The 132254-nt window shown below is 40.4% G+C and overlaps 5 protein-coding genes across 11 annotated transcripts; 3 read left to right on the forward strand and 2 right to left on the reverse strand.

Annotated features, from left to right (window-relative positions):
• The first annotated feature begins 518 nt into the window (after window positions 1-518).
• slc5a8 (solute carrier family 5 member 8) lies at window positions 519-7311 on the forward strand. Its single transcript, XM_038738651.1, has 17 exons — window positions 519-889; window positions 1250-1369; window positions 2069-2134; window positions 2251-2302; window positions 2415-2482; window positions 2612-2650; window positions 3047-3162; window positions 3545-3685; window positions 3859-3988; window positions 4127-4215; window positions 4535-4644; window positions 4762-4829; window positions 5007-5093; window positions 5396-5613; window positions 5904-6007; window positions 6158-6246; window positions 6329-7311. Exons 1-17 carry the CDS (start codon window positions 656-658, stop codon window positions 6446-6448), a joined length of 1851 nt encoding a protein of 616 aa, XP_038594579.1. The 5' UTR covers window positions 519-655; the 3' UTR covers window positions 6449-7311.
• An 892-nt stretch (window positions 7312-8203) lies between these two features.
• Window positions 8204-18490, forward strand: cfap94 (cilia and flagella associated protein 94). The gene is given in 18 exon segments (XM_038739305.1): window positions 8204-8396; window positions 11780-11861; window positions 12042-12130; window positions 13008-13026; window positions 13029-13111; window positions 13283-13420; window positions 14128-14262; window positions 14462-14565; window positions 14935-15079; window positions 15081-15091; window positions 15242-15368; window positions 15452-15542; window positions 15836-15999; window positions 16103-16253; window positions 16374-16588; window positions 16684-16842; window positions 17420-17533; window positions 17944-18490. Coding segments are annotated over 18 exon segments (2274 nt in total). The 5' UTR covers window positions 8204-8225; the 3' UTR covers window positions 18220-18490.
• lyrm5a (LYR motif containing 5a) lies at window positions 9111-10517 on the reverse strand. The gene is made up of 3 exons (XM_038738655.1): window positions 10365-10517; window positions 10016-10090; window positions 9111-9931 (listed from the first exon to the last, which is right to left on the reverse strand). Exons 2-3 carry the CDS (start codon window positions 10058-10060, stop codon window positions 9719-9721), a joined length of 258 nt encoding a protein of 85 aa, XP_038594583.1. The 5' UTR covers window positions 10061-10090; window positions 10365-10517; the 3' UTR covers window positions 9111-9718.
• On the reverse strand, window positions 18295-55838 carry LOC119918108 (lymphoid-restricted membrane protein). Of its 7 annotated transcripts, XM_038738644.1 has the most exons (39): window positions 55754-55838; window positions 54015-54760; window positions 53160-53270; window positions 52275-52455; window positions 50978-51036; window positions 50809-50884; window positions 49090-49248; window positions 48121-48238; window positions 47325-47375; window positions 47069-47146; window positions 46849-46905; window positions 46582-46641; window positions 45947-46011; window positions 45593-45686; window positions 45001-45147; window positions 44671-44772; window positions 43781-43932; window positions 42212-42323; window positions 40943-41222; window positions 39158-39210; window positions 36864-36963; window positions 35849-36026; window positions 34118-34205; window positions 31730-31776; window positions 31401-31489; window positions 31081-31274; window positions 30370-30454; window positions 30154-30205; window positions 30011-30038; window positions 28253-28393; window positions 25383-25517; window positions 25132-25279; window positions 23520-23560; window positions 23363-23431; window positions 22752-22810; window positions 22404-22502; window positions 21435-21563; window positions 19632-19786; window positions 18295-19353 (listed from the first exon to the last, which is right to left on the reverse strand). In XM_038738644.1, the coding sequence occupies exons 2-39, from the start codon at window positions 54703-54705 to the stop codon at window positions 19211-19213; spliced, it is 4626 nt and encodes a 1541-aa protein (XP_038594572.1). In that variant the 5' UTR covers window positions 54706-54760; window positions 55754-55838; the 3' UTR covers window positions 18295-19210. The 7 variants fall into 7 exon arrangements, 6 of the variants coding, with proteins under 6 accessions (XP_038594572.1, XP_038594573.1, XP_038594575.1 ...); XM_038738645.1 differs by lacking the exon at window positions 55754-55838 and having other exon boundaries at window positions 35849-36023; window positions 54015-54705; XM_038738647.1 differs by lacking the exons at window positions 21435-21563; window positions 55754-55838 and adding an exon at window positions 20393-20419 and having other exon boundaries at window positions 54015-54705.
• A 71-nt stretch (window positions 55839-55909) lies between these two features.
• Window positions 55910-68527, forward strand: bcat1 (branched chain amino-acid transaminase 1, cytosolic). Its single transcript, XM_038738653.1, has 11 exons — window positions 55910-56413; window positions 56976-57032; window positions 59658-59852; window positions 60824-60934; window positions 61159-61278; window positions 61373-61533; window positions 61717-61859; window positions 62172-62257; window positions 62357-62497; window positions 64636-64710; window positions 67896-68527. Exons 2-11 carry the CDS (start codon window positions 57003-57005, stop codon window positions 67932-67934), a joined length of 1101 nt encoding a protein of 366 aa, XP_038594581.1. The 5' UTR covers window positions 55910-56413; window positions 56976-57002; the 3' UTR covers window positions 67935-68527.
• Window positions 68528-132254: the final 63727 nt, after the last annotated feature.

Raw genomic sequence — 132254 nt, forward strand, 5'->3', positions numbered from 1 at the left:
TAGAAATGTATGCAGGGATGTGAGAACCTTCCTTGTTTCTGCTGTTTTTATCAGTTATTTATTTAAACGATTATTTAATTTTATTCATATTTTCTTGAATCAGTCTTTTTCGTGAGTCATGGGAGTGCTTGTAGGCCATGCCTGAACAAGTTGCAACAATTAATTAGATCTACAACATGTTTTATCATATAGGTTACTGTTGCAAAGTTCTTCTTTTGAATAATATGCAAACTTCAGGACAAAACACATGGAATTGTCGCTATTATTCATTGTACAAAGGAATTGTTCCTTTTGTAAAAGTATTTATAAAGTCAGTATTTACGGAGTATAGTATTTTGTGTAGGCCTGTGTGTGTGTGTCTAGAGGTCTAGAGTCAGATGATAGCTTTTATCCTGTGGTCAGGTGAACAGTTGACTCTCCTTACCTGCTGGAATGCTCTCTCTCTCTATTTCACACACACACACACACACACACACACACACACACACACACATATAAAAGGCTTCAGTCTGTGGTCCTGCTCTCTCACTCAGAATGAGAGAATCATTTATCAGGACTTCTATTCATTCAGGTTCTGCTTTTCCAGTCAAAACAAATGTGACAGTTTTGAATAACTTTCTAAAAAGTTCCTAGTTTTGGTCCGACTTGCAGCAAAATGTCAGGGGACTCTCTGGTAGGTGGCTCCTTTGTGGTAGCAGACTATTTGGTGTTTGCTCTCATGCTTGTGCTGTCCGCTGCCGTCGGAGTCTACTATGCCTGGGCGGACAGGGGCCAGCGAAACTCAGGGGACTTCCTAATGGGGGGTCGAAGAATGACAGCCCTGCCTGTCTCCATGTCCCTGACTGCCAGCTTCATGTCCGCCATCACAGTGCTGTCCAACCCAGCCGAGGTAAGGTTATAGCAGATTCCCAAGGGACAAATCCAAAAAACACTTGTCTCCTGAAAAGTCAGTTGTGTCTTTTTCGGTCTGCAGGATGCAAGGAAACTTATTAGTGGGATGAGATGCATCACTTTGTCAGTGGAGTTTTTCAGATTTTTCAATCAAATCAGAGACACAGTGGTAGAGACAATGAGACATGCATGGGACATAAACTTAAAACCTAAACTTATGAGCTGTAAGTCAGGGTTTTTCATTACATCATGCAATTATAAGGGGAACTCATGGCACACATTTCCTTGTAATTAAATAAATTTACAGAAAACATTGCAAATCAAAATAGAAAACATTACTCATTCATATCATCCCTAGGTATACCGCTACGGAGCCATTATTGGATTTTATGGTCTCTCCTATGTTATGACTATGGTGGTCGTATCTGAGGTCTTCCTCCCAGTCTTTTACAGGCTGGCCATCACCAGCACATATGATGTGAGTGTGGTTTGATTTTTATATCAGCGTTTGTGTGGTTATTCAGTGCTGTTCTATTGACAAAGCCGTGAAATATGTCATATGTTTTGTTTACCTGTAAAATCAACAGTTACTGTGCAAAGAAAAAGAATTGTGTAAGAGGGGCCTTGGCCTGATCTCAGATTGGTATGGCTCTGCTTCAAAAGTATGTAGAAATAGAGTCTGGTAACAGTAAGGTGACATCAGTTTGGGAAGGATGTATCAGAGCTGTTGCCCTCCTATATACATTTCTGCAGCAAGTTAAGGTGATTTAGAAGTGGCGCAGGAGTAGATAGAGGGTAAGAAATGTCAGATGTGAAGATTGAATGAATAGGGGTCATTCTCGTGAACATGATACAACTCATGTTATTTCATTGCTCCGCACATTTTTCAGGTATTTTCATATATTTTTAGAGATAATGTGAGGAAATAAATTCATTACCTTCATATATTTTAATAGCTTCTGCAAAACTGTAATGATGAATCACCTTAACATGTAAACAGTTTTTCACTTCAATTTTCATTGAATTTTGTTTTAAAGCATCGCATTGAAAAAATTGTGGGGTTTTTTTGTTGTGAGAAATAGGATGGAAGTCCATTCATCATGGACTGATATGACCTTTCTGACACTGATCTTTTCTTTTATCTGTTTTCTTCTGTCCCTGTCATATCTATACCAAGTACCTGGAGCTGCGTTTCAGCAGAGCAACCCGTCTGCTGGGAACTTTGCTCTTCATTGTTCAGACAGTGAGTAAGAAGCCAGTCAGCACATAATGACAGGGCTTCAACCTCTAAGAGTGAAACAGCAAATCTGACGTCTGAGGGTCATTTATGTCTATGTTATTTCTCTCTGTCTGTCACAGATCCTCTACACTGGAATCGTCATTTACGCCCCAGCTCTTGCTTTAAACCAAGGTAGGTTTCAGTACACAGCGGTCTGATTCATGAAACATTCCTGAATGAGGGCACTTGAAGCTGTTTGGTTTTGCTCAGTTGAGTGTGCCTGAAACCCTCCCTCCCTCTGCAGTAACTGGTATGGATCTGTGGGGTGCAGTTATTTCCACGGGCGTGGTCTGCACCTTTTACTGCACGATGGTACGTTACAACTGTCTGCTCAACTGAGTTCTGCTGATCACAAAATTAAAACCATTGATATCATCCTTTGATTCCTGGATTTGAATGTGGAGTGCACACAACATCTCTTTGTGGTCTACATTGTGACAGGGTGGTCTGAGGGCGGTGGTGTGGACAGATGTGTTTCAGGTAGGCTTCGGCATGGAAAAAACAACAACAATAACAAGTGGTTGGTATGGTACTACTGGTAATAAGCCATTAGATTTATGAGAGTGTCAAGTCGGGGATGCATGTGTCATACCTTTTTGTGTTTGCTAGTGACTATACTGTTCACCAGTGAGTCACACACCGCAGCTTTAGGCCACCACAGCAAGGAACTGATCTCCACTTATACAAAAATGGAAAAGTCATTACATGTCAGCCAAACACCAACAATTTTGCTCATGTTTTGGAATAATGCATTACACATGATATGTTATCCATGTAAAATAGTTTAAGTGCAAAAAACTGGTGAAATTAGAAGCACAACTGGGGCAAAAACAGGGAATATTTGTTAGTAAAATTATCAAACTCCTTCCCCTCCAGCTTGGTGTCATGCTTGCAGGCTTCCTGTCTGTCATCATCAGGTCTGTGGTCTTACAAGGTGGTGTCCTCCCCATCATCTCAGATTCACAACAAGGAGGGAGACTCAACTTTTGGGAGTGAGTATGTGTTGGAGTTCAATGGCTCTATTTAACGGTGGGAAGAGAATAACATTACATTTATCATTAACTGACCCCACAAGTGTTCACTGACCTTCCAGCTCTAGTTATTTCTCTCATGTAACTGTGCTTGTTAGAGAGACAACAGTTAGACTGATAAGGTAGAGACAGTAGCTCAGGCGTTGATCTAGCAGATATCGGTGTTCCCTGGCTCCACAGATTAGAGAACAACTCATGGATAGTAATAGATTCCAACATGATGTAGCATTGGAGAATAAACATCAGATAGATTAGTTGTTCTAGGTTAAGGCCAGAGATGACATAATAGAGAAACCTACAGGCAACTGAAATTCAAACTGACCTCTTTTGTCTGTTTCACTAGCTTTGACACGAACCCTCTGAGGAGACACACTTTTTGGACCATAACCATTGGAGGGACATTTGTCTGGGTCAGTATCTATGGGATCAACCAGGCCCAGGTTCAGAGATACATCTCCTGCAAGAGCATCACTCATGCCAGACTGTGAGTTCTGTTTTACCAAGTGAGACATTTACTCAGACACAAGATATAAATGGTGGCAATATTAGCTCCTTTGATTCTTCGTTTGTATATATTTGCTGGTGTATTTACAATTTTCGAAAAGAAAAAATTGTCCGTTTTTTTGCTACTCTATGTGTGTTTCTCTCTTTTTCCAGATCTCTGTACATCAACCTGTTAGGCCTGTTGTCCATCTTGCTGTGCTCAGTGTTTGCAGGAATGTGCCTCTTCTCAGTCTATAAGAACTGTGACCCATGGACAGCTGGACTGGTTTCTGCTCCTGATCAGGTACGACGGAGAGATGCATTGCATGGCTGAGAGTTATGGTGATCTTGACAAAAACCCCACACATAGGTATACGCATTGAGGATAGAAAGTAACCAAGATTGTGCTGGGGTTTAATCCAGTGTCACCCTTCCTCTGTAGTTGATGCCATATTTGGTGATGGACATCTTGGGAGACTATCCTGGCCTTCCTGGATTGTTTGTTGCAGCTGCGTATAGTGGATCTCTAAGGTTAATACAGTATTTAACATTTATTCCAACAGATCCAACTCACACATTGAGAGTTCAAAAGCTGACTGTATTGTTTACTGCTATTTTGAGCAGATTGTACTCATAGTAAAATATTTTATAATATAAGTTATATTAGGTGTATTTAATCCCTATCATGTTTAATGTTTTTCATTCATGATTTCTTTGATCGGCATATCAGCACATGTTCAGTACTACAAAGTGGGATCAGAAAAAAGCTTTTGCATCCACATATGCAAGGTATTTGTGTGATGGTTCCGTGACTAAATTGTGTGTGATTTCGGTGTCAAATCAACCCCAGCACAGTGTCTTCCAGCATCAATGCACTGGCTGCAGTGACAGTCGAGGACCTGATCAAACCGTACACTAACATGTCTGAGAAACACCTGTCCTGGACCTCAAAAGGACTGAGTGAGTGGTTTGTCCTCATTTACAGTATTTCAGCTGAATGTGCTGTCTGTTGAACACTAGTACCATTAGGTAGTACAGTAATTAATGATTCCATTTCTTCCCAAATGTTGTTTGCAGGCGTCTTGTATGGGGTTTTATGTATTGGAATGGCTGGACTGGCTTCACTCATGGGAGGGATCTTGCAGGTAAAGTGGATCTGTTATTGTTGTGCGTAAGCTCTATGGTCTCTGGTTAAACAAAGACATAAAAATATTTATGGATGTATATGATTGTTATATTATAGGAGGGGACTCTGCCTGGGGTGCGTGACTTATTATAGGAATGAACCCTGCAACTTAAGTGTTGTGTGCTTCTTTATACAGGCGGTCATCAGTATATTTGGGATCGTTGGAGGCCCTTTACTTGGCCTGTTTACGTTGGGTATCATCTGTCCATTTGCCAACTCCAAAGTAAGCCTGTCCTCATTTAACTTCAGTTGTTGGTATTGTGATTCCTGTAACCCATGCTAATATTAAAAAAGGACATTAATCCAGCACTGAAAATTAATTTTACTCCTGGGATAATCAGTTATTTATCCTTTAAAATGTCGAAAAAACGGTTACCAGGTCTGAAATATCTTAATTTTTCTTAGAAATAATAAAAATTATACATCATCACACTTTCTCTCACCCCTTTACAACTGTGTACCATTTATGTCTGCTCCTCTTAAAAAGGTCGTTTTAGCATTTTCAGTGATCAAAATGTCTTTTAGGGAGCTTTAACAGGTCTTGCATCAGGGTTGGTTGTGTCTCTGTGGGTGGGCATCGGAGCCCAGATATACCCTCCCCCTCCTGAGATGAGCCGACCTCTGTCCCTGACCACTGAGGGATGTAACTTCACCGCTACAGAAAGCCTCAATTGGACCTCCACTGCTCTACCAACACAGCTGACCTCCATCACCACAGCCCCAGTGCACAACATTGATGGCAAGTAAGTAAATGGTTGTGATTGATTATTGGTTTGATATTATTTGCCATATTTAGTATCCTCAGTTGTGCTAATCCCTGCCTATAAGGATGAAAAATGGTTGCATAATAACATTGTGATATTGAGTTAGTAAGATTTTGTTTGCTTTATTTACTTAATACAGTATTTTAAATCTTTGCTGGAGTCCAATTATACAGAACATTCATAATGGGAAATTTTTAAATGTTGATGTCACTGTTTCGTCTGTATGTGCCAGATTTCTCTCCTCATGCAGTATTTTCTCCCACCTCCAGGCCTCTGCTGGCAGATACCTGGTACTCTCTGTCCTATCTTTACTTCAGTCCTATTGGAACCATAATAACTATCAGTGTGGGACTATTAGTCAGTCTGTTTACAGGTACTGTAAATAACATATATTCTATTGCATAAATGCCATTTTTATGAATCAAGTATTTTGGTGATGAAAATGACAGCAGGCTGTCCCACTGTTTGTAGTGAGCTTAAAGGTTGTTGATGTGCTCTTCTGTGCTCTTAATGTGCATTTCAGGAGGCCGGAAGCTGAAGGTTGAATCGAGGCTTACATTAATGAAAGAAGACATAACTTTTTATCACCTATGCAGGTTTTTTAAAGAGAGAGTAAGTGCTGCAGCAGTGAAACAACATTCTGTAGACTAATAAACAGCTGCTGACTTTTTGCTTTGTGTTCTTCCCTTTTGAGGTCATGGGACGAACAGGAAAGCTTGACCTAACAAGGGACAGAGAGAAGACACTGGGCAACACTAATCCCACTTTCTATGACGTTGAGCTGAACTCAGCAAAAAGGAGCATCCCCACATGAAATTTAACTGTTTGTTGTATAATTTCTGTATTAAATCATGTTTTTTGTCTATGGTGTAATACAAGAAATGTAAATGAAGGAGAAAAATGGCGTGCATATCTATAATTTGTTGGCGCCCGTGGGCCACATCTGGTCCAGAAACAACCTCCGTGTGGGCCAGTATACACATATCTACACTACACTAAAACATCTGTTTAGTTTATTATCACGCTGCAGCCCCACACTCATGCACACATAAACATGGAGTGAAGTCACGGAGCAAATCTGGAGATTACTCAGATTGACTCATTACTGTTAGCAAGTGGAATAAAGCCTTCACAAGTAAAAAGCCAATACTTTATCAATACACCTGTTTAATAAGCATGAACATATAGACAGCAATAGTTTAATTTGCTCAGTCTCTCATCCATTGCAGCTGTGTTTTGGTTTTACACAAGCACAGCGTGCTAGCTAATGGAGAATTGTTTCAAACAAGCTAAAATGAAAGCTGCCTGTAGTCTAACTGTTTAGCATGGTTTGCTACACGTCTTACAATTTCGCAAGTCCTTGTAAACATAGCTGCTGACTGAGACAAACGGACTCTTTCTAAACTTCACACAGTATTTTAAAGTCAGGAATGTGATTTATTTTGATGTTTTAGATTTGTTTCCAGAGAGATATTATCCTGGGTTTATATAGTGACGTTGCTGTTGTAAATACTGTTTTCTGCTCTAGAAATCACATTTAGTTATTATTAAATATTCAATTATAATCCTGTTCTGAAATTTTTTAAATGATGACTGATAAGGAATATCAATAAAATCCTACACTGTAAGACATTTCAGGTTAGTGTAACTTGAAAATGTAAGTTTGCTCAACTTGAAGATCGCCTTTGTTCATTCAAGTTGATGAAACTACAGTGTTCTAGTTGTCTCAGCGTTGTTTTTTTCATTGATAAAACTTTTTATAGCTTGTTTCAACTTCATAATTTTCAGTATTCATTATTTTACTTTATCAATGCAAGAAAACTTGTCTTTACTAGTCCAACCGACATACATTTCTGAATTATTTTTACTCACAGTTGCAAGTTAAAACAACTTAACTACACATTCATACTACTGTCCATTTCAAGTTAAAGGGTTTAAATTCCAAATTAGTTTCAATTTACATGTACAAGGCCGTTGTCAGGTGCCTCCTCCACCTCCTCCACCTGTGGCATTAGCCCTTTCTTGTTTACCACAAAAGTGTCTATATTTTAGTTGGAATTTGAATACTAACTCAAATGTAAAGCAGCAACAATTTCTTTTCCTCTTGCTTGATTTTTTTGTCAACTGATAACTTCCATACCCAAGTTCAGTTAACAAACACATATCTGACAAAAGTAGTCAACACAATGAATTAAAGCAAGTTTAACTTTTTAGTTGAGTTCAAAATTGTCAGCGCTCTTTGAGTTACAAAGAAGTGGACATAACTAAATGAGGTCACAATGATTCACCGCCTGTTTGTTGCATATTCACTTTATGTTCCTGTCTGTAATGCTAAGACAAGAACACAAAGACATACAGACTAAAACATTTAGGAGAGGAATAGTGTCTTGGCTTTTTACTGTTCTTCATTTTTCTCTCAGAAGAAATGTTTGTTTATTTTCCTGCAGTTCAAATTTAAGCTGCACACTGAAGAGTTTGAAAAACTTTCTGAATAGTTTTACTTCTGATATCAGTCTGAGTTGCAACAAAATGTATGTGGACTCTCTGGTAGCTGGCTCCCTTGTGATAGTAGACTATGTGGTGTGGCTCTCATGCTGGTGGTGTCCACTGGGATCTGGGTCTACTCTGCTTGGGCCACCTGGGGCCAAGAAAACTCCAGGGACTTCCTAACAGGGGGCAGAAGACTGACGGCACTGCCTGTCTCCATGTCCCTGACGGCTAGCTTCATGTTAGCTGTCACAGTGCTGTCCAACCCAGCTGAGGTAAGGTTGACATGAAGCTTTATATTAAAGTTCAGATACAAAAGAACCAATCTTTTTCTGTTCTGTTCGTTTTCTTCTTGATTGAAGTGTCTCTTCGCACATTTATGTTTTAAAAACGAAAAGACAAAACCTCTTTTGAAACATGATACATTTCTTTTAGGGTTGCGTTCTCTTTAATGTGGAGTGAGCCACCAAAATTGAGGAGGAAACTCAAATGTATTTCAACTTTTAAAAAATTCAAATAGCATCACATATTTTTTTCTAGAGCTGTTGTTGTTGACAAATACCGTCACACTGTTCATCAGCATGTTTGAGCTAATCAAAATCTGTCTACATAAAGAAATCCCACAAGTCATGTTTACCAAAAATGCAATTGAAAAACTCTGATCTAAACAAATCTTTATGTAATGGGAAATGTAGGAAATTAATTACGCTATTACCTATGCAAGTTCTTCAAAGACAGATCGTGTTCTGCAGCAGCGAAACAATATGCAAAGCTATAGATTGTTCATAACTGCTGATGTCTGCTTTGGGCTATTCCCTCCTTCAGGTTATGAGACAATGAAATCTGCAAACACTACTCCTGTCTTCTGAAACTCTCAGCTGGTTACAAAAAAAAGGAAGCGTCCACACAAAAGTTTGTTGTGTATTTGTTATATTTCATTTATTTTCTTTGTCAAATATATACCTATACAAGCAATGACAGTAAAGGAGTTAAATTGTTGAAGAACAATGCTGTGATTTTATTATATGCATTGACAGACAACATCACTGTACAGATGATGTACTGTAAAGATGTTTTTCTAACAGTGCATTGACACGCAGTCATGTACATTCAATCTTAAAGAAATCCGACCATGAATTTACATATATACAATGAAATACACAATATATTGTACAATGTGACTGTCAGTCAGATACCAGCAGTTTGTCATGTTCCAAAACATCCATTTCAAAATGGACATTAAATTAATTAACACTGATTGATAACTGATTGATTCTGACAACACTCAACATGCCAGTGGGCCTAACTGGAGGAAAACCTATGACATTACACGTATATGGTATTTGTGATTTAAAATACTGGCCTACAAAAGGTACACCTTGTGTATAAAAATATAAAGCACATTGTGTAACAGCAACTTTCTGGCACATCTTAGAGATCGATGTTTCATTTCCCTTGTGAGGCGAGCTTTATTTTTTATATAAGGACACCTGCATCTCATTAGTATGATAAATTAAATATTGCCACATTGACTGTTCCTTCCTCACAGCCCGTATTACATTTCAGAAAGGTAACTGGGTGCTGTCTGTGAGTGTCATTATTTGTCTGGTTCATAATACCTCTTCTTTATGGCTCGATATTTCCTGAGGAAATACAGAGCCTCCAGCTCCTTGATGACAAAGTCGCCACGTGCCACTAGCTTTTTGATCTTTTCAGGGTCTGTCACGTCTTTATTCTTCATGAAAGCTGACTTCAGGCGCTCTCTGAAATAAGCTGAGCCCTGGGGGTAGTCGCGGCCAAGATACAGCAGCTTTTGGAGGATGAGAAACACATTAAAACCATATCCAGCACAGGACCTACCTGAACCTTGTGTATCATTAACTAATCCACTTACAGTTTTGTAAAGCTTGAAAACCTCACCCCTGAAAGGGTTGGCCATGTCAGGAACGAGATGGCCTTTTTCACACTTCTGAAACAAGAACAATATTAACAACTATTAACTTTTCGGTAACTAAAATGACAGCAGAGACAGAAACAGTCGGAGAGCGGGAGTGAATGAAGACAGAAGACAGTCAAACAATATAATTAACCAGACCCCTAAAGAAAGAAAAGGTGCAACAGCTAAGTTAATCAACCCACTAACTTAGCTACAGCTAGGTTAGCTTGTTAGTTAGCATTGAACACATACTAAGTTTATCAGAAACTCTACGAACGGCCATACTAAACAGTACAATAATTCTTACACTTGTTTTTTATTTGAGTAGATTTACTCAAGCAGTACGATAATGAACACACGTCTCCTTTTCTTTGTCCTTCCTGTGGCTGCAGTGAGTGGACAGTTCTGCCGTATGACGTTTTCTTCTGTCGCAAATAACAACAGATAACCACGCATGCGTACGCGTTTCTATGGTTACTTGGACGCGTTAGAGCCTTTCCGCAGTCTGTGGCATCAACATGGTGAGTTTTACTTTTTTCTCTCTCGAATAAACAGCCCCTGTCTGGCCTCAAACCTTGTCATACCGCGGTGAAGTTAACTTTAAGTTGGATATTCGACAGCCATTCACCCAGGATCCGGTGACGGCTTCTTACTCCGTTCACCCAGTGTGGGCAGTATAAATGCGGTTAGCTCACCTCCGATAGTTCGCTTTTAACCACCGGGGGTCAGTTTAGGGACCATCAATAAATTACAATTAAAACCGTGTTATGGGAAAATCATCATTTATTTCAATAGCTTCCATGTCATGTGATCCAAAGACATCAAACTAATGCCGAATTGTAGTACTACACTAGGCAAATCAGACACACCTCGTTATATTACATTTGAGTACTTGTTTTTATTTTATATTAATATTTATTAATAATTTATGGAAAATAATGCTTTTTTTCCCCAGTAGCTTCCATGTCATGTGACCTACCGACTCCAAATGAATGCCGAATTGTAGTACTACACTAGGCAAATCAGACACACCTCTTTATATTAGATTTGAGTACTTGTTTTATTTTATATTAATATTTATTAATAATTAAAGTAAAAAATTCATTTTTTTCAATAGCTTCCATGTCATGTGATTCATGGACTCCAAACCAATGCCGAATTGTAGTACTACACTAGGTAAATCAGACACACCTCTTTATTTTAGATTTGAGTATTTGTTTTATTTTATATTAATATTTATTAATAATTTATGGAACATAATGCTTTTTTTTTTCAATAGTTTCCATGTCATGTGATCCTGCAATGATCTGAACTGAGAGCTTTTCAAATTAGCAGGAAGCACCATGAATTTTGATGCTTTCTTTTCTTCACATTCTTACCAATTTCCTACCCTGTACCTTGAATTCGTGTTTCAAAGCTTCTTTAACCGTCTCTCTGTTTTCTCCTGTGAATGATAGCCACCCAAGAAAGTAAAGGTATGAGCAAAAGTCAGTCAGCACATTTATAATTCTACATTAACCTGATTAACGTTATCATAGCTATGTAGTTCAAGATACATGCAGCCAGGCATAGAGTGTACGTCTTACTCCTACAGTAATTATCACTGTATACGCTCACTTTATGTGCCCCTTCTCCTCAGCAAAGTACCTTTTTCTAACTGCATTACTGTAGTAGTGAGGCTACCCGTGTTAAACACTAATATGTAAAGTTTTGCTGGTCAAGTCATGCAAAATGGGACGGAAGCTGACGAAGGCTCTGAAGGCAAAGCAGCAGCAAGAGGAGGAGAGGAGGTTGCGAGAGGAAGGTAATCCAGATATCTGTCTCTATTATTACTATTGGGGACAAATTAGGTACTTGTTGGCATTCATGCAGTGTTTGTGCTTAGTATAAGGCAATATACTCTGCAGGAAACTGATGAAAAGTAATCTGTTTGGGGATAAAAGATATGCCTGCAGGACATTTCATATGTGCTTTTGCTTTATAGAAGAAGCACAGCTGCAAGCCGAGAAGGAGGAGCGGGACAGATTGGAAAGAGAGCGAAAGGAAAGGGAGTTAGAAAGGCTTGAGTTAAAGGTAAGATGTCCCTAACGACTAAAGACTCTGTTGTTCTCCTTCTGTGTTGTCTAAAGTTTCAGAGCAACAGAGACGCAGAGCGTCCCTGAAACCATAGTAACTCACTCTCACTCCTCACACACAGTGTGAGAGGAGAGCCAAAGAGGTGAATGAGATTACATGTTACATGTTACTACAATATAATGGACTTTTGCATATATCTCACTTTCCCCCTGATGGTTTGAATGACTCACAAAATGTGTTGCTAGTAGTTTTTTTTTTTTAAATGAAGTCTGAGGGTCTGAAAAGGGTAGGCAGTGGAACAAAATCACTGTATGGTAGTTTTTCAAAACTTAGAAACGCATTGGACTTCTAGTAGAGAATGAGAACTTTTAACTGTTTGTGTACCAAATACATTGACTAGAATAGTGGTTATCAAACTTCTTCTGTCATGCCCCCCTTTAGACGCCAAAAAAAGGCCCCCCACAAATTAGTCTTGCTTGCCTCAGAGCTGAATGAACACATTCATGTAATATTAGATCTGCTTAGAACCACCCCACAGTTTGAGAACCACTGGACCAGACACTGACGGATATCAGTAGTTACATTTTCATTTTTGGATCAAAAGTTGTTAGGGACAATTCAGTAGTTGCTTGATATTGTTGGGGACATGTCCCTACTGTCCTTATTAAAGTCTATGCCCTTGTGTGCAATGACTGTGATACACATTAAGCTATGGAGTGTGCATTTCCTGACTCTTGATACATTCAGTGTCAAACAACACCAGATGGAAGAGCAGAACAGGAAATACTAAAATTGACTACTCTTTATGGAAATAGACGGTAGATGAGTTTGGGCATGTTGCTTCGCAGCGTTCATCGGTGTCTTTTACTGACAGGATCAAGAGCGTAGAGAAGATGACTGAATGAACTTCGCCATCTACTGGAGGAGAATCATACTGCAGCGACTAAATGGAAAACCAGTGCCGTGGAGAAAGCCAAGGTGTGTGTTTCTGCCTGTGTGAGTCATTTAGCAAGAGGGAGACTTTGCATAATACAAAATAGTATACGCAAAACAAAAACGTCACACTTGCCTGATCAGGCCTTTGTTCAAAGTTCCACTAGCAGATTTCCCATGGCTGATATTAACACACATTATGTTGTTGTTGACCAGTGGGAGAGATACATGAATTGCGATGGTACCCCTGACCCCGCAGTACAGCAGGATATTAACACATATATCAGCCTATGGAGAGATGACCCAGAGGTCAACATCACAACGGTGCTCAAGCAATGTAACCTCGCTCTACAGGTCTGTATTTTATGTGTAGATGTGTATATGCCTTGCATGTGCATTCAATTAATAAATAAAGAATAAATTGGCTTTATGATCAGTAAACAAATTATTTATTAGATATAAGCACAAAATATTTGCTGTTTATATTACCTAAGGGAATATAAAACATTTTATGGGTTGTTAGGTTGTTTATCAGACAAAGAAAGTAACTTAAGGCTATTAGTTTGGGCTAATTACTTGATAATTAAGATAATTGTTAGCTAAAGCACTAATATTAATCAATGAGAGAATTAAAGGCAGGAAAAACACATTTGCCAGTGTTTCCATCATCGGACAACAATCTAATGAGCACAATACAAAATAGAGAAGATGCAAAGTCTGTTTGTGGTCAGTGGCACATTAGTGTTTGTCTCTTTAAATGTGATGTCATAGATATGTCTACTATTTTAATATAATTAAGATTTAATATTTTCTCTTATCCTACAAATAAACTTTCCTTTATAATAATTCAACTCCCAACCTTTATCCAAAGTTCTGTACAGTCCTGACAGTATGCATTTTTTTTTACATTTTCCATTCAAGAAAATTCCAATTTAGTCATTGTGTTTTCTTAGAATTATCTTTATAATATAATTATCTCTTTTAAAATTGGGTGAGAAAATTATTTGCTGCATTTTAGTGTTACAAAATTTGTGTTCAAATAAATGCTATGTCCTTTTTAGCTGATTGAGGGGCTGGAAGGTCTGCTCAAAGATGTTTCAGATCCACAAGAGCACCAGAAGTACCAGGAGGCTCTCATACATTTGCAGGAGCTAATCCACTCCAAACACCACCTCACCACAGAGGAGATCCTCAAGGTACAAGACTCATAGCTGCTTGTGCTTACACATCGTCAAGCACTACATGAAAGCTGTGAATAATAAAAATGATTTATTCTTGTCTGCACGGGTTGCTTTTTAGCATTCTGCAAGGCTCAAGGCAAGATGTGCAAACACTGTCTGTGGATGGCTTTTTGGAATCATTTTTTTTGTGTGTTGTGAATCTTTTTGGTCATAGAGGGCCAGTGCGAACATCGACACTGAGACAGGCAACATGCAGACTGTGGTCAAAGATGAGAACATTACACTGTGTCTCTGGGCTAACCTCAAGAAGAATCCAAGGTTTGTGGAAGAAAGGGCTGCAAATACATTATATGAGTTAAATGTTACAATAAAACAAAGAGTGAGGTTTGCAGCTGTGACTCATGATGGGTAAGGGATCCAATATTTTCTATATCATGTATACCTTACATTTGAAGTAAAACCAGTAAAACAAGTGTAAAAACTTCTATAAAAAATGATAAATATAGAAAACAGGTAGCAACACTTTGCACTGATTAAGTGTTTCAAAAGAACCCTAGAACAAGAGCATCTGTAATTTTTGCGTGCCAGGTGGAACTTACAGGTCACAACACTGTAAAAAGAACAATTATATTTAGTAGTAAAAGTATTTATGTAGTATTTGTCTTTGCTTCTAACTGGTCCATTCAGGTTTAAAGGTTTTAACTTTGAAGAGGCCGGCCTGGCCTTTGAGCTTCCCAAACAGTTGGCTGTGAGCGATATCGCCGTACGGATCCTCCACACACGTTATGACCACCTGTCTTTGCTGGCGAGGATGGCTCACCTGAGAATACACACCCAGCCACAGGTACATATCTGATAGTACTCTTATCACTGCTAATACAGCTAATGCTTCTATTACCATGAATACTTTGACCTTAATAATAATGTTAACGATAATAGTTAACATGTTCTCCCCGCTGTGTGTTCTTGTCTTTCCTCATGTGTTTGGTCCCAGGTCTCTTGCAGGTGATGAGGAGGTTCCAGCAAGCATAGATGTACCTCAGCAGGGGGAGTTAAAAGGAGAGGGGAAAGTGAAGGAAGGCAATGAGGTGCAGTCCATCCAAAGGACTGAAGGGAGGAAGGTAAGATGAACGAAAGACTTCCTGGTCTGGGTTATTGAAATTCAATGTGGTGTTTTCATTCTTCTTGTGTATGCGTCTCTCAGAGCGCAGCCAGTCTACAGTCAAGGAGTAACAGTGCGCAGCCTGCAGAAGGCCGAGGGAGCCAGATACAGACACAGATGGCAGCACTTGATGGTAAGATGTCCAGCCTGACACTTCCTGACAAAAATGTAAACAAAAATGTAAACAAAAAGACAGCCCCACCATGGATTTAAACTGTTCTCAAAATTATTGACAAGTCTTTTGATACATGAACTAACAGTGTCAAATAACTAAATCTAAGTTGCTAATGTTTTAGAATGTAAATTAAGATCTGTCTACATCAGTAAGTCATTTAAGTTGCAAAAGACAAACAATCTTATTTTTCCTCAAAGTTAATAACCAGCACCTCTTCCTCTAGCTTGAATGATGTTTTTTTCTCTCTTCAGTTGAGGGGGATTTGACTTCCCCACCAGTGCAGCTGACAGTGAAGGACAACGGTGCCCAGGTGGTGGACTTATTGCAGTACACACCTCTGGGTGGGGTCCTATACTATGACGTGTTTTCTCTCCCACCACAAGCCCACCAGGTCAATGGCTGGGAAATTAGACAGGTAAACAGAAAAGGGCTTCAGTGTTTGGTACTTCCACCGGGTCCAGCAGCTAAAGATGACCTCACACAACACTCTCCATGTCCATGCTTTTCTAGATTTCTAACAAAGGACTACAGTGTTCCTTTACCCAATGGGGAAGTCTAACATCGATGACAATGAAGCTGCTACCTGCCCTCCTGTTGGTGTGTCTGTGACACTGCCCGACTCTGTTGTCTTCTTGGAAACTCCACAAGTGGCTCGCTGGGATGCTGCAGGTAGGGAAGCAGCAACACATGTTATGTAATAATACTCTCAAGCAGCAAAGTAGATTAATTTGGAATTGACTGGTCAGGTTTAGAAAAACATTTGAAATGTGAAATTGGTTTTTCATCCAGGGAAGCAGTGGAGGATGGACGGTATCACTGACGTCTCTTATGAGGAGGCAGAGGCCAAGATCTCCTTCAAGATGGATTCCTTCCAGGCCTTTGTGCTGATGCAAGAAACCTATGCAAACCTTCCCTTCCAGAGCTGGGAGCTCAGGCCATTGGGCCAAGACTCAGCTCTTTTCAACATCAACGGGTCACTCATCGACCTCAGTATCACGATCCAGGTAAGAGCCTGGAAAGTGCTGTACTCACATAACAGAAAAGTAACCCGGAGATGTAGCTTGACGGTTCAATTAATTTGTGCCTATTTGACCAACAGGGTAATCAGGTGATGTTGCAGTCAGAGCGAGAGAGAGGTCTCTCTCACCTCACAGGGAAGTGGATGAGTGTCCCCGCCCTGCAGAGAGCCATAGTCAACGCAGGGATCAACATCTTTGTAAATGAATACACGGACAAATATGTCAGCACCTGTGGCAAGGTCTGCATCTTCTAATTTTTGGCTTTTAGAATAAGAGAAATACACTAGGTTTGAGCCAGATTAGCCTTTATTTGGAAGGACATGCGGTGTTGAATGCACAAACCAGCGTTGCAGCATACTGTCTGGCATCTCGGGTGACAGGAAGTGGGAGATGACATGTTATCCACTTCCTTCCAAGCTTTATTTTAAAGAGTAAATATTTTTTCAGCTCGAGTCTACAGTCACGCTTGCAGCTCTGTGAGGCTGTACTCAGGCATTGCTGCTTTAGCAAATCAAATTTGTGAAAAGGGTTTCTTTAGCAGAGATGGGTGATAACATGCATTGATCATTGTACACATCTCTCTAGCCAATCAAAACTAGTAGATGGACATAATTCTACCTGGCCCAGCCACAACATTACTTGCTTGTAAACAACCTACTCACCATAAATTATGTAAAGCTTTAAGGGACCACTCCACAGAATGAGTAACATGTTTAGATTTACCTTTACTGCTATTACTTGTTTGCAGTTCTCTGAATTACAGTCCCAACATTTTCCACAGTGTTATAATGTGCTGTGTGCTTTCCTGCTCTTCAGGACTCACTTACAGAATACGCTGCCTACGAACAGATGGCCCTCTTTGCCTCTGCCTGCGCGTTCTCGTGGAGCAAGTGGAATGCCAAATGTGGACCTGAGCATCTGATCATGCAGGTATTCTCGCTCACACATAGATACAGCTTATTTAATTTAGCATTCTCCCCCTTTTTTCTCCCAAGGGCTGCATCACAGCCAGAAGTTTACCATGCCCTGTACACAAGCAGATTTGACATTTACACACCCACCCAGACAATGAAGGGCAGATATATAATCTTTTAAGATTGAGAAAGAGGAAGTTGTACAGTGCCACAAAGAATGTAAAATAAAGGCTGCATCCCTCAAGCAGGGATCACCTGGTTCCCTCTAGAAGATAGTGAGGTTCTTGGCCATGGTTACAGGCCAGAGATGAAAACTGCAGCAGTATAAGACAAAAAAACCCAATCCAAAACTGCCAGTAAATCCAAATTTACTTTGAATTTTGCTGATGTTTCCTGTTTGTACTTTATCCTCCTCTCCTCTGCCAGGTGTGTGAGCACCACGGCCCTGCCCCTGTGCCTAAGGGCTCGTGGAGTCTCTACCTGCTGGGTGCTCAGAGGAGTCAGAAGTTGGAAATCACAGAGGGGAGTGAGGCTTTCTCTCCAGACCATTATCCTGGCAGTGAGTTTCACTCCACCTTTATCCACACACTCCAGGATAACATGAGCAGTAACGGCATAGCTCGGACTAGAGAATCCAATTATCTGTTTGTCGATACAGTACAGAGCCTGCTCTGTGCCACCAGACCCCTGATGTATTCATAACCTGTGTGAAATTAACTATAATTTGAAACAGAGTTTGAAATGTACATTTGGATGCACATAGGAATACACATCTTCTATTGTAGAATTGGCTACTTTATTTGTGCAAGTTTCACACATCTTCTTTGGAACATACAAAAGTGTATGAAGTTAAAATGGTGACAACCACAGCAAGAACTTAAAGAGAAAAATAAAAAAAACCCTTTGGTGTTAAGACTGTAACAATGTAGAATTATAACTTAAAAAAAATAAACTGATTCATCTCCCCACTCAACACTAAGCAACTCATAAATATAAATTTCAAAATTTTTAAAACACTTATTAAAACTTTATTACCAGTGTTTATAGAATTAAGTTATAAAATGTCTGCAACCCACAAGGAAATGAATGGAAAATTCCATTAAAAGGGCTGGCAGTCCGGTTTCCGGTTTGTGCATGAAATGTTTTTATAAGCCATGTGGAACAATCAGAGTCATTGTCCATGATGTTTGTCAATGGAAAACTGCACAGCGGCCCACTGCATGACTTGGTGGATCAGTGCCATCATTCTGATGAAGTTGTGACACGATTGGTCAACCTTGTGCCAGCTCTGACGACAGACTGATCAAACCTGATTTGACAGATTGCGTTGAGTCTGGGTAGTCCGTTGCCAGCAGGGGGGAAAAAGGATGTCAAGCAGCTCACCATAAAAGAACACTGGTTGCCACCACCTGTAACTGCTTCTTCTCTGAAAACACAGACACGCACACACAGACTAACTAATTTAGCAAACGTGATGTGATGCATAAAATCCTCCATAAAGGTTTACTATCCCCTGAGGCCTGGTCTGTGCTGTCAATGCAAGTCTTGTTTTAGGAATCTTCAGGCACCAGTAAACATCCCAACAGCCTCCACTCAGGAGTGGTACACTGTACTTTCTTCATCAACACCCCAGTGCACAGATCATTGCAGAGGGCTGATAGGCAGTAAAACCATCCACCCCGGGTCTCGGGGGCTAGACAGGGGGCTGTCCGTTGTGCCGGAGGCCTGCATAGGGCCACAGCAGCTGCTGGATGGTCATCCAGGAGTCCCCAGTCCCGACAGGGGCTGCATCTACCACTGGCTGCATCACCAAGCTGGCCAGCAGTGCCAAGAGACCTGCAGGGAAAACATGAATATTTACCAGAACTGGGAAAATGTCTATAGACCTCTACTCTTTCACTAAAGAGCAGCTGTGTCACTGTAGTTTTAACATCTGAACTGTATTGGAAGCAAAGCACATAGAAACCGTTTAAATGTGAAATGCCAATTTATAGAGGCTTTAATCAGTATAGAGTGGGTCGTATTTCTACGGTTGTCAAATCCAAGTTTAAAATAATCTTTATCCTCTATAGGATTGAAAAGAATTCTCTTAAAATCATAACCGTCAAATGTACCTGCTAACACCACCACCATCGCCAACCAAAGCCAGAGTCCCCTGCCACCTCTGGCTACTGCTGCAGCCGTGGCCGCCCGGGAAGATGTCAGGCCATGGGACAGAGACTGGGCCATTCCTGTATCTGTAGATGTAGGGCTGGAGGAAGGGCTTGGACTGGAGGTGGTCAACCAAAGAGAATAAAATGTTACCACAGATTGAAAATGAGACGAGTGAATAGAAAATGGTCCAAGATAAGCAAGAAATTGAATAAGTTACCAAAAATGACACATAGGGATGGGAATAAGTTATCACAGAAGACTTTTTAGTAAAAACTATGCGTCATTTGTAGTAACTAATGCAATGGATGGCAGGCAGTAAATTAGCTGCAGCTTGGTACAATCTAAAGTTGGCTTCAATGAAGCCTATTTTCCCGCCTGTCTCGAACAGTGTCAAAGATGCAAAGCCATTCACATCATCGATCATCATAATGAAAAAGCTGTCAGCAGCACAGTTAATAGCATTTGGCATGGAGGTGGATATGAGCATTGACCGGTTAGGCAAAGGCAGCAGACAATTTTGGCCTGAAATCTGTCAACAGTAGGAGTGCTGCTTCAAATCACTTTACAATCATTATGAGAGTCAATGCAAGGTTGTAAGTGGCCTGTGATTGGTGCTCCCACCTGATAAATACAGGCCTTTTGCATGCATTTATTGTTTTTTGGGACAGAGATAGAATCCACAAGCACTTCCCACTTTGAACTCTCCTCCCTACACACTTACAGCATTACAAACAGCTCATCCTGACTCCTGAGCAATTTGGAGGGAGGAAAAGAGAGGAAAGGATAGTTCAGAACACCACATGATCTGCTTGCACAAATACTCATTTGCCCCACAAAAATACAGAAAAAGGTCCAAGTGTTGTTAAGGTGGCTGAACATGTTAGTAAATGACAGAAGACTGAGCCCGGTAAAGAAGGTTTTCAGTTAGATGCTGTGTTAGCGGCACACTGCAAATAAGAACTTGATATCCATGCATGAAACACAAATCATGGAGTGTCTAAAATCACTTGTCATACTGGACATGCACTGATTTCAAGACAGTTAACAGCTGATGCTTCGTTTCAGTAAAACCGTGACGTTGACATGATTATAAGCCACTGAGCCCCTAGAGCAAAGAAGAAGCTAGTCCAGCACAGACCCATATAATGAAAGAGTTTCATCATTTAGGAGGTTCATATACTCAACTTTTTGAACAACGGAACATGACAAAAAGCACATAAGTGATAGTCTCATATTAAATACTTCATAGTGTATGATTTGCTTGAAAGTTAATTACAGAAAATTAATTCAGCCTATATGTAACTCATCGAGAGATTGTCATTTGTTGGTTTCTCAAAAAAAGTATGGAGCACTTGAGGCCTCCAGAAGACAACAGTCATCCTATTCAAATAAATATTCCTGGGCTAGCTATCATGAACAGTGATGACCACAATTGCTCAAATGCTAAGGGGCTCCACCTACAGAGACTTTGACATAAAGTTCTAATCTGTCACAGATGTCAAGATGTCATAATAATACTGGACACACTGGTGGCCATGTGGCCTCTGAACAGTCAATTCTGTGGTGTTTTTGCAGTGAACTTCAAAGATAGATAAAAATCCCTAATAAGTCACAGATAGCCGCTGATACCAGAAACACTCATTTTGCAGCTACTTGAAACTCAGTACAGCTAAATGATGAACTCTTCCACTATGCAGCTAGCCTTTTAGCTAGCAGAAAGTGGTGCTGCAGTAGGCTAGTGGTGGGTATTTGGTTGGACTAACGTCTTGAGGGGCCGAATGAGGGAGGTGAGTTTGTTGCCCAGCTCACTGAGACTGGACCTCCTCCTCTCTGCCACTGGCTCCTCCTTCTGCTCGTCCTCCGACTGGCAGTCGGTGTTGTCGCAGGCCGTCCTGTTGGCACGCGTGGGTCAGGCATCCACAAACACACTGTTCAGTCGCACATTCAAATACAAGCATGGCTGCATAACCACAGAGATTCTGTATGTGCACATGCACACATGCACATTTCATGCATAAGCAGCCAACAAATATCCACAGATTACCACTCACCTGCTTTACACAAAGATTTCTTTTTAGAGAACCCTGATAAAATGTTTGAAATATTTTCTGCAATATAACAACGCATGCCAAGCAATGCCAATGACCTGCTCCAATATTATATCATGAACCCACAAAAAAATTTCACAAATATTCAGATATTTGGCGAGCATTGAAAGTGCTTCATTCGTCTCATTTATAGCTTCAATTTAGGCTTAAGCTGGTCAAATGGAGCAAATTCTACTCTCAACCAAACATATGAAAGCTATATGATGCCAAAAGTCCACACCATCTCTTACTTTACATCTTACAAAAACACAAAATAAAAATGTGCTAGCTTTGGAAAAAGGATGTTTCCTTCAGATAAACACTTCATGCGAGGAGGGGCCAGATGCATGAAAGATGGCTGCTGTGTGGTTTGACGTCGTCACTGATTTTTGGTCTGGACTCAAAGGACAACATGCTGTTTTGAGTTTGTTCAAGCAGTCTAAGCTTCACCCTTTCCTTTACATTATTACTGCTAATGTCTGTTACTGATCTTAGCAATCTTACATTTTCTTAATTTGAGGTTAAGAGGTGACAGACAGTGATGATGTCACACCAGAAAGCTGACATCTTTATGCATCTGGGTCCACAGTGAAAGGACATGTGTGACACAGCCAGCGTGGTACCCTTCTTCTTGGCATGTCTTACCCCTTCATCATGAGAGAGGGCTCTTCAGTTTCAACCCAGGCCACAGAGCTAACAAAGCGTTTTAGTGGGGGGCGCGCCGTGCTCTTCCCTGCCACATTCCTGGAAACCACCATTATTACATAAGGGGCATAACAACAACAACCCTCATGTCATGGAACAGCAAGCTTCTGTGGTTTGAAAGGCAGCTTCCCAAACATAGGAAACAATACTGGTGTGTTTTAAAGGTAGTCATTTAAACAGTCCTCTTACTTTTAATTCCAGGGAACTCTCCCCTTCACATACAGACTAAATCTTGTTTAACCTCACTCAACATTTTACAAATTTAAACACACATTAACAAATGCCTACCATGGGGATCGCCTTGTCAGTCTCTCTGTTTCAGCCTCTGAGCCGTCTTGTGTCTTGGACTGGGAAAAAAAAAAAAAAAAAAAAAATTGAGTGACAATCATGTAAACAAAACCTGAACCATGACATTTTAAACCTGGATCCATTTCGTGTAATACTCAACTCTGTCCAAACAGCATTGAAACCTGTCAATAATTTTACACACATTTACACTCACTACTTTAAAATTAGTAGTTTAAGCATTATGCATCCTTTTTGGCTGCATAAACAATGACCGTTTGCATTTTTTGACCTTTGTTGTATGTAGCTGGCATTGCAAGCAATCCTTAGAAAATGCAATCAAAACCATCACACTTTTTTATTCAATTTACTGTAAAAGATGATATCTAATTATGTAGGGAGCAATTGATGCAAAAAATTTGGCATTATTTTTTAAACCATAATTCGTGCACTCTTGCAAGCAGGAAGCTAGCTTTCAAGTGAAGCATGCTTTGGATAAACTACACTGTATTAAGAGTGCAAAACACCCACTCGCTGACTTTAGCAAAACCAAAGTGAATGCTAAATGATCTGATTAGATCTCTGTTATTGGACAAAAGCAGCATTGTCCTCACCATGTCAAAGAGCATGTTGCTTGGACCAGAGCGGGGGATTGCCGGTACGCTCACCCGCCGGCCGGACGGCTATTGGGGAAAAGGAAAAAATTGTTTATATACTTAATAAACTCATTCCTGGGTAAAGGATATGATATGTAACCAAGCTGCAGCTGACCTTGTAGTACTGTGATGTTGGCTTCTTGCCACGGAAGTCATCTGGAAAGAGGAACAGTTGTGGTTTGTGTGTGCGATCATTAAGTATACATATTTACACATACACCGATCAGCCATAACATCATGACCACCCGCCTAATACTGTGTAGGTTCCCCTTTTGCCGCCAGAACAGCCCTGACCTGTCGAGGCATGGGCTCCACTAGACCTCTGAAGCTGTGCTGTTGTGTCTGGCACCAAGACGTTAGCAGCAGATCCTCCTGTAAGTTGCGAGGTAGAGCCTTAATGGATCTGACTTTTTGTCCAGCACATCCCACAGATGCTTGATTGGATTGAGATGTGGGGGATTTGGAGGCCAAGTCAACACCTTGAACTTGTTGTGTTCCTCAAACCAATCCTGGACTATTTTTGCTTTGTGGCAGGGCGGACTATCCTGCTGGAAGAGGTCACTGCCATCAGGGAATACCATTTCCATTAAAGGGTGTACATGGTCTGCAACATTGATGTGGTACATGCCAAAGTAATATTGGCAAATGAATGGGCAGGACCTAAAGTTTCCCAGCAGAACATTGCCCAAAGCATAACTCTGCCTCCGCTGGCTTGCCTTCTTCCCACAGCGCATCCCGGTGCCATGCGTTCCCCAGGTAAGCGGCGCACACACACCCAGCCATCCATGTGATGTAAAAGAAAACGAGATTCATCAGACCAGGCAGCCTTCTTCCACTGCTTCATGGTCCAGTTCTGATGTTCACACGTGCCCACTGTTGGCGCTTTCTGCAGTGGACAGGGGTCAGACTGGTCTGACTACTGGTCAGCTACACAGGCTCATATGCAAGAAACTGCGATGCACAGTGTGTTCATATCAGAACTTGGCTTTTTCAGCAATTTGACCACACGGGCCAGCCTTCGCTCCCCACGTGTATCAGTGAGCCTTGGCTGCCCATGTCCCTGTTGTCGGGTTCACCGCTTTTCCTTCCTTGGACCACTTTTCATTGGTACTGACTACTGCAGACCATTTTGGAGATGCTCTGACTCCGTGGTCTAGCCATCACAATTTGGCTCTTGTCAAATTTATTCAAAAACTTACACTTGTCCATTCTTCCTGCTTCTAACACATCGACTATGAGGACATAACTTGCCTAATATATCCTAACCACTGACAGGTACCATGATAACAGTATAATCAGTGTTATTCACTTCACTTCTTCTGTCCACTGCTTGTGTGGCTCTACAGAAGGTGACAGACAGCTTGTTAATAATTCAATGGCTGATTGGTGAATACTCCAATTATATACACACACATACACACCACAGTTAGATTATATAGGTATGTCACTATATTAAGCCAGCACTATATACTGAGGTTCAACACTAATCACAACTACATAAAAGGCTAATCCTGCATTTAAGCATGTATCATTTTAATATCTAATGTAGCTCAATAGTTTTCCTTCCACTGCCACCACCATAGCATTTCATTTGTCATGCTCCGGAAGAAGGTTGTGGGAGAAAATTAGCACAGCCACTGTAAAATTTAAGATATTTACTGTTAGAACAATCTTGTACTGGTGCACTTTGAAAGTACGTAACACCTGTGCTGCTCAACATTCCCCACCTCTTTCGGTTTGTGAACCAAACGACCTCTCATTCTGCATGAGCGTCTCTCTCAGCTCCAGCAGCTCTGCGTGCTCCTTGGTGTACATCCTCCTCAGGTTCTCCACATGCTGGATCATCACCTCCACAGCCTTACCAATACGACTCTCCTGACATTCACGGACACAAAGCTCCGTTACAGTTCAGGTAATACCTTCATCACACTACTAAACAGTAGAAACAAACGTTGACAAAACAAACATGTCATCCCACCTGGTGGATAGCCCCTAGCATCTCAGAGCGACTGGACACCCTAATCATGGACTGGATGAGGATTTCCAGGTTCTTCTGGAGCCTGTGAATGATCTCCATGGACTGGTTGTCGTCCTCACACAGAGGAGTCAGAGCCTGGGAAGAGAGATCAGAAGAGAGAAAAAGTACAAGGAGAGAAATGATGAGAGACACAAAGAAAGAGAAAGAAAAAGAATTCATGACTGCACCTGAGAAGGGAAATCCTTCTTACGGTTGTAAAGCAATTGTCCACATACAACAGGTAAGCTGCAGAACAAGACACAAGATCCCTGCAAGATTCATGCAGCTCTCAGCCCACCCAAAAAATACTGCAGAACATACACTCACCGGCCACTTTATTAGGTACACCTGTTCCATTGCTTGTTAACACAAATAGCTAATCAGCCAATCACATGGCAACTCAATGCATTTAGGCATGTAGACGTGGTCAAGACAACCTGCTGAAGATCAAACAGAGCATCAGAATGGTTAAGAAAGGGGATTTACGTGGCATGGTTGTTGGTGTCAGGCAGGCTGGTCTGAGTATTTCAGAAACTGCTGATCTACTGGGATTTTCACACACAATCTCCTCTAGGTTTTACAGAGAATGGTTTAAAAAAGAAAATATCCAGTGAGGACAAAAATGCCTTGTTGATGTCAGCGATGAATGGGCAGACTTGTTCAAGATGACAGAAAGGTAACAGTAAACTCAAATAACGACTCATTACAACCAAGGTATGCAGAATACCATCTCTGAATGCACAACACCTCGAACCTTGAAGCAGATGGGCTACAGCTGCAGAAGACCACACACTCCTGAAGACTGGAAAAATGTTACCTGGTTTGATGATTTCAGGTAGTAGGGTCAGAATTTGGCACAAAAAACATGAAAGGATCCATCCTGCCCTTTATCAACAGTTCAGGCTGGTGGTGGTGGTGGTGGTAATGGTGTGGGGGGTATTTTCTTGGCACACTTTGGGCCCCTTAGTGGCAACTGAGCATTTTAACGCGACAGCCAAACTGAGTATAGTTGCTGGCCGTGTCCCTCCCTTTATGACCGCAGTGTACCCATCTTCTGATGGACAATTCCAGCAGGATAATGAACCATGTCACAAAGCTCAAATCATCTCAAACTGGTTTCTTGAACATGACAATGAGTTCACTGTACACCAGTGGCCTCCCCAGTCACCAGATCTCAATCCACTAGAGTACCTTTGCAATGTGGCGGAACGCGAGATTCACATCATGGATGTGCAGCGACAAATCTGCAGCAACTGCCTGATGCTATCATGTCAATATGGACCAAAGTCTGGGGAATGTTTCCAACACCTTGTTGAAAGTATTAGAATTAGAAGATGAATTAAGGCAGCTCTGAAGGCAAAGGGGGTGCAACCCTGTACTAGCAAGGCGTACCTAAAAGTGCTGGTGAGTGTAATCACCAAAAACAGTTACTATCAAATCATTTTTATTGATATTGATACCCTTATTGAGACTGCTTAACATTCAGATTCTTTATCGATACCACTACTTTAACTACTATTTTTTAGTGATGGTTATTTGGTAAGACCACACCCAACGGGCATGAGGTAGGCCTGCATGGGAAATATTCAATGTGCGGGAACGTTGTATATATTGAGATGACATATCACAATAAATAAATATATATTGAAGGGTACATATTAACTGCCTGGTTGTTTTTAATTTAACATTTTAAATACAGCTAAATGTTGTTTCTAGAGCAACAACATTAATGTTTAAAACAGCAAAGTAACTCAATAACTTTATCTGACAACACAAGTAGTGAGTGACGTTTAGAAAGAACATCAGTCTGTATTAGTCCCTCCTCCTCTCTCGCTGGCTGCAGGTAAGTTACCAGGTAGGAGGAGGAGCGTCTGGTGTGTCTCAGCCAGCGGCTGAGTTTTTAAGACTACAGACCAGTCTGTGCTCCAGACAGACAGCTTCCTATTATTACATTTTGCTAATGCCAAGCTAGCGTTAGCTGTGCTTGTATAAAACATAACGTTACAGGATGAGAAACTGAGGACAGAGATGATTCAATTAACCATTTCTACATGTTTAATGTTACATAACAGACAGGTGTATTGATAAAGTATTGTCTTTTTACTTGCGAAGGTTTTATTGCACGTACATAAACGAGCGTAGTTGTCATCAACTAACGTTACAGTAATTTGGAGCTAACTTAACGTTAACCCTCACCGTAATGCCACAGCATCTCGCTCTGCTGCCACTGTGTGTAGGAGCCGACAGAGAGCAGGCAGCCTGATGATTTTCTTATCCATTGCGTTTCAAATTAAATCAGATTTGACGCTCGAGACATAACGTTACATCATAGGACCCGCACGTCTCGATAGCAGTATCGATAAGCTCAAACCTTATTGATTTTCAGGTTTTGAGACATTTTGGAACCGGGTCCTTTTGGAACCGGGTTTCGATCCCCATCCCTAATCTTCAGGCACTTTGTATCCGTCTGTCTAAGCCAGCAGTCTTTACGCTTACAGGGTATCATAACCACCCATCTTTTGAACCTCTGTTGACTTTCAAGAGCAGTCTAGTGTGATAGAAGCTTGAAACATGTTCAAACATTTCAGTCTCACCACATGAAGCCACACCATTTACCACAGAAAAAAAATGACAAAAACATGCTGTGTTTTCTACATTTTACTAGCATTTAGATAAAAAAAAAGTAATAATCAAGAATTGGAAAGGTATGCAAGATAATTTATAGTATTAAAAAAAAAAGGAGCTGCACTCCAAATATTCAGTGGGTTAAAAGAGTCCACACTCTGAGCCAGAGAATGTAAATAAAATGACACATATATATGTAGACTGACCTGCAGTAAGCCCTGGCAGCTGGACACCTCTCTGCGGACGTTGTCCTCAGCCAGGTCACGTGACCTCTCCTCCAGCCGGAGTCTCTTCTCCAGAGTGAACATGTCGCACTTAAAGCCCAATGCCAGACGCTGGAACTCTGTCTGAAAACATGAAAGACTCTTGACTCACTCAGTTCTGGCACTCACTGCTGGAGAGCTACTGTATGTCCTTATTATCAGGCTGCTCGAAAAAGTCGATTAAGACTCCTCAACTGAACCAGAACGCTGCAGCACGTGTTCTGACAGGAACCAGGAAGAGAGATCGTATTTCTCCTGTTTTAGCTTCTCTGCATTGGCTTCCTGTAAAATCCAGAATAGAATTTAAAATCATTCTTCTTACCTACAAAGCTCTTAATGGTCAGGCACCATCTTATCTTAAAGAGCTCATAGTACCTTACTACCCCACCAGAGCCCTGTGCTCCCAGAATGCAGGGTTACTTGTGGTTCCTAGAGTCTCCAAAAGTAGAATGGGAGCCAGAGGGTTCAGCTATCAAGCTCCTCTCCTGTGGAACCAGGTTCCAGTTTGGGTTTGGGAGGCAGACACCATCTCCACATTTAAGAGTAGGATTAGGACTCTCCTCTTTGATAAAGCTTATAGTTAGGGCTGGCTCAGGTGAGTCCTGAACCAGCCCTTAAGTTATGCTGCTATAAACCTATACGGCCGGGGGACTTCCCATGATGCACCGAGCTCCTCTCTCCTCCTCTCTCCAAGCTCATCCCATTAATGCATGTTAGTAACTTGACTTCTTCCCTTTCCCGTGTCTCTCTCTCCTCCTATCACTTTCTGTAGGTGTTTCTGGCTCTGGAGCTGGGGATTTTGGATCTGGGGTTGCGGGTCACCTGTTGCCCCTGTATTCCTACTCGACACCCTCTGCTACAATTATGACCATTTCCTATTGTTATCATTATTGCTATTATCATCATTAATATTACTATTATCATAAACACTACTATAAATATCTGTACTATTTTTCGTTCAGTCTATAGCAACATTACCTTTACTGTCTGTACCTGTGTATATTGTGTAGGCTGCTCCCCCATCCCTCTCTCCCTCTTTATGACTCTCTCTTTCTCTCTTGCTCTGTCTATCTTTCTTTCTCCCTCCCTCACCACCAGCCGGTCTAGGAAGATGCCCGTCCACCCTGAACCATGATTCTGCTCAAGGTTTCTGCCTCTTAAAAAGGAAGTTTTTCCTTGCCTGTGCTGCCTATTGCTTGCTCTTGGTGGGAATTGCTGGTTTTCTGTAAATAATATCACAGAGTACGGTCTAGACCTGCTTTTTTAGGAGAAGCACTATGAGATAACTGTTGTTGTGACTTGGTGCTATATCCCAAGAATTCCATTTCACACATTTCCTTGTTTATCACAGTAAGAGTTTTTGTCCATCAAAAACAGAATTATTGCGATCAGATTTAATTTTGTATTAACAAAATGACTGTTTGTATGCTTATGGGTATTCTATGGATTTCAAAAAGTAGCGCAAACTTACTGACACGTTAATGAACTGTGTGTGTTTCATAGATATTTCTGATAATTACAAACTCAAAATAAGAACTCATATTGAGACCACCAAGAACCAGACACAGACTTATGTGGCTTTTAAAATTTCCTGTCAAACACATTTATACCCAGAACGGATTAAAACAACTTTGCTTAACACACAAATTGCTTGCATTACCAGTTATAGAATGCAGCCCCAAGATCTAATGTTACACATACCTCAATCTCCTTGTCACTAGGTGACAGGCTGCAGATAAAAGAGACAACAATTAGGACTCTGTGACAAGTCTAATTACATGTACACGTGGATGATTATGGATTTAAGTGTTAAGGTGTGTTACTATGATCATTTGATGTCTTACCCCTTGTCCTCTTTGAAGTTGTCACTGGTGTCCAAGTTCATTGATGTCTCAGCTAGAAAGGGAAATGATAAGCTGGTGTATCATGGCACAGTTTAGATATTCAAAGAGTAAATGTACAAGCACTCATTTAAAATATAATTAAATTTGGTATCAAAGAACAGGTGGTAAATATCACATACAATATCAAACAGTGTACAACCAATGAGATACACATACATTCCTTCTCAGTGGCCATGCTGGTCTCTCTTTGGTCCTCTTGAACTATGTGCTCCTCGATGACCTCCATGGTGCGTGACAGCTCCTGCAGGCAATTGAAAAAGTCCCACTGCCAATTCTTCTCTTCCTGTGATCCTCTTAATTTTGATCCTTCCATGCTCACATTGCCTTAAACATATATTAACCTATATTGCTCCCTTAACCCACTCCCTTCCTACTCTCCCTTCTCCTTCAATAGTCTTTACATAAAAGGTGAAATGTAAAGAAAGCTGCTGGCAGTGCAGTTGGCTTTAGATTCTAAATGATATGATCTTAAGTAAAGCTCAAATGAAACTCCCTTCCTCTCTCTCTCCACACGCACACACTCACAAAGCTGGAAAGACAGCATTTCATGCTGAACGAAAATACCAACGGCACAGTCTCATCACTGATAAAAAATGTTATCTAATGAAACCAGCTCCATTTAACATCATCATGGTATTTCATCAAATCTACTCAGGTTATGTTAAGCTAAGCGTAAACTAACAATATAATAAAAAGTCAAGTGGGTTTTCTACCTGTCCCTGCACTGTATATTACATGTCATCTTAAAAAAGGACTCTAAAAATAAAACTAACACCTAAATGACTTTTAATCCTTGTCACCATTAATATGTGGAATAAGTGATCTAACAGTCAGCTGAGAAGACCGTGGGAGTAGAGCAGGTCTTACCAATTCCTTCTTATTTTTGCCACAGAGGGAGAGAGAGTTCTTTTTGGCTGCACTATCCTCCGATTGGCTGGGTTCAGAGGTCACGCTGCCCATGCCACTCCCTGATTGGCTGGCATTAGTGAAGGCTGATTTTGACAGAGGAGAGCTGCTGTCCGAGAAGGTGGTTGCTCCGCTGCTGGTGAGCTGGTCTGTCCCTGGAAGGAAGAGATGGTGTGTGGGTGGTCAAAGTAACACAGAGATGTAAGAAGACGCAAACAAACAGCTTAGAAATACCTTTTCTCTTTTCATACACACAGATTTGAGAGTTTTTCCCTTCCTACCTTCCATGCTGGCAGCTATTGTTGGAGCCTCGGATGTACTGTCCTGCACACTCTCCTCCTCTTCCACTAACACAGGTAGCAGACACGCACTAGAACACACACAGTACACTTTTAGAATATAACATAGCATTTGCAAAAAATAAATCTAATCCTTAATGTCTCTGCCAAATAATAAATACAGTTGGCTTTAGGGTTGATGCAGTAAAAACAGTTCTTTGTTGAAATCAGTAGTCTTCAGGAGTTATTACTGCTGCTGATAGTGAAGCACTGTGAAAACCTTGTGAGTTCCAAAGGTCCCCCTAGCTAACATTTGACAGTGATTCACTCACCTGTCCTCCACTGCTGAACTGTCTACTGACTGGTCCTGGCTCAGGCTCTGAGATGGACAAAAGTAAAAGGAAGAGAAAGAGGGAGTGGGTGAGAAAAAGACAGGTGGCCTTTCATCACAGTTTTCTGCCCCACATTACGAGAAAAGGTCAATGATTAAAAGAAACACATATAGTCACATACATGTAGCGTACCTGTCCCATGGCAGTGAAATGCTATCTAAGCTGCACAGAGAGTCAAAGAGAGAGATTGGGCTGATTCCTTATATAATGTGGAGTTTCATGGAGAGCCCTGCAGCTCTGGGAGAGAGAGAGAGAGAGAATGTGTGCGCTGCTAAGAGGGGTGCTCAGAGAACACGTTAACACTGGCACAGTGCTAAGTAGTGGAGGCGGACTGTGTGCTGTTGTGTGGACACACACACACACACACACACACACGAGCAAGGTGAGCGCTCAGAGCAATGCAATAGGATATTGTGTAATGAGTCTGCAAAATATCCGTTTTGTCACCGCTATCATTTCACTCAATACAAAAAGTTAAAGAGACTTCAATGTCATTTTACATCCAAAGAACCACTGCAGCAACTTAAATCTGGCTGCTGCTCGTTTACCTCTCAGAAGCTTATTAATTTGATTGAGCATTGTTCCTGGGGAGCTATATTCCAAAAGTTTAAACCACCCAATCCTCCAAAATTTTGAATGTGAATGTCAAGCTTTTTTCTTAGCTAAACAATACAGTGATAATCCAGCAACTCTATGCCTGCACAATCATGTCCAAGGACAACATTTTAGTTTTTTATATTATTTATTATATATATATATATATATATATATATATATATATATATATATATATATATATATATATATATATATATATATATATATATATATATATATATATATATATATATATATATATATATATATATAGTCACTGCAGACCAAATGTTTCACTGAAACTAAATGAACAATTACTGACTGTAAGGTGATACCAGTCATGTTTAACATCTAGAGTTTTGTTAAGTAGTTTTGTCACTGAATAAAATCACAACATAACAAAAGTATTGAATTTTACGCCACCATTTCTTTCCCTGAGACAAAAAGCGATAAATAATTATTCATTTGTCTACATCGCCTACCCCCCCAACATAAATACAGGAACACTTCCTGTGAAAATATCTTTTACATGTAAAAGTACTACTTAAATAAATTGAAATTATTTTGTTTACATGAAACTCAGCTGCTTCTTTTGCTGGCAGATTAAAACCAAGACTTGATTATTAAATCATCATAAACGCCTCGATGTGGCTGAAATTTGTGTAAAATAGCGTTTTATTGATGTACTGAACACACCCACAGCGCTAAAGCCTGCCTCTCCCCAGACTATCTCTCAGCAGGGAGGCAGTCCAGCATGCCACCAGCAGATAGGAATCTAAATAAACCAAGCTGATCGATCTCTCAGCGGGATGCAAAGCAGGCTGTGAAAGCCTCACAGCACCTCTTACATGACTCTCTCTCCAACTCTGGCTCTAACATGAAAATATTGCAAGCCTTTCTTATTGTATAGACCATACATCAAAGCAACTCATTGTAAACACAAATTGGTCCAGACAAGACAGAAGATACAGTGAAGAAACACTGTCAAGGCCTTTGCAAGTGGGCTTTGGAACATTACTGTCATCTTCCTGCTAAACTCTTCTGCTTTTATACAAGTGGTTGCAATCGCATTTGGTTAGTCGATGGACAGAAAACTAACGGACAACAATTTTGATTATAAATGAATCGTGTAAGACATTTATTGAGCAAAAGTGCCAAACATTCGCTGTTTCAGCTTCTCAAATGTCAGCATTTCTCTGTTTAATGTCATTCTAACTTGACCTTTATTGTCTTCTGTGAGGCACAACATCCATCTGTTAGGAACTCAGACTTTTCAGCCTTAAGCAAACTTAGCAATAATGAAAGCACTTTAACCCTAACACTTTGAAATGCCATATTACGCATTTTATACTTGCCTCCTTTTGTAAGAGACTTCAGGGAAGCTGATAAACCATTCTGTTAGTCACTGGCTTGAGCAGTCAGTCGAATGATGGCCACCAGATTCTTTGATCTTTTCCTTAATTTTACGTCTATGCCCTCTCCTCCTTGCCCAAGTGAGGAGAACTCCCTCTCAGCCTTTCTGAAGAAAAGCCAGCCCCCGCCCTGCCCACTGAACCCTGCTCACTTCAAAACACACCTACTATCACTCAGCTAAGAGTGACACATGATTTGGCAGAGAGAAAGACAGAGGGTCAAAAAGGGGAAGGGGAAGCAGTGAGGGAGCTGGTGTCAAAGAGAATAGAGAAGTTGTATTCCCTTATGCATTAAAACCTTTTACCCTCTGCTACTAACCTTAGTGCGCCTCATGGCTCCCACGCTCAAGGCTGCCTCTCCTCCTTTCTCTTCTTGTCCGGTGTGGTCCTCACTGGTTAGCTGGGTGCTAAACACAGGTTAAAAGGTCAACAGTCAAATGATCTGCATTTTTGATTCATTAGATAGAAAGTGTTTCTATTATATAAAACACCGGTTATGAACCGGTAAGGCAGTTGAGGAAGAGCATTTGTTTCTTTGAGGTGGACTGTGCCTATGCAAAGCATTGCTGCAGACATACTAATTAGGCATGCTCCTCCCCCAGCCAGCAAAACACCCATTTGACTAGCAAATGTGGACCAAGTAATAGGGAAATGACAAAACTCAGTAAGATAGTGACTTCAAAAGTGATCACTGTGGCTTTTGACAACATCACTTCAAATCTAGCAGGGTAAATTTATACTGCAATAAAAATGTGTTGAGATGCTGGGCGAGGCTGTACGGTAGTTTCAGTTTCCTGCCCAAGTTTTGTGCCAGTCCAAACACAAACTGAACAGGTGGGTCTGTGGATAAAGTTCTGGTTTAGGTGTGATGGAAAGAATACATTTATCAAGAACCCAAAAATAAAAGGTTTTTACAAGAAACCATCTCAGTAGGCAATTGTTGCAATTAAACGGCCAAGTCACCTGTTGATGCATCATCTGTGGGGATTAAATTCCCTGGTATTTTCTTTGCCTTTTCTTTGTTTTGGAAAATCCTGTTTTGCCATACATTATGTCAGATGTGTCACTGGAAATAAGAATGATTTCGGCCCAGTCTACACAAACACTGTTATTTCTACGCGTTTTGGCCGTTCGTACACACGGAAATGCAGTCACTGAAACTGAACATTTTTTAAAAGACTTGCCAGGGTGAAGATTTTAAGAAACCCCGGTTGCAGTGTTGTCGTGTACAGTAAAACGGAGTTTTTGCCTTGTGACGTCAGAGTGCGTGCCATTATCTGCTGTGTTTGATGTCAGATTGTGTGCCACTGCCTGCTTTGTTTACGATTTTATTAGGCTCTGATTGGCCTAACATGACTTTATGGTTAGGGTCATATCGCCACCTGGTGGTTTGCCATGCTCTTGCCAGCGCTTGATAGCGTGTTTTTGTGTTTTCATGTAGAGAGAGAGTATGTATGGACTAGGCCTTACAGGGCTTATTGAGAATGACCTGGTGTGTCAAACTTGAAAAAGCCACTGCTTCAGTAAATACCCCAAACTTTGATGCTTTTCATGTCTTAAAAAAGGCGGTTGCTAACGAGTGGCTAAATGAGACTACAGAGGTTGTCAGGGGCATGAAATGTCATCATGGCAAACAGCGCAAAATCAATTACAAACTTGGTGGTGACGCCAAGGTCAAGCCTAACATTAGCTTTTTTTACTTCTGGTGATTGTATTTACGCTTCAAAAATCATAAAAGTGGTGAAGGTGATCTTGCTGAACAAAATGTATAAGTATCATAAACTTTTGTTTGCCACACTGGATTTTTGCAGAAAATAAGCTAAGAAAAAAATCCCAGTGGCTTTTTGTGTTTTGGGAACCAGGGTGATGCTAACTTCCAGGCTGGCCTACAAAAATACTTCATCCCTGCAGCACTCTATATCTACACAAACATGTAAATGTACTCAGGAATACTTTATATAACTTTGAATTTCAAAAAGGAGACATGCAGTCTAATACTCTGATAACATGTGCCCAGTCTATTAAATACAATATTTATTTCTTCATTCACCTTTCAGTGGACATAATGGTCTCATCTGGTCCAGGTAATGTACTGACAGGAGGAACCATCTCGGCTGTGGAAGGGGTGTTACTAAGTGTGACCGTTTGGTCCTGTTCAGGTGAGTTGTTCAGACTTTGGACTGGACCACAGAATTGAGACTCTGCAGTGTCAGGAGCCTCTTCATCTGCTGAGAGAGGAGAACAGTGGGTTGAATGTATAAATAAAAGTTTGGTGTGAAGTATCATCAATGTGTGATGGTCAGTGCACTCCAGGATTACAGGTTAACGGGTTATCAACTGCTAATTTAAACTAATGCTTTCTTACATTTCCCAGGGTGCATTCTGACAACAGCAGAAAACATTACCTCAATCTGACCTGTATGTTAATGGAATACATTAACTTTAATATTTTATTGAATGTATTGGAACAATGACATAACATTTCTTTCTCTGTGAAGTTCATATGACAAGTAAAATAGGCAGTAAACAGAAATTATATTAATTTACTTAACCACTTAATAAAATCTGTGTCTGTCTTCATATTCGGATTTCTTTATTGTCACTGCACAACAGAGTACAACAGTGCAATCCTGAGAGTCAGTGCATTATATCCACAATACTAAAACGACATTACAACAAACAAAATTAAAAATATAAAAAGTTCTGAGCAAATAAAAAGAATGAGGTTCTTAATGAGGATTTAATAGTAACTGCATTATTGCTTGTAGTATAATATGCTAAGTACATGTTTTACAAAGCAGTCAGAGTTCTGGAATACCGAAAAAACAATAAAAACAATGTTCCTGCTGTGGTATTTAGTAGAGTTTGACCTTTATATTTCAAGATTTTGTAAAATCTTCTCTAAACAAAACAAGTGAGTCAGGAAATGACTCATTCTTTGGTTAAGTTGTAAATGCACACAGTAGAGCGACTAGCTGACAGTAGGGGGAGAAGTAAATGAAACAGAAAGTCTTTGATCCACATAGAGAATGAATTACAGAGAGAGAGGGAGGCGGAGATCTTACTGTTGTTCTCCGAGTGGGACAGATCACGGAGAGCATCCGCCTCTGGGTGTCTAATGCTGACAGCTTGTGAGTGGGTGTTCAATGGCACTGCTGCCTCTTCCTGAACACACACACACACACACACATATTCAAAAAAGGAAAAGAGGTGAAAAGATCAAATAAGCAACTCACATTAACCACGTACCAAACAGCAGGCCCACAGTCAATCAATAGAAATAAAAATCTTTGTCAGATGAGAAGATATTGCATAAGAAGTGAACAAAATCTAACAGCTGACAGACAGCTCAAAGCCTATGTTCAAGCTGTGACAGATTGTTGGAAAGACCCCCAATTACTGTCATCTTCAAAGCAATTCAAAAGCAAACATCACTTTTATCCTGACTGCAGCAATGAAATGTTTAAATTAGGCATGAAATGAATTAAGCATTGAGGACTGTGAATAGAATGCATAACACCAAGATCAGAAAGTTTGACAAGACATTGAGATTATAGCTATGTACTGTGTAGTTTAGTGTATAGCATGTATCATTATTTGGTGTGGGTACATTTGGAATATAATTTTCTATAAATCCTTATGTATAATCCCTTCTTTTGCCAAAATCAGCAATTCGTGCTCCCTTCTACCTTAGTGTGAGAAGTTTAATCAATGTCATCCTATATAAGGAAGTGGACAGCTTCAACACAAGCATGCTGCCTGTGAGCTGTGAATTATATGTCGGCAACTATTTGGTAGGCAAATGGCAGCAAGAGAAACAGACGCAAGAGCTTAGAGAGGTGAATGAGAGAGAGAAAACATGTAATACATTATACATATTTTAAAATCAAAGACTTACTAACCGAAGACTGAAATTTAATGTCAGAGCACACTTAACACAATAACAGGAAGAGTCTGCAAAAGAGTCCTTGCTTGTAACTGCATTACCATTCAAGTGTGATAAATGTGACGCAAGGCAGACTAGATGCGCACTCAGATGAATGACCCATCTCCTGCAAGTTTCAAGCTAGTTTTCATACAGCAGTGGAAAATTAAAAAAAAAAAAAAAATCAGCTAGAGCCTGAAAGGAGTTCTATTAATTATAAAGACTTTGTAGTTAATGCGTTAAAATATAACAGCCATACATGGTCATCTAAAGTGTAATTTTAAAGAAATAGATGGCTCTAATCCCTCTTGAAGTTGTTATTCATAACTTTATAAACTTTCTACTTCCTTTCCACCACTGAAAAGGAAGTATATATTTATACTACCAAAAACCTGTATGCCAAAATGTTAAAGAATATATTAAACCAAATGTTACTGTCCTGCTTCCTGACAGTTACACCTGGCAGCTTCCCAGTACGACTACAATCATGTATTGTTAGTCTCTGAGCGGGTTGGGATTCAGTGTGTTGGTCATGAGCACCTCAGCAGTAGTTATTCAGGATGGAGAAACAAACAACCCACATTTTCTAAGCAGGTGTGGGAATTCAAACCAGCAAATAGTTAGTCACTTGTCCTCATCTGAAACCTCGAACATGCTGTCGTTCGTTGGAAGTCTCCCTCCTCTGTATTTTACACTCTTTATAGTGCAGCCCACCTGGAATTAATCCAACAAAATGAAAGTCTTCTGAAGCTTTGTAATGTGTTGCAACTCTATCAGTTGAAATACTTTGTTCTCAACATTGTTTTTAGCTTGTCAACCAAATGTTTTCCCTAAATGCCAAGACTTAATTTCAGTCCATCAAAGACAATGGACAAAGCCTAAAAAACCCAGTAATGTGGTTTTAAATGAAAAGCAACAATTTCTTTTGATGTTGTCGTTATTTGTCGTCATTTTTAAATTCAACGAGATACCAAACTGTCTGTTGAAATGAAAGAACCTGATCCTACATGAGTACATTTTCATAATTCCTGAAATCACTATACTAAGCTACAAGCACATGGGTTTCCACAGAGTTATCGCCTGATAATCACATTTGAGCCATGAATTAATTCGGAATGTGGCTTCCAGGGATTGAAAGATGCTTAAAAGTTTGGAAGTTACATATAGTTTGCTATATTTTAAAAGACTGTTAAAAAAGGAAAGATATACTCATCTTTAGCTTGGTATCAAGTTACATAATTATTTAACTTCAACAGGCAACATCACACTGGGAAGGAGACTTATGATACTCAAGATAAACTTTGACTTTACTCTGAAATGCTACATCCAGCAATTGAAGGGAATTAAATTTTCTAAAGTTCAATCCCAAAAATAGTGAGCATCTTGTACAATATACATCATCCTATGACAGGAAAATTTAACAATTCAATTCACCTGCAAAGACTGACAGTTCACCTCTGGTTCTGACTCTGTGCAGGTTCCCAAGTCTGTAACAGATACAGAAGAAGAAGAGATAAATACAACTAAGAAACAAATGAGGCGAGGAAAGAGGAAGCAGAAAAAAGGAAAATACAAAGAAACTGTTCATTAAAAACCCAAACCCCTGTCCAATTCATCTACAGGGGTCAATAGCCATGCACAAAAGCAACCTCACCTTTTCCCAAAAAAGGTCAGACTGTCCATTATGCAAGGCAGAGGTTAAAATACCATGCAAGGCTAAGGTGGCATTAATGACCACATTCACACTCTTGTTTTCTGTCTCTCTGCCTCTCAGCCGTTCATGCAGGCAGAGGAATGGGGGATTACTGAGCTCACTTCGTGGCCTCAGACCGGTCGTACACCTGGCCATACAAGGACCTTGAGGAAGAGAGGATTTCATATACTTTGTAGACACACACACACGCATTCTAACACACAATCTTTATAAGACCAGGGCTACACCAACCATAGAAGGCAGGGGTCTACTTCCAAGGGCCTTAGAGTGAGTGTGTGTGGTACTGGTGTTTCAAGGGTGGCTGAGTGCCCTGTGACACTCATGGATTACAGACGGATAATCCACACACACACACACACACACACACACACACGCGCGCGCAAAGAAAATAACTGTAAGATCCATAGAATTTATCCTGCGAAACATTTTGTTAGACATATTTAAGACATGTGAGTGAACTTAAAGTCAGACATAATGTTTAACCAATTGGTCTGATGTTCCAATTAAGCATTAATGAATACATTCCAAAGTTAGAGCTATAAAACTGTAGTTTTCCCTAGAATTGGCATTTACTGCAACATCACCACATGTGTACATGTAAGTATCTAAAACAGCATATTTACAGACTGAAAGACAGAAAGGAATTCCATTGTTCACCATCAGCACAATTAAGTTGTAGTTGTGTGAATGTACTATAGTGTTCCATTTCAATAGCCCTTAAATTTGGGAAATGTTGATCTACAGTTTTCCCATTCAAACTATGGCTTCAATATCAGAAGAAGACAACCTTATTAAACACTTGCCCAGGAGGTGAACTGGCACCTCTCCAGCTACCAGTCTGCACTTGTACGACTGGTCCGTGTTGGACTCAAACCAGCCACCCTCCAATTCCCAAGCAAAGTCCCCATGGACTGAGCTACTGCTGCCCATGCTAAGAAGGTGCAGGATGTATTAGTTCATATTCTTGTTGCATGAGGCTTCAATTGTTACTCCTACTGTGTTGGATCCAGAGCTAGAAACAGGGTCAGAAGGGTGCTACAAAAATATTTAGCCCTATTTGGCTTAGCTTTATGAGGTTCCAAATATATATATGTCTTCCTTGAATCTTCAAAACTCAGTGTGTGTGTGTGCACACACACACACACACACACACACACACACACACACACACACACACACACACACACACACTGAGTTTTGAAGATTCAAGGAAGACTCCTCAAAGTCCAGATTTCATCTAATGAAAGCAAATTCAAAATTAATACTTATCTGACAGTATGCCAGCATTATGAAATTAACTGGTTCTCGATGAATACATCAAAATCTTCATTATATAGTCTATTAAGATATAACATTAAATATTAATTAAAACTTAATTTTTTAAATAATGTTTATCATCACTTTCACCAACTATGTAGCAGTGGAGAAAAAAAGTTGCTTAACAGTTGAAATGTGTTGAGATGTTGGCTGGTGATAGTTATGTCCTCCTTGGTGTACCCACTCACCTTCACCCTCTTCTGTTGCACCGTGTCCACGCTGGACCTCCCCAGAGAGGGCAGACAGAGGAGTGGACGTGTCCCTTACTTCTCCCTCTCCTGCTGTGTCAATCACCATCCACTTCTCCTCCCCGTCTTCCTCTTCACCTCTGTCTGTTAATTTATCTGCCGTTTCTTCGGGCTTTCTGTCTGTTTGCCTGCACTGTTCTCTGCAATTCCTCTCCACTAACTCGTTCTTCAGGAAGTCTTGAAGGGCGAACTCCTCATCCCAGTCCAAGTCATCTCCAGGCTACAAAAAAAAAAAATGACGCAGAATCCAAAGGTGAGATGCATAAAAACCTGCCAACGCCTGACTGTAACAAATCCCACTGTGGCAAAATCCAACTGCAGGACTGAAGGTGATGAGGCTGAAGTTGAGCAGTGACAACCGTTATGGATGAAAAGAGCACCACTGCAAAAAAGATACCCCTGAGAAAAAGATGACAGTACTCGAGACACTGATTGAAGTGATGCCTGCTAAATCTGTGCAGAAAAATCACAGCAAAGACCATTTATTTACAAAGCTTTCAGAAAAACAACTAAGCTCATGTATTATCTTTTCAATGGAGTTATTTTTGTTGATTTAAGAATCCAAGGAAAATAAACTTTTAGTGGCTGTTCCCTGATCCAGAGCTATCCTGAATACATGATTTCAAAGTGAGAACTGCATTATTTGTCAAAGCACAACTTGGTTACTGTTTGCAATTCGATCTACCTCAGCAGCAAGTTCATCATGTTTTGCAGTAAAAACAATGGTGCTGTAATGGAAATGTTCAAGCGTGCGTCAGTGTATTTTGTGCGAGGAGCAATGCGTAGGTGTGTGTTCGCAACTGATTCTGTGTGTGTGCACATGTCCACTTCAGCCGCCAACTCACACTCAGCTCTCTTCTACCAGATACTCCATCTGTCTGAATACAGTATGAGCTCTGTCACTGCTCTCCAAGCAAACCCTCCAATATCCTTCTATTTTGGAAACTGAATGTTAATACATACAAAAACACATGCATATAAATGATTAAAGTTGAATGTATTCCAAACCCAATATGACTCATGTAGACCAATATTTAAACAGTGCAGGTTACACATTGTTGAGTTTTCTAAAAATGATGGATTCTGACTATAGATTAAGATTAAAAGATTACTTCTGAGAACCGTGGAAGCAAGTAGCTGTTGCTGTTTTTTTTTGTAATTATAAAAGTTTAGAGATTTCAGCCCCAAGATCCAGGCCGCCTCTCTGACCTCTTCCTCTGGTGCAGGTGTCTGGCATGAGGCCTCTCTGCTGTCCTGAGGTGTCTTTAGCTGCTCCAGCTCCTCACACAGCTGCCGCTTCTGGTTCTCCTGCTCCTGCACCCTGCGTGCAATGGTACAAAATCCTATTATTTAAAAGCAGATGAGGAGTTATTCATTTTTTAAGAGGAATGTGGTAGAAACATGCAAGTTAGCAAAGCACTTTAACTGTCCAGAGAGACAGAAAATATGCACAGAGATCCTAGAAGACAGTACAGTGGACATACTGTACCCAATCCGCAGGCCCATGCAGTGTCCCATTCTGTTGCCCAGGGTGACCAGCGCCAGTTCTCCGACTGGCCTAGTATTGGTTTCTTCACTTCAGGGTTTTGTAGATCCAGTCCCAGCCCAACCCTCTAATCTCAGACTACACACAGAACCTCAAATGTGTTGTACAACACAACCCTGATCCTAACCCTGTCTTATAGTCCAGTCTTACTGTGAATAGTCTGTATTAGCAAACACTACAAGACAGGAGGTAGATCTATACCTACAATGAGCCCTCTTCTGTTTTCTTTTCTTTCAAACAACATTAAAGTCCCTGAGTATACCCTGGCAACTGAGCACAAGTAAAACCCAGCTGGACAGCCTGACCAGTTCTCCCTCTCTGGTCTGATACTGTACCACACTAGCTGTTATATATCTGAAGGGGATGGCCGTCTCCATGCACACACATACACACACACACACTAAAGGCAAACTCATCCGCAAAGAGTCAGAATGAAGTCCAGAATTGGACCAGACCCAGTGAGGAGGACCCTTTGGGGTCACTGTGGTCAGGATGACTGACAGGTCTTTCCCCCACTCACCATAACTGACTGACCAACTGAGACAGAGCGCTGGAGAGCAGCGATACCCACACTGCAGGGGTCTGAAATGAAGTAGTGTGTAGCGATATTTATGTATATTTTTAGAAATAGGGACTTCTGACAGGCGAATCTCCTCTAAAGGCAGAAATAACTAAGCAGGTTGCATAAAATCCTCTTGAGCTCTGGCCAGTAACTTTTTTTTTATTCATGCGAGACCATGTGGCATTTAAGATCCCAGAAGAGAGACAGAGACAGCTTTGTGTGGACTTGGAAGGTCAGCTAAGCTAACCAGCTAACACTGATAGCTCATTATGCCCAGACTGCATTTCTTTTCAGTTATTAATTACACTGCTAGATTTAATCAGCTTCTATCTTCTCTTATTAATGTCTTCTTCAGTGGAGTCAGTATTACCTTACTTAGCCAGAAAATGAATTCCTCAGCTCTGCCCACTAGGGTTTAATTCAACCAATGAGATCACTGCTGCACAACTCCACCTCAAAGAAATGTTTTCCTACTTTACAGTCAAGTTGTCTTTAAATAGCCAGCACAAGATCCATTGCAATCCATTATCTTCCTCTGGTATTTCTCTTTCACCTTCCTCTGCTCTCACACCAAATTCTTAAACAACATCACTCACTTCAGTGCTCAGAAGCTCTTCTGACTGTCCACTGATTTTCACATGCACAGTGCAGACAACAAAGACTTGCTCACCTGACTGAAAGGTGCAGGATTTCAGTGCGGGACCTCCTCATGTTACTGGCCATTTTGATCAGCTCCTTCTCTAGGGAGTCTGTGTACTGGGCCAGATGGTCCAGGCTGATGGCCCAGTCTGCCCTCCTCGCATCCAGCTTGGCCTGCACGGTCTGTGGAAAGACAAGGCTGAGGGGTCAGCCTCTCTCTACGGTAAAAAGCCGCAAGCTGCCACACAGCCTGAATTGCTACGTGTCTTTTATGCCTCCAAAATGTTCTGACACCTAACTGACACAAAATCTCTCCACGTCAGCCAGCATACCGAAGAACCAACCAAAGACAGACTCTGCTCCACTAATGACTTCTGTCTCATTTGGTATGTTTACTGCTGTACGGCAGTACGTGGCTAATGAATGCAGAGTGGCAACAATGCAGGGGGGGGGGGGGGGGGGCAGAGAGACACAGAAAGTTGGAATGAGGGAGGAGGGGAGTGGGTTGTGTTCATGGTACAACACACTGACTAAATAGCACTGCTTGGATGGGGCCTGTTGAAGGGTTATATAAGTGAGAGATCTCTAGTGAGGAGAGATAGTGGGTGGGAAGGAGAGAAAGAGCAGATAGGCAGTGATAGATAGAGAAAGAGAGCAAGAGAGAAAGAGAACAGGTAGAGGGAGAGGAAGATAGAGATCACGTTACATAATTTCATACATTTAAAAAACAAAAAGTACTGGGACGAGCCTTTTCAGCCTGAAATCAACTCGTACGCATTTGCAAACACACAGAAATACACATAGGCATCAACACCATAGTACACTGTGAACCTGCAACTTTTCCAGCTTCCATCAAGTGTAGTAGGTAGTTGACACTGAACACCATTTTCAAATGTGTCTATAAAAGTGAGTGTATCTGACCTGGAGACTGGTGTCTTTGTTGCCCCCTGGCTGCGCGTGGTCGTCCAGCAAGCCTCTAACTATAGATAAGACAGAGTCCATCTCTGCTCTGAAATCCCTTTTCTGAGAGACAGAGGATGCATGTCATGAAAGAGGAATACTCAAGAATTGAAAACAATATGAACAACCTTTAGACATGTCTGAGCTCATAACTTTCCCCTGAAACTCAACAGTTACTCAAACACAAAAGGCTTGTGTTTCTTGTGATTCCAAGCAAATTCTTGAAGTTGAGTCAAGTCTCAAAAGTAACCATGTTACGGTAAAAGCAAACTGTTAATCACACTTGGTTACCAGTTTGTTTAGGAGGCTCTTGAACTCTAGAGCCATGTGATCAGGGCTCGGCCCCTGCAGCATCAGCAACACTTCCCTGTCCAGAGTCTCATCCAGCGGGGATGCAAAGCTCATAGTGGTGGACAAATGGTCAACTCCATGGGGGGCCTGCAGCAGATAGCAATGTATAACAAACAAGAAAGAGACAGAGAGAGACTACAGTTCCCATCAGTCAAATTAATACAGAAGGACTGGACTGTGCAAAGTACCCAGCATGTGAAGCACGGCATGTAATGTTTCAAGTGCAGCTGGGATCAGCTGTGTCTAGCTAGCTGTGTGGTTTGAAATGGTTGGTCGGTGCAAAATTGGTTTTCTGTGTTACAGTTTGGCTGCTACAAGGGGGATGTCCGAGAGATGCAGCAGCCATGAATGAATAAAAAGACCAGAGACTAAAACAGAGTGTACAGTGAAAGGAAAATAAATGTCAGAATGTAAGACAAAATGAGAGGAGGAGGAACAGTTGATTAAGAGATATGAGAACGAGAGCAAGAAGGAGAGCGAAAAAAAGTAGAGAACAAATTGTGAGCAAATGAAAGAGTAAGGGAGCGCTGACCTCCAGTGGTGACTGTGCCAGAGCCAGCTCTGTCTGAAGGGATCCAGAGGTGCTCTGGTTCAACCTGTAGGCCACCGACAGGGACAGACCGGCCCTGTGAGAGACAGCAGGAAGGGGGTGGAGAGGTGGGGCCATAAACAAGTTACAAACAAAAGGCATTAATTAGTAATGTACAAATCCTAAAGTTAAAGACCAGAACATGCAAGGTTTATAAAAAATTATATAAAAAGATACGGTTGTGGCACAGAAGGTTTCTCTTCCATACATCGATAGTGTGAAAACAAAACAGATGGCTAATGTCTACTTTCTTATTAATCTCCAAGCGCTTCACTCACAGGTTATTGGTTCACTTACCCAGCCAGGTCTGGGTGCATCATCTGCATCTGGGTCTCCAGCTTGCTCTTGTCTGCCCTTAGCAGCTGGAATCAACAACAGAAACCAACATGACTCAGTCCACCCCATTAGTTATTTAGAGTGCATTGCCTACCCTTTCTACACTAGAACAAACCTGCGTGGAAGGACAGCAGGTGATTTAATTCCCACAGCCGGTCTCTACAATCAAAATGCCACTGACGCACATGTTGATAATTATACCAACACACTGGATGTAGGAGAATTGTGTGTACACTAAAAGTGTTGACCAAATGGATATTTTGACTGTGTTAAACTATCACTATCACATATAGAATTTGGCTTCAAAAATTAAGTATTTCCCCGAAATACAAGGTTTTTCCAATGCTGTACAAAGGAAATCAAAGACAAGCGCTACTTGATTTTCTGAAAAATCATTTCAGCTAAAAGAAATAGAGGGCCAAATGGTTTACGAGCATATAAGGAGCATATGAAATGGCTGCACTAGCATGAGGCAAAGCAGGCAAAGTGATTAGGAACATGTGAAATCGGCAAAAGAGCATCTATGAGAAACTAGTTGGGGTTGTTGATGCTTAGAAAGTGAAATACAATTATGATGTGAAGTTCAACACACTGACCTCTGTGATGGAGGAGTATTCCTCCACTGCTGACTTAAGCTCATTTATCTGTCTGCTCTTCTGTAAAAGAAGGTAAATGACACGACCAGTTTGAGTTTTATAATTTTTAAGATGGAACAGAAATAGGAAGAAGTTTCCTTCACCTGGAAGTTAGATTTTTATTTTAACTTAAGAGTAAAATTGGTAGCTGAAGAGAATAAGATTTTACAGTTTTTTGTACTGAACCAGAGTTTGCTGAATGAATTCAAGATAAGATAATGCACTGACCTCTAGTATCACAGCTTCTTTTTCACTAACGACGGTGTCAAAAGAGTGAATCTGTACCTGATTAAAGGGAAAGGAAAGGTATATACAGCAAAATAAAGGAAGCACAATATAATGGCAGCACGGTCTGCACAGTATTTCTGATGTGGCTGAGGCAGATTTACTATGCGGCCATTTTGTGGCAAATATAAAAAAATATTTTTTGGACAGACAGTTAAGGTACCTGAAGGTCAGCGTTAATGTCACACAGCTCTGCTATTCTCCTCTGAAGCTCGTCTGTCTCCATAGTGACCTTGAAGTTCTGTGGAGCCATGAGATTGGAGAAAGGGCAGCTGGTGACATCGTTTTATGAACAAACTTGTAACAATATACTTTCTGTAAGCTATCTATGAATGGCTACTACTGATTCCCTGTGAAGAGGGATCATTGATTTTACTGTCAACTCCTCTGACAAAAGTCCTCTGTGGACAGTGAAGTACCTCTTCCTGAAGAGAAGCAATCTTGGCAATAAGACTCTGATTCTCTCTTTCCTGAAAAGAAAGAAAGAAAAAATAAATAAATCAATAGCAAAAATGGAAACACATCCTAGATTTTTTGCACTATTACATTCTGATATCTTGACTTTGACATTAACTACCATTCTACCAAAATTCTTAAAATATTGTAAAATATGTAAGAATTTTGCCGTTTTATATTAAAGTTAAATGTAATCCTGGATGTGGAGTTTTTTGGGGGAGTGCCAACTGCGGCTGAGACAGTAGTAAGTAGTAATAGTAGTAATTTGCTTTAATCATTTTCAAACTGCATGTTGCAAAATTGTATGTGCAAAAATATGTGGATGAAACACATTCAAATCGCAAGTCAGAGCATTTACCTTTCACTAAACTTAACATGATTTTTAAAAAAATTTAGTTTTGGAAGGGGGGTGTGGTTGTCTAATGAAATTCCTGCCAGCCATACAAAAGAAAAACAGAGACAAGACATGGGTCTATTTTCCAGCCACAAGACATAATGCAAGTTAGTGCCCCACACTGAATGCCAAGCATTTCCATTTTAATCTAAATGGGGTCAAAAACAGTTAATGCTTTGACTTTTGGTCTGCAATACTGAACATTCAATTTCAGCTGCAAATGTCTAAACATAGTGGAGCGGAATAAACCCCTGTAAAAAAAACAACAGACATATGCCATCTGTTTGAAGTTCAGGATACAAAAAAAAATGCATTTATATAGATCCTTTATGTGCCGTTTTTCTTTTTGTAATCATTTGACTGACCACATGTTTGCTGTGTGCGGAGGCGCGAGCTCTGCCTTCCTCTGTACAGCTCAGAGTGGCCTTCATCTCCTCCACCTCCTCCTTCAGCATCTTCTCCTTCTGGGCCAGCTGCTGATTACTATGCGAGAGGACAGAGATGGAAGTCAACACACCACTGTGTGCTACAATAAACCTGTGCCGTGTATTTACATGCCAGGGGATCTTAGTCTGCGTCCTGATTCATAGGGGTATAAAAGCTCAGAGATATCTGAAGGTGCTAGCCCATACCTGGCTTTAAAAGTACTTAAAATAATTTTATATTTAATCCTAAAAGAAACAGGCAGCTATTGCAAGGACGTTAAAACTGGATGATATGGTCACATTTTCTGCAGTAAGATAGAAGTCGAATTGATTTCTGACTGAGACAGGTATAAAGGGATTTACAATAATCAAGGTGGGAGGAGATAAAGGCTGCTAAATTGAAAAGTTTGTCCAGATCTGTGGCTGAAATAAAAGACTTAATCTTGACTATATTTCTTCAATGATAAAAACATAACTGAACAAGTTTCTTTACGTCGGGTTCAAAAAAAGTCCTGGTCAAATACTACCACCAGGATTTCTGTCCGAAGGCTTAGCATAAGTTGCTAGGTTCCCCTAGGTTTGACAGGATTTGAGTTCTATGAGCTTTTGGACCGAGTGCAATGACACTATATTTTGTAAGATTTAGTTGTAGGAAGTTGTGTGACATTCAGTAATTTATTTCAGCAAGGCATTTGTGAAGGGTTGAAATGTTAGCTTGGTCACTGGGTCTAATGGAATAGAGTTGTGTGTCATCAGCATAATAGTGTAATTGTACATTGTATTTGCAGACAATATTATTGAGGGGAAGCATATAGATGTAGAATAGAATGGGACCTAGAAATTAACCCTGAGGGACACCATAGAGCATGTTTGTGGGGGATGAAACGGCCATAGTCACGGCCATCTTACGTCCTGGCCTGATTGCGTAGCTCTTCGTTCTCTTCTGCTAGCTTCTGGTTGCTGTCTTCCATGCTCTCTACCACCTGCTTCAGCTTCTTCACCTCCTCCTCAAGCTTTTGGTTGCTCATCTGAAGGTCAGCAACACAATACACCAGCTCTGATGTCTCACTAAGGACAGAAACACACGTAAATAGGCAGGGGTTAAAGCTCCACCTCCTTGCATCAAAAACACACCATCAGAACCTAGATCCATCTTAGGCCCCATCCACACTACTGCGTTTTCGAATTAAAATGGAGACCTTTTGCTACGTTTGCACCTCCCGTCCAGACTACAATGATGAAAACGAAGACCTAACACAGATAAGTTTGGAAACGCTGCCGACCCCGTTTTGCGTTTCCAAACTCTGGAGAGCAAGTAACGTAGCCGCTCACGTTCGGCTCTCTGATTGGGTCTTGCAAAGCAGAAACACAATGCTGCTGACCGGGTTTTTGACATCATATTTTTATTAAAATATTCTGTACCATGCAAATAACACTGATCTGCCTACACTTGTACTGTGCATGTCGCCGTTTACTTTGCAACAACTCCCAGTCTGTTTTCTGACGCCACACTCCAGTGTTACATTCAGTAACAGTTCCAGCTCGTTATTGATCCATGCAACAACAACAACAAAAAAAACCCTGGTCTGATGCTTAGTCTGTATTTATTTATTCTTTCGCCAAATCTTCTGTAACTACGGAATAGACCATCTGCTTCATGTTTACACTTACACGTTTACACTTAATTCTCCGTTTGTAAACTAAAACGGAGTAGTGTGGATGGGGCCTTAATCAGCATCACAGCATTGCCAACTCTCATACCTTTGGCTTGAAACATTTGCTATCAGACACTGTCCAAACAAATGCAGACTGTAGGATCCTTTGCTTTGACTTTATTAAATAGCTGTGGCCATCACAAAGCAGCTGGATTGATGCGTGCAGCTCCAAATTGAGAGGATTGTGCACAGTTTATGCAGTGGTCACTTAATTATTTAAATCTTCAGACATGGCATTATAATATTACCATACAATGTTTGACAATAATGGTGGCCCGATGCCCCGGGGCCAGTAAAAAGTAACGTCGGGACTTTAGAGACTTTATGCCTCCGGTTCCATTAGAAATAATTGTAAAATGATCCTACTTCTCATCTGAATTACTACCTCACTAAACCTCACTAAACTCTTTCCTAATGAGTTTATGGTCTCAGTCACTAGTTTCAAGTCCTCGTCAACACACCATGATGTTCATTTAGTAAATTATGGTCCTATTTAGGAGGGAAATAGACCAGAAAGCAGTGTTTGCTTTAGGGCAGGACTACCTTGTGATTGACATGTCACTACAAATGGCGACCTGTTAATCAGGATAGAGTAGGCTTGTCTCAGCTGCTCTGTGTACATTTGTTTTTATTAAATGGCTGTCAACAGGAGAGAGCTTGTCATGTTAGGATGTTTTGTTTTAAAAGTAAATTGTTTTGTTAACCTTTTTATGTTTTTGTTACGTTGAGCACTGCCATACCTTATTAACCTAAATGCTTTTCTGCACCACAAACAGGTACACTGAAATCATTGGGAACAAAGCAGACATGCTCGGGATGAGTGGAGCACCATCAAAGCCATCAGTGCATTTTTATTCAACACTTATACTGATCTAATCACTAATCTTGTCACCAACTCACACATATCACTTACAATTCTGCTCTGGATGCTTCCCCTCCAAAGGCCTCCAAGCTTCCGGAGGTCATATTGAGCAGCATGGATCTCTTGGCTAAAACACACACATATGTAAAACACACAAAAATTATTAAAGCCTACGTTACGCATGTACAATACAAGGAAACATGCTTATACGCACACTCACCAGCCAGGCTGTCTCTGAGTTTGACTGAGTCCTGAGTGATGTCCTCTGTTGGTTCTTCCCTGAGATACAATAAAGATATCAAACATCAAAATGTGCAAGATAGATTACTTTCATGATCTTCTTCTAGGATTTGACAGTCCTGCACAGTGCTGCTGCCTTTGGACTCCTGAAAACATGTTTGTCAATTGTTTAATTTTTGGTGCCTGGTACGCTGAGCACTAAACAGCTCTGTGCTCAGCCTGAACACATCCTGGATGTCCTGCAAAGAGAGCTCACTGGCTGCAGCACAGTCGTTACGCACTTGACAGTTATACTAGTGTGTGGTAAAACACTTAATATACCGCATATAAGCATGTCTTCACCTACAATTGACTCAGGGACTTGTTAGTCAGTAACAAGATGCATCATCACCACAATTGGGAGCTCTATTGCAGCAGTTACAACCCTTTCAAAGTATGAAGTCTAGCATTATTCACAGCCCACCCAGCAGGCCAAGTTTTAAGCACAGGGACATAATGGTCAGGATGCATCATGTCTTAAAGACTTGTCTAGATGGATGGATAGATACCTGACAGAGTGCAGAGGACACATGATAATGATTCACAAATACCCTCAAGACAAAAGACATGGTTAAATGGAGATGCATACAGCTGAAACTATGGGGGAGTGGGGGGGGTGGGGTGGGTGGGAGGATTCTCACCAGTAATTTCTCATCTGATACATAACCCACCTACACAGTATCTACTTGCATAACTCAAACAGAATATATGAGTGGCTCTTCTCTGAAAAGCTAAAATGAAAGTACAGGACTGGTAAGCAATACTTGGCGTTTCAAGCCACAATACAGAGGTTGGAATCTCTGCAAATATGTAGATGGAAACAAAAACATGTAGTGCAAATTTAGCAAATAATTTAGTCACAGTTCAGATATTCATTAGAAAATTTGCCAACACAAAAAAGGTAGACATTTGACAAAAGCCAAATTATAAAAGTGATATCTGGTCATACTTGCATTTTACGGTTCAAGAAAACAAGCACACCTTTGGCCCCCCACTCACCTTAATACTTAATGAATGTTAATCTATTACTGGTTTATGGCATGGTAATTTTCTCTTCCTTCCACACACAGGAAGCTCACATCTTATACTGTAGTTACAAATCACTCCTGCTGGACCTGGATTCAAAACCATTTCAAAAACTGACCCGACATTTCTCATTTCTAAATAAAGGATCATGTACTTAAGGTATCAACATCTTGGAATAAAACCCTTAATTCATAATGTCTGCTTTTCAGTACCCATTGTTGCGGCAGTCATCAATCCACTCCCTCATGACGGCATGATACGTGTCCAGGTCAATGGAGACGTCTTTGTGTTCTGGATCGAGCATGTTGCAAAGTTCCTCCAGACCACTGTCCTCTGAGCTGCGACTGGTGGTGTGTCGCAGGTAGTCCACAATGTGAGACACATATACTTTACCTGGAAGATGACATTAACACAGACAAAAATATTCTCTCATATTTTGGATAATTAGACCATGTTAGAACCGTCATATGTTTGTTTTACTTTACTTTTATAGCCTAAGCACTTCCTCTATACCTTTTTGTCTTTCTTGGGGTATAGATGTAGACAGCAAAATCAGTAATCATAGTGTCAGTAAAGATCACGGTTGAAATTATTTTACATAACAAAAAACTATTTTCTTCAAAAAAATGTATATCTAAAAAGAAAAAAGGGGTAAGTAAAGTAGGCTTAACAAATATCCAGATAATCAGCCAATAACAATTACAAAAAATAAAAAGATTACCACCTCCTCCACACTTTAAAGACTCCACATCCAATACCTCTGATGCGCAAGATAGTTCCCTCACAGAAAAGCATTTAAAATGTTGAGACAACACAGGCGCCTCTGAACAGACGAGAAAACTTAAAGGATACTGAGATAAATGGATAAGATTTGTGTTGTTAATGCTAGAGGGCACAAGAGGAAGACACAGACAATACAGATACTGTGTGACTGTTGCAAACTAAGGGAATTACCTCAACACAGAAAAAAAACACACTGTCATACAATGCTCAATAAGAAGTTATAATTCATCATGTGGCTGCCGTATTCAACTTAGTGGAAGCCTAAGCAACCGTTAATGACACACGTGTAACTCTGTGTGTTTGTGTGGGCGTACCTCGGCGCTGGGTGTCACAGGCATGGAAGATGGTATCAAGCAGATTCTCCTCACAAATGAGACTGATTTCTGCCATATTCTCCTTCCTGTTTTCAGAGGTCTCTGAGGATCCTGAACAATACAATGCAACACACAGACACACCAAACACAGAGTGTATTGAGTTGCATAGCAAAGCAAGCACATGATACATTTTTCTTCAGGCACAGCAACAAATGTAATGGTTATGATGGCCAGACACACTATTCATTACAAAAGGCAAGTTAGTTTGGGGCTACAAAGTAACTAGCAGCTGTGACCCCATTAACCTTTGTTCTCCTCACTCTCTGTGTCATAACTTTTTGTTTTTTAAATTTAGTAATTGGAACACATAAGCACAAATTCAAATAATACAGGTTTTGAACTACATTTGGACACAAACAGACTTCAAGACAGGACAGAACCCACTCTAAGACCCTTATCAATTCTGCCTCAAAAAAAGAAAAAACATGATGGCCGGAGTTTTCATGGACCATGAAGTTCTGCAGCCATTGGGAAATTGTTTTCCAATAACCTTTTCAGCAGCAATTTTGTTCCTCTGGAGGTAAACTTAAATTTGGGATTTTCATGGTTTTTAAACCTTTGCCCTAATTGTTAGTTTGCAGTCAAGACTATTTATTCGTCCATCTTATAAAGTAGCAGCATTCTCCCTCTCCTTGTTCAGATTCCCTGTTTAGAGTGGAAAAGATTTTTTTTGTCAAACTACTGTTTCTAAGGTCAAGAATGAACTTTCACACTCAATGCATGTTGCGTTCATGGCAAGTATGCTGCTACAACCACCTGTACATCTCAGCTGGCCAGCAGCCACTCCTCCCTACCTCCATCTCCCATGGACAGTCTTTTCACCACCAGAGCTGGGTAGGGAAGCTCATACTCTGTTGGGTTCCCTGTGCCCGCGGAGCAGAAGTTGAGGTTGTAGGAGAGGGTGCTGTGGTTTGGGGTGAACGTACGAGACAGAGGCGGGCTCCTACTCGACCTCTCGCTCTCGGGCTGCACTGACTGGGGTCCTCGTGTGAATGTAAAGTAAGGGGAGTCTTTGGACTGGCCTGTGGGCGTCGAACAATACGTCTGCCATTTCTTAACTTGTCTTAAATCACTCCCATCTGCACCTCTCCTCTCTCCCAGAGTGCTAGTGATAGTGTATGTAACGTTAGTTGGCGTGGCGGGATTGCATGCTGGAGTGGAAGGGGTGGACAGAAGGACAGAAGGACCCAAGCTGCTCCTCCGGGAAGCTGCAGAGCTCGGCATACCCATCCCTTTCACCTTCTCCTTCACTCTCTCCTTCCCCCTCTCCCCCTCATCTCTGTGGAGGGCCCCTTTCTTCAGGATGGCTTCCAGGTTGTGCCTGAGGCCACACTGTGGGCTGTCGTAATTGCTGGAGGAGAGTTTGGGAATCTGGAAAGGTGAATTGGGCTCTCGATCACCACGCCACTGAATGGTCTGCAGTTTGCGGCAAATGCTGTCCACGGGGTTGTGGCGACGATTTGGCTGAGGCGTGAAGTAGTCCATGCTGCTGATCGCAGGGCTGCAGTGCTGGCTTCCTGGCTCGAGGAGCGGCTGAAGTCTGAGGAGAGAGAAGCAGACAATATTTAGTTTATTTGCGAAAGTCCTGGTTGTCTCCGGTACACTGCATAGCATAACACCATGATGTACTGGATAACTGCCACATTCACTCTGTATAGGACTGTTTTCCCTGGTTGGACTAACTCAGAGGCAGGAAATGAGCAGGTTGAGCTGCAGTGTGGAAATACAATAAATGTCAAGCATACATAGAATAATTAAGGGTATTTCAAATAAATATGGAGAAGCCAAATATGAACAAAACGACAGCTATGGGATGATACAAATCACCTAATGCCAAATAGTTATAAGGTCCTATCACAAGATGTATTGTGTTGAGAACTGTTAAACAAACAGGAGTCAAGGAAAAACTGAAGAAAAGAAGATGGAGAGGAAAGAAAAAAGGGTTAGATGGGTTATTAAATCATAACCTATCTAACCAAACAAACAGCATAATAAGCGACCAAACACCACATTATAAAAAGAGAGTCCATAGAAGATACTGTACTTCCAAGCAAGTCCACAAGGTTTCAGATTTTAAATCATCGCTTCTGTGTGGAAACATTAAAGGAAATGTGTTCAAATTCAAAGCATCGCCTACTTTGGCTCCAGGTGTGCAAACGAGCTAATTAAGTCAAAGAGTTTGTTTACGCAATTATGTCTGTAAATATAAAAATTTCTCTGATACAACTCCCTGCAGTTGAAATTTGAAAAAGTAAACTGTATTTTACAATTAACTGTATCACTCTAAATTTGCAGAACAAGCTACTCTGTATCCCCCCAAAGCTAAAACAGCTTTCGAGTGTCCAGCTAGGACAGTCACACTACACGAACATTTAAAACATTTTTCGCCAGCGACTCGACGGCAAATTTATGCCTAATACAAACATATGCACCTGACCACCAAGTCTAAAAAGACCCTACCTTCTGCGTTACTCTATTAAAAAAGCTTTTGTTTGCTAGTAGGATATATTTATATGTATATATTTTTTGTTACCTTGTAAAGCGTGTATGAGCAAATATCCACGACGAAATGTTTGGCCAACTGTGCAGACGCACACAGAGCACGCGCACAGGTAGTTTGAAGCTCAGCTCTCAACACAGAAAGAGTTAAAACCTCAGTGGGTGTTCGCGACTCGAAAAACGAGCCGGCACTCCCTCCCTGCGGTTTCAAGGACAAACAGCACTCAACATAACAGCCTTCATATACCTTTATAACTCCAAAAACTTAAAGTAGAAATAGTTTTGAGTTTGTCCCCGAGCACACGCCGCACGCCTCTTTTTTGTGTCTCAACTAGAGGTAGCTTACGCCTCGCCACACTCACAAAGAAGGTTCCATATTGCATATTGAGTCTGTGAAATAAACTTACACAACAGACAAATAAGCAATATTTTATTATTATTATTATTAGACAGGGACTCGCTGACACTCTGCCCACCGACGTACTTCAAAGCAAGTCAATGTCACCGCGTCAAGGGTGTTAAAATATTAAGTGGGTTAATTTGGATGTTTGGTCTCATGACAGCAGGGTGATGATGGGACTGGTTTCAACCTGAGAAGTCAGTAAGCGGTTTAGCAGGGAGGACTTGAAGGCGCACAGACGGTTCAATTTTCACGACAGCACCGTTTTGGTCAGGCGTTTCTCCTGCTTTGAAGGTAACTTGTCCTACAATACTGACTACGGCTACCTGTGCGTGCATGGCTAAATTCTGGTGACACAGGTTGTACTTTAATCTGGCGTTAAGTATAAATACACAATATTAATTGCCTATAATAGCCAAATGTTTTTTTTCAGACACATAAAGCTACTTCAAACTCCTGGACTATTATGCAGTATTACTTATCATATAAAGTTATTGTATCACAAGGCTTTTTTCTACTTACACCTGGATTTCAAAACATATGACATGGTGAACACAATGGTTAATACAGTGTGGCCAAAATCTTAGAAAAGGAGCTGTAGTGATCAATAAACCAAATGTTACACATAGCACAGTTGAGTCAAAACTTAATGATTGTTTTGGCTTACCAATATGTACAATACTCCAAAGTACCAAACATGGCCCATAGGGTCTCACAGCTCTATATACTTTGTTTCAATAGGAATAAGTTTGCTGTATGAATGTTATGTAAACTCTTAATCAGCCATGTGAAGTGAGGATTGTTGTCCTGTTACACCTTTCTAATGCAGCGCTAACACAGGTTAAATTGTTTTCAGGGAAGCCACTCCATTTCCACCAACTCAATGGCTGACAACATCATTCCAAGCTTTAAGGTATTGAAACAAGTTATTTGTGTTTGTTTTGTGAACAGATGGCACTAAACTTCAATAGATGTTAGTAAGGGCCACTGTTGAAATGCCCATATGATTTAAGAGCACCTACCCTCAGTGGCTGCTCCAGCTGCAGCATCTTGATGATTCCTTGGCTTCCTGACACTTAGAAATCCCCCCTGTTGCGCCACATAAAAGATATTCCAGCACTGCTTCGAGTTTTCATGTTGCCAAGAGCTGCACTGAAAGGCCTTGAGAGCCCCAGTCATTCATCAGTGTTCTTATTGCGACAACGAAAAGATGAAAAACTAAAAAAGTCCACTTGCTGTCAACCTGACTGAACATTTTCTAAGGTTTGGTTCTCGACTGCTCTTAAAATAGAATAATGTCCATGTTGTCGCCATTTTTGGGGGATGGGAGGGGGAAGGGGGCACACGACCAGTGTCCAGTCCCGTTCGCCTCTTCCTCCTGGTGCAGCCTGCTGAGCAAAATCCACTTTCCCAGCTCATGCTAAGTAGATGCAGCTTTGTTTGTTTTCTGACCCTGAACGCCCGGGCAGTAGACAGCAGGCTCAGGTAGAGATTAGGTTGGATATATGCAGACACGCACACCCACACAAACGCACACTTACTAGGATGTGTGTTGGCTTTGGTTTGGAGAATGTACATAAACAGTAACAGTAAATGAATGAGGAAAAAATTAAACAACAGGAAAAAAATTAAACAATGAAACAAGATTGTTTAATTCATATATATGGGTATTAGATGTAACACTGAAAATGCGATCAGAGAATATCCAGTAGAAAGAAATGCCTTACTCTGACCACTTTCACATGGTGTAGGCCTACTGTAATCTGGGATTATGGCACAAGCATCTTTCTGCACTAGAAGGGAGGGGATGAAGAGCCAGTCTAATCCCAGCCAACTGGAACTGATAGCTAACTGAATGGCAGACCAGAAAGAGTCTCTTTAAAAGAAGGATCATATAACTCAGAACAGCAGGAAAGGACAGCGCTTGTTCTTGATAAATGTGACACATATTTCTCAACCTGCTGTTACTGTAGCACCATAAATGCAGAATGAGGACATACTGGACTCAGAGACTGGATGACTCAGATTCAAGCCCTTTCAAATCTAATTTGATGATATTTCTATTGTATATCTAAATATATATAAATAAAGTATCACTCTGTTTTTGTGAACAGTTCCTTTCTGTATGTCTTTGTGTCCTTGATGTTACAGTGTCGCTGGTCTGGTGTCAATCTTTGAATTGCCTGTCACACTGTCAATGTTCCAGCAGCTGTTGTAGCTCTGTTTTTGGTCTCTACCAACTTCTCTATCACATATCAGCCTTACTGTACTAAAAAAAAGGTTGTTATTCTTCTGATGACTGTAATCCAAGCTGTATACTCTTTATATATATATATATATCCTTCAATAAAAAACAAAAGCCAAGCTGCTTCTGAAAGTCCATCCACCCAGACGAGCATGAAGGCAGGCGACAAACAGAGCGAGCCTGCTGTTTCAGGAGACTCAAAAGTTGCTTCTCAACAACCCAAACTTAAAGAGCTCTTCAGCTGTGTGAAGACAATCTTAAATAAGCAGACTCCTGAAATGTTTCAGGAAACAAACTGCTCTGCCATTGCAGAATTAAAATTACAGCTCCTGCGCTTAGCCTATTCAGGATACAGGACAAACCTAAGCAGCGCTACGGAGGGGGTGAGAAAAACAAGAGATGGAGAAAGAAGACACTGACTCCACTCTTTCTCCTGTTAAATTATGGATGAATATTTAAACACTGATGACTTGAAAGAGGCACTGCATTTTGTGGCAGGCCTCTACAGCCCCCTCTGTCCTCTATGTTTTGTTTGGGTCAGAGGTAGATAGGTCTGTTGCTGCTGAACTATTCAAATCAGGGTTGCTGCCTGTAAAGCAGTTCATTAAAGGACTGCAGGAGATTTCTGAGGTTTTGGGCTTCATCGCTACATTTAAAATCATTCTCCTTCTTTTCTTAAGCACAAGTAGAAATACCATAGCATGCATTCAAAATGTTGCTAAGTAAGACTACAAAAGTGTAAGAAAAAGGTAAAAAAGTATTCAATTTACAGAAACAAGTGTTATATTATTAACGATGCAAAGTCTTTCCAGAACTCAAAGTCACATGTACACCTTTTCCCCTTAAGATTATGAAGCAGGATAAAAGTTACTGCTATTTTTTATCTCAAGTTTTTTGTTTTGAGTAACACCGGCAAGTTTATATTTCTATCTAATGTAATTTGTTGTGCAATGTTTCTCTCTGACAAGTACATATATTTATACATCAGTAACAGTACACTCATTGAGAAGTGAGGATTGCAAACAAAACATAACATGTCTGTGACTTGCAAACGAAGAGGTGTGATAGAGTTGTTATTCAACAATATGAGAGCAAAAAGCATAAGTAAACTTGAGCAAGTTGAGGAGGAAGATGAAAGTAGATTTCTTGAAGCTAATTAGTCAGTTATCTATGTGAACACAGTGCTCCAAAAATAAAAAGGTGGACACAGGCTCGATTTGTGCATAAAACATGCAGATTCTTCTAAAATGTCACAGTTTCTTCTGCTGTTCTGTACTGTATATTTATAACCAGGCAGCTGATCTGGTTATCCAGCTGTCCTCCACTCCAAAGACCAAACCGGACACGTTTGCCTTTGGGACTGTCTTCACAGACCACATGCTAACCATAGAGTGGAGTGCAACTGAGGGCTGGCAGGTTCCGCTCATCAAGGCCTTTGGGAACCTGTCACTTCACCCGGCCTGTTCGTCACTGCACTATGGCATACAGGTACACTGACCAGGAACTTTAGCCTTACTTTCTTCCTTTACTTGCTTAGCTTAGCCTTCTTTTGTTGTATTCTATCAGGAGACTGACTTGACTGGTCTCACTGCAGTACAAAGAGTTTAGTCAGGACAGGGCAAAATAAAAGCCTGGATGAAGGTTTCAGCATATTCAAAACCCAAAACGATCTAACTACTTGAAAACCAATCAACTTGGCCAATATTTTTAACAGTAAATTATTTAAAACATAATTACACCAAATACACAATGGATGTTGAAATAAACAGAAACATGGGAACATGACATAGACATGTATGGTATGGTATTGATATAGCAGTGTAGTGGGTATTCATCAAATGATAAGAATATCTAAAGACACCAGAAGAACCCAACTAGAATCTTAACCAGGCTGGCACTGAGGAAGTCATGTCCTATTTTTTTCTGGGAATTTAGCAACCTAGTAACACATGGTGGGTGTTTTACAAGCACATTTCCAGTGTATTAGACCCAAGATCCTTTAAATATAAATAAATTAGTATTTCACCACCAGAATTGTGTTCTTGGTAGCATTTAGACCTTCATTATGGGAAATAACCCTGCAATGCATTATTTCATGTAATCACCCGAATAATTTCCTACTTTAGTTGAGTTTGTAAACAGTTTATTTTTGGAGGGATTTCCTGAAAGATCTGTTCCATTTACATAACATTTTACGAAATATTTTACAAAATAAAATATTGAAAAACAGAATGATGGGCCCTTTTTTGTGTCTCGGTGGGGTCATGACCTCAGTATTTCTAAAATCCCTTAACCCTATGGTCAGGAAATCCTACTCAAGGTTGTTAAATATATTTAAAATTCAAAACCAGGTGTATGATAATAACACATTAAGTTAAATAGAGTAATTACAGAAAAAATCTAAATACATGTTACCTTTATTTAGTTCCTTTATGTTGTTTTTCATCTCTTCTCACTAGCTGTTTGAAGGCTTGAAGGTGTACCGTGGGGATGATGATCGACTGCGTCTCTTCAGACCGACGCTCAATATGAACCGCATGTCCAACTCTGCTAGGAGAGCTTGTCTACCTGTAAGATGGATGTGAGGAAGGAGTGGATGGATGGGCTGGTGAAAGGATGGGTGACAGTGATGAACAAATAACTGTTTTTAGCCTTTAAACTGTAACTTCACCTTCAAGTTCTCAGTCTTCCACTTCTGATATTTCAGTGCCACAACCACCCTGTTTGTTTCTTGTCTTTTCTCCCACTCCACTCTCCTAATCTTTCTATTTCTCCACCTCTCTCCCTCCACCAGCCCTTTGATCAGTCAGAGTTGCTGGAGTGTATCAAGCGACTGGTAGAGATTGACCAGGACTGGGTTCCTCACTCAGGCTCAGCCAGTCTGTACATCAGACCGACGTTTATTAGCACCGAGGTAAGGAGGATCATGACGTGCTGCCGTAATTTGTGGAAGCAGAAGGTTTATTTTGTTTTAAATACATTGCTATGGCTTTATGTGTCCATGGTAGCCCTCTCTGGGTGTAAAGAAGCCTGCCCGTGCCTTGCTGTATGTGATCTTGTGTCAAGCTGGGCCTTACTTCAACAATGAGGCTGAAACCCTGTCTTTGTGGGCTGACACAAAGTACACACGGGCCTGGAAAGGAGGAACCGGAGACTGCAAGATGGGAGGGTGGGTAGGCACACACTGTATGAATGTTTTAGTTTTTATTCACTGATAATCAATGAATTCACTCCAACTCCAACAACCACACAATAGGGACAGGAGATTAAATGTATACATTTCTCACTTTCACTGTTGCTCCGTGAACACTACAGTTATCGTAATTGCAATTGTTGATTTGGATTTCTGCAGGAACTACGGATGTTCTTTGTCCGCTCAGTACGAAGCAGCGGATTATGGGTGCCAGCAGGTGCTGTGGCTGTATGGAGAAGACCACCAGATCACTGAGGCAGGAACCATGAACATCTTCCTGCACTGGATAAATGAGGATGGAGGTTAGTCACACTACCAGAAGCCCAACTGGTTAATCACAGGCTGTTTGCTGTGCTGTAGGGAAAGTGAAAGGTGTAGATGTTGAGTTGCAGTGCAGTTTGAGCCCTGGGACAAGAGGTCAAAGGGATAGTTAGTTGAACTTCCATTTGCACCTTAGATGCAAATGTAATGTGCTTTGGATGCAAAACGTTTTACAAATTTGACCTCTACTGGCAGAACAATGTCACTACAACATGATGGCACACAGCATCTCCAGTTATCTAGTGTTTATGTTTTGTTTTGTTCCATTCATTAATTTATCTTATCTTTATTAGAGGAGGAACTTGCAACTCCACCACTGGATGGTATCATACTCCCAGGAGTAACGCGACAGAGTGTCCTGGAACTCACCAAGAAATGGGTGAGAAAGACAAAAGAGTAGAGGTCAACATGCATGGATTAATATTCCAAATTAGGCATCACATTTCCTCTGGTCTTTTCTGCTCTCTTCTGTGCCCAGGGTGAGTTTAAGGTGACAGAGCGCTACCTGACAATGAGCCAGCTTTGCTCTGCTCTGAAGCAGCAGCGGGTCAAAGAGATGTTTGGCTCCGGTACTGCCTGCATGATCTGCCCCATAGGTCACATTGTTTACCAGGAAGAGGTAAGAAAGAGCAGTGGACAAACACATTCTGTATGTATCACTTTACTAACATAAACCAAAGCCAATTATGTGAAATTATATGAAAATACTGTATATAATGGGTTGTGGTGTATTCCTTAGAGTTAAATGATTAAATAAATAGAATGATAAAATGAAAAACAATGATTTTGGGTTTAAAGAATTACTTTTGTCAAAGATTTTTTGTAGACACTGCCTGTATTTTATCCTGTCTGATTTTATCATTGCATATTTAAAGCCTAGTGTAGGGAATCACAATGTGCTCTCTTTTGGTTTCTATCACTTGCTGTGTCCTAACAATAATGAACAGACCATTTAATAGAATTGGAAAATTATTGTTAATCAGCAAACAACAGCAACATCAAGAAATTCAGTGCTACATGATGATTCTGTACTGCATTATTTTACTGTACTGTAATCATTTTGTTACATCTTGGGAGGGTAGATTAAAACTATTTAATCTAGTTCAAGTATGACCCTTGACAGGTAACAGGAAATGTAAGAATTGTTGTTTCTGTACCACAGTGCATATAAACCACATAATAGATGAAGTTTACTAAAGCTTTGTCAGGTGGGGATCAAGACTCCTCTCCACTTTGTTCAGTTAGATAAGCAATCTGCAAATCTGACCAAAATGTCTTTTTAAATTAGAAACACAAAGTAGTACAAATAGCCATAATTTTAGCTTGTGGTAAAATGGTGCAATGTTTTTAATGAGCATTTACCATGTGAATCATCAAATTACACCTTTGTGTGCACATTAGTGAAGCAATAGCCTACAAACAAATACATTTTAATTTTAATGCAAATTCTGAGCATAAGCATTATTGGTCACTTGATAGGCACACGGTCATGTTATCATAACGCTGTTAGCAGTAAAAAAAAAAAAAGTATGTTTTTTTCCACCAGCGCAGTGATATGTAAAGTTTAGCTGGCTGATCTGAACATCCATGCTGTATAGTTTTATTGCCAATAATATTCATCAGCTGATTGTCTCCCAAACGTTTCTGTCCACTTGGCAAAGCCAAAACACAGCACTGGAGAATAGATTTGAAACTAATCCAACTGTTTTACACCACTGACAAGGGAAACATGTTGCTTCTCTCTGTGATTATGGCCAGATTCTAGCTAAAACAGTTTTTTCATTTGCGTTGCTATCTGGGAAAATCCATACTGATGTTTATATCCGTGATTTCTGTCGTCATCTGTCTGCATCTGTCCCTACTTCGTCTGGCTTCATCGTGTTTTCACTTCTTCAACAACGAAGATTCACGGTCCATCAGCTCATAAGCTAAATAAATACGTGTAGTTTTCCAAATTTCACTTCAGTTCTTACTTCTAATAAACCAGAGACTACTCAGAGACTGTATTTATTATTATTATTATTATTATTTCCTATTCTTCTTCTTCATGAGCATTCAACATAGTGACAAGCGTCTACACTGCTGGAATTATACAGGAACAAGAACAACAGCGTAGTGACAAAACACGCTCTTTAGAGCCATTTGTCTGTTTTCAGATGTAGAAACATGGCAATGCAACATGGCGACCTCCATGTAAGGGAAGTCGCGGTGTATGTAGATAGAAATGGCTCATTCTAAGGTAATAAAAACATAACTGTTCATTATGTAAGGTCTTCAGACACCACTGAAAACATAGTTATGGATCTTATATTTCATTTCTGTCAATAAATCTTCAGAAATGTTACACACTGAACCTTTAAGTCCTCCCATTTTGCCATCTCATCTTCCACTGCATGATAAATTACAGCAAAGGAAGTTGAACTTTCTATCTTGAGCCTCCTTTTAATGCAGTTACACTGTTAAAAAATTCAGTCTTTATTTGATTAAATATTTCATACGGTACATTTTAATACAAAGTAGTTATGTGAATAGTTTAAAAACTTAGAGAAGCTTAGTTCTTTGATGAATGAGGCTCACTGTCTCTTGTGACCACATGGACAGTTTAATCTTTAGAAGGCTGACAGAACCCTGTGGCTTCTTGTTTTAATATTGTATTATGTTTACTTTATGTTCTCTTTATTCTCGTAATTTATATTGTACCAAGTGGACACCGAGCTGATTCAATTATTAAAATGTGTGTGTTTTTGTGTGCTTTAGAAATTGCATATCCCCTGTCAGGATAAAAACTCACGGTTGACTTCACGGATAGCAAAGGAACTCATAGATATACAGGTTGGTGGATGCACAGACACACACACATACACACACATACATCCCACAGATGTGTCCCCTAGCTTACTGTAGTAACAGCTGGTTAAGCATCTGTGTTCTTTACACTCCTGTCACCCTCAGGAATCTATTCCCACATAGCAATAGGTTACTTTGAAGAAAGCATTCAGTGATGTGAATAGAGGAGAAAAAGTTGAAAGAGCAGCATCCTTCAAAAGGTGGGAACGCAAGGGGCAGTAGTAAATGACAGTGCCTAGAACTTTGTACTTCACATACATCACATAGTTTGTTATTGCTCACATATTTCCTAACCAACAATACTGAGGGGTCCCCAACTCAAATAAATAGATATGTTGACTCACTAAATTTAAAATATGGTCGATGAAAGGCAAGAACTTACAAAAACAAATATTCCCTACAAATATTAACTTATCACGCATCTCCATAATTGCATTCGGGACTGTTATCTGAGTGATTATTATGTAACTTAATGAAATAAAAGCATTAAGTTGTAATTTTATGAAATAAACCCCCATTGGTCTTTATTCATTGTACACCCACTGCATGCATTACCTTGCCTGTAAGTACATAATAAGTGAACTATCTTATTAGGTAATGAGTAATGATTTGGTAATATTGTACATGGACTACAAGCTCTGCAGTCTACGCAGCACTGCAGGTTTAAACAGATTCATAGTGTTCTTTGCTGAAGGCTTGATTTGCGTTAATGGGCATGCTATGTATCTCTGACTGTCTGTTATTGTACTGTGTAATGAGCCTATTATTAGTAAGGGTATGATCTCAACCTCATATGGTTGAGATCATTATCCGGCTAAGAAGGTACAGGGAAACCAAACAAATCTTCACTTTGCAAAACGACAGCCTCTGTAAAGGTTTGTTTGTCTTCAGAGATCAAGTTTCCACCAAAAATCAGTTCTGCTTGTTTAAAAGGGGACCTTTGAGTCTTTTATGGCATACAAAGGAGTGGAAAACTGGACTTTCTATTTGCTTCACACACATGAAGTAAAAAGTGATTTAACTCAACAACCCAGGGTGTTCTTTCCAGTCAGGGGTCACAACAAATGACAAAATAAAATAAATTCCTATCTGGCCGCACACTGAATGGAAAACTTTTTCCATTTTCCTTTATGTCATCAGCACCAGAGCTAAAACGCCAAAATCCTTCGGGAAAGTGTGTACAAAACTTCAGCAAAATCTGTAACTTTTTAACCTAATTATCTACTAACTTATGAAGCTAGAAAGAGACTCCCATAAATCACCTGTTCAAGCTTTTAGACTCCGTAGTTCTTATTCATCTGTGGAGCTGACAAGACGTGTTCAGTACATGAACAAACAAACCTGTAATATGGAAAAGGTGGACTGAAATGTGGCCACTGGCCAAATTTGTGGCATTTTGCATTGTAACTCCCCTTACTGAAAGACTTGTCACATTTAAGATGTCCATCAGTTGTTAACAGTCCCACCAAAGAGACATTTTACAGCTAAACTGGTTATATTCATATAATATTTTGAGGCCCCAAAGAAGTCAACTTATCCAATATTTCACAAAAAAGCAAATGCTAGAAAAATGATCCTCTAATGACTTCCCTGATATTTATCTTGGGCCCCCCAGTAAGTGGCCCCTAGATATGGAACCACTGGACTAAAATACCTATATATAAAGTAAAACGAGCACCACCTCAACCAGCTTCAGCAGTAAAATGCTACCTATGCCTATACCTAATCAGTTTTACCATTTAATAATATTTTATGATCATCTCAGTCACAGAGGTCATTTTTCTGCAGAGTAAGTATTTTTACTTCTGACACTTTACATACATTTTGTTGATAATACTTATCAATACTTATCATATATATTTAGTTAAGGCAGATTTTAATGAAAGACTTTTACTTGTCATTGAGGATTTTTACATTGTATTAGTACTTCTACTTAACAAATGATCTGAATACTTCTGCCACTTTGTAGTATTTCTAATATGAGCAGATAGTGGCCCTTTCCTGATCTCCTAAATGTCCTCAAAACACTTTGATTAGTTGATTATATGAGCTTATCTCTTCAATGAGTGACTTTTGTCCTCTTTTCTTTTGCCTTGTCTCTCTCTCTCTCTCTCCCTTGCTCACTTTACTTTCTGTGTTTTTGTTGTGTCTTTCTAGTCAGTCTGGGGCAGGTGATTAGCATATCTGCTCTCTCCATCATCCAGGCCTTGTATGCATGCAGGATGTGCGTTATGAATGTGTTGACCACATCTTTATATCTGATAACATCTTCCTTTATCAACGCGCTTCAGAGAGAGAGAGAGAGAGAAAGAGAGAGAGAGAGACAGTTGCTGGCCTAATAGTGGAGTGTGGAGAGTTGGAGATAGGGGCAAGACAAACTCCTGAATTCTCTCATTAAGCCTGCTGTAATTGCACAAACCCAATTATTGCCTCAGCCTTTTGTGATCTTCAAAGCCAAGATGCTGCAAATGAAGCCTCGAACAAGTGGGAGAGGAGGAGGAGGAAGAAGATTTGGTGGGGGGGGGGAGCGGCAGCAAAGCTTAATGAACAATAAAATCGACAAAACGCTGGAAAACGCTGCGCTCCTTCCGCAGAGCTGTTAAATCTGTTGACATTTCATTTGGAAGGAAGCAGTGCAGTGTTATCCCCCCACACACACTCGTCCTCCCGCCCCTCTTGAAGACAACATTGTGCAACAAACAAACGAGTGGTCTGAGGCAGCAGATGAAAGATGGGTTTACTAAGTCGCCCTGCTGTTCCTCTTTCAAGTTAATTAGAAATCACATTCTTTTGTTTCCCCTTCGCAGGCGTTTATTTATTTTCTCACTTCGACCATTAGAACAAATTTGCAACATGAGACACAAATAATTGGATTTGTCTCCGCGGCTGTCACGGATTGGGGAACATTTTGTTTTGATTTTTATTATAGTTCCTTTCCTCTGTAGTGTTGTGTTCGGTTGGTGGCTGAGTTTGCAGATTTGCTTACGGATATTTGATTTCATTTTTTGATTTGTGTTTTGCTCGCAATTAAGAGGCAGCTGGCAAGTGAAGTTTAGTGCTTAGTGACGGGAGATTTTCTTTCTTTCTTTCTTTCTTTTTTTTTTACTGCTAGGGCCCCAGAGGACCGGAGACTCTCTTGTAACCTTTTCTTGACCTTTGTTCTCTTACAGTGTGGACGTACACCCAGCGACTGGACCTACCTGGTATAACAGTGATGAAGAAACCTGGAACTAACACACATGCACAATGACCACTGTTTGTACAAGCTGGGCATAATATTATGCAACAACTGAAGACACACTGTAAATGTGCATTAATAAGAAAACAACATATGTGCAATGTTTGTAGTTTAACTGCAATGTGTTAGCGACCGGCTCTGCGGCGAGTGTCACACCATTTTATCTCCTTTTAAACTTAAATTAATGACAAACACACAACTGTCCAAAATAATTAACAAAAGTAGGCCAATGTCTCATGCAATACTGCACAATAACTTACAGTAATCCAGCCACCATGGCATGTTGCTTCTCATCTCAGCAGCAACATCCAGGATACTACAGCTGTGGCTTTGATAAAACATTTAAAAAAAGAAAACACATGTGAGATGTTACAAACATATGTATAAGTTACAGAGAATTTCAGATCACTTGTGTAAGAGTTTAAATCGGCTACATAATGAAAAATTAATTTAAAAGTTTCGCTATCTCAAAGTTTACAGTGAACTACAGTTTAGAAAGGTGGTACAAAGACAGTTCATACTATTATAGTATAGTCTAGTTTCACTAAACCTGTGTTTCAGAGATCATGCTTGTGTGTCATTTTATTTTAGGGGGCTGTATTGTAAACAGAACCATTTTAGATATTTAAAACCTATAGCCAGTGCATTGCACCCATTACCTTTAGTTAATAACATCAAACAAATGCAGTGAAAATCCATAAATAACACACAGCGTCTTCACTACCTCATGGGACTTGCTATTTAGTCAGTAGTACTGGACACACACAGTAGTATTCATCAGTCCTGGTTGTATTGTGTTTGTGTGAATTGTGGTCTGTCAAAGGAGTAGAGAACAGTGGTGTCTCTTCTGTAAACTTTACACAAGAAATGTTCAGCCGACCACCACACATTTGCACTCATTTAAAAAAGGCCCCAACTTCCATTTGAACACTGTAATGCTTTATTGTGATAATTAGATAATGACTTTTGTCCCAAACTTAAAATATGTTGTCTCGATTGTCAATAAAAATAATCCGTATGAACTCTCCCAGGGGACCGAGAACAATAGTAGGATCAGGGACTTTAGGGGTGGGCCAGGCTCTGCAGAGATGCTTCTCCGATCCTTAATGATGCTGAGGAAAGTATTTTCCTGCCACCTTACACCCCCCCCCCCCCACACACACACCCACACACACCCACACACACACCCACACACACCCACACACACAGCACACACACACACACACACACACACACACACACCCACACTCACACACTCACACACACACACACACACACATGCACACACACACACACACACACACACACACACACACACACACACACACACACACACACACACACACACACACACACACACACACACACACACACACACACACACACACACACACACACAGTCATAGAGAACCTGGAACAGAACCAAAGCCATCAGCATAATGGAGTCAAAACAGAAAGCCATCAAACCGGAGAGCTCTTGGCTGTTCACACACATGTCCAAGCACACACACACAGACACACATACTCAGGATACACTGTACTAGTTTAAAAATTTTAACTCATGAAGTAAGTTGTGTCCACTACTGAATTCATGCCTAATTAAGTGGGATCATGTATATCTGCTTCTCTCTGTGCGTGCAATTGATGCACATGTGTGTCTGTGTGTGTGTGTGTGTGTGTGTGTGTGTGTGTGTGTGTGTGTAAGGTGGTGCCCAGTGGTGTGCTGGATGATTTTTGGCTCTTTGTGAAGACAGCTCATTTGTGTGCAGCGGCACAGCTGGTCTAGAGCCCAAGTGAGTGTGCAGACGCAAGCACACACACACACACACACACACACACACACACACACACACATACTTCAAAATGCCAAACACTCTCTAGCCTGCTTGATCTAGGCTGCTGGTAAAATGACCACAGCGCGTATCTCAGTGTCTTCTACTCCAGTCTAGATTCATTTCTTCCTTTATATTGTGTCTCTTCCTTGCAACTAAATGCAACAGTTTATTCAATAATCATTTGCTATAAATTAGTTTCACAAACTCACTCCATTATTCACCCACAGGGATCGTTAACATTACATCTAATCCAATCCAAACATTTAGACAGGTGAGGACACATTGTGTGATTGTTTAAGGGCATGCTGGATTGTAGCTTCACTGAAACCATTAGTATGGATTTTCCCAGCAAATTGTTGTTAGTTATTTTTTTGATATTGCCTTTGAGTTGACAAGTGTTGATAGGACAGTTACTTCTTCACTCCAAAAACTGATGTGGCTCGGAGGCAATACTACAACTATGTGAAAATGTTAAAGTAACTCTGAGTGATGGAAACATTGGTTACTGTGCTGATTTAACACAGTCAGAGGTTAGACTGATCTATATTTGGTACGTTTGCCAAAATGTTTGGTGCGATAGTACTGATGGATTGAATTCTTTGTTAATGTCCACCCCCATTTACACATATGAAAGGGACAGAATATTAGCTAAGTTTACTTTGGAAGCCACTGACACTGCCAACAAAAAATATTACACTAGTGTATGGGGAGAGCATGGTGCAGTGGCTAAGACACATGCCTTTGGTGTGAGAGACCTGGGTTCAATTCCCTACTGTGACACATCAACCAACGTGTTCCTGAGCAAGACACTTAACCCCCAGTTGCTTCAGAGGAGTACTCTGACATGTATGGCAAATGTAAGTCGCTTTGAATAAAAATTACAAAATAAATGTAAATGCATGCTTCACAAAGATCCAATTTATAGGGCTTTGGTGGTTTACAGGTGTTAATAACAAACTGGTACTTCACTATAAGTAGGACTATGAAGAACTATCAACCTGCAAAAGCATAAAAATGCCTCTTATGTCTGATTATTACATTACAGTAAATTCACATATAATGAGTCAAGAGAAATAAAATAACAAAAACCTGTTTAATATTATTTCTAGGCACCACATTACTGAATTTGCCAGTATGTTGTGGGTTATTGTACCGTATGTTTCAAGGTTGTTGTTTTTGTTCCACCTCTCATATATATAAATCCAAACATATACACTTATCTCAGTTCAATTTATTAAGCTTTATAGGCAAAATTCTTCAGTACATGTTGCCAAAGTATCTCTCTCTCCATTTCTCTCAGCTCAAAGTATGTTTCCCTCCAGCTCCTCCATCTCTTTTATTCTCTCTCTCCCTCCATCTCTCCCTCCCTTGCAGGAAGCAGGGACCCCGGCAGGCTGCACCCATTCAGCCTGGAGACGCCGATGATGTTTTAATTGTCACTTCTTGTTAAGGCGGCCGTGACATTCACGCGGGGACAGAGGGGAGGCGGTCGGTGTAATCAGAGGAAATGGAGAGAAAGAGAGAGAGAGAGAGAGAGAAAGGAAGAAAGAGAGAGATTGCACTCATTCAGCTACTAAGATGGGTATTTGGCTCTGAGCAGTGTGCCTCCTTCTCTCTCTTCCCTCTGTCTCACCCCGCCGGGGCATGATCTGATTTGACAAGCACAACGCTGTCATCTTGAGTTTGTCCAATTTGAAATTCTAATTAATGAACTCTGCGCCACTTTGTGTTTTTGTTGTTGTGTTCTTCCTCCTCTTCTCCTTCTCCTTGCTAGGCCAGTTGTGTCTTCTATTTGTCTTTTCTTTACCCTTCCTCCTTCCCTCACTCCTCCAGTCTTCTTCAGAGGCGGTGTGACTGCAGAGGCCGCCGGTTGCTCTGGGTGAGACTGTGGTCTCACACCATAGCAGATGATATCAGTGGCTTTGGGTCACCCAATTAGAATCAAACTGTGTGTGTGTGTGTGTGTGTGGCACATTTTTACATGTGTGTGTGTCTACTTGTGTCTCTGTTCTGTTTGTCCCAGAATCCTAATGAGGAAGCGGATAGGGGAGCGATGGCTGCTGGTGCTAAAGGGCAGAGGAGTGGTCAGTCTCTCTTACAGTAAACTTCACACATTTACTGTACACTCAGAAGGAAACTCCATCTGATTTTCTGTGGTAACACGTTGCACATTTGCGTTTGGCCATAACTATAACTTCATGACACAAACATCAACGGTCAACTTCAGGTTTTGAGGGAGAATTCAAAGAGTGAAGACTTTTTTTTCTAGAGATGCAAATACAATACATCACAGAGAAGGTGTGCAGATGCAATGCAACCACAATATGCATCTTGGCAGAGGCAGGTCTGTTGCCAGTAGAGTGTGAAATACAGTACATTCCCGTGCAAGGTGTGACATTCAGAAACTCAAGTCTAAGGGTCATTCAGAGTCTCAAGTTTTCCTGTATTTAAAAAAAAAACATTAGGAAAATGCAAACTCCGCACACAAGACCAATTTCATTATCTGATTCTTCTTACTGTGAGATAATCTCCAATGATCCACAGTTATGCCCTTATAAATGTATATTTAGATGTGTGACAAATCAAAAGAAAAGCAATCGTCACAATCCTGTCTCTTAAAAATGATGTCTATATACTATTGATTTGTAACACCAAAAGATAAACATAATGTAGCCTGGATAAAGTGTTTTAATATTAAGGCCCTGTTTTTTAATGAATATATTACCAAGTTGCAAAATGTTCTCTTACTGAATGTATCTGCAAAACATTCACTGACAAGATGCATTTGTTTATCATATATTAACATTTTTTAACATTATGTTGAGGCACTCACACCACCTGGTTAGGATTATGGCGAGACTGTGGGCTTGGTTAAAAATTGAAAAAGGCAACAGTGACAGGATGTTTTTAGTTTTGAAATATTATATAATATGTAAACCAAAACCACGCTCTGTCCCTTAATCAAAATGCTTTGTTGCCTAAATTTAACCCCACACATGAGTCTCATCGTGCAAACGTCCGTCTTTAGTGTCACAGCCCTGCACTTCGTTCACCCACCATCCAGCACAACCACTTCCCATCGGCTTCTGCATGGTACAAGAGCAGAGCACTTTCTTGTCTGGAAAAATGTTGCCAGTGAATCTATTGTAATCCAGGCAGCTATTATGTTTCCTCCAAATGCATGCAGGGGAACAAATGACTTTTATATTAATGTAATTTCTAGGAGACATGGTTGCCAGAAGAGCTTCAGAGTTCCTTGGCATGGATAGTCCAAGTCTCTGGACCTCAATGAACACCATTCTTCCAAAAGATATTCCCTCATTTGCTGTTTTGATGACATAATTTTGACACCTGCATTTGTTTTGTTCCCCCCACACATTTATTCATGTTTTTCTTTAAATGTGCCAAAAACAACCCGTTTTGGTTGAGCCACCTCCCAAACCACTGTACAATCCTGTTCATTTTGAATGGAAGTTATGTGGGGCAGGCGGAGAACTCTTAATGCCATGTCCCTCTTTACCAGTGGGTGGTGCTAGCAGCCTACAAACCATAGACTCCAACACAGCTCTGCTTTGGAAGGGGGAGATGGAAAGAGAGAAAAGGGAGAGGGAGTGTGCGGAGTGAGTTTTTGGAGGCCTGCCAATCATGATGAAAAACCACTGCAGAACTAATCTATTTCCATGCCCGTCCTAATCCACCAACACAACGATGGCATCATTTAATCACAAAATCATCATCACCATCACCACGATCACCATCATCCTCCTCCTTTCCCTCACTCCCCTCCCCCTCCGCTGCATTAATAAAAAATGTATTTTTTTTTGTAAATAAGAGCTTGTGATTAAGAGCAGATTAACGCGTGCCTTCAGACGGACAGACAGACCGTGATGGGTTTTGTTAACACGAGAGTAACACTGGGTGTCAGCTGTGTGTGTCTGACATTACATCAACGTTATCCTCCTGCCGCTCATGTTATTGCTCTTGGCTTACAGTTTTAGGGTACTTTTTAACAGCAGCGTTGCTTAAGAGCTTAGAGTAATGGACGGATGGATAGATGGATGGATGAAGATCAGACATACACACACACACACACACCCTCAAACACAGAGAGAGAGAGATCAGTGTCAGTCACACAGCTTCAGCGCCAAAGCCTGATTTGCTTTGTGGTAAAAGCTGTTTTATTTCTCATCAGTGTTGTAATGGAGATGCTCCGCTGTCACACGGCACTTGAAGTCTCATTTTGTACAGAAGAAGAGAAAAATCTGCCATTTTGCTGTTCTGGTATTTACCAGATTAATATTGCTACTAATGGCATCTGATTTTAATTATACATAATTTTTCTGATGGTCATGTTTTTGGAGATTGAATGCAGTAGAGCAAATGAGTTACAGATGTGACATGCAAATCTAAAGATCTTTTCTTCTCTATGAAATTTACCTCTATTGAACACCAGCAGGACCGTGACACTTTTCCCTTATAAGCCACATTTTTCTTCCCATTGCAAAATCATTCCCCTTCCACATCTTACAAAATCTAACTTTTTAGTTAGCTCAGTTTAGGGACTGTACAAAAAGTAATAGGTGATTTAAAAAAGATGTAGAGTTATGATTTTTGACTTTATGCTGTATGAAGATTAGTCCAAATGTTTATTCGGACCGTGGGGGGATCTTTAGTGATTGAATGTCGGAGGACAATCTTTCGTACAGTAAGATATGTCATAAATGTGCCATATAAAGTTGTATTAACAGCTCTTGGTTCAAAAATAAACAATGGCTAGTATTTTCAGTAAACAGGATGCGTGTTTTTGTTATGTTTGCCATAATTATGGGCAGTTGTTAATTTCACTTCTACTATGTACAATTTAGTGGATATATGTGAAAATTATTATTTTTCTCTCAGTAAAGGCTATATAGGATCAATATAAATGAAGTTGGAGAGGGCCTTTTTAAAGGGAAACATAATGTTTATCCCCCTTACCCACCCCAGTAATTTTCATACAGTCCCTTATTGCACAAGATCGGCGCTTCTTCTCATTTTGTGCCATAAAGCAATGAAGCAGATTTTTTGTAAAATTAGACAAGATGAGTCACAGCATAAAATGCAGTGTAGGGGCTGCCAATCTTCTTGCCGATGGTGTAGTTTGTTCATGATCAGTGGAACAATGTCTCAAAATTGAAACGGTAATGATTTATTTTTAAATCGACAAAGCACGGTTTATATTAAAATCTCTGCTTTCGCTTTCAGTGCCTGTGGGTGAAGCATGTACTTTATTCGCAGGTGGGCACATTTTGTCTTGGAATGCAGGACACCTACTTATTATTCAGTGGTGTGCTGAATATTTGTGTGTGTGTGTGTGTGTATCAAAAGGAGACGTCGGTCCTGACGGTGAGTAATGTTCTCCGGGCCTGGCGGCTGGCACTGCTCTGTCTCCCTGCAGGTGGGAGTGAGTCACACACACATGACCGCACACACTCTTGCACACACACACACACACATGCAGTGCCATTCATTTCATGCTGACCACCTCAGTGCCAGCCCGGCGACCATGGCAGCCAACTGGCCTATGAACAACTGTCTGTCTGTCTGTAGAGCCACAGCACATACCACCACAGCAACAAGACTGAGGTTCTCTCTCTGAATTGGTTTGTTCTCTCTCTCTCTCTCTCTCTCTCTCTCTCTCTCTCTCTCTCTCTCTCACACACACACACACAGAGTCATTCTCTCTCATTACTCACACAAGTCTGACACATCCCTGTCAAATGCCAACTCACATTAAGGTGGAGAGAAGGTACCCTTCTCTCTCCTTTGTTTATTCAGTCGTCCTGTCTGTGTCTATGTTTCTCTCTAAATTCAAGTTCAAGCTGATTTACTGTTAATTATAAATGTAAACAGCATTAAACCAAGGCATTATTGCAATTGCCAAGATATACACAACAGTCAAAACGCATGTCTATATCAAATACATATCCAATTACGTCACAAACAGTGCAGTTACATGTATACTTGTAGGATAAGTGATTTACTGTTATTATTTTTGTCATTATACAGGAGTGTTGCACTATTTATGTTTTATCGGAGAATGTATTTATAGGAATTTTGAGGCTTAGCTGCAAGGTCCAGAATTGCAGAAGAAGCCATTGTCTCCATTTCTCCTGTCCTTCTCTCGATGTCTGTCACTAGATTATTTTTCTTGTATTGCTACAATTTATTTTATATTTCGTAAAATGTTGCTGACTGTGGAGAGTCCCTTTTTTTTGTCTTCCAATGTGACCCATTGTGTTTGATGCCTGGATGCCTGGGTGCAAACCAAATCTCCTTCAGCAAAATAAAAAAGATGACTAAAGCTGAAGCCATGCAGGTACTGTAACACTGTGTATTGTCCCATACTAAGTTCCTCTTTAACTGTACAGGCATCGCAATGACCACATCATAACATTTAACTGATGGGTCTATCCATCAACTGTAACTGGATTTACAATGAACTGTGCAAATGTGTGTGTGCCGGAGAGACTGCTGCGTGTGTGTGTGTGTGTGTGAGAGACGCCCTTTTCCATCATTTGCTAATCAGATATCATAATTTGCTCCAGCAGAATATTGAAATGTGTCTGCCAGTATTTGTATCACTCCATCATGGTTAAGTAAATGACGATGTGACAGGCATGGATAACCCACCAGACGTGACGTGACAGAGTATGTGTGTGTGGCTCTGCGTGTATGTGTTTAAGTGTGTTTTAATGATGTTCTGTGGAACCGGCGATGTATGGTTGCCTCTGAGCGCGGATAAAACAGTTAAACACAGTAATTGCCATTTACTCTCAGCTGTGCTCGTATTTCCCATGGGAGAGCTCAGCGCTCAGTGGGTACCGCACACACACACACGCATACAACGTATACACATCTTTATTTTAGAGGATTTTTTTTTCAGTAGCACCTCTTCTGTCTTGGTTGTGTAAGGTTTAGTCCTGAACACCACCACACCACTGTTTGTGTGTCCATGGGTGAGGTCTTACAACTCTCCTCAATTTCACACTCAGCCCTTGGGCAGCTGTTTCTGGGTTACTTTACTCCTAGCTGTCTTTCTGTCAAAATAAGTTGTTGATGTTGATGTTTATTGTCATTTGTGTTTCCAGAAATCTGTTTTTTTTTTTTTGTTGAGCCTTGCTGGCTTTGGTTGCACAGAAAACACCCTTCTAACTTAGAAAATCCCTGTGTGTGTGTGTGTGTGTGTGTGTGTGTGTGTGTGTATGTGTATGAGTGTGAGAGAGAGAGAGAGAGAGGGGGACAGAGGGTGAAGGAAAGAGAGAAAGGCGTGTTTCCTGATGTATAAATTAAGAGCACATAACTTCTCCTTCAGGTCACTGAAACAACAGAGCAGTCACCCGCCTGCCAAGTATGCATGTGGGGTGCAGAGAGGGACATAAACGACCCATTGTGAGTGTGTGTGTGTGTGTGTGTGTGTGTGCGTGTTTGTCTTTGCTCAGGTCTCAACTGTGTATGCAAAGGTGTGTTCATTGATGTGTCCATAGAAATGTGTGTGCAGAGTATGTTTTTCTGCAAGGCGTGTGTGTGTGTGTGTGTGGCTTGACTGAGTTTCTCAGTGTCTGTGATTAGGTGATCGCTGCTTTATATTCCCCACAGAGGAATAAAGAGCGTATTTCCCCTGAAAAAACAACAGCACACAAAGGGTCCTTTGACAAGGCGGTGTATATGTGTTAGTGTGTGTGTGTGTGTCTGTGTGTATGTGTTTGGGCAGAGGGGGGTTGGGGGTACTGGTCTTGGACCCTCTGAACTCCCCTCAGCTGTGACCTACTGTTAGCGAGGCTTGACAATACCTTCTATGTTTATGTAAAGACAACATTACTCAGGCCGCCTTGGCCAGAGTCAAACGCTCTATTTTCACACTGGCATGCATTTTAATGACATGTTGATGATACTGTTTGTTGTCTGTGTTGTTTTGATATGATCTGAACTGTTTTTGGTGCATTCCCAGAGTTAATTTGTGATGACGTTTTTCATTTGAACTTTCTGTTGTACCTTCATTTGCCAGAATGCTCCCCTAACAAACCCAAAGATGTTAAAATTTTATTTTTTTCTCCCTGCAGATGTTTGACTGATTGTTTTCATTGAAAGAACACAAACCCATAGAATAAACCCATTGTACTCTACCTGCCCAGCATCAAACAACACACTGTGGAGCATGTTGCTGCTAAACAGACAGATATTTCCCTCAGAAGTTGGTGGAAACCTGCTCAAATCGAAAAGGAGAGTGAATATTGCACTGCACACTTACCGGGAAATATGACTCCAAATCATTGGTAATGTTTCTCCATGTGTGCTGGGTGTATAAAAAGGCAACAGTTTATATATACCTGTACCAACTTTGTAAGGTGATACTATGTCAGTGTTGTGTTTACAGCTTGTTGATGGAGCTCTTCCTCACAAGCGTTTTGTGTTGTCTTAAATCTGTCGTCCCATTTGTTGTGGATGGTATTTTCTTCTTTGCAGGGACAATACTTTAGCAAGTAATGAGTAAAGTTTTACATATATACATATATTGACTAATGCAGGCTCAAATAGTGTATGGAGGACATCTTATTCTCATGTAGCAAACAGAAATGTTCTTTCTCTCTTCTCCGTCTCTTCTTTCATCATTTCTCTAACTGTGTTTCTCTCTCACCTTGCTGTCAGAGTATAATGCCATGTTGTACCAATGTCACCAAGTGTTAATACCTTAGCTGTCATCGCAAAATCCCACATCTCCTGCTCCGGCTCCTCTCCACCCTTACATTTATCTATATCTTCCTTCAGCTGCTCGCATCAAAGGTTACTGCACCTCCATCCCTCCATCCCCTTTGATAAAGACAATGATTAGTAAAAAGCAGCCAGACAGACTGAGAAAGAGACAGAAATATATATAGATAGATGCTTTCCATTTTCCCCGGAGATCAACGCTGAACCACACACAGACAGGCACACAGGGGGATTATTTGGGAAAATTCCAGGGCATTTGTTCCAGAGTGGCACCGCGGGCCTCTGAACACCGGCGATTCAGCTAATGTCACTGTGTGAAAGCATCAATCTATCAACAAAACCCTACTTTGTAGGTCAAAAGGCTTTCAGCGTCGCAGCAAAAGACACCGGGGGAAAAAACAGAACGGCTCCATATTTCTCCAGTGAGTGAGAGAAAGAGGCCTCAAGTGAGACTGAAAAGAGAAAATTGTTACCATTACTGTGGGAAGGCAAAGAAAGTGCAAAATAGAAAAATAAATTCTCCATGAGAAGGAATAATTAAGATGGTTATTTTTCTGCCGGATACCGCTGTTCCCTTGCATTATCAAAATTGATTGTGCCTATAATTTTGCAGTTGGAGACACTGAGAAATAAAGAGGCACGGAAGACCTTATTGTCGGGCCGACACATGTCAAACACTGTGATATTGTGGCAGTTAAGTGGCAATTTTGTTGGGTGCTAGCAGATTTTTTTTTTTTACTGCAGAGTGATGCCATTCTGTGCTTTTAACTGGCGTAGGGGTCTCATGGCCCTGATCACAATCCCATAAATCCTTTTTCATGTTCGCAAGTTGCACTTGCCTGTTTCAATGTAAAGTATTTAACCAGAAGACACGTTAGCATACATGCATATGAACCGCTTTCACATTGAAAATGCATTTTAAATGCACTGAGTCATAACATATCATGAATACCTATCATCATACACCTCCTTTTTGCATTGTGCTACAGTTTATTATTCATTTAAATTAAACAATTTAGCAGAGAAGGGACTCAAAAGGAGACATGTCAAGAGACCAAACAAAAGGGGTGACATCAACTAAAGAAACACAGATGTAATCATCAGAGTGACACGCACATGAACCCATGTACAAACACACACCTCTCTGCCCTCCAGAGGTACACTATCTGCAGCAGGAAGTCCCATGCAGACACTTCCTGTTGGTCCCAGGAACAATGGCTATTGTCGCAGTACGCACCACTGATATGCCGTGACCTCACCTCCACGTCTCAGCTGACAATAAATCCTCCACTTTTAAACAGAAAAGGCAATGATAGATTAACAAGGTAACGGCGCCAAAAATATAAATTAAAAAAAAAACAGCCACAAGGTTAAAAATGATAAAATACGTATGGTTGAGGCAAAAACGAGCAGGATGTATTGTATGGTTGGTTGTTCTATTTTGTGATGTTTGATGTTTTTTCTAAAGTTTTGCAATTGTTGTTTCCAGATTAGCAGCAAACTCCCGGCCCCAAACTCAGCTCTAACTCTCAAACACTGAGCAGAAATGTTTAAAATAACTCACATATCTAACAGGAGCTTTAAAAGTCTCTTCTCCAGCTGCTCTACATTCCTGCCTTCAACAGTGAAAAATCCTTACAGTCTTTACACTGTGTCACACTGATAACAGACACCACGCTATACTGTACAATTCACCAGTTTCTTTATAATGGCTTTTAGCTGACAGACTATGATGCTAAAACATGGTTGATGGGTTAATAGTCGTGGTAGGGCATAGAATATGCTTTAGCAGAGCAGGGAGAGTTTGCATTTCTTTTCATTTGCAGTTCTTCTTCATATTGGCTTTCATAAGGTTACGTCATTTTAATGAGTTTGCATGAACTGACTGGCAAGTGCTGGATGGTCTGAACTGAGGATGACCCAAAAAGTCCTAAATGTTTTGAGTAGCAATCACTCACCCCTGAAAGCTGGCTGGGAAATGTTTGTAGTCTGCGCCTGCACAAGGCACGAAGACTGTGCTCATGTTGGATCAGAGCAGCCCAGTATCCCTAGGATTTATATTAATATTGGACCATCTACAGTGCCAAATGCACCTTCAATGTTCAGTGCCAGTGCTAGAAGTACTGTGTCCCTTATGTGGTAAACCAGGAGGTAAGGGCAGGGTGGTGGATTGGAGTGTAGCAAGTCTGACTTTCATGCAGAAGACCAGAGTTTGGGTCCTATCAGCAATTAATATTGGCTTTTGAAATATTGGCTTTTATGTATATTCACATAATATTCATTGTCCTTTTAGCTCTGTTTTTGGTCTCCACCAGCTCCTGAGGGAAAACTTGTCTCTTTAGCTGCTAGACACTCATGTTCACAGGGGAGTTGCACACGTTGTCCGTCTGCTGTTTGATGCTGGCTCGATTGCATATGCACTGCATTTATCAGTGCTTTTTTGCAGCTGACTGTTGCGGCCAAAAACAACGCTCTGAGAACGGTGAGAGTGAACCAAAACAGTAAAGCTGTGGGCTGGAAAACTCAAACAATGAGGTAGATAATGGTAAAACGCTCCATAGAGCTGAGGGGAACTACAGAGTCAGGTGATGATTTTCTTGTGGGTCCATCACTACAGGCGACCTCTTTCAAATACATGTATTGACATGACTGAAATAAATGTAATTATAAAATATTGATGAAAGCTGCTTTAACCCTTGTTTATTTGCCATAACCACAACCTTTTACTAATCTTAATCAGACCAGAACCATAATATAGTAGTCATGTACAGAAACTAATTTTAAAATATTGCAATTAAAAAATAATGTAGTGATTTAAGGACTCATTTAATATTCAGTATGTCTTGCAATGGACTTGGCTTCTATTTTATCAGTACATTAGATTACAAATGTGTGTTATGTGCTTTTCTGATGCTTTATTCTTCTCTAATATCATTTGAGGTTGTTTGTTGTGACAGCAGCAGGTGTAAAGCATAGCCTTTAACAAATGTCTTTACCATCTTAATAAGTTCATCAATAGACATCTTGTGATGATATTAGCCTTGAAGCATAAGAAAAACTGCAGTATTCCTGCAGCCACTTGAAGAACTCCAGTGTATTATTATGCACTGGAGCCTCTTTGCATATCATGCAAAAGTGAAGTAGAGCTGTCCAGTATAACTTCTGGCCCACAGATAAAATGCCTTGCTCCATAAGCATTTCAGCAGAAAAAAAATTGTAGTGTGAACATATTTAAAATGGCTAATTGTGGGCCTGACAATGGTTCAAATTTGGGAGTCCTTTACATGTGTCTCCACGAGAAACTGACCCAGAGTAGATGAAACCAGCTGCCGTTTCCCTGCTGGACCTGTAACAAACTACAGTTTTTAGGAATATGATCATGATGAAGTGAGTTGATGTGGAGCTTGCATACATGCAGCAACACAGAAGGAATGAACCAGACATAATACATTCGCTTCCCCAGACAATCCAGGGATTCAAACGTCTGTGCTGCAGCACTATGTAGAGACTCTAGATAACATACTGAAAGAGAGACAGAGAGACAGAATGAGCATTGTGTTCATTAATCAGCTGATGACACAGCTCCAGTGGCCTTAGCAGAGCGGGAAATAATGGAACACAACCAAGCTCCCTTACCTTATGTTTAGCATGATCCTCGAGGGTGTTAGAAAAAGGGTTCCAACATTCGACCGTGCTTTATTTCTCTGTGACACAGTGCACATGTGTGGACGTGTGTGTGTGTGTGTGTGTGTGTGTGTGTGTTTCACCATCCCTTCATCCCCATCTGTACCGAGCAGCTGCCGTCAGGATGCTTCTGGGGATTCAACGCCCCTCTCACACACAATCTGCCTTCCCTCCACCACTCATCCACATCTTCTTCACCTTTCCACCTTTCTTTTTTCATTCTCACTCTCTCTCTCTTTCTCCCTCTTTCATTATTTCATCTTATCGCCAGTGCTGACTCTCTCATTTGTCTCCATCTTCATGTATTTTAAAGTCACAATCCACAATTGTTGTGCAGCACCATGTTTTCCCAGATGTCAGAATCCATGCGGCCTGCATACCATGTAGTTTGTACAAGGTATGCATTTGAATGTAGCCCAGATCAGTACAACTGGACTCTACTACATGGATCGCATTTACAATGGACCATGTGCACTGGGACACTGACTGAAATGGCCTTGCATACTACTCAGTGATCGTGGCATTAAAACTGCACCAATCAACCTTTTTCATATAAACAATGGGTCAAATGAGTATGTGTAATGTGAAAGATGGTTTTGTTGTGACAACCCCACAGAGAATTATCAGCTGGCTCTGCGATTCCCCTAATCCCAACACAGAGATTTTTTTTAGCATCTTTCAGCTTATTGTTTTGGTTTTGCAGCCTGTAACTTTACAAATTTAGTCCAGTCTCACTGCTCTCAACTCTGTTTATAGATGCAGCAGGCAGATGTTTTCAGCAAAAAAGCTCTGATACACTAGATGTCTCACACCAAATAGACAGATAAAGTTAATGACTAGCTGATGGAGCATTTAGCAGCTAAAGAGCCATGTATTTCCCTCAGGAGCTGGTGGAGAGCAAAATGGTGATAAAAGGAGACTGCATATTGGACTTTCATTGGGTAAAATTCATGCTCATCTCTCTGCATGTCTGCTGCATGTTAATTATGTCACTTGGTGCGTTCGAGATGACGGCGGCTGACTTTCGACGACTTGATAGTCTGATGTGAGCTGCAGGTGACTGCAGGGGCGGGGAATAAAAACGGCGCCGCCAAGTCGGACACAGTCTACCAGCGTGAGCTTACTGTGAGCTGAGATCAATGACTGATCTCGCGGCAATTGCAAAGGAAAATGCCGCGAGACCAGGCAAAAGTGTGGTTCCAACATGGTGCAGCCGCGGAAAAGCAACTGCGGCTGCCGGACTCGGTGCCTGCATCCGCCTTGCTCCCACGAGGTTTTAATGTCATATGACATGGTGACGTTTTGCAGCGCCAACGAAAGTCGTACACAATTTCTAACCAGCATGCCTTATTTTAAGTCCAGCATGCATCACGTTAAGGCAGCGCTGCGCAGCGCCGCATGAAGTCAAATGCACCTACTGTCATGTTCACAGCCTGTTCCGCTGCTCCCAAGTGGCCAAAAATCAATTAATGCTGCTTTAAAGTTTTAACATTTAGGCTTTAATTTTGCTTTGCACAATCTTTATTGTCCAGAGGATTTCATCCCCTTTATGTCTGAATAGGCTTGGAGTGCTTCAGCACACTATCACAACCCTTTGATTTTGAGAGCTTTAAGAGAATATTTAAAATGAAACCTTAATTCCACAACTGCAATTACTGAATTAATTCTTATGTTCAAGTTTTTCAGATATACTGTATAACATATTTGCTATTTCGCTAAATAGCTACCTGAATGTATTACTTTTTAAAAGAGTGTTGTTAAGAGACTGAGCGCAACAAAGCTATTTAACCAACTTGAAAACGGCTATGAGAAACCAACTCTATGTCTGAACCAGAATTGTAGATATTTAAGTAGTACATTTTTATGGACTCAGTAACAGGATCAGGCCAAACTGCTCTCACTGTGTTCACTCTCTTACAAATCCCTCTCTGTCTCTGGATCCAACATCATATACATAAATGCTTGTTGTTTTTAACTGTGTATCCTTGTGTACGAAAGATTAAATAAAATGGGAAGAAACACTTAATGTGAAGATTTAAAGGTTTAGTGTGTGGACAGGACTGTTTTCATGTGTGAAAATATAATATGCATGTTTGGGAGAAAAACTCTACGTGACAGAAAAAAAAGTAAATTGTGTGCATATGTGTGTAGTGTGTGTTAGCATGGCTTGAGGGGTGAGTGAGTTTTATCCTACTGTCAGAGAGAATGTGTCAGATTTCGACTCCTTTGTTCCTTGTCGCCGAGTCTTGTCGTTACGTCTATCCGTGCTTGTGTGTGTTTGCCTGCCATCCCTGTCAGCTTTAGTTATTAGTCACTGGCTCTGTCGAGAGGCGCCTTTTTTTTCCCAAATAGTTTTGAAGTCATAAATCCATAAGCAGACAGATGTAAGCTGGCGACCAAATACAGATATATATTAGGCATTCCCCTGGATCCAGCGAGCTGCTTGATAGGACATAAATGCAATCATATCCTTTCTCCCAAATCCCTCAGAGCTTTCACATTCTCCCCTCACCACTGCTCATAGACTATTAAGATACAGATGCTCTTGCTGTATACACTACACACAAAGTCAGCTGAGATAATTCTCATGTATACCATATGTCTTCCCTTAAATGTTGATACATTTCCTCTTCTCTGAAGTACTGATAAGACATTTGAGTGGAATACAGCAAGCATTGTGGTCCAAAGCGTTGTGTGGGCTGCAGTGCTGGACCGCCTGCAAAGAAAAAACAGAATGAAAGAGATAAACTGAGTGAGCTCATTTTGAAATAGGTTATTTAGAGTAGCATGTTACAATCAAAATGGAAACTGAGGTTTTTTTGTTTCCCCACCCCTCAGTTTTATCTGTCAGTGTGGGAGAACGGGAACTAGATAGGTTACATCCTGTCTGTTACTCGAAATGTAAACCCTTTGAAATCATTATACTCCTATTACTGTAATTGAGTTTGAGAATAATACCAAATGCTTCAATAATACCAGATTATGAATTCATTATGATATGCTATAATAATGCTGGCCAGATGCTGCCATTTTGTCTGGCCGGAAAATGAATCTAATCCAAACTGGACATCTGACAATGGAGGTTTTCATAACCCCCGAATGACTTTGAACAGGTTTTTAGGTTGTATTCATCTGCAAAAATACTAATTAAATGTGCAGGGGGAGGGCGGGGGGTCACAGGAAATCAAAGCTGGCTGCATCATGATGATTGCAGGTAGAAGAAAAAGTCTGTGGTTATTTCTATGCTCTCACATCTGAAATGTTTACTGTCATTCCATGTAGGCTACCAGTTTCATTAACCATTTATCCTGCATAAAATTAATATTATTATTTATGTCCAACTTTTGCACACTAAACTGAATCAAAACAATAGCAAGAGCAGCTTATTTAACATCAAAACAGGAAACAGAAGTGTATTTACTTCTGGCAAAGAGAGCTTTATTTAAGACTATACAAAATGCAGGTTTATACTTACATAGTTATATTGTATACTTTTAGGATGAAGGACAAATGCAAGGCAAAGAGCTTTATAATAGGAGTTTATTTCCAGTGTATCACTGCAGTCTAGTGTCTGTTTGCAGGCACACAGAGGTGGTTTTGGAACAGGAAGCACCGCCTTGACCCTTGCTTCCTCCATTGCGCCTTGTTTATGTTCCAATGACTTCCTGCATTTCTCTGTCATTTCTCAGGCTTGGAATAGCCTGGCGGATGGATATATCACAGTATATTTGTCTAGCAGAGCATATACGTGTAGAAATAGTGCTGTAAGCTGAAGGGAAAGCTGCTTGATAACTGTGGTCTGTGGTGTAATTGTAATGTTAGTTCCCAGTCACTAGAGGGTGGTTGAGCCTGAGCTATGTGAACAAGATTTGACTGTGGCCATACAGTACATGACAGGAGGTAAGATTACTGACATGTTTCACAACATTATCTCTGCTCTGTGTGAAATATACTTGGCATTCAAGCTGAATGTTTTCTGAAATGTAGTTTTTTTATACATGCCTGCATTTATTATTGAAAATTTTATTTAAATTAGAACCTCTAACAGCACATGTTTTCAATTTTCTCTGTAATACTTGTAAAAAATTGTAGACAGTATTATCTAAACAACCTACAGTATGAATTTGATTTGTATGTGTGTGTACATGATGGTTTAGGCAGCAGCTCATTCTGCCTTCCTGTGACAGCAACAGGTGGAAAGCATAGCCTTTAACAAATGTCTTTACCATCTTAACAAGTTCATCAATAGACATCTTGTGATGATATTATCCTTGAAGCATAAGAAAAACTGCAGTATTCCGGCAGCCACTTGAAATGAAATAAATCCACTTGAGCCCTGAGAAGTTCAAGTTGCATCTTCTTTTGAGATTAGTGTAATGATGTGGTGGCGGATTGATCTGACTTATCTTCCTTTGTCTTAAGATACTGACACCTCTGAAATTTGCAACTTTAGTGAAGACAAAAACATTTTAATCTTGAAGGAGAAATTAATAGATTAATATGAGATTGATGTTGCTGCAGCTATTAGCAAACAGATTTTTGCTTATAAAGGTTAGTGTCATTAGTGCAGTCTTAAAAAAAAACTTTTTGGAGGTGGGGGGGAGACCCGGCCTTGTCGCCCCAGCAGGGTGTCATTTGTCCAGGCTTCAGCTTCAGGCCCCAGGGGTCTGGCATAGACTGCCAAGTCCTGGAAAGGTAGCTGTGCTACAAGCTATTCTCAAGAGTAAAACATGATGCTTAGCGTGTGTTTGTGTTTGTGTTTGTGTGTCTTTTGTTCTTGTTAAAAAAATCAAAGACAGTCTGCAAAGCTATTTTTAGGTCATATTTATTTCCCATGAATTGGCTCATAACATTGAAGTCCACAACATTTTTGTTCTATAATGAGAACATTATTAGCTAGTCATTATATGTAATGGATTCTTTCTGTAAGGGATGAATTACATCAAACATATTATGTTGATTGAAATGTTGAATGGGTTGCCAAAGTCATATGACATCATAAAAAAAATCCACTAACTAAAGGAATCCTGTGGAAATGGCTGGAAGGTCAGAGACAGATTTGTGCTCTGAGAAAATAGAGGAAATTGACAATAAGATCTTTCTCAGATTGAGCATTAAAATTATGCTCGTATCATGGCCACGGCTTCCTGATTCCAGTCCCTCCCACACACAAACACACAGCAACATCCATGAAACGATGCGGAGAAAGAGAGAGCCAGAGAGAGGGCTGCACATGATCTTGATTTGGAGCAGTTTTAAACAAATTAGGGCATTTCGGATGCCCAGTTTTGAAAAGACCAACACTGATTTTGGAAACATTCCCACACAAATCTAACATGGAAACTTGAACAACTAAATTGCTCTATGAATAAACAGATTGATTTAGGTTTTTGTTATACAATTACACAAAGAGACAGTGTCGTCGTCAAGATTTTATAAATACTCAGGTCATGAGATCGTGTCCCCACAAAGACACCAGACTCCAGCTTAACTGTGAAAAACAAAGTCACTGAATTTTCAATTAAATTGTTCATATTTGATTCATTTAGCTGTTCTCTAATTCAACTATCTACTTATGAGAACTGTCTAAAACGTTGTCTCTATTCTCCAAATGGTTAGTACCAGTAAAATAATGCTGTTGTATTTCCAAACTTGCCGCTGTAAATGTTGTTTCAGAGCTTTCTACATGAATAAAATTATGGTGGAGCAGTACTTAATACTCTACTTATTATTTTTTTGCCTTGTCAAATTTATATATATATATATATATATATATATATATACACACACACTGGGACTGAGTCTAACTTTATAATGTACTCACTCCAGGTGGCTAAAACCCAGAGGAAATACAGAGGACAAGACCTCAGCGCTGCCATTGGTAACTATAAACCTGCAAAGAGACTAATAACTCAGATGTTCTTCTGAAAACCTGTTTATCTAAATATAAAATTTTAACTGCATTCTACACTTGTTCATATGTTGTTCATATAATGTTCATATTTTGCCAAAAAAAAAAAAAACTTTAAAAAGACCAATTGAATTGAAAAGTGTCAAAATCATTAAAAGTACACCAAAGTGCATGTCCTTCTTTGCAAACCATCAGGGAGTCAAACAGTAGAGTGCAGAAAAAACTAACTAAATAACTTCACCAAAGATTATTGTAATCTGATGGCCACTAAAGAATCAAAAAAGACATTTCATCACATAACAGGACATGAAGACGTATCTTAAGATGAGAATGCGATGAAATAAAACGTAATGATGGATAAAAATCTCTATATTCAACATTTCCCAAAAGATCTTTTAAATTTACAAAGTGATTCATACTGTGACTGAAAAGTCCTAAAAATCCACAAAATAAAATCTGTGAATGCACCTTAACAACCAGACCTCGACTCAAGGAGGGAAATAAACCAGTTTGTACCAGTGGGGCATTTTTTTATTTTATTTTACCAGCCTTCTCTTCCCCATGATACAGATTATAGTGGCTGATTTGAATTGAACTGAACTTTGGACTTTTTTGAGCTGATAGAAAAGGTCATACAGGTAGACTCCCAGAAGTTAGGTCACATACACATACATACTCACACACATGTAGAAAGAGAGTGAGAGAGTGAGATACACAAAGGGAGAGAGAGGGTCTGTTCCTGAGCTACCTAGCTGCTAAACGCTGAAGAGAGCAGAGTGAATTTGGAGTGACATCCCAGTTATTGCTCATGACATTTGTGCATCGTCCAGGCGCATATGCGCAGTAAAAGCCGCACCTAGGGAGGTTGTGTATCTGAGTGTGTGGGTGTGAGTGTGTATGTGTGCTGATGAGCTAAGCGCAGCTGAGGACAGTGAATGAATAATAAAGTGTGTCAAACCTGACCTATGTGCTCACTCTATTTAGATGTTCCCTTATTTGACCACCAACACACACATACACACAAATATAAATACAAAGCCTCTTGTGTGAGCTTACTTCAGAATAAGGAGATGCCAATGAGTGCCATTGTTTTCTCCAGCTTTAACATACAGTAACTATTGAACTGTGAAAGTGCATTGGACAGGGATCAACCATATAATATAGTTTTGACAGCGTTTGAAGCGCATATGCACTGCCCCCACGCTTTAGCTGATTGCCCCTGAGCCCTTTTTCTCCTCTGCACAGGCATACTGTGGCATTTACAAGGTACAGTGGGCAGCAAAACGCTCATTAGAAACAAGTAAGCACACATGGATAGAGAGAGAGAGAGGTACAGTGAGTGAGGCATAGGGTGAATAATTTCATATAGTTGAATGAAGCAGTGATGTAGTAGTAAATAAAAAAGCTTGGTAAACAATGTACTATATTGATGCTATTGACTGTCTATCCCTTACTATAAGATACTGGCAGATAAATGTATAAAACCAGCATAAAGTGCTCAGTGCTGTGTGGGCCACCACTACGTCTGCACCAGCAGTGCTCAGTGCTCCCTCTCCAAGTCTCTGGAACGCAGAAATAAATAAATAGGGAGCACACTTACAATTTGTCTTTGTGGATTTTTCTTTTTATTAAATCAATAGCAATAGTCTACCGACACAAATGTTTGTCTCGGGTGTGTGAACCCACACTGAGGAGGACAAACTAAAAACATGCCTGTTTTGAGTAGACTTTTGCTATTGATTTAACAGAAATGCAAGAAAAAATGTGTTAGTGGATCTCTGCTGCTGGCTGGTGGTACCCTAAGACTTCAAGAGATTCAATATACAGGACAATGAGTATAGAGCTTGTTTCTTGTTTTGTTATGTGGGGGTGTGAGCAGTGTTCTTCCAAAAGTTTTCCCCTCATTTATTTGTCTGGATGCTGGTGGTGGAGAGCGCTGTCTAACACATCTTTCCAAAATCACCCATAGGGGATCTGGTGAACATGACAGTCATGTTCACATTATTTTAAGACTCAAAACAGTGCTTGAACTGCAGAAGTTCTTGTTGATAGTTAGATTTCTGTCCTGTAACTTATTACTCAGTATACAGCCAGGTTTTAGTCAATATAGACACTCATGGTGTAATATATTCTATATTGTAAACGTCAGGCAAGATGGGTCTGTTCCCTGCTCAAACAGAGCACAATACAAGGCTGTTGAGTTACAATATGTGGTCTAATTGAATAAGAAAGCTGCAGGATTCTGCCATTGCCCCCAAAATTCTTTCTCTCCCTCTCTCTCTTTTTGCATTTGTTATATTTCTCTCCTTGTTTATTCAGGTTTTCATTCATGTCAGCTGTCTGTCATTGTTCAAGATTGTGGGAACAGTTCATTCACCCTGAGTCTTCTTTACTGGGCCAACCTGTAGTTTACTGAATGATTTTCAGGCACACCACTAAAAAGGATACTTCCTTTAAAAACAAAACACCACAGATATGCCAGCTGGTGATTACCACATGATTAAATTCAAATGCATTTGTCTTTACCTTCACTAATTAGATGAAAGTAAATTCATATCACTGTATATTCCCTTTTGTTTATATAAAGTGCGGCGCTAGCTCAGCCAATGGGTGAGCTAGGAGGGAGCGTTACAGACCAATGGAGAAGCAGGAGGCGGGCACTGTAATGTGCGCAAAACAAGCACGTCAGTCTTCGCGAGCTTGAAAGGAGCAGAAAGGAGAAGCGACTTGTAAAAAAAAAAAAAAAACTTTTCACAGCAGTGCCTACAGAGGGGTGAGTGTTTGGAATTCAAAAGATAAAAAGCAAATACAGATATCATGACTGAAAATTAAGTAACTTAGGCTTACTAATTTTACCTTTTAGCCATACCGTCATATTATTGGTGGCTTCGGCCAAATCGAGGAGAAGCGTCCTGCGGCGCCTCCAGTTAAACCCTTCAATTAAACCCCTAAACCCACAATAGGCCAATGGATACCGCGGTGCATTAGTGGCATTATAAATTACAATTTTACAGTATCTATAGTGTACTATGTCAGTTGCTTGTTTTAATTGCTTTAATTATATTTTCCCGGAGTCCTTGCAACTTTAGCTTGTGGAAACCGAAACAAATTGAGTAATTGTGACTAAGTTCACAGTAATGTCAGTCTTAATGCTAATGCTAGGACTCCATATATTATTTGTTTTGTAGTGTTTGTTGTAAAGGTCTTTAAAAAAATTGATGTCTGCTGTCAAGTACAGTGTTGGGGAAAGCAAACATTTATGTTAGCTAACTTACTATACCAATTATATATATATATATATATATACCAGTTATACCAATGCCATGTAGTATCTGTTTAAAGTAGCATGCATATACTTTGTTTGACCATTAGCTGGCAGTGGAACAAGCTGTAAAGACAATATTAACATATTATCACCTTATCAAGTTGACCATGTTAGTAAACATAGCTAATAGAGCAACATTAGCATTGAATTTGACACGTTTCTGGACAGGTAGGCTACGTTAGTGAATGTAATCCCAATATTTACTCTCCTTCATCTTGTTACAACCCTGTGCTCTAAAATTAATCTAATAATATACTAATATAAATAAATAAATAAATCTACCTTGTACTTTGTTTCCACCAACTCCTGAGAAAAAAATCCTGGATATTTAGCTGCTAAATGATCCACTATGCTTTAGTAGCAGCTAGTCGCTAAATGTTTTTCTCCAGTGTAGGCCACTGAGATGTGTCAGCCAGTCTGGTGGATGAAAGATATGTGAAGGCAGCTAGCAATTGAATCACAGTATAACCCTAGCTGAATTTAATGCCATATATTGAATAAAATACACACAGTGTTTGAAATATTAGTAAGCTCAACATAATAATGACCAGCTTTCCCCTTTCAAGGATCAATGGGTAGACTGTCATTGATTCATCAGACCTTGCTAATGTTCAGTCAGATGAACCAGATGGACACTGATGGTTCTAAACATACAAAAATATTTGTTCATGAATGAATGCGTGAGTGAACAGCATGAGCCATATAAATAACACAAAACAGGCAGGTAACAATTAGACCTTACAATAATGCACAAGGTAAAAATAAATATGCATTAGTCCATCAGAAATAAAAACAAAACCTTGCTTCTTTAAATACAAAAGGTCACAACAGATGCATTAAAAACATCCACTAGCCACCAGGAGGATGCCCCTATTTCTCACCCCCTTCTTCTAGGCTGCTACTTAAACCATGAACAAATAGACTGCATTTAAAGGAAATTAAAATGGCTTGGCAGAAGGCAGCAGACGGGCAAAAACGTTCAGTTGGTTCTGCGACGGCTATGAAACGTCATTGTCAGGCTGAACCAATCAGAGAGGAGAGAAGGACAGGGCCTTGCCTTCGACCATAGTTGGATCAGTAAATTTGCCTGCCAGACAGATAACGCCGGAAACAGGGCTGATGAGAGTTTTGAAAGTAAACCAAAAGAGTAAAGTTGCGGGCCCTAAAACCAAAACAATGAACTGAAAGATGCTAAAATGCTCCGTAGAGCTGCTGGATCCTGCAGAACTGGGTGATATTTCTTGGTGGGTTTGTTACTACAAGTGACCTATTACAAAAATTCATTTTCATCATTTCTTAATATAGAAATATTGATTAATACTTCTATCAACTGTAAGGTAACAATAGCTGGCTTGTTTGCCAAACTGCTAGTCAATCAATCAAGCCTAACACTGTGGCCAGCAGAAACTTGGCTTGCACAAGCAGCTATGTTAAATGGATAATAAAGCTTTGTGTGGAGTTGATATGCGTAATAACTCCTGATTCTGACACATTAAAAGTTATACATCCTGACAGTATACAGCTGCGTCTTGCTTCAGGGCACATCCTCCCACTATGTTTTCAATCCTTTTTGCAAAATAAGCTCTGACCAATATGGCCGCCCAATTATATTCAGAGCCTGTGGACCATTCCAGACTTTAATTGTTAATTCCTGGGATACTAATAAATTCTCATCATTATGAAGTATTATAAAGAACATGTGTTAGTGTAGTTTTTATGCACCATGTGGTCGAAATTGATAATTGGTTTGAGTTTTTGGGAGTTTGGAAATGCTGGCTGGCCTGCTGTGATGTTGATGGCTGTTTTGGCTTGGTGGCAGTGCCTGTTCTGGAGAGGAAACAAATTGACGTCTCCTCCCCTTGGTGCCTCTGCCTTGTGTAATTTGCCCAAACCTTGGTTTGTGTGTGTGTGTGTGTGTGTGTGTGTGTGCGCATGCATGTGTATGTAATGTGAAGTGAAGTGAAGAGAGAGAGTGGGAAAGAGGTGGCGTGGCGAGAGAGAGAGACAGAAGTGACACAAATCAATGTGAGCACCCAAACCACCGTCACCAGCAGCAGCGGCAGCCTTCCCGACCTCCGTCACCTCTCTGAAGAGACGGATAGAGACAGAGTTACAGGAAAGACAGTCTCCTCAACAGTGCAGCATCCGGTAAGTCGTAACAGAGATAGAAATACCTCCCACCATACACAAGTTGTGGAAGCGGCGGCAACAAGGGTGCGTTGGCAGTATGACTCGGTTCTCCAAGGTGCAGAGCGCACAGAGCAGGGCAGGCAGTTGTGGCAGAGCGCCCTTTTCTGCTTTTTCCCGTGCACCAGCTCCTCTCCTCTCCCTCGGTCACTGTTGCCGCTGCTGCAGAGAGAGAAAATAATGCTCAGAACAGGACAGCGAGACAGCTGCCGCCGGTCCTCCTCCATTCATATGTCTGGGGATTAGGGATTGGATTGAGGGAGGCTTTTTTTTCCGCCAATCACCACCCTGCCTCCCGGAAAGCAAGAGAGAGCTGCTTGATGAGTAGAGGAGAGAGAGGGAGAGATGTGAGTGAGATAGCAGAGAGGTAATTCTCTGTGAGAGATGACATGAATTTTTAATATCCATGTATGGACTGTTAGAGTTTGTGGCATTCATTGATGTTGCTACATCATCCCTGTGGATTTAACTGTGTGTCTGTCAATTAGTGAGTTTATAAGAAACTTATTTAAGGACTGTCATAGTGGTTCTGCAAGTGTTAAGTAGCTTTAAAGTTATTGTTTGACTGTGTCACATACTGTATGCTGTACTTTGGATCTACCCGTTCCAACACTTTATTGTATTTGTTGTCTTTGGAAACAATGGTATCTTAACTAATTTAAAATGACATTCTGATGTTTAAATGAGGACTATTCAGTACAAGAGTTTCAGTCAAACAACTTGTGTTTGTAACGAATGAAGTACAGATGAGCATTTTACTGTTATTCAGTATAGATATTCAGTAGGATTGTGCTTTTTACATTACTGCCAGTCATTCTTTTAGATTGATTTCTCATCTTCCAGCAAGCGACTGGTTTCCATTCTTTCAGCCTATGAAAATCAACAAATTGTGAGTTGGCTTTGCTGTTAGTCTAAATTATGTATCCAGTGCAAAATGAATTCCTTGGCTGTCCTTGAATTTGGCTTTTATTGTACCATCACTACATTAAGTTGTGACAAAACAATACACTTGGTAATCTCACAAAATGGCTGGTGGCTTTCTCTCACTCACCACTTGCGTGGACATGTAATTCTGGCAAAACCCATATAAGTAAACATTGTGAAGTATCTAAATTGGCTTCATTACGGTGTCAGGGTCAGTCCTAGGCATAATTTGGTGTGATTGTCCATGTGCTTAGAGGCCAGTTTTTAGAATTGTACTATACCAGATGTGCCTGCTTAGTATTATGCATGATGATTTTAGGGTTTTCTCTGGATGTTTTTGAGAGAAAGGTGGCAAAGGCTGGAGAACTGTGTGGCATACAGGAAGTACAGTTTGTACCTTTTGTGGTGCCATGCATTTAACTGAAGAAAATCACGATTTCACAGACGAAAGTGTCACTAGCATACTTGCCAACCCTTTCCCTGACAAAGATTCACAACTTTTTGTCATTTTCATTACCACAACCTGTTTCTGGCACTGAACAGCAGCCCACCTGGACAACAATGGAGCTAACACCAAATGTTGTTTCCTAGCATGCATATTTCCCCTCTGGGAAGAGGGCCTCGAAATGCTCCAGATTTTTGAGGTGTCAAGGTTGGCAAGTGTTGTCTATAGGGATTTGAATTTTCTACCAAGATGAAAAACAAAGGATGTGACAAATGACCATGTATATTTCTAGGGATGCAATTTTTGCTTTCTAAACTGATCTGTCAGGTACCTGTGCTCAAAAAGTAAGATAATGAGGTTCAATTTACTTCTGTAACTTAACCTAAAGTAGCTTTTATTGCAAATGTGCATTTGTTTGCCTCACAAATAACGCCAATTCATCGCTTACCTTAAACTTGCAGAAACTGACCATGTCATTCCCCTGTTGCCTCCACACTGCCGCGTGTAACGTGTGTGCAACGTACTGACTATGTTTGTATGACTTTTCCTCTGATTAGGGTTAACATTTGTGGTTCAGAGTGAAATATGGTGACAACTATTGAATGGAAAAATATTTGCGCTATATATTCAAGGTACCTCGTGGATTAATTTCAATGACTATATTGGTCATTTAAGCTGATGCTTTTATCCAAAGCGACAACTGCTATGTATACGTCACAGGACGCATGCCTCAGGAGCAACTAGGGGTTAAGTGTCTTGCTCAGGGACACAATGGTGGATGTGACACAGCGGGAATCAAACCCACATTTCTCACACCCAAGTCATTTGTCTTATCCAGTGCACCATCGCTCCTCTGACTTTTCTGATAGCACCACCAGCATGTCAAAGTTTTCACTTATTCAGTTTCAGCATCTCTTTGGTGGAGGTTTTCTACAGACATCGTACCTAAAGGATGAATATAAAAATTTCATCTAGCGTCATCATCAACACTTTGTTTTATGACCAGATACCTGCAAAACTGCCTTTAGTAAATGTAAACATCAGAGTCATGCTGTTCCAGTATAGCAAAGATGTGTATATCTTCATGTCAACCTTCAATGCAGTACACATTTGAGGCATATGTTGTCTCCCTCCTAAAATGCCGTCTAAGAGTAATCCAGATCACATCCTTTGTGTGTATGTGTCCAACTCTCCTGACGTTTCCTTTCTAATGACCCTTACATGTCTCGGCATCCTGCCAGCCACTGTAATGCCTACCTTTATGGCTTGAGCGTTGTGTGTGTGTGTGTGTGTGTGTGTGTGTGTGTGTGTGTGTGTGTGTGTGTGTGAAGCCTGTGCGACTTTGGCCGCGGGACCTTCCTTGAGCCGTGTCCCTTGCTCATTAAAAGTGTAGAAACGAACTTTGCTGTCCTTGTTCATTGACAATTTGAGGGAATTGTAGAAGCCTGCCACTCAAAGTTGTTAAAGCCTGAAGAGACTTCAGCGTAAAAATGTGTCCTGTCGGTGCAGAAACTCTGCTCCTTTTGTGGTTGTGATCTACTTTTTTTCATTGCTAAAACAAACTATCCTTTCACTCAGCAGTTTTGTCTTAGAGCATCAGTAAGGGCTGAACAGGCCTACAGAACATTATTGAGGTAAAATATGGTTTTCCATTAGAGAGCTTTAATTTGTACTGTAAATGACAAACGGTAAAGATCAAATAATGTTAATTTCTGACATATTGCACTCATAGCCATGGATTTTATTATTAGACCTATTCTTTTCTGTGATGTTCTATATTCAATTTCCTACAACCTCCCTGCTCAATTTATTTAAAGAGCCAATTGCAGTCATTGCTGAGTCATTCTGTATCTGCGCTGAATGTGAAGTGTGTCTGCTATTTACAGTAATACAGTGTCAGTTGCCTCTGCTTGGCAGGAGTGGATATTGTTATCGGTCTGCAGCATCAGGGATTGGTTTCCGCTCCGTTTTAGACAGATGAAAACTCAAACATGTACTGTACACACACACACACACACTCTCACACTCTGTGCTTGTGTGTGTTCTTGTGTATTGTAGTGAGTGTGCGCAAGTCCTGAGGCCCGCAGAGCGAGACACATTGTTAGATGCAGGTAAGAGGCAGACAGAGAAAGGCATCTGTCAATCTCTGAATGGTATTTTGCCAATGCTACTGATGAGGCACTCTCTCTGTCCTACACACACACACACACACACATACTAGGGGAGGGCTCAGGTGAGAAAGCTGTGTGTGTTTGAGTGTCTGTACTTTAATGGGGTGTGGGTCTCGTACAAGACAGGAAGCCGTAAACAAATCCCCCAACATGTGGCGGCTTGCTGGAGTGTATCCCTCTCTTCTTCTTCTCACTATCACAGTGTGTTTGTGTGTGACTTAATGTGGCGTAATGAAATATCACAGCTGAGCCAAAATTGGAACAGTTCTTCAGTGTTAAGAGATATTAGTACACTTAAAAATGGAAGTATGTTTGTTTTGGTAAAAGAAACGAGCAATCAAAAGCCAGTTTGTTGAATATATTTATAGGCTAACAAAATCAGCCTGCTAAACATTTGAAAAGTGGCTTTGGATATTTTATTCTTTTACTTGTGAAGTAACATTTAACCCAACATGACCTCTCTGAAATAAACAGTACATGCATTTTTTCTGAAGGGCTGTCTGTATCTTTAGATCTTCGGTATGGCTGGATGATAATTCAGTTCAATTATTTTTGTTTTGTTCTTATTGATTTTCAAAATCAAAACAAGAAAGCCTGTCAACCGATGTGACACACAGTTCGTCTGAAGCATACCAATCCCTTTAGGTGCCTACAGTGGTTGTATTGGCGGCAGGAATGTGTAGACAAAAACAAACATAATAGGGGCCCACTCATTAAGAACATTGCTCCACAGCACCTTTAGTGATCTTTTACTTTACTTTAAAGGTACATTTTTAGACATTCAGATCCAGATGATGGAAACACTCCATATTGCTAATAGTGACAATATCCTGTCTTTAGTGTCCTGACCTTTGAAATATCAGGGGCAATTTTGTGATATTGTCTTGATATTCATGATATTGAGCTGCAGCCCCTCTCATTTGTTAAGTCATTGGTATAAATTCAGAGTCTTACTTGGCTTCACCTCATCACTGTACTTCATGAAAGCTTAAGTGCCTACTTAAGTACTCACTTTGTTCATTGAGTCTCCTTGCATTTCTCCCTACTTTGTAGTCTATATCCATAGTTTGTTCTCTCTCTCTTTCTCTATCATCTATCTCATCTTTTTCTCTGTCCCTGTGTCTTTCTGCAGACGTTGGGCTGAGGCTGAGGAGTGCACTGCCAAAACGTATGAATTATTAGACTAATGGGCTTAAGTGGCTTGTCCTAATATTGTCTCTCTCCAACACATAGTCATGTAGAGGCTTAAGAGAATACACAAAGCAGGAATAAAAAATTAGAATGAAACCAAAATACCAGCCCCCTCCTCTCCGTTGTCTCTTTTTTTTTTTTTCGAGATCAGGATTAAAATTCATCAAAAGAACCTGTTAACTTTTTTCCTCCTCTTTCTTCTTTTCCTTTTCCCCACCTCCTCCTCTGTTTTGTAAGCGCGAAGTGATCCATCGTTATTAAATTGAGAGGTGTGTCGCGTGCTTTCATTACCCGTGGAGGCTTTTAGTAAGTGAGCTGTTAAAATATTTGACTTTTAAAGATGGCAAATCTGAGAATGGAAATGGGACACAAACTACAGTATATGTTACAGGATGAGAAGACGCTGGTAGGGTATGAAGAGTTGAAGGGGGGAAAAAGAGGAGGGGAGAAGAGTCAGGAGACTTGTGTGTAAAGTGTGACATAACACTGAAGTCTCCATGAGCTTAGTATGAGCTTTGGTCTTTGCCAGCTGGAGGTTTGTGTGTGTCCCACTGTTGCAGAGGTAGAGATCTGGATTTAATTTGGATGTAGTATTTTTAATAATATCTTGAGGAAGAAGGGTAGACAGGTTTGTTGATCAACACCAAGAGTAGAATTTGCATTTGCTTTCCCAAGGGCTATCGAGTAATAAACATACTGTAAATGAATATCTAATATGTCAGAATCTCTGAAAAAAAAGTTCTGTTGCGCTACTGTTTTCTATTCCTACTTACTGTTTTAGTAAACATTATCAATCGATTGATGCGGGCACATTGAGTGGGTCTTAGAGGAAGAATAAGAGTTGTGTGTTCTTTTTCGTACAAATTTACTTCAAACCTACCAAGTTTTATGATCCTTTCAGATTATTGTTTTTAAGCTGTGTTCATAGTTGACTCACAAAACATATCTAACAGTTATTGAAGTTGCCTGTAACCATATGAAGATCTTACACAGTGTTTAGTGCACGCCCATAAACATGGTTTGGATTTAGCCTGTCTGGGAACACAACTCAGTAGGGACTGTCCTATAAATAAAACCATTGTTGAATGAATGAATGTGAATGAATGAATTGTTTTACTTAACGTAGAAAACTATTTTTAGGCTTATCCTGTCTGCAGTGTGAATGGCTGAGCATGGACCTTTATCACCCCTCCAGATAGCAAACTACCAGTTTTGACCTTTTTAATAAAATTTGGTACAATGCAGAAGTCAGCCACACCTACATCATGTTTTACTGTGATGTTGAGATTTGATTAATTTCCTCTCATGTGCTCTGGTTTTCATCTCGTCAACCTCCTGGACCTCTGCAGACATTTATAATGGTCTGTCTTTACACTTCTAGTCAATAAAGTTACATCTCTAATAGGGATGAAACTGTATGAAAATTTCATATCATGATGCTTATCAGTATTATCACGTTATAGTAAAAATGTGCCAAAAAATATTAAAATGTACTGATACACACACTGAAACTACAAATACAATTGTCATTTTGTTTGCATAAGAATAAAATAACAGCAAATTCCTTTTTCAACATATGAAAATCATCTAAGTGTGCATTATCAAGATTTTATTTATATATATATATCTCAAACACAATGACCCCGTGGACAATTACATGAAAACAAATAAGTCTTTAGAAGACAGTGATAGTAACTGCAATGAGCCCAAAAACTGACATAAATACAGAGGAGTCTGTAGCGTTTCTAGATATGCTGGTTGTTTGACTAAACTGCGTAAAGTTTTATCATGTGCGGTGGACGAATAGACTCGACACCAACACACGACGCACACAGCAACAGAACAACGTGTAGCATTTTTACAAGAGCTGCTAACACTGAGAGCGTAAGTTTACACGCGGTTAGCAAGTCAGAGAGACAAACTAAAGCTAAAAGTTAACTCAGCCTGCGTTCACTATAAGGTTATTTTCCTCAATCAAGTTTCCCATAGCGCACTCGTTTGCCGTGAGATTATAACAGCGTGGTTAACCGTACCTGGTTATCATGGTACTTAAAATATGTACGGTAATAATAACCGTCGGGAATTTTACCATGGATTACCGTTAAACCGGTAATTGTTTCATCCCTAATCTCTAACCCAACCCAATATATACCTGTGGTGCTGTTTGTGTTCCAACCGATTAAAAACCGATTGGTCGGGGCTGCATTTGAACCTGGCTCAGCTTTTGCAGGACTGCAGCTCGGTGTTGTCTGCAGAGATATGGTGGTGGCCAGTTGAATATCGGCAAGCAACACAGATTACTGACTCGGATGCTGTATTTCTACTGTTGACCTCATGATCGCTGGATGAAAGATTAAATAATTGCTTCTGTGATAGCCTTCCAGAGTTGTGAAATCCTGTCTCAGAGTATTTTAAACCGCTGTGCAATATTTTAGTATTCAATAAGCCTTCAAACTCATGGATCTGTTCATTAAACTGGACTTCCTGAAACATAATGGTTTTATATGAAATAGTTTTATTTGTTTTGGTGTAGCACTAAAGACTAGGGGTGGGGGGAAAAATCGATACAGCATAGTATTGTGATATTTGCCATGACAATACTGTATTGATACACGGATGCCAAGTACCGATATTTTATTATATAAATTGCAGATAGCAGTTTTAACTTTTTGGTACCAGAATAATAAAATCTTTTGCTTTTTTAGTCCACTAGAACCATATAGAGGACTGAAAAAGTGAGAAATGTATCCCTTTTAGATAAACAGATGTTGACAAAGTTTGACTTTAGGGACCTAAGTTGGAAAAAGTTAATAAATTGCAATATAATTAAAATCGCAATAAAATCTAATCTCAACATAAATATCGTGATAATATTGTATCGTTGGGCCTTTGGTGATTTCCACCCCTACTAAAGACAGGTATTTTCACACACAAAGCCAAGTGAACTGCTGCCTTGTGATTTCAGTGATCTTATTTTCAATTTTGAGATGATTTATTTTTTTTGTCTCAGATTTTCTACTTGAGCTTCAGGATATTAAAGAGTTGGTAGAATGATTTAACATTACAGTCGTTATTATTATTATATTATTATTATTATTATTATTAATAATAATAATATACATTTTTGTGATACAGAAATACAGTCTATGGAACCTTGTACTCAATCAGTGGGTCAAGCAGCTCCCACCCCTTACAACAAACAAAAAATAACCAAGAACCGACAAAAAGAAGTACATCCCTTGAGGCCTTCCTAATGAACTAAAGTCCAAGTTGGACAGAGGCAGCCTATTTCCAAACTTTTCCTCCCCCTGTTCCTTTTGTGCATCAAACTCTTCAAAAAAACAAGCTTCTTTCATGGATCAAACGAGAGCGGCAGTGCTCATTGTGCCAAAGTGGGATACAAAAAGGAGAGAGGGAAATACCTTATTATTGTTATCAAAGTAAAGCCAGCTCCTCTCCTGCTGCTCTTATGGGACCTCCTGACTCTCTCTGCTCATAGACCCAGGGGAATCCAAACATGACCCGCATACACATCCCCCTCTTCCTCGAAAACACACACACTCACGTGGGCCTGTCTTGGTGCACGTCGTTTCATTTGTGAAATTAGTCCATTCTCTCTGACCCTGTCTTTTCATCAGGCGCGGCGGTGCATATTTTAGTCCCTTTCCTGCGCTTGTTTTACTAATTGGTGGCTATACTTTGCCCAACACTGATATCCTTTGATCATCTCAGATCATTACGTTTACCTCATTAATTTGCTCAATGTGATTTTTCTCCCCCCCACCAAAATGTAAGGGTCTGTGCAAAATTGGATTAATAATAGATCATATGAGCTAAGAGAAAGTGTAATTCCTTTGTGATTTCTCTTCTACTTCTCTTGCTCATTCTTTGTTTCTTTCTTTCTCTGATTAGTGTGTTTCATTGTCCTGTGGCGGGCAAGCCAGCTTTAATGGAAAAGGTCAATATTTTGGGAAATGAGCTGAGATGAGCAGATCAATCTGGATCAGGTTTAAGTAGGGAGCTGTAGTAGGGACGTCAGGACTTGTTTAGCCTAGCTTAGCTCTGAAGGCCTACACCTCTAAGCTTTCTTTTTAGTAATGTATCCTGTTTGTTTAATGCTGAGATCAGACTACGCAATATCCGTCAGATATTAGCCTGACCTAACTTGCTGTCGGTTAACAAAAAAAAACAACGACTACATTGACCATTAAAATTTCTTGTTATGTCCTGCAGATGTGTGATAGTGGATGACATAATGTTTTGGCAAAAAATAAATAGCATGTTGGAGTTTATTTGCCTCTTTTCACCTAATTAGACTGTAATCTGTAAACATGAAGTGAAAGAAGAATGATGTTTTATTTATTTTCAGTAACCCTGTAACCATTCAGCACTGTCAGGTCAGGAGCATAGGTACACCTTGCTAGTACTGGGTTGGGCCCCCTTTTGCCTTCAGAACTTTCTTTAATCTTGGTCGGATACTTTCATCAAGGTGTTGGAAACATTCCAACGGGCGGTCAGCGTTAGCGGGTACGTTTTTACTACGTTTTTACTATTTGTAGTAGCTTGTTCACCGTTTTAATTATACTTTCTCCACCTTATTTAAGTGTCACTCACTTATTGAATCTAGCTCCTTCAGTTATCACTCATACTCACAGACCCTAACGTAAGTTACATCTGTTGCAAACACATCAGTGTGCCCCGCTTCTTTCCGCCTCTCCCTCCCTGTATGTCTGCTCCAGTGACTTTCTCCATCAGTAGTAGGCTACATTAAATAAAGTTGCCGACAGTACTTGTCTTCTGGACTTTTCCACCCGCGATTCGGTTCACAGCAGTAGCTGTGCTGCATGTTGGGGAGGCGTGTTGACGACGTAGCCTATCAAAACAAAACCAAGGTGGTAGCTAAGGAATGACAATCTGCACTGGTGTGTTCATCGCTTTACCTGGTCCGCACATGTAAAATAGCCACCGTGTCACGACTTCTAATGTAATAACGCACAGTTTCTCTAAAAACATACCGAAGTGTATGTGTATCTGATCTTTTTATGACCGTGTGAACAGGCCAAGTCGCATGGAATCTGAACTTTTCCAGTTTAGATTTGGGCCACTTTCATATGTAGGCCAAATCTGATACAGATTGGATCTTTTTAAATGTGACCTCAGTCTGGACACTCAGGTCAGAAATTGATGCGACTTTGACGTCACTCCAGAGCAGCTGCTGTCAGAGTCGCAGTGAATGAAAAAGCTCTGCAAAAGCCATTATTAAACATGTGTCTCTCATCCTCCTCTACCTCGCTGTCATCTGCTCACAAATTCCCTTTCTTACAACTGAAACACACCGGATTGCGAGTTATGTGCATGCTATTTGTCAGAGCGGTGGGAAGAGCGAGAGAGGGAGTGAGTTGTGGGGCAGTTGCGTTGTACAGCGCGTGACCCATGAGAGGACAATGGAAAAAATGTGAGTCTCCTGTGAGCTAAACGGAGCTTACCTCTGTTGCTCCTTGTTTACTTCTCTAGCCTACAACAGCGTGCTGCGTCTGACGTTGCGTTGCGCATGCGGGTCACTTTTAGGCCGCGGACAGTTTACACTGGAGTCTGATATGGGCCACATTTAAACAATAATGTGAACTGTTAAACAAAAAAAATCGGATCTGGGGAAAAAAATCAGAATTGAGCATTAAGGCCTGCAGTCTGAACGTAGCATTAAATCCCGTTTCACTAGCAAGGACCACACAATCAACAGGTACGATTAAATGATTTATTGATGATCGAAACAGAAAGATGTACGAGGCTTGACCATGTCTACATGCCTAAAGGCATTGAGTTGCTGCCATGTGATTGGCTGATTAGCTAGTTGTGTTAAAGAGGTGGTATTGTGCTTTTTGGCTTCTTTCTTTTTAGGCCTCTCCTTTATTGAGTTATCTATCTTTTTTGTGCATGTACTAGATTTGCAGAGTGAAAAAGTCCACCCCGAAGGGAGTTCCCATCACCCACAGAAAACGCTCTGAACTGCCTGAAAACAGCTTGTTTGTAGTCCAGCCTTTACTTCCGCTTTCTTGTGATGTCACAAGAAAAATACGTGTCATAATGCTCGCCGAGTGCCTAAACACCTGTGGAAAAACACTGAGCTGCAGCACACAGTGACAAGACGTTCGCTTGCTGTCTCTCCTCTCCCTTCAAACACTAGCTATCCTCCAGGCACTCAATGGACATAAAGTTGTTAAAGCTCAGTTAAAACTTTATGGATGAAAGACACTTTTGTTACAGATTAATAACTCACCACTCTGAAACTCTTCCTCCAGTCCATATTGCCAAGTTGGTCGGCAACATGTAGCCCACAACTGAATCGAAGCTGTTTACCGTCTTTTCGCTGACCCGCCTTTCTCTGCTTCTGATTGGCTAGTAGTCCTTAACTAGGAACTGCGCATGTGCAGCTCCCAACAAAGATCATTTAGAGACAAGATGTATCACTCCATAGCTATAACGAAGCCTTCAACACAGGGTGAAAAGAGGAGCTGCAGCAATGTGCAGTATGACAAAAAAATATGTTTTTTTTTTTGTTTGTTTTTTTAATCATGTGAACCTGTTATGGTAAAACCCCTAAATAAGATTTTGAACCTGAAAATAAGGATAATACCACCTCTTTAACAAGCAATTGAACGGATGTAATAAAGTGGCTTGTGAATGTTAGTTGAAGTTTAGTGTGTAATATTCCATGTCTCAGCCAAATCACGGCAAGAATTCAAGACTCTACGATTTCTTACGATCTCGGAAATGCCAATTTGTGTTTATTTCTTGAGGACCTACAGTTTATGTGGGTTGCCAGAAAACAGGTTTTGGTCTTTGTACAGGCATAATGGTACTAAACCCCGGGTATGTCAACAAGACTTCGGAAAGCCTCTCACTGTTACTACTCCTGGCTGTGTTGTTCCAGTCTGTAACTTGCCTTGAACTTTTGACATAGCCCGGCTACTTGTTTCCTTGCCTCATTCTAAAGCTAAACATGTCCTGATTGATATTGACTTTCCATCTCACTCTCCGAAAGAAGAAGCATCTTTCCCAAAATGTTGAACTATTCCATTAAAGCGCAATAGACAGGCGTGACACAAAGACATAAAAACCCACACACAGCAGGTGTAAACATCAACCTTTACACCATGTTGCTACTTTTTGCTCCACATTGAGTAGGTCCCGTTTGTTCACATACATACATTAAACATTAGAGAGAAAAAATGTTTTTCATCCAAATTGTGTCATGTCTACAACCATATTCCACTTTCACTCACTAGCTATGATTGTAAAAGCTGTCAGTACTTCCTGTATCACACTGTTTCCTGTATTTCATCCCCTTTTCAGCATCAGTATCTCCTCCAAATATGTTTTCCCTGACAAAAGGCTCTTGTCTGCGCTTTGTTGTTGACAGCTTCATTGTCAGTCCATCCAACTCCAAATTGTGTCGCACATAAAGACGCGTGTCTCCCTCTTCCTTTCTCTCTCCTCTCCCTCTTGTTCTCTTCGAGCAGATTACATCTGGGATCACTCTGTCTGCAGGCGCCGCTCAGCTTTGTGCTGCGTTTCTCCCTTGTTGTCACATTGAGCTCTGCGCCCTCCTATTATCATATAGATAAGTGAATCTTCTGTTGCAACAAGAAGCGGAGAAGCGCGGTTCTAATGCAGTGTATTGTATATGTTGTTAAAATTGTCCCCTGTTGCCTCTGCCGCTCAGTCGCTCGCTCCTCTGTCATAATTGTAAACACAATCACTTTAGATTAGAGTTTTTTGGGGGCCTTGTGTATGAGGAAAAGATGATTTTGTGTGTTTTCTCAGTAACTTAGTTATATGATGTGAAGTAGGTCATTTTGCATGTGAGTGTGTGTGCAGTACATGTGTGTCTTTACGTGGGCACAGGCGAAGTTTGGTGTGTGTGTCTGTGTGAGTGATTTTTGGAACCACAGCTGGTGGATTCTGAAGGTTATTTTAAGGTAAAGGCGAAGCAAAAGCAGTCAATGAGGGTTTACGTTGTACAGTACATTAAACTTTTTCTGCAAGAATTTATATGTTTACACACTCCATATTTGTGTGTGTGTGTGTTTTGTATCTACAGGACAATTTCTTTGACAATGACGAAGTGAGTTTAGGCAAGAGGAAAATCAGAGAGAGAGAGACTCTCAAATCCTCCTTCCTCCCAGGACTTACACACATACAGTACTCCTGAAAGTCTAATATTCACTGTAGCATCACTGAAATATGCAGCCCTCACAACATAAACCCACTGCTTAAACTGGATTATATCTCTCTTTCTGGGCTAGTTAACCCCAGTCCAGTTCAGACTCGTCCACCCATTCCGATGTAGCTCGGCTCAGTTGACTTCAGTTAGTTTTTAGAAGAACAGTGCGAACTCAGCCGGAGGAGCTGCAGGCCGTGATGTGATGACTCAGAGATGGAAGGAGACAATCTGTTCCCTGTTCAGCCCCAGGTGTGTGGGTGTGTACATATGACACGTGCCATGTTTGTGTGTATTAATGCAAGTGCTCCTCAAGGATTTGATGAACTGTGATATTGACAAAAAACAAAACAAATGTTATGATTTATTTAGATTTGTTACATTATTGACTTTGTTGAAGTCTGATTTAAGCAGACAGAGCTGTGTCTGCTGAATTTCTTAACCACCACATGTAATATCTTCAAACATTTTGGAGGGTTAAAAATGAAATGCAGCAGAAGTTGCCCAGGTTGAGTAAAACAAACAGTTTCTGCTGCACACAGCTTGATTTAGAGTCTGCTGGGTTTCTGATCCGTTACGAAGTTAAAGAAACTTCCAAAAGCACATTTCTGGGAGAAATGTAAGCCTCTTCTGCTCTTAAGATGTTTTTTTTATCCGCTGGACATAAGGGAGGTCTAGTTGAGTGTAGGGCTGGAGCTAATGATGATTTTAGAACATGAAGCTTCTACAGATTATTTCATTGATTCGTTGATGCATCGTTTAAGAAGTACTTTTACTTAGCGGCGCACACAGGAAATGCATGCATGTAATCCAGCGTCACTGTTATTTCATTGATGACAGCCACACTGTTCACTAGGGCTGTTCTGAAAACGGGACATAAATGTCCACGGCCTTGTGTCATGGTTCCGAGGGCCAGAACAAGGACACACTCAAACGGTGTAACTGTGGCAAAATAAACTGCTACAAATACAAATATGTATTTGTATTTGTAGTAGATTATTTCATCATCTAAATTCTACTTCATACTCCACCTTATTTTAGTGTTTATTCACTAAAAACTATCTGCTCCTTTTTCTTCACCTGGCTTTTCCCACACTTGCACACCTTGCCTACACCTCTGGTCTCCCTTTCTGACTTTCTCCAGAACGTTCTCTGCAGTAACGTTAAGTTTTATAAAGTCGCTGTGTTTAATAAACTCATCCACAATTCCATTTTCACAGCAGCAGATGCGGCACTTGTAGAAAACCAACATGGTACTGAATGACATTTGCAGTGGTGCGTTCACCATTGCTCTGTGCTCGTAAAATTTCCACCGTGTCCACATCTTGTAACTTAATACCATCTCTCTCTGTTTCTCTGCAAAATGCTAATATGGGTCTGCAACTATACTTTGGCAGCTATTAATATACCTGGGTGGCCTGCCCAACTAAAGTATATGTAGAAAACACTGTATTTAAAGTTCTGTAGGCCTATATTTTGTTGATTTTTACCATACAGCTATTTTATTGTCTTCCAACTGCTTGTGTCGCATAACTCGTTTGTTGCAATCATGACTGCAAATTAGGCTAATTTAATTAACCTGTTCACTCTGCTAAGGTTTATCAGACATGTATTAAGATATGCAATTTCCTGTTGCAACTGATTTACATTTAAAAGCATTGAAATGGCGAAACACTGCTCACAGGATATGCAGCGCTGTCATTTTGGGCAAAAAAAAAAAAGGTCCATTGTCTCGTATATGGTAGGCGTGGCCTGCATGCAGAGTCAATACCTATTTTCATAAATCTTGTTAAAGAATGGGGTATCTGTCATCCATAAATTGCAATAGCAACAATATACATGTGTGCTCCCCCACTTCCGTAGGAACCACTACACCCCTGTTGAGTAATTCTTGTACAAAGTATTTCTTTTAAAACTGAGGATTGTTGGGAATGTCATACTTTAAGGCCTGGGGAGATGTGCAATGCAGCTGGGTGGATTCGAAGTCTGCTAAAATAAGAAGTGGTCCTTGAAGTCAGGTTATGTAAGGTGATTTTACATGAAAAATGAGTTGTCAAATTTTGGCATGCATGTGCAGGGTTAGATGAAGTTCAGAGTTCAACCCATGAGCGCTTTTATCCTCCAATTTATATCCCTTTCTCTCTTCTTCCCTACTGTGTAGAAAAGAAAAAATATTAAAAGCCAGCTGACTGTCCTCTGCTTGTAAAGAAATAAAGGACTTGAAGGCTAAAAGCTGACATAACGTTGTCTGCTGTAGAAAGAGAGAATAATGGAACAGTTAGGGTCCCTTTAACTCCACCACATGTTAAACATAACAGCGGTTTCTGAGAATTTTTATGCCTGTGTGAATTTCTTGTTTTCCATCTCCACCTGTTATCCCCGCATAATGTCTTTTTACTGTATGCTCAGATTGTTAATGGGTATCCCTGATAGTGGGCCGCTGTGCGTGTGCGCGTGTGCTTCCATGTTTACGTGTGTGACTGAAGCGGTGCATGTGCCAAGCTGAGCACAGCTTCCCTCTGATCCAGCACCACCACCACCTCACACACAGACACACACGCTCACTTCCTCCCTCCTCCATGCCTTCTTCCACTTTCAACATGCTTCTCTTTCTTATGGAAAAGAGCCAATTAGACTTGTGTCTGTTTGTTTTAAACAAAATGGCTTTTAATTAGCGCGATCAAAAAGGCTCCTTTCCGCAGGCCCCAGGATCCACTTTGTAGTTCCCCTTCCAGATCGCACATGGGTTTGATGCCACCTGATAGGACGCCAAGACAATCAGAACACTTTTATAATGAACACACACTTTATTACTTTGTCTCCATCTATCGCTTGTTCTCTCAAAGTATTTTGGTCTTTTGTTGTCACAACCATTCTTTTCTGTTGCCCACATCCTCTTAACTCTTCCTGTGTCGCTCCTTTCTTCTCTTTTGTCCTTTCTGTCTCTGATCTGTGTTGTTTTAATGACGTGGCCCTGCATGGCTCCCTACTGGATATGAACCGGCCCCCTGTCTTCCACTTGGGCTACATTCACTTTCTAAACTGTTGAGTTTGTTTAAGGACTCTTATATCTATGCAACCTTCCTAAAATGTCAGTATTATCTGCCTGTGATTTCAAAAGAAATGTATTTCTTGTGAGGCTGTGTTAATACAAACCCAAAGATCACCACCTTTTTCATTTAAAAAGCACTCACAATACTCTAGTGGTCTTTAAAAGCTCTGCAGCTTTTATGACACTGCAAAGTTCTCCTGAAAGTCTCTCATTGCTCTGAAGATATGCCTCAAACCTGCGGACTTCATCATTGGTTGTTTCCTTACACTTTCTTGCCTCTTGCCACCACTCTCAACTGGCAACCGTACTCGGCACACGGTGTTGCACTTGGAAAGTCTTGAGAATGCTTTACTAATGGCATCATTTACTACAACTTCAACTTTGTTTTTTTTCTCTATGGAAGGCAAAGTTTGTTGTTTGGTCGGGCAGTGCGCCACTTTGGTCCAGACTAAAATACTGTTGCATGGATTGCAGTGAATGTTATGCACACAGCCCTTCATGTTCCCCAGAGGATGAATCCTAATGACTTGAGCAATTCCCTGACTTTTCTTCCACTGCTGCCATTAAGTTGACATTTGTGGTTTTAAGCGAAATGTCTCATCTATTGGATGAATTGCATGAATTTTGTTACAGACAATCATGGTTACCAGTAGTGGTGAACAATATGCAAAAACAATAAGATTGCAATTTTTTGACAGATATTGCAATATGAGTCAATTTTATTGGAACGGTCATTTTTGCATTTCATTTTCATGTTCCCATACGTCTGGAGAATATGATTTGGAGGCTGTGGCATCTCTGCAGCACCAGCAATCCTTCATTGATAGTGGAATGTTATGACACAATTTTACCTTTTATCAAAAATTGCAGCTCCTGCAATTTTGATATTGCACTTGTGATTTCAATAATAATGGGGTTAATTGTTTAGCCCTAGTTCCCAGATGATGTAACCTAGTCATTTCGATGATTCTCCTACTTTTCACCTAGTGTCACCACAGGGTAAAATGTTTGGTTTATGTTTAAATACCTGCCAAACTTATGACATTCCTATCAGCAAGTTTTAATTTGCAAATGTTGCCAAAAAATGGTAAACATAATACCTGCCTAGCAACAGCGTGGTAGTATTGTCATTGTTGGAATGATGCTTTTTTCTCACAGCACTGCAGTTCCTAAGGACAGCCTCACAGTGCAGCCTTGTTTTTTGGCACAGGGTGAATTTATTCTGACAAATGCTATACAGCATTGTCGTCCTGTCACCCAACATCTCCAGCAAAGGGGATTTCTGAATGCAAGTGTGTTTGTATTCATCTGTCTGTGTGCGTGTGTGTGTGTGTGTGTGTGTGTGTGTGTGTGTGTGTGTGTGTGTTTGTAGGCTTTGCACCTGAAGTTATATATGCTTTGTTTATTTCGGCAGATGCTTTCACACTCTTGACTGTAAACTGCATATACTGTGTGTGTGTGTGTGTGTGTGTGTGCACATGCGCATATCTGTGTGTGTGTGTATGTCTGTCTGTTTCTTTGTCTGTGTGTCAGGTGATGTCTGCTTTTTTTTTTTTTATTGTTGGTCTGTTGGTGACAGTGGCTGCAGGGAGTAAACATATGACCCAATCAGCTCACTACTGCTCAGCTCTCTGTGGCTCCTAATTGACGTGTGTGTGTGTGTGTGTGTGTGTGTGTGTGTGTGTGTGTGTGTGTGAGCCTGAGCTGAATTAGGTTCAACTGACAGCTGTCAGGTTGGTTGACTCAATCATGATCTTCTCTGTCTTGCTTTCTTTCTCATATTCTGACATGCAGACACATACACAGCCTTGTGTTACTATCTTCGTGGGGACCAGTTCATTGACATAACGCATACACTAGCCCCTTACCCAAATCTTAGCCATTACAACTTAATGCCTATCCTTAACCGTAAAAGCAAGTCTAAAAATGGCTAAATATTATAATTTGTCTCTAAGTATGAAGTATAAAAAAATGCTGAAATTACGTAACATTCTACACCTGGAGGCTTTAGATTTCATTAAAATATGTGTAGCTTCATGAATCAAATGTATGCTGACTTCAATAAAAGAAAATAACAAAGAGCATGTCTGACAAAATACCCATCTTTGCCAATAAGGGAGCAACAGTAACTACCAAATTTTCCTGGCACTGTGACATGATATCTCTCCAACATTACAGTATGTATCCTCATGTGGTGACTCCCAAAGCCAACAGTGAGAGGAGGGAGCTGTGACAGTGCAGCATGAGTAGACCTCCAGAGCTGAGCAGTCAGTCAATGGATGATTCCCTAGTCAAATGCCCGAGCAGTATCCTGGTTTCAATGGCTGCACAAGCCTGATTTATTGTATGTGGTTACCCAGACCCTACCGCACCTCATAGCATCGCCTACATTGCTGCGTACACACACACTCACTCATGCATAAGATTTCAACTCCGTGCACGTGTTAGAGCCTGATAAATGGACAGAAACAAAACACGATAGCACTAACAAGACGATACAGATAGTATTTATGTGTATATGGTTTAAGTTTGAGTTTTAACAGTGGTGTGTGTGTGTGTGTGTTGGCTGCACAGTCTCTTTACCCACTACAGTTTGGACCTTATTGTTCATATGAGTAGCACTTAATGTAGACCCCATTTGCTTGGAACCTTTCCACTCTTTACTTTCCTACAGCTCTCCATCTCTCTCCGTCACAGTGAGTACTCTCCTTTGTAGAAGTGTGCGTGTGTGTGCCCGCGCGTGTGTGTTAGCGCACTTAGCATAGAGCCCTCTGGTTTCCCTTCATTTCCATATAATTAGATTGTGTGTGAAAGGCTACTTCCAGTGCATTGATTAAGTGTCAGAGGAGAGGAGACAAGCATCTCTGGGCAGAAGAGGGACAGGAGGGGCCACGGCACTACAACAACCTGTCACACACACACATGCATACAAAGCCCCTCCTCTTCTGTCGCTGTTAGAGAGATGATGTCCTGGCTACTGAAAAAGGCACTAACAAAAGCATATGAAAGTGTGTTTGTAATAATGACCCATATTGTGTACAGAATTACATTGCCCCTAAATGCTCTCTTTCTCCTTTTTGTTTTGTGGGACAGAATCGGGGCAGACAGTCTTAGCCTTGTGTTTTCTCGGAGTAACCCCCCTTGGCTTAATTTATGTTTTGCTGTGGCTGAGTCTGACTTGGGTGTTATACGAGCATCCGCTAGCCTGCCCTATAAGGACAAAACTAACGGGCTGGGCTGAGCTGAGCTTGGCTGGGCTAATGGATTGCAGTCTTTCCATAACTGCAGCTCTACTGTACCTCGAGCCAAGTTCCAGAGGACTAGTGAAAAAACCCTTCTTACAGATCTTTCTTGTTCATATTTTTTTTCTTTTCCTGCATTTCTATCTTATGTGATCATTTCAGGCTGAGAAAACTGGTATTATCACGCTAGTTTGACTTCACTCCTTAGAACTTTGGTGAGTCAGGAATTTAAAGTTATTGCACAAATGCGCTCCTTGTCAGTCACTGTGGAGTGATATAACTCATTAGTGAGATTTAGGTGGTGAGGATGTTGAGAATTCAGCATGCAGCTAACTTTGAATGAAACACAAAGGACTGAGGTCAATCCAGGTCAATCAGAGTTTTGTTGGTGCCAAATTGAAAGGGTTTCCACGCATATTCAGTGCTGCCATGCTTTCACAATAGGAGCTAGAGACTTCTACTTTTGGACTGTAAGCAGGTGTACTGGAGTAGGACAGGGAAAAGGCCTTGCCAAAAAGCTCCTCAGTGGTAGATGTTCAGTTAACTTTATTATCACTGAGCAAACTGTTTTACTCGTTGGCAGCAATTTTGGTCCAAAGGTATGGCTAGAAAATAGGTCAAAGTGGCACCAAAATCATTAGGATTTTTCCCGTAGCGTTAGTTCAGGCAGAGTACTGAAGTCATCCTTGCGTCAGCTGATTGCCATCACTTGCTTTGTTTATGTTTCAACATCACATGCTCATTCATTTGATGTTTGGCTGCCAAATAACTTATGTCCAGTCATTTATGTATTTTCAGGGACAATGCATATTGATCACTGTAAATGTGCCAGTGTTAACCAAAAGGCTAATTTCCAACTGTTGTCCCTTGGCCAGATGTTAAATTAGATTATATCCATGGAGGCATACAGTGTGGCTTTTGTAACCTGATAAATCTCACAATTGCACTCATGCCAACACTGACTGCCACCAGTCCCTACACACCAACCTCAGACTCCTTCTTGCTGCTTGAAGCAAAGGGGATTCTGGTGCTTGGAGAGGCTTCTTAAAGAGCGTAGCCCTTTCCACCATATCTAGCTGTACCATTTGCTATAAATTGTCTAATCCGTTTTGGGGCATTGTATGCCTTTTATCAAATGGCTTACAACAGAGGCATGGCAGGTAATGAGGGGGGAGAGAGATTTGGGATAACAAATAGGTAATGAAAGTTAGTTATTACTGGGAGATTTTGGCCTTTACGATGGGTGGCACTAGACGAAAGATAAGAGGGGTCCCTACAATCACTAGCAATCATCATTTAGAGAAAACAAGTATCCATATTAAGATTTAGGTTAATGACAATCTTGCCAGAAATTATCAAGAGACCTTGCTCTGGAAGTGTAGGACAGTTGGAAGGATGACCAACTGACGGACTTAAACCCCCTAAAATCACCACCCTCAGCATACCCTAGCACCCAGCACCAGAAGCGTGTGCTTTTATGGAATTGTAGTAGGCTAATTGTTTGTGTCATGCTGATTTTTGGCTGGAGGTCTTTCTCTACCACCTTTTTGTCCCGTTGGATACCTGCTTATAACACCAGGTTTGATGGAGCGCAAACTGGATTGGACTTGGCAAGTCAAGTGGGGCTCCCTAAAGCCCCAGCTGAGTTTGGATAACAATCCCATCCATGCACACACAACTGTACTGTAGCTGCTCTCTGTGCTAAGTGCTAATTAGCAGAACAAAGCATCTGTTGTTCTTTTAAACACACGACAGTTAAATATTTCATCTCTCCGCCTGTCTCCACCAATCCTCAGCTCCGCTGGAGGAGCAAGAGGAGGCAAGCTGACAGCATGCACACATACACACGCACACGCGCACATGCGCGCACACACACACACACACACACACACACACACACACACACACGCTGTAAATGTACACATGTATGCACAAAAATGAATGTACAAGCATACACAAAAATAGACATGCTGAGACACACGTACTTACATACACGCATGCACCGCCTGCGCTCTCATGTGAGCTGACAGCAGCATCAGCATAATGTGCCATATTAAAGTGATCAGGACCTTTACTATAAACACCCTTCCCTCTTAGAGAGAAGGCTAGAGGCAGAGAGCTGGAGGTTTGGTCTGAGAGAGACAGGGCCAATGGCTAAGTGCTTATTACCCTGCCTCCCATGATACTTACAAATATACACTTTGTTCTTCCACTGTCTGAGGTAGGGAAGAGGGGACTATTAAGAGAAAGAGGGAAAGATCACAACTTGGAGAGAAAGGAAAGATTAAGTGAGTCAAATGATTTGAGATAGGAAAAAGACCTATCTGATGCTCTGTCTCTTTCCCACCCTCGCCTTTTTCCTCTATGTCTCCCCTCCTTTTCCTCCCTCCATCTCAGTCTCTCGTGGCTCGAAGGAGGAGTGTGGGGGCAGAGCACTCTTGTCTTGTTAAACGGCTGGCAGATGACAAAAAAATTAGAGGCATTTCGCTCTTGACAGGTTGTTGTGTGTACACGTTTTTTCCCCTTTTTTATTTTTATTTTTTTCTGCTTCAAATGTTTTTTGTCAGTTTGTTTTCAGTCAAGCTGTCTCGGCAGAACAATAAGTGCAACCGGTACACACACACACACACACACACACACACACACACACACACACACACACACACACACACACACGTACTAAGAATCACACGCATGCAAAACACACATGTGCAGGTTTATTGTGTTCTCATAGGAGACAGATCTGATTTTGTGTTCTAAGATTGGTGGCAAAGGGAGGAGGGAGAGGAGCCGTTTGCTCACAAAGACGTCTTCCCCTCCACTAATTATCGAGACAGGCTTTGATTGCCTGTTTGGAAACAGGTTTTCAAGCAGCTGTAATGACGATGATTAGGCGGTGCTGCATATTCTGTGCAGGCGGGGACGAGGAGTCCAAACATCTCGCCACCTTGTGTTTACGTGGAGGTGTGTGTTTTTCGCAGCCGTGTTCGTATGTGATTTTGCAAAATTATTTTTACATTACAGTGCAGGCTTCTTCTTTGTGCCTTTCTCCTTGTCTGTTTGTAAGATGCCGCTGTTTGAGCTGACAAAGATGCCTTCGGGTACTAACCACCACCTTTTGAAACAGTGGCTGTGGTAAAAGTGTTATTTTTGTGCTTTTTAAGGTAAAGTGTTACACCGCCGCTTTTTCCTGTAGAAAACTAACAAAAAAAGGAAAGCATCACTCAGACCCATACTGACACTTGGTGAATGAATAAATACAGACAATACAGAAATTTTCGGGCGCTCACCTTAAATTGACCTGTAACACAATTTTCTCTATTTTCCCCATTTGAACTGTATTACTGATAAATAATTTGGTAATAAATACAGAAACTACAATGTGCGGTTTTATTTTAGTTCACTGTCACATTTTAATTGAATGGTGCTTAAACAAATGCACATACTGGAAGTGGCTATCCTGTTTCATTTGTGTATCTGTGTCGGCATATTTTATAGTTTTAGCTGCTGCTGCATCATTAAGGTGTCGTGTTTAAACTGTGCAAAGCCAGTTGCCTCAGAAAACTTGGTTTTCCCCGCTCGTTGTGGACCACATCTATTGCAGTATACTGTTGGTGTTTTTGCTAAATCAAAGCCATTTAAACTCCCTCAGCCAGCGTCGGATTGGCACAATATTTTAGGTCAGGAATTTGACTCCTTCCCAGGCCACCCTGTTCACACAAACCCCCGCTAATGTTGTAGACTAACCCTTTGTTGATGTAACGGTTACCAAACTAAGTAGGCTATAGATCTGGCCTCTGTGTTCATCTGGGAAGAAAGTTATCCACATTACAAAATACAAAAATTTGGGACTGACCGTTAAAGTAGCCTAATTAAACAGAGTATGGTATGGCGTTTATTTTTGGTCATAAGTTGTTAGCGTGTAAAACATGCTAACGAGCAAATTATGTTACTCCACACGCGCAAAAAATAAATTTCCTGCGTGCCTGGCATGCTCTCATAGGATAATTCTGCTTAAACAGTGGAATCCTGCTCGCGCACAGTAGGCTTCTGCTCGCTGAATGGTGTTTAGCTTGCGCAGTGGATATCTGCTCGCTCGAGTCTACATGACTTTTGACCATTTGGGGGCAGAAAACAAGAAGGGCACTGACCCTCTTATGATTGGTCACTTTCAACGTGATCACAACCAGAGCCAGAGTTAAATAAGAGAGTTATGACACTCCCATTGACTTCTGTTGGAACTGTGGAATGCTGAAGTGACGCGTGTCACGGGGCAGCCGATAATGAATGAATTATCATTGTCAGGTCTCTTGGGGAAAACCGCAAGGATGATATATTGTTATATAGTTAAGTTTCTTAAAGAAACTGATTTAGATAAAAGAAATCAATTATTTGTCTGTTTTGTTTGTTTATTTTACTGCTTAATCTCTTGTTCCACACTCCAGTCCAGTTGGTGGCGGTAATGCACCATTAAACTGGTTTGCCCACCGCCAATAAACACAAAAGAAGAAGTAGTTCCAGCGCTGTATCCCATTCATTTTTGTTGTGTCCAACCAACGTACGCTCGCTGGTAAGTTGATGAAATGACTGCCTTTTTAGACATTTTAACCCATTAACTGACCTCTCCTAATTTAGTCAATAGTGGTATTTTATGTAGCCGGCTTTAGTTCATGTTTATCGGAAGATATTAACTAATTTCATCAGATTCTAAGTGCAGCTAGCTAACCTGAGCAACACTTCACTGGCTAAGTTACCATAAAATTAATGTTTGCCAACATTTACTTTAAATGTCAAGTTATACGTTTACGTTGATTCGTTGGAATTCAGAGTTTCTCTTCGGTTATTAGAATTATTGTAGAAGTTAGCTGCACTTAGAGGCTGCCGTAGTAGAAACGTAACGTTACTATAAATGGTAACGTTAGCTATGTGAAATAGATAACATGGCAAGATTGTATCTAGCAAGGTTGTTCCTTGGTTAATTCAGTCATTAACGTTACACGCATTGTTTGTTTGACAGTGCATCGGCTGATAAGATCAGCAGCACAAAAAGCAAGTAACGTTATAACTGCAGCAGATAAATAATGACTTCATATGTTTTTCTGTTGCAGAGGCTGACATATGAAACCATCGGAGACTGACTTTAATGAGCGAACAAGCCAGTTATGCACAAAGGATCCAAATATCAACAAAGTATGTCAAAAACTGAACATTTTAACCTTCATGAAGGTAGGATTATTGCAGGACTGCATTAGTTTTAACTCGATGTACCTATAAACAGGCAGTTGTATCTGCTTATAGGCCTCATTGAAACGTGCCAAACTTGTATATTTAAGAGTAAGCCGTGCCATTGTTTAATTAATTTAGACATATGAGCATAAATGTGTAAATTTAATTAAATGTTTAATACTGAGGTTAAAAAAAGGATGTTTTAATGAACTATATTGTGTTGGATACGAGGATTTTTTTGTCCTCCCTATTTACATACTGTACATTACAGCACCAGAATATCAGAAACTCCTCTAAATATAATGCATCTCAGTACAACACCAACATTACCAATTATGACTTCAGTGATAAAACATGTAAGTGAATTAATAATTCTATGTATGTCTATGTAAACAAATCCCGAACAGGACAGGCATCATAAAAGCAGAATTCATGGCTGAGCTGGTGTATTTATTACATTAGATTGTATATGTATACCTAATAAAGTGACCACTGCAGACACAAGTCAAGGTTTTCCCTGTTGCTCTGGGATGTGTGGTTGAGTGTGGTCACCCCCCCTCACTCCTGTAATCTCAACCTCATGAAATTATTTGGGAAACATTGGCTTTCCATGTATATTATAATTACTATTTGTATTGCAATATTAAAACCCATGTATTAAATGTATTAACCTTAACACTGTTTCATCTTTCTTCTCCCTGTTCTTTCCAGCAACACCAGGCTTGTGTCTCCTCAAGACCTGGTCTGCTTCTGACAGTGGAATGTCCTCAACGAAAACAACTCACTTACCCTCTCCCTGTAGATAATAAAGTATAATATAATAAAGTGTTTTGTTGAATGCAATTGGTTGCCTTATATATTTTGCACTATTGACCAAACTTCTTTCTTGACTTAAACTGAGCAGCTTCAGTTTTTTATTGATATTCACTTGTTGGGGATGTTTGTGTCTTAACACAACAACACATTAGACATGTGATATACAGTAGACTAATTATATATTCGGTACATTCTATGCATGTATCTGTGTGTCATCAAAGAGTGTCGTATCGGTCTTATTTAAAGGCAGGGTAGGCAAGTTGTTTCTAAAACACATTTTGTCATATTTGTTGAAACTGTCTTTATACACCAATACATATTAAAAAGACAGGTGGTCTGAAAAAGAGAGTAAAAATTGGCTGTCTGTAGTACTCTCAGGGCTGCAGTAAACACAACCACTCGTTCCATTCGGACCGAATGCAATGATTGGCTGGGTAACTGTCACTCTCCCTCACTGCCATAGCTATAGGAGCTGCTCACATGCGCGCACCCGGCAGCTCTCAGACCGGACGAGCAAAGCGGTTAGACATGGGTTCAGTCAGGTGTCCTGGCCCCAACTGTACTGCTAGATACAGCAAAACGTACAACAAAAAGTAATATGGTTGGTTTTGAAATGTGGTAATCATGTCAGAGAGGCGATTGTGATATATTACAGTGAGGAAAATAAGTATTTGAACACCCTGCTATTTTGCAAGTTCTCCCACTTAGAAATCATGGAGGGGTCTGAAATTGTCATCGTAGGTGCATGTCCACTGTGAGAGACATAATCTAAAAAAAAAAATCCAGAAATCACTATTTTTTAACTATTTATTTGTATGATACAGCTGCAAATAAGTATTTGAACACCTGAGAAAACAATGTTAATATTTGGTACAGTAGCCTTTGTTTGCAATTACAGAGGTCAAACGTTTCCTGTAATTTTTCACCAGGTTTGCACACACTGCAGGAGGGATTTTGGCCCACTCCTCCACACAGATCTTCTCTAGATCAGTCAGGTTTCTGGGCTGTCGCTGAGAAACACGAGTTTGAGCTCCCTCCAAAGATTCTCTATTGGGTTTAGGTCTGGAGTCTGGCTAGGCCACGCCAGAACCTTGATATGCTTCTTACAGAGCCACTCCGTGGTTATCCTGGCTGTGTGCTTCGGGTCATTGTCATGTTGGAAGACCCGGCCTCGACCCATCTTCAATGCTCTAACTGAGGGAAGGAGGTTGTTCCCCAAAATCTCGCAATACATGGCCCCGGTCATCCTCTCCTTAATACAGTGCAGTCGCCCTGTCCCATGTGCAGAAAAACACCCCCAAAGCATGATGCTGACCAAAAAGTTTTATTTTGGTCTCATCTGACCACATGACTTTCTCCCATGACTCCTCTGGATCATCCAAATGGTCATTGGCAAACTGAAGACGGGCCTTGACATGTGCTGGTTTAAGCAGGGGAACCTTCCATGCCATGTGTGATTGCAAACCATGACGTCTTAGTGTATTACCAACAGTAACCTTAACGGTGGTCCCAGCTCTTTTCAGGTCATTGACCACCTCCTCCCGTGTAGTTCTGGGCTGATTTCTCACCTTTCTTAGGATCATTGAGACCCCACGAGGTGAGATCTTGCATGGAGCCCCAGTCCGAGGGAGATTGACAGTCATGTTTAGCTTCTTCCATTTTCTAATGATTGCTCCAACAGTGGACCTTTTTTCACCAAGCTGTTGGCCTTTCCAGCCTTGTGGAGGTGTACAATTTTGTCTCTAGTGTCTTTGGACAGCTCTTTGGTCTTGGCCATGTTAGTAGATGGATTCTTACTGATTGTATGGGGTGGACAGGTGTCTTTGTGCAGCTAACTACCTCAAACAGGTGCATCTAATTTAGGATAATAAATGGAGTGGAGGTGGACATTTTGAAGGCAGACTAACAGGTCTTTGAGAGTCTTCTAGCTGATAGACAGGTGTTCAAATACTTATTTGCAGCTGTATCATACAAATAAATAGTTAAAAAATCATACATTGTGATTTCTGTTTTTTTGTTTTTTAGATTATGTCTCTCACAGTGGACATGCACCCATGATGACAATTTCTCCGTGATTTCTAAGTGGGAGAACTTGCAAAATAGCAGGGTGTTCAAATACTTATTTTCCTCACTGTAAATCGTCTCCACAGCAACGATACAATGCTATGAGTAAAATCTGAACTGTCTTCATAATAAGTCAAGATACCTCTGGACTTGTCTTTCTTCCTGTATATACTTATTTTTAATGATGTTTAAAAATGATCTATTTGTGATATAGGTTGTAGTTTTAGTAGTATATAATGTGTGTTTAAAGTGTTATACCATATTTGGATGTCATTATTGGAGACATAAGACATAAATGTAGTTGTTTGATTGTTTTTGCTGCAAGTGTAAAGAAAAGGCATTTATCATTTTTAATGTTTTATTTAAAAAAGAATGAAAATATCCAGAACAGGGAAAAATAGCCTTTGTATTTTCTCTACCCTCCAGGGAATAAAACAATATACAGGTATTCATCTACACAGTGGATGGAATTATCTGTGTGTCAGTTAGTGACATTACATCTTACACCCTGCTAGGATTAAACCTCTGTATTGTCCTGGTGGATCAGGATAACCGTTGCGTATCTTCCAGAAACTCCAACTCAGTTTCATGACTCTGTGAGCCCGTCCTAGTGCTCCACACTGCCACACTACAAACTGTTTGAATGCTGCCTGACTGAACTGTCTGTTACTCTGTACTGGGTCTAGAAGATCAGCCATGTATGGTGCATGGAAACACTGTAGTCTGGATGTTGTCCACAGTCCTCAGATTCTGGCCTGTAAAGGAATATATAGTTGTTAGAACCCCAAATTGGAAAGATTGGTGTAATAGGACAGAACATTCATCAACATGATTATATATTTTTATTGAACAGAGGTTTGTTGTTCCCTAACAGGACTACACACCACGTCAAATGTACATGACACAGATGAGCCCATTGCTGAAGCAGAGCTGTAGTAAGTTGTAGTGTAAGCAGTGAAAATTAATAAAGTAATAATAATAGTGATGGATCAAATTTTATAGCACTTTATTTTTGACACCAAAAGGGCTTAGGGGGAAACATCAGAGAAACAGAGAGACAAGTACACTGGGAGATAATAGACGAATATAAAAAAAATTATATATATACACACACACACACACACACACACACACACACACACACACACACACACTGTATATGCATGCTGTTGTTGGAGCGTGAAGCTCGAAGCAGGTCCTAGAATATGTACCGACATTCACTGCGCACCACTCTGCGAGCAGAAGCCCAATGCGCGTGAGCAGGATTCCACTGTTTAAGCAGAGTTACCCTATGAGAGCATGCCAGGTGCACGCTCGCAGCTACATATACAACTCTCGGTTGCTGAATTTGTGTGTGAGTACTTTATCGTGCGTGTGGGAAGTTTAATTTTTGCATGTGTGGAGTAACATAATTTGCTCGTGAACATGTTTTACACGCTCACAACTTATGACCAAAAATAAACATCTTAGTCCAAAAGGCACTCATATAGTGCACAAAAAAAACATTGATTACAATGTTCAGTCACTGGTATCCAGAAAGCATCTATCTTTCAGTAATTTCAAGAAGATATATTTTCATGTTTTCTATATCCTATGAAGAAAATACAGTTGTACCGGTGTTATGTAGATATATGCTACTGATCGAGATGGTTTACTTAACGGTTCTCCACATACAAATTATCCACGAGCGTTTCCACTTCCATAAATCTATGCAGCCTTGTGGTAGGGCATGCTGTTGATACTGTGGCCGATTGTGAGCAATATCTTAAAATATACGGATCCAAGAGAGAACTCAGGCGGACACAAACACACACAAGCACTTATACATGTGGACAGCTGTGCGGAAGTTCTTAACACCGATTTACTAATGGTCTAATACTAATGGTGAATGCTCGGATCTTCCTGTGTGCTGTATTACAAAAACTTAGCCATATTATCGCTGTATTGCTGTAAGTTGAAAATAAACTAATATCAACTAACGGCAGGCCAAACTCGCAACAAAATGGAAAAAAATGTCAAATTTGCAGGTCGCACACGTGAGTAGTTATACTTGCACTGTTTCTAAAAATGGTTGCAAAATGCGCACTGATTTATTGTTTTGAGCAAGCTGAAACATGAACCTTTTTTTAATAAATCATTACAGAGGTACAAGTGTGCGCAGGAATTCACTTTTGTTCTATGGAAAACCAAAAGAAGTGCAGATAGATCTCAAAGAAGTGTGTATGTGTGTGTATGTATACAGTATAATATGTGCTCGTGTGTTGCATGGTATGATGGTGAGAATGCTTACATTTCAAGCCGGAAATCTTTCCACTTTGCAGAAGAAAACAAAATGAGCGGATGCTTTTCTCACAGATGGTGGAGTGGGTGAAGAGTTAAGAAGTGTGTGTGCTCTTCACAACAGCCAAAGTCAGAAACAAAGATGATGTGAGGTTACATGAGCAGCAACATCATCTGTGCAAGAGGGAGGACCAGAGGTTGTGCGGGACATTCGTACTGTAATGACTTATTCATTCTTAAAATACCTCATGTAGCTCCATTGTAATGTCTTTGGTGATTCTTCTATCTTGTTTCAAGTTGTTAAATTATAAGTTTGTCCTGGGTGTAAAATAAATGGATAAAATATATAAATATATAATAATAATAAAAACAGTTTATGGACAGCATTCACCTGGAGGAACGCAAGCAGTCTGACCCTCATTAGAGTGGGAAAGCATTTGAAATGAACACCAAACAACCACTCTAAATGGCAGCCAGCTTCTCATTACAGAGTGAGAGACAATGAGAGGGAGAGAGCGAGCCAAAGTGAAAAAATGGAGTTCCTTGATTTGATTACTTCTGCCTAGACAGACGATGCAGTTCAAGTAATGAGAAGTCTTATTTGTTTCTTTGTGCATGAGAGTTCATGTGTATGTGTTTTAGTCTCAGGGACGAGCTGATGAAGACAGAAGCCACTCATGTTAAGTGGGCTCCAGAGAATTTGTGCACTGGGGGGGGGGTGCGCGCGTGAGAATGAATGAGAGGCAGAGAGAGAGGTGTTGATTGCATAACATGAGTCAGTGTAAGTCTGTATCTTAAAGCTTTTAAAGGTAAGTCTGGTATTTGTCAATCTAGACCCTATATCCCCATGTTTTTATGTGTATGTAACTGATTGTAGCACGCTCACTCAGTACAGGACCAGTCAGCAGAAGTGAAACGGGGCTGCAACGTAATCCTTGCGGGCAATCAAATATTTAAATTACCCAAAACAACAGAAGAAATGGACTTGGATGGCTGAGACTGATAAGAAGTTGAAATCACATGAGATAATGCAATGACTAGATTAATGTAGTGCATAACGTTAACAATTGCATACACACATTTAATATGAAATGGCTAAACAGTGCTAAAAAACAGATGACTCCAAAACCTCCTGTTACTAAATTAACGTACATCAAACTGCACAACCCCTTACTAGTATTTATCCTTGAGGTTAATGAGGTCCATGTCACATACAACCATTGGCAGATGTAATGCGACCTGAAAGAAAGAGTATGGACTTAAAAGAAGACAGGAGAATAAACATCCTCTCTCTTATCCTCTAAATTCAAACTCTGAAACAGACGGCTGAGCTGGGCAAGTGGGTCACCTGGTAGAAGACTTACCACATATTGTTATCACAGTGGCCATTGTTAGATTCTAGCTTGGGGCCTTTGCTGCATATCCTCCCACCTATCTCCACTGTGTTTACTATCTCTCCTGCCACTGTCCAATAAAGCAGAAATGCAAAACAATTATAAAATTTAAAAGTTGAAAACACAGCTTGCTTTTGGCATTTAAATGGATCAGACAAAGAAAATGTATACAAGAGCAGTGTTCATATAATTAATTAATGTTGTGTCTCAGATTGTTAGATATGTGTTTAGTTTTCTTACCTTAAAAAATATTCTTAGACCTTAGCAATGCCACCAGGATTCAACCTACTCTGAAGTGTCAAAAGCACTGAAACAAAGGCTCAAATGTTCTGCTGAGACAGTTTATTTAACTTAAACACTGTGCTAGTATCACAGATGATTTCAAATGAATTAGTGAGCAAAAGCTGAAAAGTTGCAACTGGCAATATAAAACTGAAAGCCAAAGATGGAGAAGTCCATTCAGCTAATGTAAAATCTTGAAGAATGTGCCTATTTCAGACTTAGATTATCAAAATCAGTCCCCACCTCAAATTCAGTGACATAACTGAAAGTATAGCCTCTAACAAAAAAATACAAAATAAATGGCTGTTGCCTTGACCTTATTGTTCAGGTAAAAATTAGGCATTAGTAAGTTCAACAAAATTTAATTTGCCAGTTCACATTCATTTAACAGGAATGAAACACTGCTTATTAAAAACACTTAAACTTACTTAAAACAGCATAGAAAACCAGTGACATTCAGAACAGTAAACATTTAAATGTATACAGTTTACACAGCTACTGCTGTGTAAGACTCAACTCTCAACTCTTTAGTTGGATTCAGTCCATCTTTAACATGTCTCCCTCCACTCATGATACGAGAGATCTGCGATGAGGGTGAGGACTCTTGGGTTTAGTGACAGCTGCTTCTTATTTTTCTTTGACTCAATTTTTGTGCCCTTCTCTGGATTGATGAGGAAGAAGCACCTTTGTGAACACCAGAATTCAGAATTAGCCACTTTGTACAGTGATTTGTCTAAAGGAGGAAATGAAAAGAAAATGTTGTGGTTCTTCCTCATCTAGGTGCATTTTCTCCGCCATTGGTGTAGTTTGACCTGTCAGCTCATTCCCTGTGGCGACGAGTGCTGGAAGTGGACCTGGGCAAGCAAACATCCTCATTTTGAGCTGATAAAATAGTTTTAATGAAAAACACGAACAGAATGCACAGGTGCACATGTGGTGTTCTGCATTGATCCAAACATGGTATGGTATCGGAGGCAAGCTTTCCACGTTCACTTCGTTTGCCAGACATGTTTCTTCTACATAGTGAAAGAGGTTCTCCTCTTTTTCATCAAAATAGGTGAGAAGAAGTAGCACCATATCCTTGAGATCTTCTGAGCAGCCCTCCAACTTTCAACTCAGAATTTTCAGCTTTGTGACAGCTATTGTGACAATTTCATGTCCCAATTTATGCAATCGTATGTGTCCTGAACAGCTGCTCTTTGTTCTGCTGGGATTTCATCTGTGTCATACTCATCTCCTCCCCGTTTGCGCTTCATTATTTTTGGTGCTGAAGACCGCCTAACATTTTCAATTCGGGTCTGTAACTTCTTGACCAGTGAATGATATCCTGGTCCCACCACATCACCCCCTATGACATCTTGTAAGGATTGTGGATACTTGGCAACAATTTTTTTGGCAACATCTGTAGAGGCTTGTTTACTGGGAGAAGCACAGGCATTCATCATTTTAGAGGCAACAATCCGGATCATTTCTCTCCGTAATCGAGGGCTCGGACTTTTCCCTCTCTCCAAACACTGCATCAAGGCTTCAGGAAACTTTTCCCATCTGAAAGCTATCGACCCAGTCTGAAGCCATGAAGGTGGGCAAAGGGGAGGGAGATTGTGAGGACGGGCTAGAGGAAGCTGGAGATGTTAATGATGACTGGCTATGGACTTCAGTACTTGGTGCTGTAAAACAAAAATTATTAAATTTCACAAGACGTATTGAATGTTTGTTGTACTTAAATATTTTTTGTTGGAATGTACTTACTAGTTTCTTTCCAGGCAGTCACCAATTTTCGTGCTTGAATTGGTCTCAGGACTGACAGCAGATCAGCTTCCTGAATGAAGTGAAAATCCTCAGTGGTCTCCACCCCCAACGACTGTAGTGTCTCCTCTACAAGATTGAGAATTGAGGCTGGGAGGTCTGGCAACACCTTAGTAATGGCACTGCGTATGTTGCTTTGCTCAGAATCATCCATTTCTGAGTATGAAAGAGTGAATAAAGCTCAATTAACACCAGGACAGCCCAAGACATTCATTAGTGAGACAGCACACTGTGCTTCAATGGAACCATTTGGTATCCATCCTTCATGTAAGATGGCAATGGATAGAAATCTGTCAAGTCACTGATGTTCAGACACTGCATCTTTTCATTGTCTTTCCTAACTGAGTACAGATGGTACTGAGGAAGGAATTCTGCTTTGTACATTGATACCAGAAAATGAACAGTGTCATTTTTTATCAGAATAAGCACTAGTTCACCAAACTCCATGGAGTCAATGTTCCCTGTGACAAGGAAGTGTCCTTTCTTGTATGAAGTTCCCTTATACAGTGTTTCTACTGTGACCTTTGTGTTGGTCTCAGTAAAGCCAAATTGTCTGACAGTCTGTCTCATCTTGAATGACTTTACTGTATAGTACAGAGTAAAATGGAGAATCTCCTTTAGCTTGCAAGACCGGTTGACCCACTGATCCTGCTGAATGATAAGCCTGCATCATCTGATTTACATTTGTACACATCAGCTAAATCTGTAATTTAGACAGAATGATACCGTTTATTTTAAGGTTATTAATTACTTATGGCATTACGGTATTTTCTCATTCATTTTACCAAAATGTTATATTTAACAATAAAAACGTGTGTTTTTCAACATATTATGACAGTGACAATTACAGTAATGTACTGTTTCTTGATTTAGGGTAATTCTGCTACGGTGAAATCCTATTTTGAATTTTATGGTCTTTTACTGTTGCTATTTGACAGTTTTTACCGTAAATTCTACAAACCTTTTTTTACAGTGTACTAATACTTAACAACTGCTTCATAGTGTGTTGATAACAAAGAATAAAACATTTATAACTGTGTTTATGAATGACTTACTAATGTGTATTAATGTATGAACAATGCTTTATAAATGATGAATTCCGTATTTACTAATACTTAACTAATGCTTTATAGTGTGTAGTTATTATAAAGTGCTACCGAAATTATTACTCTGTTAATTGATCAGTTGATTGCTAGAACATTTATCTGCAGAACATTTATCTGCAACTATTTTGACGGTAAAATAACTGTTAATGTCATTTTCCAAGCAAAAATACTAAACATGACCTTGATTCAGCTTCTCCATTGTGAGGCTTTGCGGATTTTGTCTTACATTATAGTTAATTGAATCTCTTTGGGTTTTAGACACTTTGTCTGAAGAAACAGGCTTTTGAAGGTGTCACCTTTTGGTATTAGGAAACTGTAATGGCCATTTTTCATTATTTTCTGATATTTTTGTATTTCTTCTATAGAACAAAACGATGAATTGAGAAAATATTTGATAAATGAATCGATATGAAAATGATTGCTAGTTGCAACTCTTGTTACATTCATTAAGCTATAGTTCTTCAAGAATCTAATGTGGATTTGTTCCCTCTTAGAGTCCGTAAGAGACAGAGTCTACAGCTTGTAGTTCAAATTTGAAATAGTTAAATGTAAGGTAGACAAGTACTACAGTAACTGGCAAAAAAAGGACCGGCCCTCTAGAATGACGGGTGTGCAGTGTAGACTTTATTCCATTAGCTGACGTTTCGCCAACAATGTCCTTCCTTTGGCTTTGTCTGTACCATTTGTTTTGGGGGGTGATGATGGGGCAGTGGAAAAGACACGTGCCTTTGGTGTGGGAGACCAGTGTTCAATTCCCACTGTGACACATCCATCAATGTGTCCCTGAGCAAGACAGTTGACCACATCCAGAGGCACGCAGCCTCTGACATATACAGCAATTAAAAGTTGCTTTGAATAAAAGCGTCAGCGTAAATGAATTTATTGTAAGCCCATGTGTTTACTTGACAGCCAGACTGATTGAAAACTTGTGATAATCTGTGATGTAAAATTACAATTGGGGGAAAAAAGGCGCTTCAAAACAGGTGATATGGGGAGATGATTTGTGACAACAGCTTCAGCTTAGCTATAGAAGAGAGACATGTTTGTTTAGTAGAAACGATGAGTTAAAGTGTAATTTTGAATCTCGGTCTGGTCTGTGCCTTCTCAGTAATCACCTGTCAATCAAGCAGTAGGGGAGGGAAGTCCTCTTCACTGATTTTCTGATGAAGTTTCTATAGCTCGTGCTATTTTGACTCTCTGTAGCTCTATCATCTGTTGTCATTCATTGTAACTACTTTGCTCTTGTTCTTTTTAGCTCAGAACTAAATGAATTGTTGCGGCTTCTACCAGAAATGTATATCACATCACTTCCTGCGTGACAGGGGACTATCCTGGCTGACCCTGCACATTTACAACATTGAGTGGAAGCTCTTTCATGAACTCGATATGTCAGTCAACGATAAACGGTTGCAAAACTGACATCAATGTTATCACTGTCAGGAAGAGGCCAGGGGGCACAGCTGCTTTTCTGGCCTACGGGAGTTTATCAGCATCCACATACCCTCAACAAACACACACTTAGAGCAGGTAGGGTATACAAACACATGTAACTCACACAGAATACAAAGGCATAAACTCATAGGTGAAGCATGTACGCGCACATATGGTTGTCTTTTGAACACCAACATGTGTTACTCCTGGGATTAGCTAGATGTTTGTGAGATCAAATGTTGTTCACCATTCTCCATTCTACTTGCTATTATTGCTAATGTGGAGAATAATCCTCCTGTGGAATTAATCTCTTCTGAATAGCGTTTGTTTCCATGCTGAGATAGAATTAAAGCTCTTGTTCCACTTCTGGGTGTGATGTGCTCTGTTGGTGTGTGCGTATCTATGTGTGTGTGTGTGAGAGAGAGGGAATCAAATAAATATATGTGCAGTTGAAGTATTTCCACCCTTTTAAAATTCAGTACATTTTTTTTGGGTTTGCCCATTAAGTGATTAAAACAGATCACACCATTGGTCTGTATTCTTTAGGAATGAATGTCCTGTTAAACTGTGGATATCTTTTTATGTTTGAATAAATTTGATGTATTTAATTTTATCTTGTTTGATCTGTCAGTTTATCTGAATTTGTCCCAGAGCTTTGATTCTCAGCCTGAGCCTGATTGGGCACAACAGGTCCAGTTAGCTCCGGCTTTTGTTTCTCTTAATTACCTTTTGGCTTTAATCAGATCTGATTTGACTTTATTCACTTCTCTTGTTTTTCTACATCAGTGTAAATTAAACATCAGTGGCCTAATTATTTATTCTATTATAAACTATAGCTTCAGTGAATTATTATAAATTGTATCTTAAAGAAGCATCATGTGAATAACATTGTCTGTTTTGGCTGTGTAGTGAAAGCAGCACAGCAGCCACTGGATCTGGCCAGCCACTGTGCTGGCAGAATCATTCTGGATGGACGTGATATGTACTTATGAACAGCAGTACCCTATTGATTGAAATTAAAGCATATCTGTAAAGTCAGACAAATGGAAAAGCATAACTGAAAAGCATCACCAAAGTTGGTACAGACATTTATGGTTCCCAGTTGATGCATCCTTATAACTTTGGTTATCCCTTGGGTTTTACCCTGGCTCCACCATGAGGTTGACATTTGGTTCATAACCAGATACCTTCAAAACTAATGAATTGCCATCAGCCCCTGCTGTATTTGTGTCTAGCGCTAATTAGCAAATTAATGTTAATGACAGTACTGTTGATGTTACCATGCAGCTCAATGCACTGCTGTGCTAAATACAGTCTCACAGAGCTGCTATCACGGCTGTAGACTAAATAGCTACTCACTGTTGACATGATGGCATGTTGACGGAGATTTTGCATGCAAATTCCACGACACTTATGTAGAAACACGGGCATACACTAATAATTTCACTTTTAGTTTCCAATATAGGTTCCCTCCCTAATGACACAATTAAATGCCTTCATTATATTTAGCATAGACTGCTAGGCAAGTCATTGTTGCCATTTTGGCTAAATTGTGACAGTCAGGTGTAGGGCTGAACGATTAATCGTTTTCAAATAGAAATTTGAAAGAACACGATTAGCTAATCGTGAAGACGGCGATCTGAGCAGGTTTAAACAGTCATGAAAAATTACAAGTTCATTTTGTTGTCATCCTTGTGTGACAGATCTACTAACCAGTCACAAGTGCCATGCGCCTCCTGTTACAGTCCTACTCACCAATCAGAGAGGGCACAGGGCGTGTATATTTACAACAACAAACAAAACTAGAAGAAAATGTGGGGTCAAGGCGCCACCCGAACAGACACAGGCAGCGACTGAGCCGCAATTTTGTCCAGCGTCAACTCACACTGAAGTGTTTCAGCAGGGGAGCGTTTTGTTTTTTTATTTTGAAAATCGACTGGATTCTCTCTGCTGTTCTGTGTCTGACTTCCTGCCCGGTTCATCTGCTCTGTGCTGCTTGATGCGGCTTCTGTCAAAACTAGACTGGCAGTGAATATCGAACTTAGCTAATTTTTTTTTATTAATATTGAATCAAATTGAATCATAATCGCAATATCTGGCAGAAAAATCGCAATTAGATTTTTTCCCCAAATTGTTCAGCCCTAGTCAGGTGGGTTCTGGGCTCATTGTCCACAATGATACGTTCAAGCAGTTGAACCAGCTGAGCTGTCTGAGCTGAGGGTAGGGATGAAACGGTATGAAAATTTCATATAATGATTATAGTGACCAAAATTATCATGGTTAGCAGTATTATCACGTTTTGTAAAAATGTTCAGAAACAGATTAAAATGTACTGCAGCGCTGTCTTCTGCCGTGGTGTCATTGACCCAAACAAACTCATGTTGCATACTGCGCATGCGTTGTTTCTAGGAGACTGTCCCAGAAGCAAGTGCGCATGCATGAGTTTATAATAGCGCAGTAACCCAACCCGGTTATCATGGTAATTAAAATGTGTATGGTAATAATAACCGTCGAGAATTTACCATGGTTTATTGTTAAACCGGTAATCCTTGTATCCATAAGTGGGAGCCAGCCAGAACCATAAGACAGTCCTTTGTTCTCAGAGGGCAGACCAGGACACTGGCCCACAAAACCCCACACAAATGATTTCTCCCTAATGTAATGCGTTTACTTGGAACATTTAATCACATTAAGCAGCACTCTGGGACATCCTCTAAGACGTCTTCAGACACTGGTTTTGTGTTGAAGCCATAGGGTTAGTGAGAGGTGACAACACGCCAAACGTGTTTGTTGCTGTCTGTCTCTCAGGCAGAGGTGAGAGAGACAGAAAGAAAGGAAAAGAGAGATGGATAAGAAGAAGGAGAGCTGTAATTTAGCTGGCTGACAGAGGAAGTGAGATCTCTTGGGGGGGTGTGTGAGTGTGACAGTCTAAATGAATAGAGACATC

Source organism: Micropterus salmoides, unplaced genomic scaffold (assembly GCF_014851395.1).
Source record: "Micropterus salmoides isolate LMB-PRFRI ecotype aquatic unplaced genomic scaffold, ASM1485139v1 Ms_hic_scaffold_23, whole genome shotgun sequence".
NCBI lineage: Eukaryota > Metazoa > Chordata > Actinopteri > Centrarchiformes > Centrarchidae > Micropterus > Micropterus salmoides.

Bases quoted from the DNA above. Each gene is read 5' to 3' on its own strand.
- bcat1 (XM_038738653.1), top strand. From the start codon at position 57,003: ATGGCTGACAACATCATTCCAAGCTTTAAG. The intron at 61,279-61,372 runs GTAAGGAGGATC...TGTCCATGGTAG, and splicing joins CGACGTTTATTAGCACCGAG to CCCTCTCTGGGTGTAAAGAA. The intron at 61,534-61,716 runs GTGGGTAGGCAC...GGATTTCTGCAG, and splicing joins GGAGACTGCAAGATGGGAGG to GAACTACGGATGTTCTTTGT.
- lyrm5a (XM_038738655.1), bottom strand. From the start codon at position 10,060: ATGGCCAACCCTTTCAGGGGTGAGGTTTTCAAGCTTTACAAAACT. The intron at 9,932-10,015 runs GTAAGTGGATTA...ATCCTCCAAAAG, and splicing joins TTTTCAAGCTTTACAAAACT to CTGCTGTATCTTGGCCGCGA.
- slc5a8 (XM_038738651.1), top strand. From the start codon at position 656: ATGTCAGGGGACTCTCTGGTAGGTGGCTCCTTTGTGGTAGCAGACTAT. The intron at 2,135-2,250 runs GTGAGTAAGAAG...TGTCTGTCACAG, and splicing joins TGCTCTTCATTGTTCAGACA to ATCCTCTACACTGGAATCGT. The intron at 3,686-3,858 runs GTGAGTTCTGTT...CTCTTTTTCCAG, and splicing joins AGCATCACTCATGCCAGACT to ATCTCTGTACATCAACCTGT.
- LOC119918108 (XM_038738644.1), bottom strand. From the start codon at position 54,705: ATGGACTACTTCACGCCTCAGCCAAATCGTCGCCACAACCCCGTGGAC. The intron at 45,148-45,592 runs GTCAGCGCTCCC...TATCTGCTGCAG, and splicing joins TGGCACAGTCACCACTGGAG to GCCCCCCATGGAGTTGACCA. The intron at 23,432-23,519 runs GTCAGCTGCAGC...TTTCCCCAATAG, and splicing joins CAACATCACAGTACTACAAG to CCGTCCGGCCGGCGGGTGAG.